This window comes from Bos taurus, chromosome 5 (assembly GCF_002263795.3).
Source record: "Bos taurus isolate L1 Dominette 01449 registration number 42190680 breed Hereford chromosome 5, ARS-UCD2.0, whole genome shotgun sequence".
NCBI classification, from domain to species: domain Eukaryota; kingdom Metazoa; phylum Chordata; class Mammalia; order Artiodactyla; family Bovidae; genus Bos; species Bos taurus.
The window spans coordinates 34,183,141-34,307,500 of record NC_037332.1 but is presented as its reverse complement, the minus strand read 5'-3'; the positions used below and the strand labels follow the sequence as shown (position 1 = coordinate 34,307,500).

General features: G+C 38.1%; 1 protein-coding gene across 4 annotated transcripts; it reads right to left on the bottom strand.

The window, feature by feature from the left end:
• Positions 1-2,690: 2,690 nt before the first annotated feature.
• Positions 2,691-97,058, bottom strand: SCAF11 (SR-related CTD associated factor 11). 4 transcript variants are annotated; one of them, XM_005206394.5, is made up of 16 exons: positions 96,828-97,058; positions 60,330-60,383; positions 54,738-54,819; positions 52,065-52,222; positions 42,432-42,509; positions 39,430-39,530; positions 37,481-37,542; positions 16,011-16,069; positions 15,726-15,835; positions 14,697-14,798; positions 11,842-11,948; positions 8,492-11,185; positions 7,444-7,787; positions 6,228-6,446; positions 5,760-5,879; positions 2,691-5,491 (listed from the first exon to the last, which is right to left on the bottom strand). In XM_005206394.5, the coding sequence occupies exons 3-16, from the start codon at positions 54,796-54,798 to the stop codon at positions 5,345-5,347; spliced, it is 4,362 nt and encodes a 1,453-aa protein (XP_005206451.1). In that variant the 5' UTR covers positions 54,799-54,819; positions 60,330-60,383; positions 96,828-97,058; the 3' UTR covers positions 2,691-5,344. The 4 variants fall into 4 exon arrangements, with proteins under 4 accessions (XP_005206451.1, XP_005206452.1, XP_059742580.1 ...); XM_005206395.5 differs by having other exon boundaries at positions 6,276-6,446; XM_059886597.1 differs by lacking the exon at positions 6,228-6,446.
• Positions 97,059-124,360: the final 27,302 nt, after the last annotated feature.

The following is a 124,360-nucleotide window of genomic DNA, read 5'->3' as shown; positions in this document are numbered from 1 at the left end:
GTGAATTAGATGTTGCTAAGCAGAGAAAGGGTTTGGCCACCAAGTAAAGAGAACCTAACAGGCTCTACAAAGGTGTAGTCTGGAATAAAAAGCACATGGGCTGAACCACATTTGGTTGAGAAAGTTCCAGGATCCCGGGACTATAGAATATAGCTTCCCTAAACTCCTGAGGAAATCTTTTAGCCTTTGCTTAGGATTCATTGACTTGAATTAGATATTATGCCATTTACAGCTAGACTGTGAAAGATAACACTAGCCTAATTTTCAGGTTGACCCTTTAAACAAATTCACCCTTGCAGAGCTGTTGCCTGGAAACAGGCAACTTTCTGAGTTGTGCTTTGTAAATTGGCATGGTTTGTTAAAATAGTAACAGTGAAAACAGAGCGGAAAGCTGCCACCGTCTAATATGGAAAGCACAGTTTAAGTGTTGCAAACAGTAAGTTCACTCTTCCACATTTCTTGTTATTTCTGGCTCCAAACAGAAGCACACTTTGTGATGCATAATTACTCTTTCAGTGGGAATATTTTTCTCCCTAAATTCATGGATTTCTTTTCCCCACTGAAACTCGACTTAAAGAACTAAAGTGATGAAAAAGATGGATCTATCAAAAATCTAAACAATGGCTTTAAATTGCTAGCCTTCAAAAAAAATTCTTTTTACTGTGAAATACACCACCACATACAACTAAGCTCTTAAAGAATAAAGCATTATGTAACTACTGCCCAAATCCAGTAGACCCTGGTAGTCCCCCTCCTTCCCAGGGCTTAGTCCTAGCTCAGTCACCTCCTCCTCCCTCTCCTACATCAGTGACCACTTTCCTGATTTTACAGGCAATCACTCTTAATCACACCTGCTCACACCACCTCCCCTTAAAATCAGTTGTCCTGTCTGTGCTCCTGCTGGACTTATTTCAGCCATTACTCCCACGTGTGATGTTGGTTTACATCTGTGAGCTCAACATAACACCCTTGGTCAAGCACTGACTTTGGTGTCTATCAATTCTAGGTCTGAACCTGGCTCTTAAGTATCTGTGTAACTCAGTGACTCAGTTAATTCTTTATGCATCTCAATTTCCTCATCAGAAAAAATTATTATAGACACAATAACACAAATGTCTGACAAGGTGCCTGTCACAAGTTTAATATGCTATTATTGTACTAATCCTTAAGAAAACTGTGGTATGATTAAACCTGGTAATACGTGAAGAATCCAGTAATTCCTGGCACATAGTAGGTGTGCAGTTTAATGAATGTTAAGACCCTAAAAACAAGAGCAATCTTACATGCTATCACACTATCAGTGCTAAGTCACTTCAGTCGTGTCCGACTCTCTGCGACCCCATAGACGGCAGCCCACCAGGCTCCCGTCCCTGGGATTCTCCAGGCAAGAACACTGGAGTGGGTTGCCATTTCCTTCTCCAATGCGTGAAAGTGAAGTCGCTCAGTCGTGTCTGACTCCTAGCGACCCCATGGACTGCAGTGCAGCCTACCAGGCTCCTCCGTCCATGGGATTCTCCAGGCAAGAGTACTGCAGTGAGGTGCCATTGCCTTCTCCATCACACTATCAAAGTAGGAACCAAAAGTAAACCAGAAGCTCAGACAGGGGAGGGACTATAACCTAGGACACTCTTCTCAAGAGAGCGACATGGCAGCATATATCCAAGTTAAAAATGTGTATCTTGAGATTCAATGTAACCTTGTAACACAAAGAGATTCAGAGATAAGCCAGTGTTCATTAAAACACTTTTAATAAAACTTCAAAACGTACTTTAATATGTCCATCAACAGAGAAATACAACATAGCCCTAGAATATGGACATCAGAATATATCTTCAATTTATTAAGAGGTATAAAAATACAGAACAGTTTACAGACTATTATTCACATGCTAGGGGAAAAGATTTGTGAAACCTATTTTCCTAGAGCCTTAAAAAGTGTTCTTATAAATGTTTTGAAGAATTTGGGAAAAATAACTTTCTGATAATTCTTTCTGCAGAGAACAATCAACTTAGGAAAACAATGGATTTTAAACTAAATGTAACTTAAGAAATTATACTTTGTGTATATAATTACATCTTAAATTTTTTTACAGGAAAATAAAAACTCTTCTAGGAATCAATCCACAGAAAATAATCTGAAATGGATATGATCTGTGTATAAGGAGGCTTACATCATTTATATTAGTACAACTTATATCTTACTAATTTTTAAACAGCTTAGTACCCAATACTGGAGGACTGGTTCCAGTAATGGTGTATCAGTGTAAGTGATACTATATGGCTATTAAACACCACACTGCACAATAATTATTAAAATGGAAAATTCTCAATTCATCAAGTGAAAAGGATGTTATAACACAGTTATGTGCAATCTGATCAGTGTTAATAGTTGTTACCTTTAAATGGTAGGATTAGGGACTATTTTCCTTTTCCCCTCTTTAGACTGCTTTTTAATTTAGTAAAAGCATTTCTAATTTCCTACAATGATTATGTAATTACAAAAAATGCTGTTATAATACATGCTTATAGCTAACTTCAAGCTTTCTTTACAACCTGGACATTTATGTACCTATAATGCTAGTCCAGCTACTTTAGTACAAATCCAAGAAATACTGCAACCCGTCTGAAAAGTTAAAATGAGGTGAAAGCCATCATTTCCCAGGAATCTTAATAAAACGTTAAAGACACTACTGTGTTTATCAAAAGAATTTATTAGAAAATATTACATACTACATATCTGTTTAAAGAGTATTGTTTCAGTAGACAGCACTCCATCCTCATACTACAATGTCTCATGGACCATGGAGCAACCACTGTGCTTCTGAAGCTGCATCTTTTGGGTGAACATTTAGGTAGTACATACCGTGGCCATTCAAAAGAAGATAATGGAAAAACTGTCATTACCAGAGGGAAAAACAATCCAAATTTTTGGAATGTTAAAAGAACAAGTAGCTAATTTTAGTCTCAAAATTCTAGGCATCAGTATCGCCTAAACATCAGTCAATGTGACTAGTAAGTTAGAGGGACCAAGGTTCCAAAGATCAAGTTAATACTGAATCTTCATATATAACAAGAAATCTGCAACCCCACAAAGTGTCTTTACGTTTGTACACATGCAACGTAATGTAAATTTCTGATAAAAGAATGGGGAATGTTAAAAAGCAATGTATTTTTTTTAACATAAAGCATGCACTTTCTAATACATTCTTAAATATTTCAGAGTTGATTCTAGTCCAGTAATATTCTTATTTCAAGTGCAGTCTAACCAGTACCCCAACCAGATACAGAGTACATACCTGTTATTCAAAAAATGTGTATTAAGAATTCAATTAACTCATGGTACTGCTACCAAAGATATGAGACTTTAACTTTTGACCACATCATTTATTTTTTTCAAAACTTTTAAACATGTTTGCACAAGCTAAATGGTATAAAGCAAATTTTAAACTTGTCACCCAACTCCCAAATGTCACTGAAAGAAGACGTAGGAAAAATATGTTGTGTGATTAATCAACTTAGGCAATTTGCTACAAAATTTTCTAAGTGTGAACTAGCTTTAATCCAAAATCGGAAGTTCACAGAGCTGTTTTTTAGAAACAAATGTTCTAAAACTTTATAGAGTCCAAAACCAAAACAAATGAGGAGGTGTGTGTTGATAATTGAAACACTGTCTTAATATTTTATTAGAAGAAATATACTTCTAAAACTCTTGCCCTATCATAATCTTAACATAAACTTTAATTAAAAATATATATAAATCAGTAGAATACCATATTACAAACGCCCAGAAATGCACAATAAAGATCAGAAACTGCTTGGAAATATTTCTAACACTTTTTGGGATTATACTCATAATCATATAAAGATTATGAAGTAGCACAATCAGTACTGGGGCCAACATTTCAAAACTCGCCTATCAAAGCTAGCACCAGGAAAGTATCATACACATACAGCTGAGAAAACAGAAGAGCTTTACCTCAGAAGAGCGCAGTCCTGGAGTATTGCTTTCGCTATTTAGCTAGCATAAGGGTCAGCCTGTCTCACTGAGGCATATATCTATCTTTGCGCCATTAACATCTGATCCAAAGTGCTCTCCAGTTATTTGGTATCTATTGACAATTGTTACTGGAATCAAACAGTTTATCGTGGAGTTAATCCATTTTTTCTTCCAAGATGCCAAATAAAATAATAAGGTAGAACATTTTAAATTTACTTTTAATAAAAATTAACATATTCTAGTACTTAAAAAAAAAAACACACCTCAATCTCTAGCCCCTGAAAGCCTTACCAACACTCCATTATTTAATTCCTCTCCTTTTTCCAAAACACAGGTTTTAATGTCTAGAATTTTGTAACATGGTTACCAAATTAACACTTTATTCACTGTAAAGCATCTGGAGATTTCCCAAGTGTAAGAAGAATTTCATTAGTGATTAACAGATGAGCAACAACGTGGAAGCCCCTGAAGCGAATATCATGATTTTGCCTTAGACCCAAGCAAGGGGGTCACGACTTAAAAGCAATTCTCCAGTTGGCACAAACAGATTACCATTTCTGATAAGCAGAAGATATTATGGAAGAACATAATTTTTACAAAGTCAACACTTTTTCCAAACAGGTCTTCTAAATTCAACAGAGCTGAGACTGCCAAAGCTGTAAATCTAGCAAATCAAACTGCTTCATCTCAACTGGGGAAAAGAAGGCACAAAAGAAAAACAAGCAGCGTTAACGTTCATTTGGTGACACAATAGTTGGACAGTGTTCTAAAGTTTTGAACACTGAATTTTACTTGTGATAGTATCTTCTACCTAAGCAATTTATTCAGATGTGTGCTTTAAAAATACATATTAAGAACCCTGCAATTGGTATGTTCTGTTATTAGAAATATTCTTCATGATAATACATTATTTATCTTTCTATAATTAGAGAGAAAAATCATAAGACCATTTTTTATTTTTAGCCTGACAGAATAAATGTATTATATATATCTCTTCCAAAACCAGTGCACTCTGAAGTTTCTAATTTATGCACTCCATTGTTCAAAAACCTGTACATCTTCCAGTATCCACAGTATAACACAGTCCTAGTAAAAATGCATATTCCTTTAAACCCTCTCCTTTCCCTTGAATTTTATTTGGGGGCAGGGGGATAGAGAGGAGGAAAAGATATAGGTATTGCGGTGCAGAACTATATTTATTTAGAACAAAACATTATATCCTACATTAAAAAAGATAATTTTATCAAAACCAAATTTCAATCACAGTTATGTATGATTTTTGTTAAAGGTACATGTTGAAATTGCACTTTGCAGATATCTCGCCAGTGTCCTTTCTAATGCTCCCATTTCAGCACATGTTTTTATCAGCAGACATAGGTTCTTCCAGAGTTTTCTTTTGGCTTCCCTTCCGTGAATATTTGTATTTGTCTACATAGGCTTTAACCAGATTTGCCACTTTAGTAGAATTTACTTCTCCACTCTTACTATGACACACCTATAAAAAAGAAGAGGGAATTTTTTTCATATTTAAAGGGATTAAAGGGAAAGTTCTTTGAAAAACAAATACCCCAGAGACATAATCAGACATTTTTACATGTTTCGTATCGCCTAGAAGGTATATATTTCATTTTCTCCAAAGGTAAAAAAGCTGACTAGCAGAAGCCACCTCTTACTATTTTAATTAGATTTAATTGAGCATACCTTTATTAAAATAGGGATGTTCAAAATAATACGTACATAACTCCACTAAAGCTATAACTTACTTTATCTACTGCTTTTCGTACAATCTCTTTATATTCTTCCTTGGTGATATCTTTATTTTGATAAAATGGCTTAATGGCCAATTTTACCTCCTGTGCTGCTTTTTCTTGAATTTGCAGTTTCTGATAAGAGGAAAATGTGTAATTATTATTTGCCCAATCACAAACTTTCAAAAAATTATTTAAAAATATAAAATTGAAAACACTGCACATTTACAAAGAACTGTTCCAATATTAGCATCATAGATATAAAATATTTATTTACTAACACAAATCACACATTTCTAAAAATAAACAAGAAATACAACCAGTAATTCAATGGGCACCAACATATGTAGACAGAATTCTTTAAATTGGAATCTAAGACTATCAACAGTAAATTCCCTTTACCACTTATACAACAGAAAACTGTTATTTTTTTATCATAATCATATGCAGAATTATGTAGGTTGCTCTCAACTTTGAACTTGCCTTGTCTGTCTTCGAGCTATCTGCGCTGGCTTCCACTGTAACACTTACTTTGCTTTCTGCCAATTTTACAGCAGCATTAGAAGCTTTGCTGTGACTTGATGACGCAGTATTACCAGAACTTGGTCCCTGAACTGTTCCCATATTTCCTGGGGCTGCTGTCGGAGCAGGCAAGACTGGTGTACTCATGTTATTACTTACATGAGAAGCACTAGGAATACCCTGTTTTAAAGAGGTATCATCAGTTAATGAATTATTTGTACTCAATAAAAGACGTTTAGTTACCTATTAGACATTAAAAAAAGAAAAAAATCAAGGCAATTTAATACTTAAGTACTTAGGAGAAACGTCTATTTCAGGTAATTTTTATCTAAAGGACTGTGAAGAAAAATGAGCAACATTCTTAAATAGAATCCCATCATGTCATGATGATTTTTAAAATATATATGTATTTGTAATGTTCTGACAGTACCACTAAAACCAACAAGGAGAAAAGCAGCATTAATGACAGTATCTTTCCTATAAGTATCTTTAAGGTAGGTACCCCACTTTAAAGATAGAAGAAAATAAGACAGTGAAGTCAAATGGCTTGCAGTGAGTTGATAGCAGAAAAAGACATAAGATCCCAAATTCCCACTTTCTGGCTCTTCCAACTGTATCCTGCTGCCAGGAATCTAGAATTTCTGGGACATAGACATGGAACAATAAAGCAACACAACCATTACAAGTTGTTATTCAAATTTACTATATGCCCAAGAGTCACTACTTTCTTTTTTTAGCATGATAAATCCATGAAAATGAAACACATACGGTAATGAACAGTCTGAACAAGACCAGTACAAGCTTTATCACAGTATCCAATCACAAGTTCCCAGCCCCTAAAAGTCCAATAAAATAGGGAAATTTTTTCAAGTGTCCATCACATGATTCTAGTTTGCCTCATACTCCGGTTTTCTTAAACTTACCAAAAAACTTGTTTGGATATCAGCACCAGCATATATGTAGCTTAGATTTGATAACGTATTCAGTTTCTTATTTGGGACTGGGAGGTTTGGGGAAGGACAGTGAAAGAGGAGTTGTACAGATTTACCATAAGTCTAATCAAATAAGCCACTGTATATGGATATCCAGCAAGAAGCCCTTTCTCGAGCATCCATCCCTAAGAGCTGAACGTTTACAATGGCGAATGTTGTCTACACTTGAGCGGCTGGAAACATACCTGCAACTGCTTTCCGTCTGGCTGTGAAGCAATGTAGCCGACCTGCTGGGACGGTGGGGGAGGGGGCGGTGGTGGCGGTAGTCCCTGAGATACACCGCCAGGAGCCGCCACCTGCATGAGAGGTACTCCTGTGTGCAGATGCAAGGGCAGCTGAGGATGAATGCTGAACGGACTGCGCTGGATGTTCATCAAAGGAGCAGGAACACCCACTGGGTATGGAAACATGTTCACAGGCTGGTGTGCACTCATGTGCTGCTGCATTGCATTCATCTGTGGCTGCATCATATTCATAGGTAGCTGAGAACCATCACCTTGTTGGTTTGTTTGGTCTTTCAGGTTAGACTCTATCAAAAGAAAAAAGACATGAAAAAAATCATGTTACAAATTTCCTTAGAGAAACAACGAGCCACTGGTTACTGTAAAACTAAATACCAATTAACCTAAACCTATCCAATACTTCAGTTTAATCCTGTCATTCCTAAATAATGTGGGATGATTTTCTAACTGAAATAAATATTCAACCAAAATTATTTTTAAGAATAACTTTACACAATAACATTGGGCAACACTAGCAAAGAATTAGCAGTTCAAGAAACTTACTAGTAAAATAATCATAAAATTTAATTACTAACTTAGAAGGTTAATCACTTTTTAAAATCTTCAACAGCTCTTTTCTTGTGAAAAGTCAAGTCAAATGTTCTTAAGAAAAGTCAAGGAAGAATAAGTCTTTTTTAGCTGAGTGACTTATTAAACAACAATCAAAAAATTCAAGTGCACACATATGATATAAATGAAATAGAATTTAAATCCTGCATAGAATTATTTCAAATCCCTCTACTGTAGCAAATTATACATAAAATATTTAGGTCTTTGGCAAGGTTGGGGGCAGGCATGGGGTGAAAAAAAATATACTGAAGTGTTTATTACATAAAATGAGGTTCAATTTAACATAATATTATAAACAGAGACCACTTCAATTCATACAAACAAGGTATTAAATTTATAATATCTTTCTTCAAATAAAAGTATTGGTAAATAAACGTGTTACCCTGTTCAGCTGTCTCCTCGTCTTGTCTCATCCATCCAGACTGTGGGCCTGAAGAACTCCTGCCTCGTCTGGAGTAGTAGTTCTGTACATCTGCTGGCAGAGTCTTTCTCACAGCCCAACTCGATGCAGACGTCCACCCTGACCTGTCGGCTGGTGTATCAAAGGAGAACTCTTGCTCACTTTTTCGTTTATAGGGCTGCTGCTCCACAAACTTGAAAGTCTCATTCCCTGAACTGTTTGAATTCCCTGAGAGGGGTTTTCGGTTTTGCCACCTGTTTTCATTTTGATCTGTGTAGGCAAAACCACCTCTGTGGTTACCTCTACCACGGTTACCTCTACCACGGTTAGACATCCAAGCTGAACTAAAGTTTTTATTCCAAGAATTCCCTGAATTCTCATTTCTGTTTTCTTCCCAATGAGAATCTTTTAACTTTTCTGGATTTCTGATCCTCGGATCAGGCCCAGAATTTATTTTTTCTGTTACCCAAGTGGGACAGTCATTTCTATGTTTGTCAGCAGAATTTGAATCATCAGCATCTGTATTAATGTCATTTTTTTCTTTTCTTGTATTTTCATTCTGTTTCTCCGAGTCACTCTTTCTGTATCGATCATTTCCTCGTGGACATCTCCAACCATCGTTTGCCCATCTCTCTTTCCATCGAGGAGAGTAACTGTCCCTGTCATTTCTACCAAATGATGAACCCTTACTTTTTGTTCTAGATCTTGATGGTGACCTTGACCGTGATCTGGATCGAGACCACCTTCTCATTCTCCTTTCTCTATCCCGGTCTCTCCTCGACCCATCTCTATCACTCTCTCTTTCTCTGCTCTGGGACCTGGATTTTTCTCTTGGGGAGGAATCTTTCACTCTGGACTGAGATCTTCTGTTCTCTCTTTTTGGGGAGAGTGACTCAGATCTTTTGCCTTCCTTAGCACTATCTCTTTTTGGAGACCGAGACTGAGATCTCCTCCTTTCTCTTGCACTATCCTTTTTGGGGGACTGAGAACGAGATTTTCTCCGACCTCTAACAGATTCTTTCTTAGGAGATGGTGATCGAGACTTCCTGCTGTCTTTTCCAGTTTCTCTTTTGGGAGATGGAGACTGAGACCGCTTCTTTTCTCGGGCAGTGTCTTTGTTGGGAGACCAAGTTGTAGATGGAGAGTGAAATCTAGATCTTCGCGTACGAGGCTTTTTGGCTTTATCTGTCGCATCCACTGGGTTTTCAGATGGTTGAGATACAGTTTCAACCTTTTCATTTGCAGGATCAGAAGATGACATATTCTTTTGGGAACTGTGCTCCACAGAATTTTCATTTACTTGTTTAGCATCAGCATTTACAGATGGTTCGATTTCAGATTCATTTTGGTCACTGCAAAATGAATCACATTCCATGGGTATCATTTCATTATTGTCCTCACTAAAATGCTTCTGAATCAGTGCAAGATGAGTTTTAGGCAATTCTGTAGATCTGGGATATTCAACCAAAGATTCAGTCTTTTCTTCTAAAGATTTGTCCAATTTGGTGTTAAGATTTTTTTTAAATAAACTATTTTCAGAGTCTTGAATACTACTGAGAGTTTCATTCCCTGAAGTATCACATGTTGCAATTATTTCTGCATCTTCATTTTCAACATGCCCAAGCAAAAGAACCTCTGAACTCTCAATAGATTTTGTGTCCACTGCTTGTATAACTCCACCCTCAGAAGATTCTAATTTGGGACTGTCAATAAGCTGTTCTGTTTTTACTGTAGAATCTCTAGGATCAATAATTTTTACTATAGGACTCTCCATAACTTTTTCTTCATTAACTATTGGCTCTGCATTCTCAGGTAACTCACATAAGTTTGATGCAGATTGGTATACTTCAATTTCAGATCCTGAACATGTAAGAGAATCATTTAGAACATGATCTATACATATATCTGCTTTTATTTCTGATTCTGAAGGTTCAGCTATTGGGTCTTGATTTTCCAATGGATCACTTCCTTTTTTGGAAGTACTTGCAGAAATCTCACTTTCCAGACATAAAACATTAGCTTCTATACTCGTATTCTCAACTTTTTGAACTTCCTCCTCCCCTCCAAGTAACACAGGAGGATCTTGGGTATCAGACTCAGAATGTAAAGTTTCTACTCTTTCCTCTGTATCATGGGTCTCGGTGCATTCTTCACTCTCTTTTAATGGCTCACTGCAACTTCTTAAGCCATTAGCAGATTCACTTTCTATATTTATCTGCACAGTGTTAATACTTTCTACATCTGATTGGTGTTCTTTCTCTAACTCAGGTGGTATGTCAGGTTCTGCTACTTCTTCATCAACTGAATCACTGGAAGATGATTTTTCAGGGGGAGGCACAGAGCTTCGAAGTTTCTTTTTCAATAAAGGTAGTTTTCTTCCTCTTCTTACAGACTTCCGTTTTGGAGCCTGCCTTGTTTGCTTCTCTGACTCACCGGAAGAGGAAACACTTACAGATGGATTATTGTTATCCGGGGCATCACACCCAGAAACATTTGATACTGGGGACCTCTGAGACTGACTGACTGGTTCAGCTCTTGTGTTACGTGTAGATCTTCTTGTAGGAGTTGCTGCTGCAGGTTTTCGTCTTGATCCTCTGGTGTTTGAGGTACCAGAAGTTTGCTTCTTCTCTTCCCCTTCTTGAGTATGTGCTAATGTATAGCCTTTGCAAGAAGTACCTAACAGTATACAAAAAGGAAAAAATAAATGTATGTTTCATCAAGTGATAAGAATTTGGCTTCAGCTTATTTTAGCATAAAATAGACATCTATAACAGAGTAAAAGCAAAATATACTTGTGAATCAAATTATTAATAAATGCATAGCTACTAACATCTGAGTAATACCAATTTTTGAAAGCTACTGAAATGAGTTATACCAAGATTTGAGTCCATGTGGGCAATTCTCTAGTGAAAAAATCAAAAGAAAATGTTTGGTCTGTTAATTGCCTTTTGCTCTATGAATCACTATTACCTAGGCAAAAGCAGGACACAACAGCTACCCACAAATAGTAAGGACTCGAACTATTTGTTCACAATTCATAGGAAGTATTACTTCTAAAAATCAGTGGTTTGAACACTGACCCCCTAAACAGAAAGGAAACTTCTAATCAGTTCCTCAAAGACATGAAGTTGTAATTTCCTAAAGTAAAAGGATTTTCTAGTTGCAACAATTTTAAAGTCAAGTCACTGTACAAATATTTATAGAAATATCTAGGACTCATTATCTATACCTTATTTTACAGCATTTCTAAGTCATCAACACTTATACTTTTCATGAGATTGAAAGAGGCTTAGTAATTTTTTTTTAACTAGAAAGAAATTAAAAAACTTTACCAAAATTTTCTAAAGATATGGTACTTGTTGGAAGAATAGTTCTTGGCAACACAGAAGAGATGAGAGGAAGGACTTCTATTTCAATATTCCAGGGTATAAAACTAATTCTGAAAATTTAAAACAAAATAAAGACATTTTTGTTTAAATAATAAAACCAGCAATTTAAAACTATTAATTTTCCAAATAAGCTAGCAATATTAAAATATAGATGCTTAAATTATTTTTTGCCAAATTGCTAAAAATGTAAATTCAAGGTTACTCATACTAACCAAGATGGCTACCACCTGGCTACAAAAAATAAAAATATAAAAAACCTTCTAAAAGCATGCTTTTTCAATAAATTATTAGCAAAGTATTATCAAGGGCAAATTAATATATAGTAGTTGATTCTCATTTAAATAAGTTAATGCAATTATTTTGTCAAGAATTTTAACTTTTTTTCACTACTTTAAAAATACCAATTTGGATAATAAAATGTAGATAAGTAAAATACACAAATGAAATGTACAGATTTTAAGTGCACAGTGTGATGACTTTTGACCAATGTATACATATACCTGTATAACCACTAGCCCCAAATAAGAAATAGAACATTTCCACCATCCCAGAAAGCACATTCCTAACCCTTGTTCCCCATCCTATTTCCAGGCAACCAAAAAGATAATTTACTTGAGTTAATCAGATCAAGTTTTAAAGAAATTAGCAAGGTCAAAGGGGAATCAGTCCATAAATAAATAAAAACATAACAAAAACTGAAAGGAAAGCTCTGTCACTTAAATTTTGAATTTTTTGTTAGATTTATGTTTTTATGGCATGTATCAAGGCCAAAAATATCAAAATACATTTTTAAAAAGGAAAAAAGAACCACAACTGATTTCTATTGCTATGTTATATGCTAAAATTCCTCAATCTGAGGACGATGGCTCTTCAAAGTTCCCAGGATCCCTATGGATGCTCAGTTCCGTGCAGTTCAGTCGCTCAGTCGTGTCCGACTCTTTGCAACCCCATGAATCGCAGCACGCCAGGCCTCCCTGTCCATCACCAACTCCCGGAGTTCACTCAGACTCACGTCCATAGAGTCAGTGATGCCACCCAGCCATCTCATCCTCTGTCATCCCCTTCTCCTCCTGCCCCTAATCCCTTCCAGAATCAGAGTCCTTTCCAATCAGTCAACTCTTTGCATGAGGTGGCCAAAGTACTGGAGTTTCAGCATTAGCATCATTCCTTCCAAAGAAATCCCAGGGCTGATCTCCTTCAGAATGGACTGGTTGGATCTCCTTGCAGCCCAAGGGACTCTCAAGAGTCTTCTCCAACACCACAGTTCAAAAGCATCAATTTTTTGGTGCTTAGCTTTCTTCACAGTCCAACTCTCACATCCATACATGACCACTGGAAAAACCATAGCCTTGACTAGATGGACCTTTGTTGGCAAAGTAATGTCTCTGCTTTTCAATATGCTATCTAGGTTGGTCCTAACTTTCCTTCCAAGGAGTAAGTGTCTTTTTACTTTATGGCTGCAGTCACCATCTGCAGTGACTTTGGAGCCCGAAAAAATAAAGTCTGACACTGTTTCCACTGTTTCCCCATCTATTTCCCATGAAGTGATGGGACTGGATGCCATGATCTTCGTTTCCTGAATGTTGAGCTTTAAACCAACTTTTTCACTCTCCTCTTTCACTTTCATCAAGAGGCTTTTTAGTTCCTCTTCACTTTCTGCCATAAGGGTGGTGTCATCTGCATATCTGAGGTGATTGATACTTCTCCTGGCAATCTTGATTCCAGCTTGTGCTTCTTCCAGCCTAGCGTTTCTCATGATGTACTCTGCATAGAAGTTAAATAAGCAGGGTGACAATATGCAGCCTTGACGTACTCCTTTTCCTATTTGGAACCAGTCTGTTGTTCCCTGTCCAGTTCTAACTGCTGCTTCCTGACCTGCATACAGGTTTCTCAAGAGGCAGGTCAGGTGCTCTGGTGTTCCCATGCTAAGACTCCAGTTACTGCAGTCACAACGAATCCACTGTCAGCTTCTTCCTACTCTTGACTCGTATTTGTTGTCAGGTCTCCTAACAAAAGACTATTTCATCCAGTCTAAGGTGAGATTCTGGAGGACGAAAGAAGCTTGAAAAACACTGTGCAACTTGCACATATACAAAAACATACAGCTCTAAGGGAAAATTTCATATTTTACATATCTGGACTTAGTCTGATTTTACATATTTATATTCCACTGTTACTCCTAGAGTATGAAGGCTCTATACAGAACTCCATTACAGTGATATATAAAAGTTATAGGAATGAATACAAAACTCTGGCAAGGAACTTAATCTTTACAGAGGAGCTTGATTTAAGTACATAGCATGTACCTAGCTAGCAATGTGCTAATAGTTTCAAGGCTTACACTAAGAGAGAAAAGGCTAGGCTATATAGAGAGTCATGAATGCAAGGGCAAAGTAGGGACTTGATCAAGCAGTTGTTTAGAATAACACTTCGGAGATGGAAGTGTCATGACAAAAGCAATGCTTCAGCTAACAACACACACAGAAGACTGGAATGGAGAAAAAGATAACAGAAGGATGAAAGATCTGAATGCTATTACTAATAATGAACCTTATCATTTAGGTGTTCTCCTTGTTAAAGAAATCAAATATTTACATTTATTAAACAAATAAATACAATATTCTTTATTTTTCAAGGGGTTCCTTAAATAGAGACCTTTCATTAGGCATCAGAAACACCAAGGTTTAATTGAACAAAACTTTCTTAGAAACATAACTATTGAATATCTCTGTATGTAAGATATTATTATCTTATGCACACATTAGCATTTAAACATTTTAGTAAACAATTTTTTTTACCTTCCAATTCCAGGTAATGTATCAGGAAACCATGACAATTCCAGTTCCTGTCTCTTCTGCCTAATCAAAGCACTGATCTCATTGACTTCTATAAATTCTGTACTAAAAGATAAATTTTAGATCCTCATCAGAATTCCAAAATTTTAAATTTTAAGTTCAGAATAACAATTGGGTTATATCATAAGTAACAAATTTTCATATCCAGCATTATAAGTAACATTAAAAAAAAGAAAGAAACTTTTTCTATCTAAACACTTTTCAAAATGGACCAATTCCTAAAGTAACTTAAACTTTTATATTACAAATAAAAATGGAACTAATCTGACTTGTAACCACTTTTAAAAAGTCAATTCAGACAAATATTATTATTGAAAAAAAGAAGTAGCACTATTTCCTTCCCATGAACCAAAGCAAAGAGCAGTTTTAGCCGAAATTCTAAGTGCAATAGTTTGCCATCTGAAACTACGCACAAGACAAAGGAAGAAAATAAAGCAGGCATGGTTATTTTTATAACCCAAAATAGGCAGAGTTCAGTTTTTTAAAAGGCTACTCAAATGTAATTGTTTTCTTTGGTACCTTGCCAGTCTTTAAAGTTAAATCGCAATCTTAATCTGTCTCGTTTATTCAACCAGGTCCATTATTTTTAAACCTCAACTTAATCTTCAAATTCCACAAATATCTACACATTATCTATCATACAGTCACAATGGATTAAAAAATGACTGGGTCTACTCTGAAAGGGTACCCCCATAATTTAACAGCTTAACAACTAACCTACGTCTCTATCATATAAAAACCTTGTGTACAACTTAATTTATTATTAAGGAAAAGGGAAGTCCACAGCAGTCACTGAATAATAGACGGTCACAAAATAAGGTTCTCTTTATTCGCCAAAAGAAACAAAAACAAAAAACAACATGGGCTTTCATAACATTGTTGGGCCAAGTTTAAATTTCTACCAGAAGTTAACTGCAATAAATAAAACATCAAATATATAAAAAAAATCAATTGAAAGTAAAAAATACTAACCAGTAAGCTGTACGGGAAAAAGAAGATTCTCCAGTGTGACTACTAGAAGAAAAGACATTGGAGAAAAAATTTCTGAAGCACTGATTTGTATATGGATTTGATCTTCGAGGCTAGAAAAGTAAAATGAGGTTGGTGAAACAGCAAAAAAAAAAAAAAAACACCCTTCTGTAATAGGTAGGACATAGTTACATTTAAATATTTTGATGTACCTGAGGCACCAGAGTTATGTACTAAACAACCATAAATTGTTATTATCTAAGAAAAAAATTTTTTATTTCAACAAACCTTGTTTGTCTTTATTATTGAATTTTTCTTTCCTCCCATTTCACTGTATTTAGAGTTTCCTGTACAAAGACACAAAAAGATCTTGCCTTAATTTTTATTTTAAAAGGTTTTAAACCAGTACTAATACTGGCATATTGATAAGAGAAGGTTAAAATATGTATAAAAATTGCATTTAAAATAATAGTAACTGCATTTATATATTTTCCAAATGCTAGTTTTATCTTGGTAAGCCACAGACAAAAGGAAAATATAAGAGGCCACAATACAGAAAACTAGTGAAGCATGTAAAATGGCTAGGCTTAGAACATTAAGTACCAAAATTTTAGTCAATATGTTCTGGCACTACGTGCAAACTTAAACTGTCTTGTAATATGAAGCATATAAAAGAAATCAATTTATGTAATATCAATACACTTTATATGTCCTTTCCAGTTACGACCTAAACGACAGGCACTATTAACTCACCTCAAGTAGGAGCTGACCAGGGGAACTGAAACCACCAGCCCTTGTCAACCATAAAGTACCATTTAATCACCAACTTCAACAAGTACCCTCACCATCCTCCTCAAATTGTATGGAATTAGGAAAAGTAGAAATCTTATTAAAACAGCTTTCTGCTATAGCAACGTTTTTGGTTGTATTGCTTATGGCTTGGTTTTTGGTTTTACATGTCCATTTCTATGGATACGTTCTTCCAGGTTAAAAAAGATAAAGGACAAATAGCTCCTGCTAACCATAAAAACTGTTAAAGATTACTGCTCTTGGTTTTTCTTTACCATAAAGTCTGTTTTATTAGTCATCACCACGTATGAATACACTTGTCTGCAATACACTGCTGCTGGTACTGCCATTGCTCTCTCCTCAGAACTCTGGGTAGACAGTACAAACGATAACTGGTCTTTCAATCTTCAGCCAAGCTTGTCTCAAAAAGGCCAATCTAACTTTGTTCAAAATAAATCAGCCTAACTGGGAGGCCAAGTTCCTGCTACTGCAAGATTATAAGTATTTTGGGTTTCTTTCGTCAGTCCAGTTGGTAATAGCCTACTTTCTACTAAACAGCATACCAACTTTAAGTTACAATACAACAGCTATTTGGTTTCATGCTATTATCACACATGTCCCACCCAGAACAGCTGTAACAAATGACATTTCATACTGGGGAGAGGACATTTTCATATTGCCAACATCTACTGGATCATCGAAAAAGCAAGAGAATTCCAGAATTCCAGAAAAAGTATTTCTGCTTTATTGACTATGCCACAGCCTTTGACTGTGTGGATCACAATAAACTGTGGAAAATTCTGAAAGAGATGGGAATACCAGACCACCTGACTTGCCTCTTGAGAAATTTGTACGTAGGTCAGGAAGCAACAGTTATAACTGGACATGGAACAACAGACTGGTTCCAAATAGGAAAAGGAGTACGTCAAGGCTGTATATTGTCACCCTGCTTATTTAACTTCTATGCAGAGTACATCATGAGAAACGCTGGGCTGGAAGAAGCACAAGCTGGAATCAAGATTGCCGGGAGAAATATCAACAACCTCAGATATGCAGATGACACTACCCTTATGGCAGAAAGCAAAGACGATTAGCCTCTTGATGATAGTAAAAGAAAGGAGTGAAAAAGTTAGCTTAAACATTCAGAAAACTAAGATCATGGCATCCGGTCCCATCTCTTCATGGGAAATAGATGGAGAAAGAGTGGAAACAGTGGTAGATTTATTTTGGGGGGCTCCAAAATCACTGCAGATGGTGACTGCAGCCATGAAATAAAGACGCTTACTCCTTGGAAGGAAAGTTATGACCAACCTAGACAGCATATTAAAAAGCAGAGACATTACTTTGCCAACAAAGGTCCAGCTAGTCAAGGCTATGGTTTTTCCAGTGGTCATGTATGGATGTGAGAGTTGGACTGTGAAGAAGGCTGAGTGCCAAAGAACTGATGCTTTTGAACTGTGGTGTTGGAGAAGACTCTTGAGAGTCCCTTGGATGGCAAGGAGATCCAACCAGTCCATCCTAAAGGAGATCAGTCTTGGTTGTTCATTGGAAGGACTGATGGTGAAGCTGAAACCCCAATACTTTGGCCACCTCGGGCGAAGAGCCGACTCATTGGAAAGTCCCTGAAGCTGGGAAAGATTGAGGGCAGGAGGAAAAGGGGACAACAGAGGATGAGATGGTTGGATGGCATCACTGACCCAATGGACATGGGTTTGGGTGGACTCCGGGAGTTGGTGATGGACAGGGAAGCCTGGCGTGCTGCAGTCCATGGTGTCGCAAAGAGTCGGACACGACTGAGCGACTTAACTGACTGGGGAAAGGAGTGCTGATGGAGTTCCAGGAATTTATCTTCTTACCCCTCATTATATATTTAAAAGATGATACTGATTTTTTTTTAAATGATTAAAGAAGCCAGGAATAAAAATGTGATAGGTACCCAACCACAATCTCAGAAGTAACAATTTCATTCAACTAAACCGAGATTTGCTACACTGTAGGTACACTGCAGTTTTTAAGCCCTAAGGGTGCTGAGTTGTTCTCGATCAGGTTTTGTTCACTCAATACTGAAGGAGTACATACAGTTTACATAGCACTCCTTCACTTGGAAGCCTCTGTTGGGAAGCCACCACTTCCCAACGCTCTCTATGGGAAGAACTGTTACTTTTCTGGCCAATGCGAAGTATGAAAATCTAGTCCCAAAGATATTTCACATATTTCTGGCTAATTCTCAGGTAATTATCGAGCAGTTCCAATTGTGGATTTGTCTAAATTGTGGTTTCCTAGAGATCATTTCACATGTTCACTTACTAATCTATCCTTTGGACAACAGTGATACATCTTTTCATATTTATCAAAGTAATGCATATACATACTTTAAGAAGTCAAACAGCACCTCTGGACTTAAAAACATTACAGCAATTCTCATTCTTAATTCAGCTCCACCAAAGCACCCATCACATGTTCATACTACTCTGGGCTTTCCTGGTGGCTCAGACGGTAAACAGGGACACCAAGGTTCAATCCCTGGGTCGGGAAGATCACTGGGAAAAGGGAATGGTTACCCACTCCAGTATTCTTGCCAACAGAACTCCATGGACAGAAGAGCCTAAGGGCTACAGCCCATAGGGTCACAGAAGAGTTGGACACAACTGAAAAAGATATAGACACTACTCTACCTTGTTATTTTTGGTTTCAGGTATTTCCCTTAAAAAAAAATTTTTTTTTCCTCCAGAAGATAAGACTTCTGCTCTTCCACAAATGTTTTTTACCTGCACTGTGCAACACAAGGAACTGACACCACCAGGGGAAGGACAGAATCTTAACCACTGGATCACCAGGGACGTCTCCAAATGTTCTTTTTGATATACCAACATTTGATGTAAGCAATGTTGCATTATAGTAACTATATAAACATTCTCAGCAAGACCATGTATTGAATTACAATTACTTTTTTTGTACAACTTCTTCCTTTTCCTATGGTTAATGATGCCTTTTTCTTGTCTTTCAGTTCAGTTCAGTCGCTCAGTCATGTCCGACTTTTGTGACCCCATGGACTGCAACACGCCAGGCCTCCCTGTCCATCACCAACTCCCAGAGTTTACCCAAACTCATGTCCATCGAGTCAGTGATGCCATCCAGCCATCTCATCCTCTATTGTCCCCTTCTCCTCCTGCCATCAATCTTTCCCAGCATCAGGGTCTTTTCAAATGAGTCAGCTCTTCGCCCGAGGTGGCCAAAGTATTGGAGTTTCAGCTTCACCATCAGTCCTTCCAGTGAACACCCAGGACTGATCTCCTTTAGGATGGACTGGTTGGATCTCTTTGCAGTCCAGTCTTCTCCAACACCACAGTTCAAAAGCATTAATTCTTCGCCACTCAGCTTTCTTTATAGTCCAACTCTCACATCCATACATGACCACTGGAAAAACCATAGCCTTGACTAGCTGGACCTTTGTTGGCAAAGTAATGTCTCTGCTTTTTAATATGCTGTCTAGGTTGGTCATAACTTTCCTTCCAAGGAGTAAGCGTCTTTTAATTTCATGGCTGCAGTCACCATCTGCAGTGATTTTGGAGCCCCCCAAAATAAATCTACCACTGTTTCCACTGTTTCTCCATCTACTTCCCACGAAGTGATGGGACCAGATACCATGATCTTAGTTTTCTGAATGTTGAGCTTTAAGCCAACTTTTTCAGTCTCCTCTTTCACTTTCATCAAGAGGCTCTTTGGTTCTTCTTCACTTTTTGCCATAAGGGTGGTGTCATCTTGTTTTTATGTTGTATTATCTGTCATTAATTGAACTAACTCTACAACAAAAGTATAGATCTCTTAATACATTCAAATACATCAATTCATCCATCAGGTTTGTTCCTCATTCTCTTGGAAACACTTTTCCTCTGCCCTGCTCCAATTTGAACTGGTAACTCTATAAAAGCTGCTGCTCAACTGTCATTCTGGGACTGTCCTCTATTACAATCCCCCCTTTTACCTGGGTCAGAACGCATTTTCTTATGGTTTTTTCCCTCCTTTTCTGTTTCTTTTAGGAACTCATTTTTCTGAGTCTCACACTGTTCCTTTGTTTACTTTCTCATTAAGTGACACAGACATATCCTCCAGTATAATGAGAAAGGATGTTTGAGAGTGAATTTTTGAGCTCTTAATGTATTTAAAAATATCTTTATATTGCCCTAACACTTGACTGATGGTTTGGCTGTATATTAAATTTCTAGGATAATAATTAAGGTAGTGCTCCACTGCTTCACCTGTTATTGGCAACATTCTTTTACACATGGTCTGTTTTCTCTCTCTAGAAACTCTTCAAATATATGCAGAGTCTAGAATTCTATCAGTGTAGTTCACTCCTTGTTTACAACTCATCTTCTACTTCCATTCAACTTTTTAAACTTCAGCTATAATATTCTTAATTTCCAAAACTTTTCTTATCTTAGTCTTTTCTTACCTCATTAATGAAATATTCCTTCTCTTATCTCTGAGGATATTAATTTTCACATAACTCCCTGTTGCCTAGCACTGGGTTTGTTCCATCAGGTTCCTTTTCTTTGTCTATGTGTCCACCTCTATTACCTGGAGGCTCCCTCACTCTCTGGTGGTCCCTGACTGTTTGTGGAACACTAAGATACTGACTGAGAACAATGTGGATGCGTGGTCAGTGCCTTTCAATGGGTTTCACTGTAGGGTGATAAAGCAGAGAGACCTGGCTATTTCATTCAAAAATTTCCAAATGGCAGTATTTCCAAGTCTTTTAAAGCAGGCGCAGTATTCTGGAAGATATCAATACCTTCTATCTTTTTCACTTTAGGAACAAGCAACACTGCAAGAGCTTTGGGAAATGATCATAGGTAGGGAGGTAGAGACCTCAACATTTGCTTGAATTTGCTTCTCTTTACTCTGTTGTTTCCTCTACCCTCATTCGTGCTAGAGTTTAATCTGATTTAATTACTCATTTAGAGAGTAAGCCTCCTGTTTGCTTGGGTAGACTCCCTTACCCTGTAGAGACAAAAATCTGCAGGATAAACTGCTCCTTTAAAAATTTTAACCAATTCTGTTTTCAGCACCACTCCCTACACCTGCTTTCAGATATAACGCAGGTCCCCAGACCAAAGACTAAGGTTCCACGGTGTGTGAACTGATTTGATTCTCAATGTCACTCTCCATGAGAGGTTTGGGTTTCAGCTTTCTACTAAGACAGTTTACTATTAATATGCACCTCAAACAACCATTTTCAAGCTTCTATTTTGTGGACATCTTTCATCAGCTGTCCTCTCCAGTTTTGTTTTGTGGCTTAAATTTTTATTTTGATTCCTTTATGGTCTTTTCTATAGGGTTCTGAGAGGGATCAGAGAATTAAACAAGTGCTCAATCTGTTATGCTTACCTGAAACTTATTTTTTTTAATTTAGTGTATCTGAAAAGACGTTTCAATGACAACATCTTTTTCTGTAAAACAAACCAGTATAATAAAGGCTCTGATCTTAGAGCCCAGTAGTACTTGGCAGGTACCCAATTAAAATTTGATTAATTGATTCCAAATTAACAGAGTCATAATTACATGGATTTAGTATGTACTTAGGGAAGTAGTCCATTAAGAAATGTCTTAAAAAGGGATACTTTTTATAAACTGTATCAGTTATAAACTATTAGCCCAAATCAAAGACTATTATGTTCATTCCAAGAACAAAGGAGGTATTAAAAAAAAAAGAAGTATAGAAACTCTCAGTTATCTAGTATGACTAAAGAACGAGAGTGACATTTTATCAGATTTGTCAAAAGGTATGCTAACATTTTACAATACAGTGAGACAACACCATGTTCACTAAATGAAGAAAGTAAAGTTTATACAATTATATCAGAGTCACAGATGATTTAATAGAAAAACTAATACAAAACCCAAATGGCTCAACTTCCAAAAAAATTATCTATTAGGGCCTGCTGGAGTTTTAACTAATGTTATTCTAATAATTTCTAATCCAAATAAAAGAATTTCACAATTTCATACACTCTATTCATTAGTTTTAGTACATATCATATAAAGATAATATCCTAAAGGAGAAAGTCACACATGAATATTCAAAGAACAGCCCCTCCTCACTTTGAAAAACTTGAAAAAATTAGATACTAAACCTCACTGCTTCTGAAATCTACCATTAAAACACAATATTTCCTCAAGAAGTTCTTTCATAAAAATAAATTTAAATTGTCCTTTGGGCAACCATGGTTCCTACTCAATCTAACTGGATAAATACATTAAAATGTACTTAATTTGCACAACTTCCCACTAATTCTACCTTCACCATACCTTTCATCTTAATTCCTTTCTCAGTTCAAATGCCTACATTTAAGAGTCCAAGGTTGCTTCCTTCTTGCATGACAGATTCATTAGTGCCCCTCAACTTTTGAGACAATTACGAGTAACACTTACAGATTCTCTTAATTTTCTAATGAGGCCCTTTGTTAATAAAACAAAGTGCTAAGGTTTCTAAGAAACCTCATAATTAATGCAAAAATTCAAGGTTAAAACTCAAGCTCTACAGCTATTCCTGAAGCTATGATTTACAAACTTAAGTCTAAGAAATAAAAAACTATTATCTATTACATTTCTGAAAGGATACACAAAATAAAGTTAACTGGTCTGCTAAGTAGGGAGCAGACATTCGGCTCTTTATATCAAGCCATTAGAAAAAGGCAATAATTTGAATTATAAAGATTGTAGACAACCTCAAAGTGAGAGGCTTATGGTGAGTAACAAAATCATGCTTTAGCAATATTCCATAGTGGGAAGAGGCATTAGACATGGAGTAGAAGACTGGATCAAATTCTGTCTGCTCCAACTCTGTGATCTGGCCAAGATATTTAGCCTTTTAAAACTGTTTTAAAGTTTATAATTATGAATGATTTTGAACATTCCATAAAGTATTAAAAATTACACCTACAGAACAGTAACTGTTAACTTTTAGTTATTTTACTTTTATATTCATCTCTTTGTTTCTGCTGTTTGTTACAGGCATAGATCAGTTACCTTTTTATTATCAGGTAGTTATAGCCAAAGACAATCAAATACTAAGTACTTAACTACCATTACTACCTTGATACTCTGGAAAATGCCACATAGAAAACAATCACTATTCACAACTTTAAAACTTAACGAGAAAACACACACACACACACACAAAAACAAGCTAATATACTATATTTCATTGAAGTTTATTTTAAGAACTTGAATTATTTATGTACCATTATGAGAGGATAATGGCCAATTAAACTCTCAGGGTACATTTTTTTTTAATTACAGAAAATTTCAAACACAAAATAGAACATTATAATGAAATCTGATTATACCCATATCCCAGTTTCGCAAACTATAAACATCCTATCATATTCATGCATATCTATTTCAGTAGATAACTAACTTTAAAAGATGTGTTCTGTGGGGGAAGATATCAATAAACAAAATACATCCAATAACTCCTTATTACCAAATACCTAATCTTCAATTTTCTCCAACTGTCCATAAAGTTATCTTTTACTTTCCTTTTACAACATATTAGAATAAGGATCCAAATAATCCAGTTGTGACTGGTTCAATGTTTCTATCATCTCTTTTAATCCACAGGCTCCCACTCCCACTTCTAAACTCTCTCCAATTTTTTGACAGAAGAAATCAGGTCATTTGTCTGTGGTCTCTATGTTTTGCTGATTTACCTCCTTGTTGTCACTTAACATGCATCTCAGTCTCTGTATGTCTTATAAATTAGTAGTTAGATTTCTTAACTGGATGCAGGTTTTGTTTTTTGGGTTTCTTTTTCTTTTTTTCCTTTCATCACACTATTGCATATTTGTACTTACTTCCATAAGGAAATATTTAATAACAGCTTCCCTGATAGCTCAGTTGGTAAAGATCCACCTGCAATGCAGGAGACCCCGGTTTGATTCCTGAGTCAGGAAGATCTGCTGGAGAAGGGATAGGCTATCCACTCCAGTATTCTTGGACTTTCCTTGTGGTTCAGCTGGTAAAGAACCCACCTGCAATGTGGGAGACCTGTGTTCGATCCCTGGGTTGGAAAGATCCCCTGGAGAAGGGAAAGGTTACCCACTCCAGTCTTTGGCCTGGAGAATTCCATGGACTGTATACTCCATGGGGTCACAAAGAGTTGGACACAACTGTATGACTTTCACTTGCACTTACTGATCACTGCCTAAATGCTGTGATGCTCATTTACAAAATGCTGATGTTCAAATTCCATAATTTTCAAATACTTGCTGAAATATTTCTATAAGAAATGAACTTTCCTTTACCTTGATGTACATTTTCAATTACCTTGATGTATAGCTTACATAAAAAAGGCAAGGTAGATGTTTGTATCTTTTTTCATATATTGGCTTTAAAAATGAGTCTAAACCAACACAATGTTATAAAGCAATAATCCTCCAATTAAAAAATAAATTTAAAAAGTGAGCTAACTTCCTAGTATCCTCTAAAACAGACCAATTAGTCTGCTTATTTACTTACTGATAAGGTAGCATGATGAACTCATGAACTTTGACAAATCTGACAGGTTTCAATGACTGTCCCTCTTCACAGTTACTGAATATTATTACCCCTTTTGATGCTTAAATTGTTCCATTTTTGGCTAGAAGGAACCCAATCTATTGTTGATTCTTATTAAATCTATAGTTGATTCTTGTTCAATGCATTGTTGATGCTTGAGACTTTTTGTTATAATCCTAGCACTGCTTTGAAAGTTTCTTTGAGCTCTATTAGAAAGACAATGTTCGAGGCATATCTCATTTATTTACTACCTCAAACCTGGAAACATTTACTTATTTCAAGGAGCCCTGGTTCTTTTATTTGGAAAACACAAACTGGGCATCAGAACTGGGTCACAGTGTTTTCTTACCACTTAGAATTTTTCTGAATTACTGAAAAAGCCCTTTTGGACTATGCAGTGGGTTGAAAGTGTCACCCCTCCCCCCCAAAAAAATTCATGTCCACCTGGAACCTCAGAATATGACACTTAGAAATACAGACATGGCATACACAATTAAAGAAAGATTGACATGAGATCATACTGGATTAGAGTGGGCACTGAAACCAATGAGTATGTCCTTATCAGAGACAAAGAATGATAGAGACACACAGAGCAGAAAACCATAAGACGACAGATGCAGAGATTCCAGAGATGCAGCTACAAGTCAAAGGATGTGAAGGACTGCCAGGAGCCACCAGAAATTACGGCAAGAGGCAAGGAAAGAATCTTCCCTAGACCCCACAGAGGGAGCAAGGATCTGCCAACACCATGACTTCAAACTTCTAACCTCCAGGGGCGGTCCTAAGATGGCAGAGGAACAGGACGGGGAGACCACTTTCTTCCCCACAAATTCATCAAAAGAACACTTGAATGCTGAGCAAATTCCACAAAACAACTTCTGAATGCTGGCAGAGGACATGAGGCACCCAAAAAGGCAGACGTCTAACCTCCAGAACAGTGAAGAAGTAAGTTTCTGTGGCCTCAAGTCACCAAGTTTGTAGTGAATTCTAATAGCAGCCCAAGCAAACTAATGCAGACATAGTTTCTTTTTTAACTAATAAAAATGAATATATGAGTACATAATAAATTGGTTAAGGCTTCATAAACCTTCATTAATGCAGAATCCAATTTTTTCTAACTACTTTTCATCCCAAGTTTGTTGATAACCATTTTTCCAACAGTATCATCCTCTATGCTATCCAGAACAGTGGTGATTTGCAGAAAATATAGTCAATAAATACGTAATATCTTTGTATAATGACAGTTGGTAAATGGACTATCATGGTGATCATTTAAAAATGTACAGACATATCAAATAATTATGTGTGTACCAGGAACTAACACAGTGTTGTGGGTCAACTGTATTTCAAAAAGAAACAATCAAACTCAAAGAAAAGAGATGGTCGTGACAGGCAGTGACAGGAGGAGGAACTGATGAAGGCAGTCAAAAGGTACAAACTTCTAGTTGTAAGTACTAGGAATGTAATGTACAAGCATGATAAATGTAATTAACACTCCTGTATGTTATACCTGAAAGCTGTTAAGAGAGTAAATCCCAAGACTTCTCATCAGAAGGAAAAAAATTTTTTTATTTATGTTGTAACTATATGAGATGAGATGATGGATGCTTACTAAACTTTCTGTGATAATCATTTCATAATTTTCAGTTCAGTTCAGTCGCATCCGACTTCTCCGTCTATCACCAACTCCTGGAGCTTACTCAAACTCATGTCCATTGAGTCAGTGATGCCATCCAACCATCTCATCCTCTGTTGTTCCCTTCTCCTCCTGCCTTCAATCACTGCCAGCATAAGGGTCTTTTTCAATAAGTCAGTTCTTTACATCAAGTGGCCAAAGTATTGGAACTTCAGCATCAGACCTTCCAATGAATAGTCAGGACTGATTTCCTTTAGGATGGACTGGTTGGATCTCCCTGCTGTCCAAAGGACTCTTAACAGTCTTCTCCAACACCACAGTTCAAAGCATAGATTTTTCAGCACTCAGCTTTCTTTATAGTCGAACTCTCACATCCATACATGACTACTGGAGAAACCACAGCTCTGACTAGATGGACCATTGTTGGCATAGTAATGTCTGCTTTTTAATATGCTGTCTAGGCTGGTCATAACTTTTCTTCCAAGGAGCAATTGTTTTTTAATTTCACGGCTGCAGTCACCATCTGCAGTGATTTTGGAGCCCCCCAAAATTGTCAATTTTCCCATTGTTTCCCAATCTATTTGCCATGAAGTGATGGGACTGGATGACAAGATCTTGGTTTTCTGAATGTTGAGTTTTAAGCCAACATTTTCACTCTCCTCTTTCACTTTCATCAAGAGGCTCTTTAGTTCTTTGCTTTCTGCCATAGGGGTGGTGTCACCTGCATATCTGAGGTTATTTGATATTTCTCCTGGCAATCTTGATTCCAGCTTGTGCTTCATCCAGCCTGGCATTTCACATGATGTACTCTGCACATAAGTTAAATAAGCAGGGTGAAAATATATAGCCTTGATGTACTCCTTTTCCGATTTGGAACCAGTCTTGCTCCATGTCCAGTTCTAACTGTTGCTTCTTGACCTGCATACACATGTCTCAGGAGGCAGCAAGGTGGTCTGGTATTCCCATCTCTTGAAGAATTTTCCACAGTTCGTTGTGATCCACACAGTCAAAGGCTTTGGCGTAGTCAATAAAGTAGATGTTTTTCTGGAACTCTCTTGCTTTTTTGATGATCCAACAGATGCTAGCAATTTGATCTCTGGTTCCTCTGCCTTTTCTAAATCCAGCTTGAACATCTGGAAGTTCACGGTTCACGTACTGTTTGAAGCCTGGCTTGAAGAATTTTGAGAGACTTCCCTGGCTCAGACGGTAAAAGCATCTGCCTACAACGTGGGAGACCGGGGTTTGATCCCTGGGTAGGGAAGATCCCCTGGAGAAGGAAAAGGCAACCCACTCCAGTACTCTTGCCTGGAAAATCCCACGACGGAGAAGCATGGTAGGCTACAGTCCATGGGGTCACAAAGAGTCGGACACGACTGAGTGACTTCACTTTCACTTTGATAGCATGTTAGATGAGTTCATTTGTGCGGTAGTTTGAGCATTCTTTGGCATTGCCTTTCTTTGGGACTGGAATGAAAACGGACCTGTTCCAGCCCTGTGGCCTCTGCTGAGTTTTCCAAATTTGGTAGCATATTGAGTGCGGCACTTTCACAGCATCATCTTTTAGGATTTGAAATAGCTCAGCTGGAATTCCATTACCTCCACTAGCTTTGTAGTGATGCTTTCTAAGGCCCACTTGACTTCTCATTCTAGGATGTCTGGCTCTAGGTGAGTGATCACACCACTGTGATTACCTGGGTCATGAAGATCTTTTTTGTACAGTTCTGTGTATTCTTGCCACCTCTTCTTATATCTTCTGTTAGGTCCATATCATTTGACTTTCATAATGTCATTATATGGTATACCTTAAACTTACACAGTGTTGTAAATGACAATTATATCTCAATAAAATTGGAAGAAAAAAAACAGTGGTGATTCCTCAGGAAATCCATTAAGAACTAAATTATTGGTATTGGCCTTTTATACTGGTTTTGCAATTAAGTTTGTGGGCTGCAAAGGGTCGGACATGACTGAGTGACTTTCACGATGTAGAATTACCCAACTTATGACTTTCTTAGGATTGCTGGCACATGTGTCTGATGAATTTCCCCCAGTTCTCTCACTTTCAATTAGGGGTCCTAGGGGTTAAGAAAATTCCAGAATAATCTATGAATTCTTTTTCCAAGTTTTTGCTATCTATTCTCCAGATTTAACGGCAGAACTTTGTATGTTCATATAGTCACAAGCAGTGGCAACTATCCAGATGCGCAGTCAACAGTGATCATACAAGAAAAACAATTAGAATCTCACTTTAGAGATGTCAGAATGTGAAACTGAAACAAACAAAAAAACTGGGTTCTCAGAATTGATCAAATATGCTAAATGAGTCAGAAGACAAAAAGAAATATAACCTAAGATAGACAGCTCTAGAATTTTTTTAATAGGTTCTTGACTTCCTATCTTTTTAGAGTAACTTTTACCAAGCTATCTTCCTAAAATCGTTTCACCACATTGTAATTCAGTGAAAAAGAAACCTTGTTAATGGTATCTTTTAATGGTATCTTCTTGCACAGCATTATTCCTTACAGGGCTTTCCTGGAGGCTCAGTAGTAAAGAACCCGCCTATTAGTGTACGAGACACGAGCTCCATCCCTGATCCAGGAGGACTCCGTGTGCCACGGAGCAACTAAGCCTGTGCTCCACAACTACTGAGGCACACAGCTCGCTGTGCTCTACAGCCTGGAAGCCGCAACTACTGAGCCCATGCACGGCAACTACTGAAGCCCACACGCTCTAGAGCCCATGTTCTGCAATGAGAGAAGCCACTGCAATGAGAAGCCTATCAACAGCAACTAGAGTGTAGTCCCCACTTGTGGCAACTACAGAAAAGCCTGCATGGCAATGAAAATCCAAGATCGTCAAAAATAAATAAAATTATTTTAAAAAATTACTCTGTATAAGATAATATGCAGAAATTTCAGCTTTATTGCTCAACTCCCTATGACATCTTCAATCTTCCTCTCCAGTCTTATTTCTGATCATAGTCTTTAACATTTTTGCCTCAATTCAAGAGTGGGAAAAGAAATGAAAACTGGAAGAAACCATCAATTAGACTTAGAAGCCAAGAACAAATTCACACATGAACATGAACCAATTATACTAAAACAATCTAAAGATGAAAAAATCTTGTTTGCACATGGCATACAAACATCCATATTTTTTCAGAGCATCTCTACTTGTCCAAAAGACAATTCTTTATTATATCACCCCAAACACTCTAACAGCCTTCCCCAACTCAGCAACTGGCAATGCCATTTTAATAGCTGCTCAGGTCAGGACTTTAGTGTCACCCTTGACCTCCTCCTTTCTCTACCTCACATCCTTTCTCTACCTCACAACCAATCCACTAACAAAATCCTTTTAAGGAGCTTCCCTGGTGGCTCAGATGTTAAAGAATATGCCTGCAATCCAGGAGATCCAGATTCGATCCCTAGAGAAAGGACTGACAATCCATTTCAGTCAGTATGCTTGCCTGGAGAAGTCCATGGACAGAGGAGCCTGGCAGGCTACAGTCCATGAGGTAGCAAAGAGTCGGACACCACTCAGTGACTAACACTTTCACTTTCTCTCATTGAAGTGCAACATTTACAGAACTGAGCCATTTATCAATGAGTACCCAATATCCATCAACTCCATCCAGAGTTGTTAAGACATTTACTCATAATTACTTAAATATTAGTACTCTTATTCTACCCACTCATAAAGTATTAAGCAATATTCTGCCTTTTAGATTCAGATTTAGTGAAAGTCACTCAGTTGTGTCCTACTCTTTGTGACCCCATGGACTGTATAGTCCATGGAATTCTCCAAGCCACAATACTGGAGTGGGTAGCCTTTCCCTTCTCCAGGGGATCTTCCCAACCCAGGGATTGAACCCAGGTCTCCTGCATTGCAGGTGGATTCTTTACCAGCTGAGCCACAAGGGAAGCCTTGGATATTTAGGATATTCTGCCTATACTAAACCAATTACTTCAGGCATCCTAACATAAATAGACATGGCATTAAGTTACAGGCCTTGGAAAATGTTAATCTTTTGGCAGGAAATAAATTTTTATCAGCTATTCAATATTTGGGCTTCCGAGGTGGTGTCAGTCATAAAGAACCTTCCTTTAAGGGATGTGGGTTTGAACCCTGGATCAGGAAGATCCCCTGGAGAAGCATGGCAACCCACTCCAGAATTCTTGTCTGGAGAATCTCATGGACAGGGAAGCCTGGTGGGATACAATCCATAGGGTTGCAAAGAGTGAGAGACAACTGAAGCAACTTAGCACACATGTATTCAAAATTTTAAAACTCCCAACAAACAAAAGTCTAGGACAAAGAGCCTTCTCAGATGACTACCAGCACAGAGAAGAGTTAACATCTATCCTTCTCAAACTATCCTGAAAAACTGCTTTCAAACCAGTACTACACAGCCAGCAACCTTCATACCAAAACACACAAGTGAAAATGAAAGTCACTCGGTCATGTCCAACTCTTTGTGATCCCATGGACTATACAGTCCATGGAATTCTCCAGGCCAGAATACTACAGTGGGTAGCCTTTCCCTTCTCCGGGGGATCACCCCAATCCAGGGATTGAACCCAAGTGTCGTGCATTGCAGGGGGATTCTTTACCAGCTGAGCTACAAGGGAAGCCCAAGAATACTGGGGTGTGTAGCCTATCCCTTCTCCAGATCTTCCCGACACAGGAATCAAACCAGGGTCTCCTGCACTGTAGGTGGATTCTTTACCAACTGAGCTATCAACAAAGAGAGAACAAAAAAAATTACTCCCAGTATTGGGAGTAATTTTGGGTGGTGAACATCCACCCAAAAATACTCAACAAAAAAGTGACAAACCAAACTCAACAGTACTTTAAAAAGATTATATGCCATAATCAAGTGGGGTTTATCTCAGGGATAAAAGAATGGTTCAATATCCATGAATCAATCAATGTGATACTCATTAACAAACTAAAGAATAAAAACCATATAATAATCTCAATAGATACAGAAAAGCTTTTAACAAAATTCAACATCCCTTTATGATAAAATCAACAAAATGGGAATAGAGAGAAGATATCTCAACATAATAAAAGCCATAAATGACAAGCCCACAGCTAACATCACACTCAATGGTGAAAAGCTGAAAGCATTTCCTCTAAGATTAGGAAGAAGACAAAGATGCCCACTCTCACCACTGTCATTCGACACAGTATAGGAAGTCCTAGCCACGGCAACCACAGAACAAAAAGAAATAACAGGCATCCATTTTGGAAAGAAGCAAAACAGTCACTGTTTGCAGATGACATATATTATACAAAGAAAATCCTAAAGACACCACTAAAATGTACCAAAACTCATCAATGAAAGTGTTAAAGTTACAGGATAAAAATTTAGTATGTAGAACTCCGTTGCACTTCTTCACCCTAACAACAAACTATCACAAAAAGAAATTCAGAAAACAATCCCATTCAAAATCACATCAAAAAAGAATAAATACCTAGGAATAAATCTAACTAAGGAGGTAAAAGATCTCGAATCGGAAAACTCTAAGACACTCGTGAAAGAAACTGAAGACAATGCAAACAGATGTAAAGATGTATCATGATCATGGATTAGAAGAACTAATATTGTTAAAATCACCATACTACCCAAGGCAATCTACAGATTCAATGCAATCTCTAACAAAATACCAGTGGCATTTTTCACAGAACCAGAACAAACAATTCCAAAATTTGTATGGCAGCACAAAAGACCCTGAACAGCAAAAACAATCTTCAGAAAGAAGAACAAAGCCAGAGGCATCACACTCCCTAATTTTAAACTATACTACGTACAAAGCTAGTCATCAAACAGTATGGTATTGATACAAAACAGACAGACCAATGGAACAGAACAGAGAATCCAGAAATGGATACACACGTATGGGCAATTAATTAATTTATAACAAAGGAGGGAGCAATATATAATGGGGAAAAGACAGTCTTCAATAAAGGATGATGGGAAAATTAAACTAGAGGCAAAAGAATCAAACTCAACAACTTTCTCTCACCATGAACAAAAATAAAATCAAAATGGATTAAAGACTTAAATGTAAGGCCTGAAAATAAAAAACTCTTATAAGAATAAAGCTCTTTGACATCAGTTTTTTAAAATTTTCTCAGATTTGCTTCCTCAGACAAGGGAAACAAAACCAACCAAATGGGACTTCAATGCTTTTGCACAGTGAAGGAAACATCAACAAAATGAACAGGGCACCAACTGAATGGGAGAAGATACTTACTTGAAAACAATATATCCAATAAGGAATTAAAAACTTAAAAGAACTCAAAATCAAAAAAACAAAGAACCTGATTTAAAAATAAACAGAGAATCTGAACAAACATTTTTTGAAAAACATACAAATGGCCAACAGGCACATGAAAAGATGCTCAACATCACTAAGTATCAGGGAAATGCAAGTCAAAACAATTAGATATCACCTCAGACCTATAAGAATGGCTATTATCAAAAATGATAACAAATAATAAGTGAGGACGTGGAAAGAAGAGAACCCCAGTGCAATGTTGATGGGAATGTAACTTAGTGCAGATACTATGAAAAAACTTATGGAGATTCCTCAAAAAATTAAAAACAGAACTACCATATGATCTGCTAATTTCATTCTTGGACATTTATCCAAAGAAAATAAAACAGTCAAAAAGATATATGCACTCCCATGTTTCACTGTATCATTATTTATAATAGCAAATATATGGAAGCAACCTAAGTGCCAAGCAACAGATGAATGAATAAAAAAGATGTGAGATACACACACATATTCCGTACAATGCAATATTACTCGACCATTAGAAAGAATAAAACTTTGCCATCTGCAACAACACACATGGACCTACAGGGAATTATACTATGTGAAATAAGTAAGACAGAGAAAGACACATACTGTATGATTTTACTTGTATGTGGAATCTAAAAAACGAAACCACAGTTAAACAGAAATAGTCATAGATACAGAGAACAAAGCTGTTGGAAGGGGGGAGGTGATTGAGAGGATAGATAGAAGTGAGGCAGATTAAGAGGTACAATGAAACGTACAGTGTGGGGAATATAGTCAATAAGTATGTGATACATTCATATAATAACAGATGGTAACGACTAATTATGGTGATACTATGTACAAAAATACTGACTCATGAAGTTGTGTGACAGGATAACATAATATTGCAGGTCAATTATATTTCAAAAACAAACAAAAATCATAGAAAAAATGATAAGACTGTGGTTACCAGAGGTAAGTGGTGAGGGAAGGAGAAGTGGATAAAGGAAGCCAAAAAAATGCGAAGTCAAGTGGGCCTTAGGAAACATCACTACGAACAAAGCTAGTGGAGGTGATGGAATTCAGTTGAGCTATTTGAAATCCTAAAAAATGATGCTGTGAAAGTTCTGCACTCAATAAGCCAGCAAATATGGAAAATTTGGCCAGCAGTGGCCACAGGGCTGGAAAAGGTCCATCTTCATTCCAATCCCAAAGAAAAGGCAATGCCAAAGAACGCTCAAACTACCGCACAATTGCACTCATCTCACATGCTAGCAAAATAATGCTCAAAATTCTCCAAGCCAGGCTTCAATAGTACATGAACTGTGAACTTCCAGATGTTCAAGATGGATTTAGAAAAGGCAGAGGAACCAGAGATCACATTGCCAACATCCACTGGATCACTGAAAAAGCAAAAGTTCCAGAAAAACATCTACTTCTGCTTTATTGACTACACCAAAGCCTTTGACTGTGTAGATCACAACAAACTGTGGAAAATTCTTCAAGAGATGGGAATACCAGACCACCATGCCTGCCTCCTGAGACATCTGTATGCCAGTCAAGAAGCAACAGTAAGAACTGGACATGGAAAACAGACTGGTTCCAAATTGGGAAAGGAGTACATCAAGCCTATATATTGTCACCTTGCTTATTTTACTCATATGCAGAGTACATCACACGAAATGCCAGGCTGGATGAAGCACAAGCTGGAATCAAGATTGCCAGGAGAAATATCAATAACCTCAGATACGCAGATGATACCACCCCTATGGCAGAAAGCGAAGAGGAACTAAAGAGCCTCTTAATGAAAGTGAAAGTGAAGAGTGAAAAAGTTGGCTTAAAATTCAACATTCAAAAAAAGAAGATCATGGCATTCAGTTCCATCACTTCATGGAAAATAGATAGGCGAACAATGGAAACGGTGACAAACTTTATTTTCTTGGGGTCCATAATCACTGCAGATGGTGACTGCAGCCATGAAATTAAAAGACACTTGCTACTTGGAAGAAAAGCTATGACGAACCTAGACAGCATAATACAAAGCAGAGACACAACTTTGCTGACAAAGGTCCATCTAGTCAAAGCTATGATTTTTCCAATAGTCATGTATGGATGTAAGAGTTGGGACTATAAAGAAAGCTGATTGCCGAAGAATTGATGCTTTTGAACTGTGGAGAAGTTGGAGAAGACTCTTCAGAGTTCCTTGGACAGCAAGGAGATCCAACCAGTCAATCCTAAAGGAAATTAGTCCTGAATATTCATTGGAAGGATTGTTGCTGAAGCTGAAACTCCAATACTTCAGCCACCTGATATAAACAACTCCTTGAATGCTGAGAACTCCTGATGCTGGGAAAGACTGAAGGCAGGAGAAGAAGGGAATGACAGAGAATGAGACGGTTGGATGGCATTGCTGACTCAATGGACATGAGTTTAAGCAAGCTCCAGGAGCTGGTGATGGACAGGAAAGCCTGGCGTGCTGCAGTCCGTGGGGTCACCAAGAGTCAGACACGATGGTACACTGAACTGACAGGGATGGAATGTAAACATGATTAATATAATTAACACTGCTGTTAATTATACATGAGAGTTGTTAAGAGAGTCAATCTAAATCCTAAGAGTTCTCATCAGAAGGGAAAAAATTTTTGTCTATTTTTTTAATGTTGTATCTATATGAGATGATGAATGCTCACTAAACTTACCGCAGCAATCATTTTATGATGTGTCATGTATGTAAGTCAAATCATTATGCTGACCACTTTAAACTGGTGTTGTATATGTCAATTATATCTTGATAAGTAGGAAGGAAAAAGTTAACTATTGAACTGGTTTAGACGGTTCACTGAAAACTTGTTTAGTATTCCATATTCTGAATAGCAAAACAAAACTCAAATCTAAATGAATCAAAGATTCTTATAAATGGCCTTCACTATACTCAAGCACTATAGGTCTAAGATTTGCCTATGTTTCTCTCTCTCTAAAAATAAGCCCAGGCCAGAGACGCAGACTTCAAGAAAATTACTGCAGTCTTAAAACTAAGATTATCATAGTAAGAGTGCACTACACTACCTAGAGAAAATCTGTAACATCATTTAATCTTCCTCAGCAGTAAATTTTATATTTGATTCTAGAGCTACCAAACAAAAGGCTATTCAATAAAAAACAATGCTAATCTATAGCAATTACCCAGAAAAACAAAGAAGTTTTGATATCTAAAGTTCTTTAACTAAAGAAAAATGTTTATCTAACCATTAAAGTTCTTTTAGTGAAATTTCACTTTAAGAGTAAATTATTAAAGACATATATTTATTAATCTGTAAATCAGGGGTTATCTGTAATTCTGAGAGACCATGTTAATTCAAATTAAAAAAACAGTAACAACACCCAAACATGGTATTCAAATGTATAAAAAATGAAGTTGATTACCATTTAGTTTTAAGAACAATGAATTCATTAATTCTATCTATAAATAGAAATTAATCGTAACCTAGCATGGAAAATGAATGCTCACCTCTCCCTGCTTACAATTAGCTCATAGTAAGGTGTTCTTTAGAAAAAAGATAAACAGCTTAAGTTTCAAAGAGGAGGCACAAAGCACTGAAGTGACATTTTCCTCATGTCCTGCTGCAAAGCTTTCTTGTATTAGAGAACCATAACACTAGACAACAACAAAAGACAGGCATATTCTCAAACAGATATGTGGGCTTCCCAGGTGGATCAGTGGTAAAGAATCCACCCTGCCAATGCAGGAACCACAGGAGACACGAGTTCAATCCTTGGGTCTGGAAGATCCTCTGAAGGAGGAAATGGCAACCCACTCCAGTACTCTTGACTAAAAAGCCCCATGGACAGAAGAGCCTAGGGGGGCTACCGCACATGGGGTCACAGAGAGTCAAACACGACTGAGCAACTGAACATAGTAGTACATAAACAGGTAAGAAATGTTTTATTCCTAAATAAAGTTTCAAATTAAGTGTGGCTTGAAGCTAAACCACAACTTCCTCTGGGAACTGTGGATTAACTGCTTACTATTAGACTTCCCTCATTACTGCTTACAGTTATTGGCCCACAAGGTATTTTATCTCATTTCCCCTAAGGACTTCGGCCCTAATGAGTCGAGTTAAGACCACAATGTAGGCTGCTAACTGAGTAATTGGAAAATACCCTTTTCTCATTTTCCTTTCCAATACACACACACACACACACACACACACACACACACACTGACTGTCTCTCTCTCTCTCTCTCTTATTCACTGACCCCTTCCCTTCCTCCAAGTTGATCAGGAAAATAAGGGCAGGAAACAGTATAAATGATTCCATGGAAGTAGTTTATGTAGAACTGAATACAATGTACACAGAGCTCAGCAGAGTTCTGTTGTGTATGACTGTTTTCCAAGCTTACAAGAACTTTGGCAGAAGCATTAAAGTAAGAAACAAAGAAAAAAATGTAGAACATACAAGGAAAAAGTCACTTACTGTGTATCATCTTCAGGTCATAAAATTTTACACTTAACAGATCTTCTCCTATGATCTTTTTTCTGTAAAGATCAATAAAGAGATGAAATAAAAGAAAACTGTTACTCTGCTCATTTATTTTCAATACACTGCCCACAACAATGAAAGCTATTATGCACCAAGTTTTAAATTTTAGCAAAGAAAGCATGATGAGTTGAACTCCCCACTTAGCTGCCCCTCTCCACTCCAATGACTACAAAGGAGATTCACTTAACATGAAACAAAACACTACTGCAATCCCTTTCCCTGGAACTAGTGCAAAGTATCAGAAAGAGGAGTTTTACATCTTTAGAAGGGAGAGGCAACACCAAATAGGTTATTTTCTAAGTGCTGGAAATGAGGCCTACATCTTATAAACATAAAACTGAATGAGAGGAATTCTAAAAAACATCCAAAAGACTCCAGAAAGAATGTACAGTAAAAATCTAGTAACTGACAGATTTACTGTGAGAGAAATCATTAATGGTCTGACTTGGTGGGCAAAAGCAAATTACTATTTTGCATCTGTTACTTCCTTTTACCATCCCTCAACCACAAGTCCTTGAGAAAAAACAGCTAAGCATGTGGACTACCTCAGGTGTGTCCGACCCACTGTATGACCATGTTATAAGGTCACATAATAATGAGCACTGCACTCTCAGGAGGAGCCAAGAGGACTGGGTAATTCTGAAAAAATGCCTATCTATAACATTGCCATAGTCAAGAATAGGAGATGAATGAAGAATAAATGAATAATAAAAGAATACCTAGCAAAAGGTCTTTCTTCATTATGCCTGGGGATGTGTTATTTACTAAGCAAACATAAATGGAAGAGTCAAAGCTGACCCAAATTAATTAAAAGAAACTGTACATAAAATTTGCTCTATTGAAGTTATTAACTTGGGTTTATGGGTGGGCTCTTGAACTGAGTGTTCCACAAATCCCTTAAATCTATGAAATTTTGTCTTTAAGTATATTTTATGACGTATCTTTTTGGGTAGAAGTTCTCTACCGTTTTCTTTAGATTACTAAAGAAGTCTATAACTTCCTAAAAGTTAAGATCTAGAGAGCTACAGAGTCAAAAATAAGTGGCATAATTCAGTAAATCTCAAGGAATATTGTCAATGTTTTTAGTAATACATTTACTCTCTTACGGTATTAGTATTCTGATGAAATGTACTAATGAGCCATAGATTTAACTATGAATTTGACAATATACTGACTTAATACAACTTTGCGACAGCTCTAAATGTAGTTCAGATCAAAAAGGGGTTAAATTTTATAAGTACTACAACAAGCTATTTTCAGTAATAAATTTCCAGTACACTACTAATTCAATTTAATTAAAAATTACCTTAATACCTGTTAAACTTGAGTTCTAAGTATTTTTAGGCAATTATGTTTTAACAATAGTAGCTAAGAAATCCAAACATGTTTAAAAATTTTTTCAAACATAAACATTTGTTATAGTACTAGCAAGTGTCTGCTACAACACAAAGAAGCAAAAGGAGAAAAATAATAGTTTTAATTACAACAGTCTCATGAAGAATGTTGTACTGTATCATTAGTTATTTTCTATTTTCTGTCCATAAATACTACAGCAATTACTCAAAATGTGGGCTGTGCACCAATGCTTATCCATAATGGCTTGTGTTTTGTTTTTTTTTACATGGCTGTAACTTTTATCTTTTAAAAATATCAATCTATAACAAACTCAGAAAAAACTAAAATAAAAAACTAATTCATCAAAGACAATGGTCAAATAAATTATATTCTCATTTCATCTGGTCTGTCTTTAAATTATCAAGGGAATGCTTTAAAAGAATTATATACATTGAAACTTCACATCATTTTTAAGTACTCTCTTTTTTCTTAATTGCTAACTTCTGATTCTACACAGTTGGATTCCATTCCTGGAACTTATCACTAACCTCATACAGCTTTTAGAATTTTCCTGACAGGATAGCTGTTTCTTAAAAGAGCTTTCATTTTTCTTGTCCTTTGTTTCTCTCAACTGTCTTTTTACTTGAACCTGTGAGAAAAGCAAAATCACCTATTTAGAGTGATAATATGGGATCACACCTATACATTTCCCTTGAAAGAACAAAAAATTAAAAAAGCATACTGTCTAAATGAAAGTGTAGCCCAAATACATATGCTTATTAGTTTAAGTATGCTAAACTATAAACTGAGTATTTGTGCTAAGCTCTAGGGAAACAAAAAAGAGAGAGGCATGCAAATGAGTTACGAGTGTGCTCGTAACAGAAATATAAACACAGATCTTATATATATATATGTAGAACTGACTTTATCTGACGATACCAGAGAAGACTTTTAATGAGTAGATAATTTCTGAGTTGGTCTTAAAGAATGAATAGGAATTTGTCTAAGGAAAAAAGATTTTCTAAATGGAGGGAATAAAAAGAGTGCAGAGAAGTCAATGCGGATGTGGAAGAAAAAGTTAACAGGATATGAAACTGATGTAATATATTAGGACCAGACGGTAAAGGCCTTGAAAAAGAAAATAATTCTACAGAAATCAGAAAATAAATGAAGGTTTACAAGTAAGTGAATGAAATGATCAAATTTGCTTTTTTTGACAGTGATATGGAGAATGAACCAGTTAAAGAGAAACTATAAAAGCCAGGAAACTGGAAGGAAGCTCTTGTAATAGTGTAGAACTATACTGTATGAGACAATAGTTACTGCTGCTGCTGCTGCTGCTAAGCCATGTCAGTCTCGTCTGACTCTGTGCAACCCCATAGACGGGAGCCCAACAGGCTCCTCTGTCCCTGGGATTCTCCAGGCAAGAATACTGGAGTGGGTTGCCATTTCCTTCTCCAGTGCATGAAAGTGAAAAGTCAAAGTGAAGTCGCTCAGTCATGTCCGACTCTTCGTGACCCCATGGACTGTAGCCTACCAGACTCCTCCGTCCATGGGATTCTCCAGGCAAGAGTACTGGAGTGGGGTGCCATTGCCTTCTCTGACAATAGTTACTAGCCATATACTATTGAGCATGTGAAAATGTGGCTGGTTTAAAAAGAGATGTAAGCGTAAAATATATACTAGATTTCAATGAAAACAACAATAGGAGACAAAATCCTTCAATAACAATTCTAACATACTACATGTTGAAATAATACATTAAATGTTAGATTAAACAAAATATAAAAATTCATTTTAACTGTTTCTTTTTGTTCTTTTAATGTGGCTACTAAATGTTTATAGAGTGGTGTGTATTGATGGTATATTTCTATTGGCAGAACAGATCTAGATGACAGACAGCCTGAGGGTCTACAGAGAGGTAATGAAATGGAATGCATTTAAGACACTGTGTATAAAGAGGAAGCATTTAAGACACTGTGTATGAAAAGAGAAAAAATGGAAAACTTCCAGAGGCTTTTGATCTGGGTGACCAGGATTACAGTACCATAAACTGAGGTTGGCAGAGGGGCTGGGAATGAGATAAGTTTGGGGTTTGTTCATGTTTAGATTCCTTTGGTATTCTAGATAGAGATGTCCAACAATTGATTGAAAATATAAGCAACTGTGCATGTCTCATTCAAGTTTAATTGTAAAGGGAAAAGGATAATAAAGATTCAAAAGAAGTAAAAGGGCAAAGAAAGATATTAAGAGTATATAAATATCACATATGATAAAAAATACATTTTAAGTTTAACAAAATTAGATTAGCACTGTTCCAAACTTTTAAGTAACATTCAAATTCTATTAAATAAAACATACATTTTATTCCAAGCAACAGAACATAATTTTACAGAGTATCTTTGGAGGCTAATTCACACAACATAATATATATATGTGTGTGTGTGTGTATATATACACACACATACACACACACGGTCTAGAAAAACAGAGAACACGTCTTTCAGAAAAGTTATGCTTTATAATTTTAATTATAATATCACACACATATATATAACATTTTATCTTTTCTTGAAGATATATACTAATCTGCATAATTTCCAGAGTTACACAACTAAACATGCAGGATCTTTTACACATGTCATTTTATTTGAACTGTAGTGTCATTTGTACCTTATGTCATCAAGACTTATCCAGAGAAAATAATCAAAACAAATTATAAACACCTACAGTAGGAATATTTAATGTTTAAATAGTTTTATGTTGCTCACATACCCCTTTCTACTCACAAAAATAGCTACCAGTCTTGCTGCTACTCGGGAAGTTTGTCTTTCCCATTAATGGCATCATTTATATATATTGTATACCTTCATTTTTAACTTTCATTTTTACAATACCATTCCTGATTTATCAGCAAAAACATCAAGAAATCTCTTTACCACACATTTCACTTTACTTGCTACTTACTCTCTTTTCCACTTTTCATTTTTTATTCATCAATTTAGGAAAATTATTTCTATTTCTTTCTTTTTTTGGTAAGCCAAAAATAAATGTGAATACAAATCATAAATCATGGTTCATAATCAAATAACATCAGTGTGATGTGTGCATCTCAAGAATGTGATCAAGATTAAGCATTACAATAAAATTGTACTTAACAGAAGAAAAGTTATCTGCCCATAATAACTGTGAAACTGTGATAAGTCCTTCTCGTCCTTCTCAAGATTTTCACAAACTCCCACATTTTTCTCTAATTAAACCATTTCCTTCAAGTACCACCGGCACTTAAGAACAAAGACACCATTTTATATTAATTTTACTTGTTTAATCTTCTCAACATTATATGCTTTTCATGAAAACATAGTTTTCAGGTACTTCGGACTTTTTTGTGGGGGTTTGTCTCTGAATCTAATATCCCATTCATTTTTTTAATGGAAATTAAACACATTAAACTTAGTTAATTCACAAATACATTCAAGTATCTATTAAAGCAAAATCATCTCAATTAAGTTTACACAGTTCATTCTATAAAATAAACTCTAAGCCTTACCTTAACACAACCTTCTGATACACTGAATTTAACCACCGCCTGAAAAGGTTTCCGGTCAATAGGACATGAAGGCAGTGTCTGAAAAATCATTAAACAGATTATAACTTTACAAATGTCTCTTTAAAATAGGTCAAAATTAAACTATAACATTTATGGTTAGTTTTTCATTGGAATAGGAAACAACAGAAAAATGATTTTTTCTTCTTTCAAAGATAAAGATGAAATACTTTCTATCTGTGTCATGTCACAAATAAATACCGTAGTTTTAAAAAATTCATTCAAACATTTACCGAGCAACTACTGTATGCTAAGTACGTGGAATATAATGAACAAGAGAAAGAAGATCGCTGTTATCAAGATAATACCTATTAAGACCTGCTGCCCAGTTGAGAACTACAGCTACAATGAAAGGAAGCTAGGCTGAAAACATTAGTTCTGTGATCCAAAGCACTTGAGAAATTCTAAATAAGCTGTAAAAGGAATGGCTTGGACAGGTCCCTTACAGATTTTAATATTCTATGTCAATATTTCCCCCCAAAGAAATCTTGAATAAGCAGCTGCACCAGCAATTTAAAAAGAAAAAAAAAGCAGATACGAAGAAAAGGAAAGATTTCTCCACTCCTTCCTCAGTCACATAGGAACCCTTTCCAGAAGTAGTTTCTTACATATCTTTTTGGAGATGTCAACGTTTATACATAACACGTTGTATCTTTTAAATATAAAATTCAGATGCTGAACTGAATGTTGTATTTCTCTTATTAATTTCCTATCTTAGATTGGTAATTCTTAGATTGGCTCATATTACTATCTCACAGCTGCCCCATTCTTAATATGTATGTCATAACAGTTTTGATTTATATCTCCTTTTATGTAAGTTGAAAATACTTTCATACTTAAGGGCTCTTAAACGATCCTTTTCTTTAAACCGTCTATTCATGCCTTTTGCCTAACTTTTTTTTATTAGTTTGCTGTTCTTTTATAAACTGCATTAGGCTTTCTTTATAGATTAAGAAAAATTGTCCTCTGCCCACTCTGTAATTCTAAATCTTTATTTTGACACAAGTATTATTTCCTGTACTTTCAAAATTAATATGCATCAACTCTTAATTAACAGTTTCTCTGGTAGTATTATTAAATGTTTGTATAGGGAAAGGTTTATATTATTTAAATATTTTAAGATAAAGTATGTCGTCTACTAGGGTAAAAGGGAACTTTCTGCAGTCTATGAAGCCCATACTAGAATGGGCTATATATACCTATGGTTATAAAAGTAAATCAGGATTCTAACAACTTAATAGTAATAGTCTAAAAGAAAAGATAGTAATCAAGTTTTGATAAATAATCCTATATTCCCTAGTGGAAAAATGTGATTTTTGCTTTTCTTGACTTTGGCACAAACCAAGATAAACCAAGTGCAAGCACAACAGAATGTGTGGCCCTTGATCATATAACACATTTTCACAAAAGCTCGTGAGTTACTTTGCAAGCAGCCGAAACATAAACTGAATTACTTTTTATTACCCTGCTAAAAAGTGATTTTTCTTTGCCTAAGTAGGGAGGCCTTGATCAAATGCTTTACACCATATCTGAATTAGGAAATGTGACCTTCCTTACTATATTAAATTGGTTCAGATTGGTAGAACCCACCTCAGCTTACTTCCAAGTAACATGGATTTAGGATGCTATTACTTTGCCTTCAGAAAAATTTGACCTTAAAAAACCACTACAAGGAGCAACAAAGCTGCCCATACCTTGTAAATAATGCATTGCAAATAGCAATTCTAGTTCAAAGAACTCACCATCATAACTATGTGACTGTTGTTTCTATTAGCATTTACTACATAAAATGTCTTAGCCTAGAAGTTGTAGTAACACATTTACAACTCAAAAGAATATCGTGGAAACCTTTAAGTACTTACTTTTACTGAAGTTTCAAAATGCATTTTCTATTTTAAAGGCAAATTTAGGTAAGTATTCATTAAATACATAATAATAAAATTTTGCTTCCTTCATTTAAAAAAAAACTATTAAAATAGATGTGTTTAAGGGTTCTGGATTTACTGTCTATTTTCATATTCTGCCCTGTCTATGCATGCGTGTGCTTAGGTGCTCAGTCACATCCAACTCTTTGTGACCCCATGGACTGCAGCCCACCAGACTCCTCTGTCCATAGGATTTTTCCAGGCAAGGATACTGGAGTGGGCTGCCATTTCCGCATGTTTAATGTTAAGCATATTACATAGCCTTTCTATGTCTCTTTTGCGAAAATGGGGATAATTATCATCTCTGAGGTTTCTGCAGGAATTAATGGCATACACTAAGCATTATGTAAATCTTCCAAAAGTCAACTGGCTTTATAGCACTAATAATAAAAAAGCTTGCTTCACTAATGAAAACTCACAGTATGATGTACATATACATGTAACAGATAAGAATTGTTAATGGTGTTTTAATTGGACTGTTCAAAGTTCATGACATATATGGACATTAAACTATTTTTATATATTTCAAGTCATAACACTACAATCCAAAAAGAGTCACTGTGTTAAAGGAATTTAAATATCAGATATAAGTCAGATACACCAAACCTTTCTAAAACTCTGAAATTACACAATCTCATTTTCTTCATTATTAAATTTCCTCTGCTGATATCAGCTAAATGGCACTCTTTCCTTTACCATGTTCAGAGTATCAGAGTTCTAACCTGAGTCATTCCATTTTGATCTCTTACAGATAATAAAGAGTTTTAAGTAAGATTTTGGTTTTGTTCTTTTTTTCTCTAAGCATAATTGTCATGGATATGTGTAAGGTTTCATGTGAATTAAGGGTTTCATTGCTATTTAAAAACAAAAAAACAGCAATAAAAAGTAGTAGTTGGAAAACTACTGCTATATATTCAGATAATATGTATATACTTATATTTCCTAAAGATAATCTAGTTAACACTAGAAAATAGCCATTAGAAAAAATTCTTAAAAACAGGTTATCCTCCCCAGATTAAAAAAAAAAAAAGGCATATATAAGAAAATAAGCTATCTAAAATAGACAAAATATCTTTTGCTATGGCTACTGAGAAATCATGATATCTATTTCTGACCTTAAAGCAGTTTAGCAAAGCATTTCAAAGGGGAAACAGAAAATTTAGTTATCCTAAGTCTTCACAGCATACTTCAGTAAATAGTGATTAAAGAAGAATTAAACGAAAAAAAAAAAAAAATTGAAACAGATTTTTTTAAATTAAGTGGATCTTTAATCTTTCCTTAATGTATACTCTAAGAAAAATATAAGAGTACCTTATATTAGCATATGCTAAAGCTCAAAAACACCATCATTAATAGACACTGAAGCATAAAATTATATATCTATGATGATCAAATAGCTTTAACAGGGAAAAAAGGTTTTAAATAATGGTTTGCATTGGCCTAACTTTAAAGAATTCCTGAGGATTCTTCATCCTCATAATCCAGCAGATATTCAGAAAATCTCAAAGATATTCTAATCTTGAGTTTGTGTCACTAAAATAACTAATGTAGTTTTTAAGTTTTGTAGTTTAAAAAATTCACATTTAAAACTAATGAAATTTAAAAATACACTTATTTCTGCTTTAAAATGTATTTTTAGTTCTGAAGAAAATCATCCCAAATTTTGCAACAAAAATAAATGCACTTTGGTTATTCATCATTTTGAGTCCTTTTATATATATATACATATATATATGTATATATATATCTCGGAGAAGGCAATGGCACCCTACTCCAATACTCTTGCCTGGAAAATCCCATGGACGCAAGAGCCTGGTGGGCTGCGGTCCATGGGGTCACGACTGAGCGACTTCACTTTCACTTTCATGCATTGGAGAAGGAAATGGCAACCCACTCCAGTGTTCTTGCCTGGAGAATCCCAGGGACGGCGGAGCCTGGTGGGCTGCTGTCTATGGGGTCACAGGGAGTCGGACACGACTGAAGCGACTTAGCAGCAGCAGCAGCATATATATATATATATATACTCTAATTATTCACCTATTTTAACTGACAATGACTTTTAACAATTTTAAAAGTATCTAATTTAATTAGTTTCACAGTCAAAGTAATAGAATATCATTCAACTTTGTGATACAGCTACGAAATGAACAGAATTTGATCACTACTTTACAATGTAACGTGTATTATAAGAACAGAGCATACATTTTACTGTGAATGCTCTCTAGTAAAGTTGTATCAGTTAAGGAGGCGATTTCAATAGAAAAAATAATCTTCCTAATGATTTCAGTAAAACATACCCTAGTATTCTGAAGCGTTGTAAATTCCCAGCTCAGACAAACCCATATTTAAATGTAAGAACAGGAAACCTTCCTTATTTGGGAATTCAGGATTCTTGATTTCTAATATTTCTTGCTTTTGCTGCTGCTCTATCCTCAATCACAAAGGCTGCCTACCGATAGCCCCTCCTAGAGAGAGAGAAGCAAGTGTTAAAGGTAAATGCTTAAAAACTAAATCTCAGTACCTATGCTTTAGGTAGGTTTGTCTGTCCATGGGAATCTCTAAAACATCAATCTCTCTTACTGATAAATAGAGCACATTATATAAAACTCCAGTTCAAAATCAACAAAAGTGATTTAGGAATTACACTATCACAGGCTGATGCTTATTTTAAAGCCATGGACCAGGACCTATCCTTTCGCCTTGATGGTACCAAGATACGTAGTCTGGACCCCTAATGGAGATGCTCACCTGTAGTCAGCCTACATATACACTACTACATTTAACCAGTTCTTTCAAGATAGACCTTGTCAATGCATATTAATGAAACTATGGTTCTTTATAACCCACTTTCAGGAATGTATCCCTACAAGACAAATGACTGTCAGTGATAAAATTAACAGCAAGAAAACAGTTTATCTAACTACTCAAAAGAAACTCAATTCATTTTCTTAAAGCTGTATTACAACAGTTGGATAGAATTAATCTTTTTTTCTTTTATTTTGACATTTAATAGTTAAGACTTTCTTTTTCTAGCACGAAAAGAGGAAATCCCATAAACTATATAAATTATTTTACAAATTCTGACGTTTAAAATTAGACTATACAGAAATATACATCCAACTGGTAAAAATAGAGTATTAAATGAAAATCTATTATATATATGCTTTGGATAATGAGCATTCACAATATATTCTTTTTCTACCAAAGCTTATACCAAAGAATTAACCTACAGAGTGAAAACAACTGGGAATTTGGAATAATCAGTCACAAATTCAAGTTCTGGAGAAGTCAGACCTAGCAACCTCTCTAATCTACTTTAAGGATGAAGATAGACAGCCCTGAATCACCTACTGCGTAAGTTGCAATTATTAAATGAATTAATGTATTTAACGATGCTTTAGAAAGATAAGGACTAATGGTAGTGCTCCCCAGATAATGTTTAAATTACTGTTCACTGAGAACTATTTAAAGATTTGGTTTAGTTCAGGAATAAAGAAAGATTAAATTTTAGCAAAACCTGTTTGGAAAATCCAGGCAATAAAACTTTCCTGAATTATGTTACCGAACAATAATCTAATCTTCAGAATGATATATAAATTTTTCCACCCACTGCTTAAGGGAACATCTGTATAAAACACATCAGTAGTCAAGATATAAGTCAACTAGTCATATTTTGATTTTTTTGGTATTATTAATTCAAAAATATACTCCTCACCTGTCTGCATTGAACACTGTTGTCTGACTTCTTCAAGAACCATGTATCACCACAGTAAGACTCTTCATTTCTAGTCTCATGAGAGAAAACATACCCTTGCCAATTGTCAAATTTTTATTTCATTAACCTTACTTTCTTAAACTGAAGCTGTCAGCAAGTTGAGGGAGGATAATTTGTTTATAGTAGGAAAGTTAATCACATTTAATAATTACTTAAAAAATAAAGGGAATATTTACATTACTTAAAAGTGAAAAGAACCCCAGTGGATATCAAGAACCTCCTAATTATACATATCGCATATTCCTTTAAATAGAGTTTTAAAAAAAAAAAAACAACCTTAAACACTTCAAACATGAAATGTTTCCAAGTCCTCAAACTTTAACCTTTTAAGGGTCAAAACTTTAACCACTTCTTGACAACCTGTCAAACCATAAATCTTATTTTCTTAACGTGTGTGTGTGTGTGTGTGTGTGTGTGTGTGTGTGTGTGTGTAGCTTACCCTATCGTCTATTGAGGATCATAATTATGATTGGCTGTGGATACTACAGCCATGCGTCAAACTACTCTAGACTTCACCTTTCTAGTTATCTACTTTAAAATGTGCAAACTCAGACAATCAAGATTAAACTTAGGTGTAAACTAAATGTCCTCAATATGTTTAGACTGCATTTTTGCTCACAGTAAAAATACTTAACTTTCTAAGTAGCTGGTAAAGTTTAATGTATTGATTCTATATATATTTCATCAGGTCAAAGGTCTCCTTTAGTTCCAGATTCTCAGTTCTAATATTGATGCTTTAAAATAGCAAGAATTTCAACTTTCTTAACGTGCCAATTACTATGTCTTTGTTTAGATTAATATTCTATTTCAAAATCATTTTTATTTTATAAACCAACAGGCTTACCATCTCTTGAGATCCTTGAAATTAAACACAGAGTAGAGTAGACATGTTTAATTTCAATTTCTTCTAGTGTCCCTAATGGGAAGCCATTAGGCTCTGGGCCATGAAGATCATCATTTCCATTATTCTGAATCTTTCTGCCCTAGGTAAAGTAGATGCTATGAAATATCCAGCAACTAAATTCAGTTACTTACTCATTTTAAAGCCCTCATATAGCTTTTGTTTTAAATAACGACAGAATCAAAATTTTAGAGCTTAAAGAAATTGAAACTAATAGTGACTCTGGATATAGGTATTTTAAGAACACAAGAAATTCCAGGAGTGTGTCCAAAATAAATATACTAGACTATTATATGCTTTAATTTTACTTGTTTCTTATGGAGAATTTCTTCAATGCCTAAAATATTATGGTGATAGTAAATAAATGAGTTCTTCTTGGTTCTTGATAACAGTTCCAAATCATATTTTAGTGAATCTTGAGTACAAATCTCAGATAGCTCAGCAGAACTTCTGAAAGACAGAGAAGACTAGGAAGGTGACCCTGAATACATTTTGTAATTTTTTCTTATTATGTAGATTTCCAATCACTGTAAATCTCACTTTTTATTTCTAACTTCCTACTAGAAGTGAACATTAGTAAAATTTAAAACTATGGGTCAATATTTAAAAAGTGTTTTTATTTCAGGCTATCTCTTAAAGTATTTAGAAACAAATTAAGAGTTCAGGATCCTTGCCCTGAATAACAAGTAACCATTAATACAGTAATTTAAATGAAAGAATATATATGAAAGCCTTATTAGTACAAGCCCGGCCAGTTACTAGAGACTGAATATGGACACTTATTGCTAAAACCAAAATCCAAAGTAAACTACATGCTTCTTTTTAAGAATAGAAGGAGGCTGAGGAAAATGAGAAGAGAGATCTTAATAGCTAATGGTCATGAATAACTACACTAGTGGATATTAAATCTGTTTCTATTTGTCAAAGCGCTTATATACCTCAACATATCTAATTTTTTATCATACCAATAAAAGATTCAAACGGAAAATTTAGTTCAAATCCTAAGTGATTTTGTTAACCAGTATTCATTTATTGTTTATAATGAACATTTTATTAGAAGACTGTGTTCTTGTTACTGCTCAACTTAAATGGCTTATTTAACTGATATATGCTATTCCTATTATGGACAATGAAATAATTCAGAATATTCTGTTTATTCTCTACTTTCAAAGTTAACTACTTTTGTTTAAACAATATCCCAGTTCCCACACTCTCTAACACAATTAATGGTAGTGCAGCAGATAAGTATTTTATTTTTAAAGCAATTTGGCTTCAAAAAAATGTTTATATCCAAAGAAGTAACACAAAACAAGAAAGACGTTACATGTGAGAAAAGTGCTGATTGTAACATTATGTAATCAAGTATTTTCAACCTAAGAATATTCAGCAAGAGTTTAAAAACAGACAAGTTTAGCACTATTTAGCAGAGTTGAATCTGTACATAGTCTACAACCTACTAGTACCACTTTAAGATTCACACTCTAGAGAAACTTGAACTTGCACACCATGATAAAGCTAATGGTTGTATCAAAAATACATGTAGTGTAATGAAGGAGTGAATAAAGTCTATTTTATATATTCTAATCTCCAGAGAAAAACACACACTCAAATCACGGTTGTTGAACTTCCCTATTATGTGGTCACTGTATATAATCTTACGAAAAGCATCAAATTGAAGACTTCTGCACATCTAGTAACTGTTTCTCTACTGGAAGCAAAAATGCTTCTATTTTTAAGATATCTCATCACAGAGCAAACCATGGTGCACTAAATTTAACACAGATGAAATCATTAGTTGGGTGGCAAAGAAAAACATGCATTCTCATTTCATTAGTAAACACTTCTACAAACACATAGGACTGTTCAGAATTACACTAAATAATTAAACTCAAAAGATTTTTTCCCAAAATACATAAAGATCAGTTTAGACCTTTATCTAATTAGAACTGTTTCAAGTATACTATTATGAATTCAAATGGTATAACAAATCCATTTTTCTTCCTCCCAGAACTTGGCCATAGTCAGTAGTAGTTATGTTCCCTTTTCCACACTATTAATGAAATATAGGTAAGATACAGAACTGAGAAAACCCCAATTATGCAAAAGGCAATTAATTCTAATGTGCTTAAGGACAACAAACAATTTGAATGCAGCTAATACTAAAAATATTTTTAAGCTTTATTTCCTTTACTTTTACACACTGACAAATTACTAACTCAAAAAATATAGCATGATCTGTGTGACAAGTTTTCATTTCACAATTCACAACAAAAGGGCTCATAGTGAATACTCACTGTGCAGTAGTATCATGATCTATTTGGCACAAACTGTATCAACATAATACATTAAAAGTCCCAAATTTTTCTATTTCTCAATCATTTACTATCTATGAAGAACCTCAATAATATCTCTAACTTTGAAATTAGTTCATAATACGGGAATTAGAAAATGCAGTTATAAATTTATTTCTGCCTCTTAAGCTATGAGACCTTGGCCAAGTTATAGAACACAGAATCCAAGTTTCCTCATCTGTAAAATGGAAAGACACTGTTACATCTGTTCTGGTTATCCCACAAGGCTGATATAAGGAAGAAATTTAATAATCTATATAAAAATTCTCTGAAAAACATAAAACACAAAGCAGAGAGAAAGCATTAGTAAGCAGACATAATCACAAGAGGGTCAAGTACACTGAAGATGAATTACTGTGTTTCTACCAGAAAAAAACACCTATTTTCCAGTAATTTTTTAAGGTATGCATTTGTAATGTTTGTATTACAAAAGCACAAAAAGCTGAATATATAAAATTTAGAAGAGAATATTTAACAAAATTGGAGCAATACAGAGACATTTGTCCTAAGTGGAAAAGCACACATTACTGTGAAGTAATTTATGAAAGGCAGTATCAAGTCTGTAGGTAGAATGAAATCATGCTAGGGAATTAAAATACAATAATATTTAATATTTAGACTCACCTCTGCCCATTTAAGAATACAGGTCAAGCAAAAGACATGATTACAGCTTTCTGGAAAACCGATTTCCTTCTCTAACAGGCAACTGAGACATATTGGACATCTATCAGCTTCACTGTACAACACACCAGTGGTTGCAGTATTATCTTTGTTTTCTTCACCTATAAAGTAAAGCAGTCATATATGCTTTCAATTTCTCTGGATCAAATTACTTATGTTTCTAGTAGTATGATGGACTCGATACTCTAAAGGGCCCTCCTTCTACAAAGCAATTAGATCTTAGATACACTATAAGAAACAAACTTCTTGAGCATAATACCTCCAATGTTTACTAATTTAAATTTAAGGAGGAGTGAAAAGAAATTTTTCATGAATTTAATTTTAGAATAATCATACAGTTCAAATATTTAAAAATTTAAAAAAGGTTATAGTAACAAATCTCCCAAGCAAATCCATCTCTATGTATTCAGTTCCACCCAACACAACAAGTAACAACTGTTAAGCTTGTTCTGTGCTCTTCCAAAGACATAATGGAATGCACAGACAAGCAAATCCTAATACGTATTCTTTTAAACCTCCTTCTTCAGACAAATGCTAGAATACTATACACACCAGTTTGAGTTTTTGTTGTTGTTTCAATCTAAAGATGGGACAATCGCTTGTTTTCAAGCTTTGGCTATTGCAAACAATGAAAAACTTACTTCCCACTTTTAATAGTATATCAATAGGATAAATTCTTAAAAATGGAATTCTAGACCAATGTGTCTGTACATCTGTAATCTGAATAGATATGGCCAAAAATTATACCCCTTAGGGTTTGTACTAATTTAAACACCTACCAGCAATGTAACCAACACACAAGAAGCAAGCAGTGCTTGCTCAGAAGTGAAAGAAACTCCAAGATTTGACATAAAGTAAAACAAAAATAAAGAAACAGCTGAAATGTGACCAGTATATGCCAAGCAAATGGAAAACCTGAGATCACCCTGAGAACACATGTTCGTCCTAGTGTTTAGATTTGGAGACTAACCTTTAGGACCAACTCAGGTAGGGAAACTGACCCTGGGAGATTCCCCTTTTAAGCCAAGATCCTCAAATGGGGTTAAAGTGGTCCCAGCATGGGTTCAGGAAAAAACAAATACATATAAATCCTCTGAATGAAAACATCCCTAATTTAGGCCCTCATGATTCCACACCTCATAATCAAACATCACCAAGCCAAAGAAAATAAGTTGACTTGAGTAAGAATCAGCAGAAACAAGAATGTGCTTAAATTTATTTCTATATTTTACATACTATATTCATTATAAATTTATTTAGATATCCACTGGCTTCAAACATTAGAACTTTCAAATACTACATTTTTGTTGTTTAGCTGCTAAGTTGTGTCTGCCTCTTTGCGACCCCATGGACTGTAGCACATCAGGTTTCTCTGTTCTTGCTATCTCCTAGAGTTCGCTCAACAGTAGATTAGACCCAGAAGAAAAAAATATCTGTGAACTAGAAGAAATGAAAAACTGAAGAAACTACCCAGACTGTAAGAAACAGAAAAGGAGATGTAATCTGTGAAAGAGAGGTTGGAAAATGAGGTCAGGACAAAGTCTAACACATTAACCGAGGCTCAGAAGAGAGTAAAAGGCAGGCAATAGTTAAAGTACTAATGGCTGAAAAATGATAAAACAAATAAAAAACACAATCCAACAGATAAAGGACACACAAGGTATACTAAATACTAAATTCTCCTACTAAATAGAAGAAATGAAAATAATCCACGTTTAGAAACAATGTTGCCAAACTGTACAACATCAAAGATGAAAAAAACATCTTAAAACCAAAAAGAAGAAAAAGATCATCTACAAGGGAATGACAATTAACTTCAAAGGACATTTCTTGACAGCTAGTAAGAAAACTAGAAAATAGCCCAAACGGGAAAAAAAACAAAACTTCAGAGCGCTAAGAGACAAAATAGTTATCAATCCAGAACTGTATTATCATTCTTTGAAAGCTTAGAAGAAGATAAAATTTAAAAACACTTAAGCATTTACCACCAACAGACTTTCACGGCTGCTGCTGCTGCTAAGTCGAGTCAGTCGTGTCCGACTCTGTGCAACCCCATAGACGGCAGCCCACCAGGCTCCCCCATCCCTGGGATTTTCCAGGCAAGAATACTGGAGTGGGTTGCCATTTCCGTCTCCAATGCATGAAAGTGAAGTCGCTCAGTCATGTCTGACTCTAAGCGACCCCATGGACTGCAGCCCACCAGACTCCTCCATCCATGGGATTTGCCAGGCAAGAGTACTGGAGTGGGGTGCCATTGCCTTCTCCAGACTTTCACTAAAGGAACTCTAAGATTTTTTTTTTTTTTCCCCAGAAAGAAGAAAGAGAATGGAAAAAAAAAAAAAGACAATAATGATAAAAAATTTTGAACAAAAAAAAATGTCATTCTGAAATCAGCAGAGAGCAAAAATTTAAGAATAGAAAGAGTTCAATGAACTAAAAACACTGATTGATTACAACAAGACATGAGAAGAGTAAAAAAAAGTGTGCACTACTTATTTAGGCAGCTATTTCAGAGTTTAAGAACAACGAAAATATGTAAACAAAAAAATATGTGCTAACAGTTTGGAAACACTAAGTTTTGCTTTCAACACAAAAGCTTTATAAAAATTAAGTTACCTTGCATATCTTCATAGTCCTGATCACCCACATTTAGAGTATATATAGTTTTCTTCTTCATTTCTCTTTGAAAAAGGATTTCCTACAGGATGAATGATAACAGAGAATTTTTATGTTTGCCTTGTACACATAATATACATTATTAATTTTTTAAAATCCCAAACTCTAAGAAATTATTTTATACATAAAAGAATAAAATATGAATCAAGTCAGTAAATTTTCTGGATAATCCAGTATACTTTTATACTCCCTGCCACCAAGCACAGTCTTTCTGAAAGGAGAAGCCTTATACAGGTATTAAGTAACAAAGACTCATGATAAATTTTGTGGTACAGACATGAATACAATTGGAGCTTACAGAAAAGAGATCAGTTTGGACTGGAGTTTTTATTGAAGTTGATAGGTTATGTATTTTAAGAAGCTTAAACACATTTAAGCAGCAACACAGAATGAACGAATAAAATGGCATATAGGTAGGCCAATCTGACAACTAAGAGTAAGTGGTAAAAGCGCAACTGTGTGTATATATTGAGGGATGGGCATGTAAGGCAAGAAGTTCATCTGAAAGATAACAGTGAAGGCAACAAGAGCAATATAAATCAAGCTCAGCTCGATTATAGATGGATCTCTAGTGATTGCGAGGTTTAGATTCAATCTTATAGATTCCTCTGAAGACTGACATGATGTAAGCAATATACATGAATCTTTTAAAAGAATGATCTGCAAAACACAGAATGGATTATAGTGGGGAGAGATTAGAAGGAAAGATGTTTGCATAGTTAGAGTAACTGGCTGTGAAATGAATAGAGAAGCAAGAAATTAAAGAGCTGAAGTATTTCCAACATTTGGTAACTACATAAATACAGGGAAGGACTAAAAAATTATTTTGGCCTAGAAGACTAGGAAAATGGTGATTACAGGAGACAAAATGAGAAACAGTAAAGAAAATTAATGTGTTAGTTAGGAGGAACAAACTTATGAAGTAAAATTATTTTTTAAATCAACTCTTAGAATTCTAGGGCTTCCCGGGCAGCTCAGCGGTAAAAGAATCCGCCTGCAATGCAAGAGACTCAGGAGACTCCAGTTTTATCCCTGGGTTGGGAAGATCCCTGGAGGAGAAAATGGAAACCCACAAGTACTCTTGCCTGGAAAATTCTATGGCAGGCTACAGTCCATGGGGTCACAAAGAGCTGGACACAACGAGCACACATGCACACTTTAGAATTCTTTCTTGAATTACTGCAAGACAAGCAATTGCAAAGAACTATTCAAATATATTTTGGAGTATCTAGGCACAAGAAACCACTAAGTTCATCAGTTATGAGTCGCCCACGTGTGTATGAAGTAATTTTTCTATTAGATTTTTAAATAATGTAAACCTGTGAATTTCTATATTAAAGGTTATGTATTGCCTAGAAAAATCTCTATTAGGTTAAGTAGGGAGAAATGCAAGGGCCCATACTTTGACTCAAAACTCAACCAGAAACTAACATATATAGGAATAACTTAAAGGTTTTAATAAGTTAAAAGTTAGAATTTCAACTCGGTATTAGTTACTTTTAAACTGTTAATTCAATCACAGTCTGCCTTAATAAACTTAGAACGTCAAGAACAAAAGGAAAACCTTTCACTCAGCCTACATGCACAACATTTGTTATACTTCTGGTACTATTCTTTAGGTATCATGTAACAGCTTATCAAGATAAATACACTGACTTCTCCGAGTGAGATGGGCCAGGAGGTTTTAAGCAGAGGCCAGCTCCAAGACCACTGCATTCATCTAGAGGGGGCAATTACAGTGGTTTGCAATAAAAGGAGAAGCAAGGGTGATAAAAAGTGCTCAGATTCCAGTCGTTTTCAAAATACAGCCATCAGGAAAGACTGAATATGCCATATGTGTTAGAGAAGATCCCAGGATAACTTCACGGTATTCAGACTTGAGTAACTAGAACGACAGAATTGCTGAGAGAGAACACTTCAAAAATATTCAGATAGTTATAGGTTGTTGTCCCACTTGATGTTTACTCAGAAGGACAGGATCAATATCCCTTGAGAACTTGCCACAAATGCAAGATACCTCAGGCAGCACCCTAGCTAGCGAGGAAGAATCTGCGTTTTATCAAGTTCTATGTCAGACTCATATACCTGAGAAACACTATTACAAACAACTTCCAAACCAAGCTGATTTTAGAATTATATTAAACTTCTGTATGATCTATAATTGAGTATAATTCTTCATTTGGAGAAATTCATAACATATCATCTCTCCGATTATGACTGAGAATTCAAAAAAAAATTGTAACTTTTGTCATAAGCAAATCCGTGCTTATGACACTGCCTAGCACTAACAAGCAAACAAGCATCGAATGCAAACCATTACTATTAGTGCAGATCTTCCATCCAAGTCTGTCTTAAATAAAACCAGGAAGCGCCTCCAATTAATTACTCAAAAGTTTGATACTCCCTCTAAGGATGTTATTAATATTTTTATTTTCCCTTGAAGAAATCATAAAAAAGGCTATTTTTCAGTGATGCGTGTGTTAGGGAGGATTCTATCTATTATTATAACCCAGCAGTCAAAAGCTGGCTAAGTATTTTCTATAAAGTTTTGTTGAAGAACAGTCTGTTCATTTCTTTGTATTTCCTATGGCTGCTTTTGCACTACAATAGCAAAGTTGAATAATTACGACAGAAACCATATACTTGGTGTGAAATGAAAATATTTCCTGACGTATTTATCAACAAGAAATGACACAGCCATCAGTAATTTCTGGCCTCTATATATGAATGAGGACTCCCAAAACTGCGATCCAGCAGATGCTGCCACCCCTTGCGATGACTGCTGAGGAGCTGGGGGAATGCAAGCAGCAAGGTGAGCAAGGAAGCAGGGTTGGCCCCAGACAGCTGAGGTGCACGTGAGAGGAGTGAAGGCAGCGAGCCCCGAGGCCTGCGGCTTCCATACACAGAACGCCAAATGCCTCAGCCTGACAGCTGATCTTTGACATTCAGACTGCCTGCTCCCTTTGTTGCAAACTTGTATATAGCCTGACTTCCCCTCCTGCCTCCTTGAAGCAGTTTTCTCAGAAAGGCTGAGATGCTATCTCCCGGGCTCAGAGTCCTTAACATTCCCACCAAAAAAAATAACTCTACTTTCAGGTTGTGACCTATTTTTTTGTCGACAGTGGCAAAGTCTACAAAAATTATGATAGGCCCTTTTCAGAAAAAGTTTGCCAACCCTATTAAAGACTATAAAAGGCTGCCTCTTTGGAGATGTGGCTCAGTATCTCACTGCAGAGCCCCTCAAGCTTTCTTAGGTATAAGCATTGATTTACATTTGTATTCAACTGGTACCACAGCACAACAGCTACTTACTAAACATCTGAGTCGATGCTTTTGCAATGGTTCCTTGAGTTTCTTTCAAAATTGCCTGAAGGCCATATACTTTTGTTGATTTCTGTACATTTATTTTTATCAATCTGGCTTCTAGAGTTTTCAACTTGTTTTCAACTCTGTTTGCTTTAGAGTAAGGTTGAGGCAATTAACTCTTTCAGTTTAATAGTTATTTTCTTTCCAGCTTCTTTGCTATATAATCCACTTAACTGCTTCTGATCTGTCACTGTTAATTTTACATCTCTTGCAGAATGCTCCCCTTAATTTTTTTTCCTACGTGATTTCCACCATAAAGCAATCTTATTAGACTTTATAAATAGACTTGTTTGCCTCAAGTGGGCTATTTTGACAAGCTTTTGTTTAGAATATTCTTTATTTGCATGTTTGGTGCTGGAGCTGTAATACTAGCACTCTTCAGCACAGATAGGAATGTCCTGTTATCACAGGTTTTAGAAAAAACTGTTTGCATTCAAACACTAACTAGTCTGACACTTACTAGTAGTGTGACAACTTCTTTAAGCCTGTTTCCTCATTTACAAAATGGAAATAAAATAGTAACCATTTCAGTCATTATGAAAATCAAATTACATAAACACGTAATCCATTTAAAGTGTTCAGTTCAGTTGCTCAGTCGTGTCCAACTCTTTGCGACCCCATGAACCAAAGCACGCCAGGCCTCCCTGTCCATCACCAACTCCCAGAGTCCACCTAAACCCATGTGCCTTGAGTTGGTGATGCCATCCAAACATCTCATCCTCTGTCATTCCCTTCTCCTCCAGCCCTCAATCTTTCCCAGCATCAGGGTCTTTTCAAATGAGTCAGCTCTTCGCATCAGGTGGCCAAAGTACTGGAGTTTCAACTTCAACAACAGTCCTTCCAATGAACACCCAGGACTGATCTCCTTTAGGATGGACAGGTTGGATCTCCTTGCAGTTCAAGGGACTCTCAAGAGTCTTCTCCAACAGCACAGTTCAAAAAGCATCAATTCTTCTGTGCTCAGCTTTCTTTATAGTCCAACTCTTACATCCATACATGACTACTGGAAAAACCACAGCCCTGACTAGACGGACCTTTGTTGACAAAGTGATGTCTCTGCTTTTTAATATGCTGTCTAGGTGGGTCATAACTTTCCTATCAAGGAGTAAGTGTCTTTTAATTTCATGGCTGCAGTCACCATCTGCAGTGATTTTGGAGCCAGAAAAATAAATTCAGCCACTGTTTCCATTGTTTCCCCATCTATTAGCCGTGAAGTGATGGGACCGGATGCCATGATCTTAGTTTTCTGAATGCTGAGCTTTAAGCCAACTTTTCCACTCTCCTCTTTCACTTTCATCAAGAGGCTCTTTAGTTCTTCCTCACTTTCTAAAGGGTGGTGTCATCTGCATATCTGAGGTTGATGTTTCAGACAGCACAAAAGAAGTACTCAACAACTAGCACATGTGCACAAACACATGAGTAACTCCCCACCCAAAGCAGATTCTAGGTATACCACAGGATTCAAGATGATAAATCTGTATGACTCTCATTAAGAATAGACTTTCATTATTTTTACCAACAAATTTGTAAAACCCCTGTACTACAAAGAATATCCACATATGGAAAGAATGATATCAGTAAAAAGTTTACAAAACTTAACCTATCAAATAGTTCTTCAAACAGAATTTACACAAGGATAAGTAAGTTACTTATTCTACACGGACATTATTTATCAAGATTCTGGTTTATCTGAAGATAAAAATGTTGAAGCAAGACACAAAATCTAGGACTCACACAATAAACAGCCCTAGGATTTTTGTATCTTATTTTCTACTTTATATACGCATAGGAAAAGAAACACTAAATGCTGTAACATACGGCTGTCTGTGTACTCAATTGCTCAGTCATGTCTGACTCTTTGCGACCTCATAGACCTCAGAGCCTGCCAGGCTCCTCTATTCATGGGAATTTTCCATGCAAGAATAATGCAGTGGGATGCCATTTCCTTCTCCAGGGGATCCTCTCAACCCAGGGATCAAACCCACATCTCTTGCATCTCCCAAATTAGCAGACAGATTCTTTATCACTGCACCGCCTGGGAAGCCTGTAACATATGGCTACTCCAGGAAAAAAGAAAAGGTCATGTTTAAATAAAGTTCCAACCACAATTTCCTAAGACTCTCATTTAGTTTTTAATAAGTATACATTATTTACGAGGTTTCTTACCCTTAAGATTCTTCAGGTCGAGCAGTCAGGTAACCGGCTTTCCATCAAACTTATCTGGAGAGAGAATTATGAAAATCAGTCCTATTTCACTTCACTTTCAACTTGGGTACAAAAGAAAGGAGACTAGTAAAGTACAAAGAACTACTTATTACAGAGGGCCACCAGTTTTGAGTATAATTTGTTTAGAATGTAAAACATTTTAAGAGAATGACTGCGAAGTCGCTTCAGTCATGTCCAACTCTGTGCGACCCCATAGACGGCACCCCACCAGGCTCCCCCGTCCCTGGGATTCTCCAGGCAAGAACACTGGAGTGGGTTGCCATTTCCTTCTCCAAAGCATGAAAGTGAAAAGTGAAAGTCAAGTCGCTCAGTCGTGTCCAACTCGTAACAACCCCATGGACTGCAGCCCACCAGGCTCCTCCATCCATGGGAGTTTCCAGGCAAGAGTACTGGAGTGGGGTGCCATTATGCCTGTAAATATGAAGACACACATAGGTCCTGGAAGCAAACAATAATGAAACTATTTTGTTCAGGGAGAGAGAAGCACAAGAAAACACATTTCAGCATATAGGAGAAAACCAACAGAAAACAAAGTAACAGAGAATTAGAGGAAAAAAAAACAAAAACTACCCCAACAAACAGACTTAGTCTCATCACCTAATAAAGGAATGCAGAAAAAGATACACAAAAGATATTTAACCAGCCCATAAATTCAACAACTATTAGTATTTAAATTATTTCCTGAACTCCAGATTTTAAGAATCCTTAACCAGTAATCACATCTTGCTTATTCCTCTTTCTCAACCAGCCCCACAGAACTCCCCACATTTCTACAGTCTGCCTATATAATTCACTTAGTATCTAGTCAGCACTCCCTATTTTCTAGGTACCACCAGGCCTTAAGCACTGACACACCTGATTTAAAAAAAAAGTAACAGCATAGCAGGTGCTATAATGGCAGTAAACACAGGATATTACAAAAACACACAATAAGCACCATATCCTTGCAACATATGCCTCTGTAAAAAAGGCTTCTCAACTAGGACCAAAAAGATTTAAAATGTATTTTTCTAACTCTCCTCCCCTCCCCCCATCAAATATTCTGTACCATTATAGCATTTCCATCTTTAAATTAAGGACTCAAAATTTGAATTGTCAAAGTAAACATGGTAGTGAGGATCTTAAATTTCATAATAAATGAATGATATACACAAATAGGTAAATTGATTTTCTGATCATTTTATACTTCCTCTGTGGAAGTGACAATTAGGCAAACATGAAAGATACACTGTACCTAGTTCCACACAGTAAAGTTTTATCCCCCAAAAAAGCTTTTCAGACTAATGTCTGGACATATAGGTGGAAAGAAGTATTATTCTCTCTTCTTGAAATTTTATAACATAGTACATTTCATACAATTTATCTGAATATATTAATATCTAACTGAACATCATGAAATTAAAAAAATAACACACTAATTTCTATTCATGATCACAAGAGTTGCATATTTTTCCAGCCATCAAATTTAGTTATAATACCAACCAACAGTAAAACTGAAATGGATATAAAATTCAGAAGACTTATAATCAATTTTTTTTCAACTTTTGCTTTATTTGATTCATTTACACACAACTATGGTCTTTATGTTTATATTCCCTCAAAATTCATGTTGAAACCCTAACCCTTAAGGGTAGACAGTACTGTTAATAAGTGCGGCATATGGGACATGCTTAAGAGGGTGAATTGCTCATGAAAGGGATTACTACTTTAGAAAAGAGGCTCTAAAAAGATCTCTAACCCCTTCCTTCTCAGGGAAAATCTGAGACCTGGAAGAGGGCCTTCATCCAACCATAACAGCACCCTATTGTCTAACTTCTAGTCTCTGGAACTGTGTGAAATAAATCTGTTCTTTACAAGCCACCCAGTTTTGGTATTTTCTCATAGCAGCCCAAACAGACTAAGACACATGCTCTGCTTTCAGTTACTAATGCACATTAGTCCCTGGAACAGCTTTCTAGTTCAGTTTTCAACAGGGTTATTTGCTTGCTTGTCAGCAGTTGATCAATAAAAGCAATTCATGGAACCTTTCCATATTCAATTCTTTCATCCTGCACTTATATACAAAAAAAAGTTTTGTTTTCTCAGCACCGTTTACTGATGAACAAACAATTCTACGTCTTGTTTTTTATCAGGTAAAATGAAAATAAAGAAGCTGAAGACATACACATTTATAGGTTTTATAATAAAACCAGTTCCATATATCAATCCAGGAAGGAAAAGAATGTCTTCAAAATGTCTCTAATATTCTTGCAGTGTCTCCAACAGCAAGTGAATGTCAAGAAGGTCCACTAATGTGAATCATGTCACATCATACTATGCTAACCAATAACCTAATTATTAGAACAAAACATTTTTTAAAAGTTAAAATAAATAAAAAATAAAACATTTTCAAAAAAGCAAGCCATTTAATCCTCAGGCATAGATTAAAACATACATTAAACGGAAATAGGAGAAGTTTTTCAAATGTAATGTAATTTTGGAAATCAGAGTTCAGGAAAACTATGCTGTTACTGTGAAAGAGAAACTAATGTTCCTATTTCCTTCTAGACTTAATGTAGCACAATCTCCTTGATAAAACTTGTACTGTTATACATGGCAGGATCATATATATGTTGAAAAACAATGAGATATAATTGCCATTTTCAACTATAAAATAAGAAGATGCAAGTTGACATAACATTATAAAATAGATAATAAGTGAAATGGGGAAATTTCCATTCTATGTGAAATGGATTAAGTACATACTATCTTGTTAACCTCACTGAAGAAACTATAAATTCTAGACAAAATGAATGGAGAAGCTAACTGAAAATTAAAAGCGAAACAGTAACAGGTAGTTTGGGGAAGAGCCCCAAATCAGATATATTATCAAACTGGTAATGCGTTTATAATTCTTTCCCACCGAATTTATGCCCCAAAGTTAGGCTTTATGAAACCTGAAACCTATGAAGTGACCACTGTTAGAGAGAGAAACAGAGACACGGAGAGGGGAAGAGAGAAGGAAAGACATATGCACACTGGCACAAGCAAGCATTTACATGTGCTCTAAGAAAAGCCTCCAGCTCTGCCTAAGCAGTAGGAAAGGGGTCTCCTAAAACTCAATAGTGACAGAAATCTTTGTTTTTTCCTTTCTGTTCTTCATTCCCCATGAGCCAGTTCCCAAGCAATCCTGTGGTGGTGATGGCTACAAGAGCAGCAGCAGAGTCAGCAAAAGCCTAAAACTTAGGGAAAGGCACCATTCACAATGATTGCAGAAACTCTGGGTTAATCTCGTTGATTACTCTCCTGCCTTCTGGTCCTTTGGCTTCAGGTGCGATTGTGGAAAATACACAACACCTTGGAGCAAACAAAGACTTAGCTTTCTAGCCAGAGGACAGAAAGGTGTGTGTGTGTAGGTAGGGAAGAAGTTAATCTCAGGGATCTAGAAAATACCAAGGAAATAATAGGGGAGAGAGCTTGAGACAGTAATCTGTAAACTGTTCAAATTGTCCAAAATAATTTCAGAACTGCTTGACATAATGAGAATCAAAAAATTTCAAATGCTCATCTATGTCTGCTTCATGACTATGCTAAAGCCTTTGTGTGGAACACAACAAACTGGAAAATTCTTAAAGAGATGGGACTACCAGACCACCTGACCTACCTCCTGCAAAACCTGTATGCAGGTCAAGCAGCAGCAGTTAGAACCGGAAAATTGCAAAAGGAGTAAGTCACAGCTGCACATTGTCACCCTGCTTATTTAACTTGTATGCAGAGTACATCATGTGAAATGCTGGGCTGGATGAAGCACAAGCTGGAATCAAGATTGCCGGGAGAAGTATCAATAACCTCAGATATGCAGATGACACCACCCTTATGGTAGAAAGTGAAGAGGAACTAAAGAGCCTCTTGAAGAAGGTAAAAGAGCAGAGTGAAAAAGTTGGCTTAACACTCAACATTCAAAAAACTAAGATCGTGGCATCTGGTCCCACCACTTAATGGCAACTAGATGGGGAAACAGTGGAAGACTTTATTTTATTGGGCTCCAAAATCACTGCAGATGGGGACTGCAGCCATGAAATTAAGACGCTTGCTCCCTGTAAGAAAAACTATGACAAATTTTGACAGTGTATTAAAAAGCAGACACATTACTTTGCTGACAAAGGTCTGTATAGTCAAAGCTATGGTTTTTCCAGTAGTCACGTATGGATCTAAGAGTTTGATAAGAAAGAAGGCTGAGCACCAAAGAACTGATGCTTTCAAACTGTGGTGACAGAGAAGACTCTTGAGAGTCCCTTGGACTGGAAGGAGATAAAACTAGTCAATCCTAAAGGAAGTCAATGCTGAATATGCATTGAAAAGACTTATGCTGAAGCTCCAATACTTTGGCCACCTGATGCAAAGACCAGACTCATTGGAAAAGATCCTGATGCTGGCAAAGACAGAAGGCAGGAGGAGGACAACCGAGGATGAGATGGTTGGACAGCATCACCGACTCAATGGACATTTGAGCAAGCTCCGGGAGATGGTGAAGGACAGGGAAGTCAAGCGTGCTGCAGTCCATGCGGTCGCAAAGAGTTGCAGACTGAGGGACCAAACAGCAAGAGCAACATGAGGAAAGACAACACACAGAAACCAACGCCAAGAAGACACAGATAGTAGAGCACTGGGTGAACTGTCTGACAAAGATTTAAAGCAGGCAATAAAAATGTTCCAGCAAGTAAAAGCAAATCCTCTTGAAACACATAGAAAGCTAGAAAATCACAGCCAAGAAACACAAGATATAAAGTACCGCCAATTGGAAATATTAGGACTGAAAAATGCAATAACTGAAACAGAAAACACACTGGACAGACTAAAGAGCAGAACGACAGTCAGTGGACTTAAAGACAAGAGCAGTAGAACCTACCCAATCTGAACAACAGAAAAATATGGGGGAAAATATCATTAGTGTCTCAGGAACTGTAACAGCCAAGAGTCAATTTTGACTCTTGCAAGCTAGGTCTATGCCTTTGGCCACTTTTGTTATTATAATCACATATAATGGCCTGCCTCAGAGAACCCTGCCCCCTCTACCTGACCCTTAAACTAAAATGCCTTTGTTTAGCTCACAGGGAGATAAATAACCCTGCCCACTGGGAATGACCCTAAACAATAGCACACTCCCCTGCCTGAGGCAATGTAAAGAAGAGTCTACACATGGACATCACCAAATGGTCAACACCAAAATCAGATGGATTATATTCTTTGCAGGAAAAGATGGAAAAGCTCTATACAGTCAGCAGAAACAAGACCCGGAGCTGACTGTGGCTTGAATCATGAACTCCTTATTGCCACATTCAGACCTAAATTAAAGAAAGTAGGGAAAACCATTAGACCATTCAGGTATGACCTAAACCAAATCCCTCAACATTATACAGCGGAACTGAGAAATAGATTGAAGAGACTAGATCTCACAGACAGAGTGTCTGATGAACTATGGATGGAGTTTCGTGACATTGTACAGGAGACAGGGAGCAAGACCATCACCAAGAAAAAAGAAATGCGAAAAAGCAAAATGCCTGTCTAGGGAGGCCTTACAAATAGCTGTGAAAAGAAGAGAAGCAAAAAGCAAAGGAGAAAAGGAAAGACATAAGCATCTGAATGGAGAGTTCCAAAGAATAGCAAGGAGAGATAGGAAAGCCCTCCTCAGTGATCAGAGCAAAGAAACAGAGGAAAACAAAAGAATGGGAAAGACTAGATATCTCTTTAAGAAAATTAGAGATACCAAGGGAACATTTTCATGCAAAGATGGGCTCAATAAAGGACAGAAATGGTATGGACCTAACAGAAGCAGAAGATATTAAGAGGTGGCAAGAATACACTGAAGAACTGTACAAAAAAGATCCTCAGGACCCAGATAATCAGGATGGTGTAATCACTCGCCTAGAGCCAGACATCCTGGGATGTGAAGTCAAGTGGGCCTTAGGAAGCATCACTACAAACAAAGCTAGTGGAGGTGATGGAATTCCAGTTGAGCTATTTCAAATCCTAAAAGATCATGCTATGAAAGTGCTCCACTCAATATACCAGCAAATTTGGAAAACTCAGCAGTGGCCACAGGACTGGAAAAGGTCCAATTTTCATTTCAATCCCTAAGAAAGGCAATGCCAAAGAATGCTCAAACTACCACATAAATGCACTCATTTCACACACTAGTAAAGTAATGCTCAAAATTCTCCAAGCCAGGCTTCAACAATACGTGAATTGTGAACTTCCAGATGTTCAAGCTGATTTAGAAAAGGCAGAGAAACCAGAGATCAAATTGCCAACATCTACTGGATCATCAAAAGAGCAAGAGAGTTCCAGAAAAACATCTATTTCTGCTTTATTGACTACGCCAAAACCTTCAACTGTGTGGATCACAGTAAACTGTGGAAAATTCTGAAAGAGATGGGAATACCAAGACCACTTGACCTGCCTCTTGAGAAACCTGTATGCAGAGCAGGGAAGCAACAGTTAGAACTGGACATGGAACAGACTGGTTCCAAATAGGATAAGGAGTATGTCAAGGCTGTACACGGAGAAGGCAATGGCAACCCACTCCAGTACTCTTGCCTGGAAAATCCCATGGACAGAGAAGCCTGGTGGGCTGCAGTCCATGGGGTCACTACGAGTCAGACACGACTGAGCAACTTCACTTTCACTTTTCACTTTCATGCACTGGAGGAGGAAATGGCAACCCACTCCAGTGTTCTTCCCTGGAGAATCCCAGGGATGGGGGAGCCTAGTGGGCTGTAGTCTATGGAGTTGCACAGAGTCAGACATGACTGAAGTGACTTAGCAGCAGCAGCAGCAGTAAGGCTGTATATTGTAACCCTGCTTATTTAACTTCTATGCAGAGTACATCATGAGAAACACTGGGCTAGATGAAGCACAAGCTGGAATCAAGATTGCTGGGAGAAATATCAATAACCTCAGATATGCAATGACACCATCCTTATGGCAGAATGTGAAGAAGAACTAAAGAGCCTCTTGATAAAAGTGAAAGAGGAGAGTGAAAAAGTTGGCTTAAAGCTCAGCATTCAGAAAACTAAGATCATAGCATCTGGTTCCATCAGTTCATGGCAAATAAACAAAGAAACAGTGGAAAAAGTGGCAGACTTTATTTTGGGGGGCTCCAAAATCACTGCAGATAGTAACTGCAGCCAAGAAAGAAAAAGACATTTACTCCCTGGAAAAAAAGTTATAACCAACCTAGACAGCATGTTAAAAAGCAGAGACATTACTTTGCCAACAAAGGTCCATCTAGTCAAGCCTATGGTTTTTCCAGTAGTCATGTATGGATGTGAGTTGGACTATAAAGAAATCTGAGTGCCGAAAGAATTGATGCTTTTGAACTGTGGTGTTGGAGAAAATTCCTGAGAGTCCCTTGGACAGCAAGGAGATCCAACCTGTCCATCCTAAAGGAAATCAGCCCTGAATGTTCATTGGAAGGACTGACGTTGAAGTTGAAACTCCAATAGTTTGGCCACCTGATGCGAAGAACTGACTCATTTGAAAAGACCCTGATGCTGGGCAAGATTGAAGGCAGGAGAAGAAGGGGACAACAGAGGATGAGATGGTTGGATGGCATCACTGACTCAATGGACATGAGTTTGAGTAAACTCTGGGAGGGTGATGAACAGGGAGGCCTGGCGTGCTGCAGTCCATGGGGTAGCAAAGAGTTGGACACGTCTGAGTGACTGAACTGAACTGAACTGCCTGAGACTTGCCATTGTAGGAGGTATTTACAATAAAAGGACTTTTTACTTTCTTTCCACACCTCCTTCCCCACCCCCATCTCTGATCCATAAAAGAACCTGGCATCCAGACCCCAGACAAGATGGTTATTTTGAAACATTAATCTGTCACCTTCTCAGTCACCTAGCTTTCCAAATAGTCGTGTTTCTTGCCTCAACATCTAGTCCCTCGGATTCGCTGGCCTCTCCTGCAGCAAGCAGAGTAAGCTTGGTAACAAATTTGGCAAGCCAGCCAGGAGCCTTGCTGCTCCTGGCTAGCAGGCCCAGATTAGGGAATATTGAGACAAGGCCCTAAGCAGCTGCTGGGACCATTGACAAGTCTGACTTGTGTCCGTGAGAAACCTTATTTTTAATCCAACCTCTTTTTTAAACTGATGCATTTTACACTGCTGTACCTGACTCAGTCTGAAATCTTGAAATAAGAACTGATGCCTGTGTGTTTGTATGTGCTATTGTCTTTGGATAACACTGTCATGGTTGATCTGTGAAAAGAGCCCTATTTTATTGGCTTGAACAAAAGTTTGTAAGTTAAATTGCTTACAAACCAAGCAATTCAAATACAAGAGAAATTAAGCTAAATAAATTTTAGGTTTACATGAACTGGGAAACATTCACTATTAAATTAGTACCTGGAATTAATGTTAAACTTGGTTGATCTAACAGGCATCTCCTGAGTCACAACATTAAATGGAATATTAAGTAGAATACTTTCATTGTCCCTGAGTTTAATATAAGCTAAATAAGATTTATTATATCTGTTACAAATCCATCAGCAAAGAAAGTAACTCAATGTGAAGAAATTTCTGAGGAAATAAAGTGCAAATGAGAAGAGTTCAAAGTGTACTTTTAGAAATGTATGTTACAGGATCTCTCCAGACAGTCTGTAACTTAAAAGCTAAAACTGGGCTAAAATAAGTGATGAAAGGTTTATGGAAAATGGACCCCCAAAAGGGTTTTATATGTGATCAGTGAGGATTGACTAAGTTAAAAACAAGTTTAATTGAGTAAATGGATCTTAAGTAAGCTGGTGCAAAACTAAATTTGGCTTTTCTCTCTGCTAAAACAGTCAAATTTTCTGAAGATGCTAAGCTGACTTTAATAACAGATTATGTTTATTTACATTTTAAATAATCTATTCAGCTCAGTTCAGTCACTCAGTTGTGCCTGACTCTTCACAACCTCATGGACTGCAGCACGCCAGGCTTCCCTGTACTTCACCAACTCCCAGAGCTTGCTTAAACTCATGTCCATCAAGTCAGTGATGCCATCCAACCATCTCATCCTCTGTCATCCCCTTCTCCTCCTGCCTTCAATCTTGCCCAGCATCCAGGTCTTTTCCAATGAGTCAGGTCTTCGTATCAGGAGGCCTAAGTATTGGAGCTTCACTTTTAGCATCCGTCCTTCCAATGAACATTCAGGACTGATTTCCTTTAGGATTGACTGGTTTGATCTCCTTGCAGTCCAAGGGTCTCTCAAGAGTCTTCACACCACAGTTCAAAAGCATCAATTTTTCATCACTCAGCTTTCTTTATGGTCGAACTCTCACATCCATACATGACTACCAGAAAAACCATAGCTTTGACTAGACGGTAAAGCAATGTCTTGTTGGTAAAGCAATGTCTCTGCTTTTTAATACACTGTCTAGGTTTGTCATAGCTTTTCTTACAGGGAGCAACAGTCTTTTAATTTCATGGCTGCAGTCCCCATCTGCAGTGATTTTGGAGCCCATGAAAATAGTCTCTCACTGTTTCCATTGTTTCCTCATCCATTTGCCATGAAGTGACGGGACTGGATGCCATGATCTTAGCTTTTTGAATAGTGAGTTTTAAGTCTGCTTTTTGACTCTCCTCTTTCACTTTCATCAAGAGGCTCTTTAGTTCTTCTTCACTTTCTGCCATAAGGGTGGTGTCATCTGCATATCTGAGGTTGTTGATATTTCTCCCTGTAGTCTTGATCCTGTTTGTGCTTCATCCAGTCCAGCATTTCATATGATGCACTGTGCATATAAATAAGCAAGATGACAACATATAGCCTTGATGCACTCCTTTCCCAATTTGAAACCAGTCTGTTGTTCCATGTCTGGTTCTAACTGTTTCTTCTTGCCCTGCATACAGATTTCTTTAGGAGGCAGGTATTCTCATCTCTTTAAGAATTTTCCACAGTTTGTTGTGATTCCAGAAAAACATCTACTTCTGTTTCACTGAGTACATAAAGCCTTTGACTGTGTGGATCACAACAAACTGCAGAAAATTCTTGAAGTACTTTCTATATTTGCCTTTGAAGTCTTTTATCGGCCCTTTGGCTAAGTTTCACCATTACCCATGGTCCTGTTGTATTTTAAAATGTATTCCTGGGGTGGCATGTTCCTTTGACAGGACCTCCTAAATCAAATTATAAAAAGTTCCTTTTACCTCTTGCTAGCTGAGGAGTATTGGAGAAGGAAATGGCAACGCACTCCAGTACTCTTGCCTGGAAAATCCCATGGATGGAGGAGCCTGGTAGGCTGCAGTCCATGGGGTCGCTAGGAGTCAGACAGACTGAGCGACTTCACTTTCTCTTTTCACTTTCATGCATTGGAGAAGGACATGGCAACCCACTCCAGTGTTCTTGCCTGGAGAATCCCAGGGACGGGGGAGCCTGGTGGGCTGCCGTCTATGGGGTCGCACAGAGTCAGACACGACTGAAGTGACTTAGCAGCAGCAGCAGCTGAGGAGTGCTTCAAAGGTCCTTGAAGCACAAGGAGAGATGTTGAACTAATTAGGTTCACTTGGTATGTTAAACTGTACGGAAGGTGTTATCAAATAATAAATTTTAAGTTACATGATAAATGGTACAGATATTCTAGAGATTATAGCATTTCTAAGAATCTGATATGTCCTGGTAGAATATTATTAATCATAATTCTAGTTATTTCCTGAAAGTGTCATATGTCAACAGTAAGCAGGCTGCTTTGTCAATGGGACTGTAATCAGATGAAAACTGTGTCTTTTTTGAGTCTTTTGTAGACAGTTACAGTTAAAAATGTTTCCTTTTCGAGATTTATAAAAAAGACTTTGGATATATACATGTTGCTGACTTTCAGACCATAAAGCTGAACTGAGTAAGAAATTGAAGAATTCTAATGCAAGACCTAACGACTTCATAAAGCTGTTAACAAAAAAGATTAGCTACATAGGACTGACTAAACAAGTTAATATAGTTATAATTTTTATGGTTTCTATCTTAAAAGATTATTGGTTTAAATCTGTTCTTTCCAAGTGTAAGGAAAACTTTCTCCTTAAATTAATTATGACTTACAGTAAGTTGGTAAATTATACTTTTGTGAGTAAAATTGAAATATTTATCTTTTTTGTCTCTACCTGGTTGATCCTGCCAATAGCATATGCTTGTCTCAAATATTAAGTCATCCATATCTAAGTACGCATGGACTGTGCAGTGAAACTGCAAATAGCTCATTAAATCAGTTATGGCTCCTTTGATCTCTCAATTATTGCAACTGGATTACAACTAGTTACACTAATCATTGTTTAAATTTGCTCCTTGTTTTCAAAATGTGCTTGTCTCCTTGCTGCACTATGCCACTGTCAATGTTACTAGCTGCATTACTTATATTCTAATTTATAAAACTGTTATCTCTTGCAATAACCAATGCACAAATCAGGCCTCCAACAAAACGTCTATGGCTAAATATTTCGGGGAAATAACTGTAATAGTGGGAGTCTAGGTATTGGAAGAAGCAACAAGGGAAAATGTTTCCTGAATAATATTAATAATTAGAGTCTACAAAGAATTTTAATTATTGATGGGGCCTAGTCCAAAATTTAACACCTAGAATGACATAGTAAAAATTTTCACCTGATTTGGGATGAGCCTCGCAGGGCTATGGGACAAAATCTGATCATGAAATGTCTCCCAAATATTGGTCAAGTTCCTGACCAAGAGGGGAGGATCTGAGAAATGGAATATTTCCTACAAGCCCTTTAAAGTAAGCCAATGAGCTCAAGGAAGGGGAATCAGAGAGCAGCCACTCCCTATAGTGAACCATGAGGAAACTCTAAGAATGCAGAATTACAGGCCCCAGATAGTTGATTATAAATATATATATATGTAAGTGTTTTAATGAGCCCTGACTCTTGCATCTTCCCATGGATAGAAGAGCGCTAAATTTCTTGAGATGCTGCCTCTTGGGTTTGAAGCTCAATATTTCTAAGTCTACATGTATAAAGTGAACACTTATCAAAGAGGAACAAAGGAAGACAAATCTCAACATCTGGAAAGCTATCATTAATGGCAGACACTCCCAAAAAGATCCTTCTGACACAGCAATTAGAAGGGTCATTGTCCCTTTTCCCACAAGATTGTGGAATGGACTTTTGACAGCAGGGAATTGTATCCAGCAAGAGTAGATTTTGACTCCTGCATGCTAGATCTATCTTTTGTCGCTTTTTTGGTTATAATCACACATAATGGCATGCCTTGCACATGGGCTTCCCTTGTGGCTTAGCTGGTAAGGAATCCGCCTGCAATGCAGAAGACCTGGGTTCAATCCCTGGGGTGGGATGATCCCCTGGAGAAGAAAGGAAAGGCTAAGTTCAGTCACTCAGTCATGCCTGACTCTTTGCAACCCCATGGACTGCAGCACACCAGGCTTTTCTGTCCATCAACAACTCCCAGAGTTTGCTCAAACTCATGTCTGTTCAGTCAGTGATGCCATCCATCCATCTCATCCTCTGTCATTCCATTCCCCTCCTGCCTTCAATCTTTCCTAGCATCAGGGTCTTTTCCAATGAGTCAGTTCTTCGCATCAGGTGGCCAAAATACTGGAGTTTCAGCTTTAGATCATTCCTTCCAAAGAAATCCCAGGGCTGATCTCCTTCAGAATGGACTGGTTGGATCTCCTTGCAGTCCAAGGGACTCTCAAGAGTCTTCTCCAACACCACAGTTCAAAAGCATCAATTCTTCGGTGCTCAGTTTTCTTTATGGACCAACTCTCATATCCATACATGACTACTGGAAAAACCACAGCTTTGACTAGATGGGCCTTTGTCAGCAAAGTAATGTCTCTGCTTTTTAATATGCTGTACAGGTTGGCCACAGCTTTTCTTTGAAGGAGAAAGCATCTTTAAATTTCATGGCTGCAGGTATCATCGGCAGTGATTTTGAAGCCCAAAAAACTAGTCTCTCACTGTTTCCACTGTTTCCCCTTCTATTTGCCATGAAGTGATGGGACCGAATGCCATGATCTTAGCTTTCTGAAAGTTGCGTTTTATGCCAACTTTTTCATTCTCCTCTTTGACTTTCATCAAGAGGTTCTTTAGTTCTTCTTCGCTTCCTGCCATAATGGTGGTGTCATCTGCATATCTGAGGTTATCGATATTTTTCCCAGCAATCTTGATTCCAGCTTGTGTTTCATCCAGCCCAGCATTTCACATGATGTACTCTACATATAAGTTAAATGCTGGGAAAGGCTACCCACTCCGGTATACTGGCCCAGAGAATTCAGTCCATGGGTTCACAAAGAGTCGGACGCGATGAGCCACTTTCACTTTCACTTTCAATGGCATGCCTCAGGACTCTGCCCCCTCTTCCTGACCCGTAGATTAAATGCTTTTGTTTAGTTCACAGGGAAATAATCTGACCCTGCCCATCTATAAATAACTATAATAAACTAACACATTCCCTTGTGTAAGGCTTGCCATTCTAGGAGATATTTAGAAGAATTAAATGGGTCTTTTAACTTTGTTTCCACACTTCCGCCCCATCTCAGATCCATAAAAGAACCTGGCATCCAGACCTTGGCAAGATGGTTATTTTGAGGCATTAGTCTGTCACGTTCTCTGTTAGCCAGTTCTTTCCAAGTAAAGTTGTATTCTTTGCCTCAACACTTTGTCCCTCTGATTCATTGGCTTGTCACCCAATGACTCTGCCTGTCTGCAGAGTGAGCTTGGTCTCAGTAACAGAACCTGTGGAACAGTACAAAACCCTAACATTCACAGTGAGAACTTAAGCAAGTGAGGAAAATAAGTTTGGGATGGCAAGGGGATAAAGAAAGGACAGGAAAGGAAAGGAGAATAAGAAAAAGAAATAATTGCTGGAAACTCCCCAATTTGTTGAAAGACATAAACGTCTATATTCAAGGAGCTCACAGACATCACACAATTTAATTCCAATGAAATTCATTACTGGACAAATCACAGTCAAACTGTTGAAAATTACAAAGGAAAAATTTTACAAGTTGACTGAAATAATAATACGTTATTTATGAGGGGAAAGGAGGTTAATAATTTGAGTAACTTATTTCTGTCAGAAACAACATATGCCAGAAGTGAAACAGCATTCTTAGTTTAAAATGGAAAAGAATTTTAAGAATCCAGAACCTTCCAACTGTGAAATTATCCTTAGAGAACAAATATGGAATCAATGAAATTGAAAACAGAGAACCAGGGGAAAAAAAAAATCAATAAAACCAAAAGCTAATTCTTTCAAATGGTCAATAAAATTGAAACCTCTGGGAAGACTAATTTAGAAGAAGAGCACTGAACAGACCTGGTACTATTTAAAGAAACTGAATTTGTAGCTAAAAGTCTTCCGAAAAAGAAACCTCCAGGCCCAGCCAATTTCCCTTGTGAGTTCTACTATGCATTTGAAGAAATAACACAATCTACTTCCCAATTCATTTCATAAGTCCAGCATTAAAAATCAGACGAAGACAGTACAAGAAAAGAACAAATTGAATTTCACCAAAATAATCTACAATGCATACATTTACACAATGGAATACTACTCAGCCACAAAAACTAATGAACTGGTGGTTCACTCAACCACTCAGAAGAATCTTAAAGGTAATAAACTGTGTTAAAGAAGCCAGCCTCAAAAGGTTACATACTACATAACTGCATTTATATAACATTATCAAAACAGCAAAATGTAGTACTAAGGAACCGTTATCAGTGGCTGCCTGGGTTAGAAGGTTAAACTACAAACACAGCACAAGGGAGTTTTCTGGGGGTGATGGAACCATTCTGAATCCTGAGACTGGTGGTTGTAATAAAAAACCTATACATGCAATAAAATTCACAGAACTACATACCACAAAAAGGTCCATTTATTATATGTTAATAAATGTCAAAACGTTTTCAAAGGTAAAGACTACCATGAGAGAGCAATTATGGGCTAGAATATCAATTTTTTTCAACAAAGGTACTGTTTTCACTGAAAACTTCACTCATACTCTCAGTTTTCAATCACCAACACAGAGATCACCCAAATTACATAGCCACATTTGGGCTTGAGAGGAGCTGGGTTCCTGCATTTCTATAGCACGGAAAGGTCTCACAGACAGCACATATCTATTGCTTTGGAAGACAGAGATTAAAAGCAACAGATGCAACTTTGCAACCCCTCTAAATCCTAAGACAGAACTGTAAGAAGAGATTCGTTCTAAGGCCTTAGTGATTGTATAGAGCGAGCAGACTTTTCACTGTATGCAGGAAGACAAGCACTATAGCTGGCTTAGCTGGGTTACTCTTACTGATAGCTGTTCACTCTATGAGAAGAATATTCCTACAATGCAGTATTTTATCTTAAAAAAAAAAAAAAATGAGTGCCTTCTACATACCTGGATAGTTTACCACAAAGAGTTTGATAAAGATACTGTAATGTATGACAGGTTTCCACTATATCTCCAAATAAGAAACAATTCTACAACAGTAGCATGTTACATGTCCTCCAATAACTTCAATACATACTTCGGCAATTCTTCTCTAATAAATCCGAGCCTTGACTAAGATATGAAGGAAGGAATAGAAGGAGGAAGTAATTACGTAATCTTCATTTGTCCTTGAAGATTCTCACCTCTATTTTCTCAAATCTATTTATTAAAGCATTAATTTAAATGATAAACGCAAACCAAAAGCTCTTAGATGTTTTGTTTCTTTCCATTAGCCATTCCTCAACATTTATTACCAGTCCACTGAAGGCATGAGTCTGGAAAAGTAGAGTTTACATTTAGAAGACTAAACCTGAGAAATCTGTATGCAGGTCAGGAAGCAACAGTTAGAACTGGACATGGAACAACAGACTGGTTCCAAATAGGAAACGGAGTACGTCAAGGCTGTATATTGTCACCCTGCTTATTTAACTTATATGCAGAGTACATCATGAGAAACGCTGAGCTGGAGGAAGTACAAGCTGGAATCAAGATTGCCGGGAGAAATATCAATCACCTCAGTTATGCAGATGACACCACCCTTATGGCAGAAAGTGAAGAGGAACTAAAAAGCCTCTTGATGAAAGTGAAAGAGGACAGTGAAAAAGTTAGCTTAAAGCTCAACATTCAGAAAACTAAGTTCATGGCATCTGGTCCCATCATGGGAAATAGATGGGAAAACAGTGGAAACAGTGGCTGACTATTTTTCCGGGCTCCAAAATCACTGCAGATGGTGACTGCAGCCATGAAATTAAAAGACGCTTACTCCTTGGAAGGAAAGTTATGACCCACCTAGACAGCATATTAAAAAGCAGAGACATTACTTTGCCAACAAAGGTCCATCAAGGCTATGGTTTTTCCAGTGGTCATGTATGGATGTGTGAGTTGGACTGTGAAGAAAGCTGAGCAGCAAAGAATTGATGCTTTTGAACTGTGGTGTTGGAGAAGACTCTCGAGAGTCCCTTGGACTGCAAGGAGATCCAACCAGTCCATCCTAAAGGAGACCAGTCCTGGGTGTTCACTGGAAGGACTAATGTTGAAGCTGAAACTCCAGTACTTGGCCACCTGATGCTAAGAGCTGACTCACTGGAAAAGACCCTGATGCTGGGAAAGATTGAGTACAGGAGGAGAAGGGGACAACAGAGAATGAGATGGTTGGATGGCATCACCGACTCAATGGACATGGGTCTGGGTAGACTCCGGGAGTTGGTGATGGACAGGGAGGCCTGGAGTGCTGCGGTTCATGGGGTCGCAAAGAGTCGGACACAACTGAGCGACTGAACTGAACTGAACTATTAGAGAGAAAAAAAAAAAAAACCCAAAAAGAATAATGCAGTTTTAAAGACAACTCACAACAAACCTCTCAGGAGAACTACAGGAGCTCTTGGGATCAGTAGCAATGTACCCTTATATGTGTAAGCAGAATGACCAAGAGGAAAGCGAATCCTGAGAGGGAGCATGGAAGTAGAGAAAGAATTACTATCTTTTTATACTTTTCTTCTAACCCCAAATAAGAAAACTAAACTATTTCTTTAATTTAACCTTTAATCTACCTTAGAGAGACTCCTGAATTAAAATGGTAACCCCAGTCTACCTATTTCTCATAAAAGATGGGAAAATTATGTAAAGCACAGGAAACATTTGCAAATAAATCCCAAGATTAAAGGAAAGGAAACACTGACAATAAAATACCATACACAAATGCTTGTTAGAGAGGAATGGAAATGGATTTCATCTATAGCAGTGGGGGAGGGAGGAGGACAAAGTTCAAAACATTGCTTCTGAAATACTGCTCAGTTCTGTTTAAACAAGACTTTAAAAATTACGTTACAGAATTTCAACTCCATAAATTAGTCTCAAGCACAGACGCTAAATGTCATTCCTTGACCAGTTCCTCAAGGAATGTCACTTTCTTTGTACTAATCCCTTCCAAGTTGGTATAAGTTGCTATAGTAAAACTAATACAGATGGGAGGGTGTGGGGAGAACTGTTTTGTGCAGTACAAAGGACATCCTCTCTCTCTATTCTAGCATGCCTATTGTCTGACTTTCTTAAATTCAACCTAAGTAGCTATCTCAGAGATAAACAAAATTTTATTCTGTTACATTAAGTGTATTATCAATGTTATCAGATCAATTTTTCACACGTAACTTAAAGCAGCATTTCACAATACTACTCCTATGATACAGTACTATTCTAACTTAGAAATATATTACTACATACTATGAAAACTTACTTAAAAAAAAAAAAAACACCACACACTCCTCCATGTTGGCATCAGGCATGGCAGATCCTGGGATTCTCTCTGCAATGTAATCTTATTACAAATGCTTCAAAAACCCCAAGAACTCGACTTGACTATGCTTTTCGCACAGCTTCTAGCCGTTACTTTCTGATATGTCATAAGTTATTTAACTCTTACAGTAGTTTGTGAAGACGATATCTCCATTTTACATACAGTGAAAATAAGTAACTTGTCTGAGGTCACAAAGCCAGTGGTTAAGTAGGACTAGAACTCACTAGCCCTTTGCCAGAAAATAAAACAAGTATCAATCCAAGTCACTAGACATTAAAAATATTCAAGCAATGAGAAGCACTAACACATTTAATGACTCAAATGACTACAAAACTATTAAGCTGTTATCTGCGCTATTTGCGAGATAACCAGGATCCAGTACCATGCACCACACCTTAAAGTAAGTACCCAATAAACACTTTTGAATGAATGAATTATAAATATGTATAACAAACCTGTTTAACTCAATGAAATCACAGCCTTGTCTAACTCGATGAAACTATGAGCCATACTGCGTAGGGTCACCCAAGACGAACAGGTCATGGTAGAGAGTTCTGACAAAACGTGGTCCACAGGAAAAGGGAATGGCAAACCACTTCAGTATCCTTGCCTTGAGAACCCCATGAACAGTATGAAAAGGCAAAAAGATAGGACACTGAAAGATAAACTCCCCAAGTCAGTAGGTGCCCAATATGCTTCTGGAAAAGAGTGGAGAAATAGCTCCAGAAAGAACAAAGAGGCTGAGCCAAAAAAACGATGTCCCATTGTGAATGTGACTGCTAATGGAAGTAAAGTCAGATGCTATAAAGAACAATACTGGACAGGAACTTGGAATGTTAGGTCCATAAATAAGGTAAATTAGAAGTAGTCAAACAGGAGATGGCAAGACTGAACATCGACATTTTAGGAATCAGTGAGATAAAATGGACAAGTTCAGTTCAATCGCTCAGTCGTATCCGACTCTTTGCGACCCCATGAATCGCGGCACGCCAGGACTCCCTGTCCATCACCAACTCCCGGAGTTTACCCAGCCTCAAGTGCATTGAGTCGGTAATGCCATCCAGCCATCTCATCCTCTGTCGTCCCCTTCTCCTCCTGCCCCCAATCCCTCCCAGCATCAGGGTCTTTTCCAATGAGTGAACTCTTCCCATGAGGTGGCCAAAGTATTGGAGTTTCAGCTTTAGCGTCAGTTCTTCCAATGAACACGCAGTACTGATCACCTATAGGATGGACAGGCTGGACATCCCTGCAGCCCAAGGGACTCTCAAGAGTCTTCTCCAACACCACAGTTCTAAAGCATCAATTCTTCAGTGCTCAGCTATCTTTACAGTCCAATTCACACATCCATATATGACCACTGGAAAAACCATAGCCTTGACTAGATGGACCTTTGTTGGCAAAGTAATGTCTCTCCTTTTTAATATGCTGCCTAGGTTGGTCATAACTTTCCTTCCAAGGAGTGCCTTTTGTTCATGACAGCAATCACCATCTGCAGTGATTTTGGAGCCCCCCAAAATAAAGTCTGACACTGTTTCCACTGTTTCCCCATCTATTTTCCATGAAGTGATGGGACCAGATGCCATGATGTTCGTTTTCTGAATGTTGAGCTTTAAGCCAACTTTTTCACTCTCCTCTTTCACTTTCATCAAGAGGCTTTTTAGTTCCTCTTCACTTTCTGCCATAAGGGTGGTGTCATCTGCATATCTGAGGTTATTGATATTTCTCCCGGCAATCTTGATTCCAGCTTGCACATCTTCCAGCCCAGCCTTTCTCATGATGTACTCTGTATATAAGTTCAATAAGCAGGGTGACAATATACAGCCTTGACGTACTCCTTTTCCTATTTGGAACCAGTCTGTTGTGCCATGTCCAGTTCTAACTGTTGCTTCCTGACCTGCATATAGATTTCTCAAGAGGCAGGTCAGGTGGTCAGGTATCCCCATCTCTTTCAGAATTTTCCAGTTTCTTGTGATCCACAAAGTCAAAGGGCATAGTCAATAAAGCAGAGAATGATGTTTTTCTGGAACTCTCTTGCTTTTTCGATGATCCAGCAAATGTTGGCAATTTGATCTCTGGTTCCTCTGCCTTTTCTAAAACCAGCTTGAACATCTGGAAGTTCATGGTTCATATACTGCTGAAGCCTGGCTTGGAGAATTTTGAGCATTACTTTACTAGTGTGTGAGATGAGTGCATTTGTGCAGTAGTTAGAGCATTCTTTGGCATTGCCTTTCTTTGGGATTGGAATGAAGATGGACCTCTTCCAGTCCTGTGGCCACTGCTGAGTTTTCCAAATTTGCTGGCATATTGAGTGCAGCACTTTCACAGCATCATCTTTCAGGATTTGAAATAGCTCAACTGGAATTCCACCACCTCCACTAGCTTTGTTTGTAGTGATGCTTCCTAAGGCCCATTTGACTTCACATTCCAGGATGTCTGGCTCTAGGTCAGTGATCACACCATCGTGATTATCTGGGTCGTGAAGATCTTTTTTGTACAGTTCTTCTGTGTATTCTTGCCACCTCTTCTTAATATGTTCTGCTTCTGTTAGGTCCATACCATTTCTGTCCTTTATTGAGCCCATCTTTGCATGAAATGTTCCCTTGGTATCTCTAATTTTCTTGAAGAGATCTCTAGTCCTTCCCATTCTGTTGTTTTCCTCTATTTCTTTGCATTGATCACTGAGGAAGCCTTAAGAACAGTATGAAAAGGCCATGAAGAGTATGAAAAGGCAAAATGTTGGACACTGAAAGAGGAACTCCCCAAGTCGGTAGGTGCCGAATATGCTACTGGAGATCAGTGGAGAAATAACTCCAGAAAGAATGAAGGGATGGAGCCAAAGCAAAAACACCACCCAGTTGTGGATGGGACTGGTGACAGAAGCAAGGTCCGATGTTGTAAAGAGCAATATTGCATAGGAACCTGGAATGTTAGGTCCATGAATCAAGGCAAATTGGAAGTGGTCAAACAGGAGATGGCAAGAGTGGATGTCGACATTCTAGGAATCAGCGAACTAAAATGGACTGGAATGGGTGAATTTAACTCAGATGACCATTACATCTGCTACTGTGGGCAGGAATCCCTTATAAGAAATGGAGTAGCCATCATGGTCAACAAAAGAGTCCGAAATGCAGTACTTGAATGCAATCTCAAAAAGGACAGAAGGATCTCTGTTTGTTTCCAAGGCAAACCATTCAATATCATGGTAATCCAAGCCTATGCCCCAACCAGTAAAGCTGAATAAGCTAAAGTTGAAAGGTTCTATGAAGACCTACAAGACCTTTTACAACTAATACCTAGAAAAGATGTCCTTTTCATTATAAGGGACAGGAATGCAAAAGTAGGAAGTCAAGAAATACCTGTAGTAACAAGCAAATTTGGCCTTGGAGTACAGAATGAAGCAGGGCAAAGGCTAATTGAGTTTTGCCAAGAGGGTGTTTGGTCATAGCAAACACCCACTTCCAACAACACAACAGATGACTCTACACATGGACATCACCAGATGGTCAACACCGAAATCAGATTGATTATATTCTTTGCAGCCAAAGATGGAGAAGCTCTATACTGTCAGCAAAAACAAGACCGAGAGCTGACTGTGGCTCAGATCATGAACTCCTTACTGCCAAATTCAGACTTAAATTGAAGAAAGTAAAGAAAACCACTAGACCATTCAGGTATGACCTAAATCAAATCCCTTATGATTATACAGTGGAAGTGAGAAATAGATTTAAGGGACTAGATCTGATAGAGTGCCTGATGAACTATAGATCATGACATTGTATAGGAGACAGGGATCAAGATGACCCCCATGGAAAAGAAATGTAAAAAAGCAAAATGGCTGTCTGAGGAGGCCTTACAAATAGCTCTGAAAAGAAGAGAAGTGAAAAGCAAAGGAAAAAAGGAAAGATACAAGCATCTTAATGCAGAGTTCCAAAGATTAGCAAGGAGAGTTAAGAAAGCCTTCCTCAGTGATCAATGCAAAGAAATAGAGGAAAGCAACAGAATGGGAAAGACTAGAGATCTTTTCAAGAAAATTAGAGATACCAAGGGAACATTTCATGCAAAGATGGGCTCGATAAAGGACAGAAATGGTATGGACCTAACAGAAGCAGAACATATTAAGAAGAGGTGGCAAGAATACACAGAAGAACTGTACAAAAAAGATCTTCATGACCCAGACAATCACGATGGTGTGATCACTCACCTAGAGCCAGATATCCTGGAATGTAAAGTCAAGTGGGCCTTAGAAAGCATCACTACAAACAAATGGACCAGAATGGGTGAATTTAATTCAGATGACCATTGTATCTACTACTATGGGCAAGAATCCCTAAGAAGACATGAAATAGCCCTCACAGTCAAGAAAAGAGTCCAAAATGCAGTATTTGGATGCAATCTCAAAAACGACAGAATGACCTCTGTTCGTTTCCAAGGCAAAACATTCAACATCACAGTATCCAAGTCTACGCCCCAACCACTAATGCCAAAAAAGCTGAAGTTCAACAATTCTATGAAGACCTATAAGACCTTCTAGAACTAACACCCAAAAAAGATGTCCTTTTCATCATAGGGGACTGGAATGCAAAAACAGGAAGTCAAGAGATACCTAGAATAATAGGCAAGTTTGGCCTGGGAGTACAAAATGAAGCAGGGAAAAGGCTAACAGAGTTTTGCCAAGACAATGCACTGGTCAAAGCAAACAGCCTCTTCCAACAACACAAGAGGCAACTCTACACATGGACAACACCAGATGGTTAATACAGAAATCAAATTGATTATACTCTTTGTAGCCGAAGATGGAGAAGCTCAATACAGTCAGAAAAAAAGAGACCAGGAGCTGACAGTGGTTCAGAGCATGAACTCCTTATTGCAAAATTCAGACTTAAATCGAAGAAAGTAGGGAAAACCACTAGACCATTCAGGTATGACCTAAATCAAATCCCTTCTGATTATACAGTGGAAGTGACAAATAGATTCAAGGGATTAGATCTGATAGAGTGCCTGAAGAACTATGGATGGAGGTTCATAACAGTATACAGAAGGTGGTTATCAAAACCATTCCCAAGAAGAAGAAACACCAAAAGGCAAAATGGTTGTCTAAGGCCTTAAAAAAGCTGAGAAAAGAAGAGAAGTGAAAGGCAAATGAGAAAAGGAAAGATATATCCATCTGAATGCAGAGTTCCAAAGAATAGCAAAAAGAGAGAAGAAAGCCTTCTCAAGTGATCAATGCAAAGAAATTGAGGAAAGCAATACAAGGGGAAAGACCAGAGAACTCTTCAAGAAAATCAGAGATACCAAGGGAACATTTCTGCAAAGATGGGCACAATAAAGGACATTATGGACCTAATAGAAGCAGAAGATATTAAGAGGTGGCAAGAATACACTGAAGAACTATACAAAACAGATCTTCATGACCCTGATAACCACGATGGTGTGCTCACTCACCTAGAGCCAGACATCCTGGAATGCCAAGTGGGCCTTAGGAAGCATCACTACAAACAAAGCTAGTGGAGGTGATGGAATTCCAGTTGAGCTATTTCAAATCCTAAAAGATGATGCTGTGAAAATGTCACATTCAATATACCAACAAATTTGGAAAATTCAGCAGTGGCCACAGGACTGGAAAAGGTCCGTTTTCATTCCAATCCCAAAGAAAGGCAATGCCGAAGAATGCTCAAACTACCGCACAATTGCACTCATCTCACACACTAGTAAAGTAATGCTCAAAATTCTCCAAGCCAGGCTTCAGCAATACATGAACCATGAACTTCCAGATGTTCAAGCTGGTTTTAGAAAAGGCAGAGGAACCAGATACGAAATTGCCAACATCTGCTGGATCATACAAAAGGAAAGAGAATTCCAGAAAAACATGTACTTCTGCTTTATTGACTACGACTTTGCGGATCACAACAAACTGTGGAAAATTCTGAAAAAGATAGGAATACCAGACCATGTTACCTGTCTCCTGAGAAATCTCTATGCAGATCAAGAAGCAACAGTTAGAACCAGACATGGAAAAACGGGACTGGTTCCAAATCAGAAAAGGAGTATGTCAAGGCTGCATCTTGTCACCTTGTTTAACTTATATGCAGAGTACATAATGAGAAATGCCAGGTGGGATTAATTACAAGCTGGAATCAAGATTGCAGGGAGAAATACCAATAACCTCAGATATGCAGATGATACCACCCTTATGGCAGAAAACGGAGAACTAAAGAGCCTCTTGATGAAAGTGAAAGAGGAGAGTGAAAAAGCTGACTTAAAACTCAACATTAAAAAGACTAAGATCACAACATCAGGTCCTACCAGTTCACAGTAAATAGATGGGGAAACAATGGAAACAGTGAAAGACTCTATTTTCTAGGGCTCCAAAATCACTTCAGATGGTGACTGCAGCCATGAAATTAAAAGACACTTGCTCCTTCAAAGAAAAGCTGTGACCAACCTAGACAGTGTATTAAAAAGCAGAGTCATTAACTTTACTGACAAGGGTCTGTCTAGTCCAAACTATGATTTTTCCAGTAGTCATGTATGGATGTGAGAATTGGACCATAAAGAAAGCTGAGCACCAAAGAACTGATGCTTTTGAACTGTGGTGTTGTAGAAGACTCTTGAAAGTCCCTTGGATTGCAAGAAGATCAAACCAGCCAATCCTAAAAGAAATCAGTCCTGAATATTAATTGGAAGGACTGATGGTGAAGCTAATGCTCCAATGGTTTGGCTACCAGATGCAAAGAACCAACTCACTGGAAATACCCTGATCCTTGGAAAGATTGAAGGCAGGAGGAAAAGGGGACAATAGAGGATGAGATGTTTGGACAGCGTCATTGGCTCTCTGGACATCAGTTTCAGCAAGCTCAGGGAGTCGGTGATGGATATGGAAACCTGGCGTGCTACAGTCCATGGGGTCGCAAAGAGTTGGACAAGACTGAGCAACTGGACTAAAAAACAACCTTAGGTAATATTTAGTCAGCACATTTGTCAGGCATGATCTTAAATTAAATATATGCATGTTATGTTCCATGGAGAAAAGGCAACACTGCTGAAATGAATAGGAAGACAGAGGTTCTCAGCAGATAAACTATGTTTTTTTTAAAAAGAAAGAAAGAAATGAAAATTTTAGAACTGAAAAACACAATGTCTGAAATAAGATCTTAAAAACAGGATGGAAATGTAAAGGAATGAGTCAGTAAATGTGAAGATACAGTATTAGAAATGATCTGATATGAAGAACAGATAAATAAAAGACTGAAAGAAAATGAAGAGTCTCAGGCTCCTATGGACAATATCCAAAGTTCGATTCATGCCCAGAAAAAGGAAAAAGATTGGTACAGAAAAATATATTTGAAGAAATAATGTTCAAAAAAACTCTCTAACTTGGTGAAAGGCACAAATTTAAAAATTCACAAAGTTCAGTGTGCATCAAATAGGATTAACTCAAAAGAAAGATCAAAGAAATAAAAATGGAAAAGACATTTCAGTTAAGAAAAACAAAGAGAATTTATCACCAAAAGGGCTACTTAAAAGAAGTGCTTCAGGCTGAAAAGATATGACACAAGAAACAAAACTGAAATTTCATTAACAAAGAACAACAAGAAAATACCAAATATTTAGGAATATATGAGATTTTTTTTCTCCTTTCAAGTCCTTTAAAAAATATATAATTATTTAAAGCAAAAGCTATGTTTCATCCCTAGACCTAACAGAATCATAGACATCAACAAACTTGGAGCACAGAATTAGAGGTAGAGAGAATGATTACTTTATATCAGGAAATGAACTAAATACTCTGGCACACTTCTGCACATTTAAACACCAAGCCACAGTACATTAAAAAAATTAAAACACCTATCAATATTACAACACTGCTTAAAAGGCTTTAAAATCATTCACTAAACAGAGCTAACTTAAAGTTATAAAAGACAGAGATGGAGTTAGGTGCTATTACCACCAGACTCAGGTAAACATTACTTAAAATAGGTGAGGAAACCGTGTGTGTGCTCACTAGGTCAGTTGTGTCCAACTCCCTGTGGCCCCATGAACTGTAGTCTGCCAGGTTCCTCTGCCCATGGAATCTTCTAGGCAAGATACTGGAGTGGGGTGCCATTTCCTACTCTAAGGAATCTTCCTGACCCAGGGATCCAACTGGTGTCTCTTGTGTGTCCTATACTGGCAGGCAGATTCTTTACAACTAGCGCCACTACTGATAGTCACCTACGAGAGGTGACAATCAGTATTTGGGATGATCAGTATTCAGAGCCGGGTATGATCGACTCCAAAACCTATATAAACAGAAAACTGATTTTTAACCTTACTGTTAAGATTACAGTAAAAAAAAAAAAAAAAAAAAACCCTCCCTTAAAAGTATATCTGAGGGGTTTCCCTGGTGGCTCAGTGGTAAAGAATCTGTCAATGCAGCAGACACAGGTTGGATCACTGATCTAGAAGATTCCAGGTGCCACAGAGAAAATAAGCCTGTGCACTACAACTACAAAGCCCATAAACCTCAACTACTCAAGCCTAAGCACCTAGAGCCTGTGCTCCACAAAAGAAGCCACCACAATGGAAAGCCCACACAATGCAACTAATGGGTAACCCCAGCTCGCTGCAACTAAAAAGCCTATGCAGCAACAGAGCTCCAGCACAGCCAGAAATTAATAATTTTTTAAAAATACATCTGAGAACTCTAGGGTAAATAAAGAAATAAGGAGAAAGATTAGTCTTATCACTAAGAGATGTGAGAATCTCAGGAGGGTTTATATTAAAACTTGAGAACAAATTTCTCTTAATTTTCACTAAAATTGTTGGTACAATAATCTTTTGTAATTTACTTGTAAAAACAAGTAAGTATAATCTTTAAAAGTACATATCTGCTGCTGCTAAGTCGCTTCAGTCGTGTCCGACTCTGTGCGACCCCACTGACGGCAGCCCACCAGGCTCCCCCATCCCTGCGATTCTCCAGGCAAGAACACTGGAGTGGGTTGCCATTTCCTTCTCCAATGCATGAAAGTGAAAAATAAAAGTGAAGTCGCTCAGTCGTGTCCAACTCTTCGCGACCCCATGGACTGCAGCCTACCAGGCTCCTCCGTCCATGAGATTTTCCAGGCAAGAGTACTGGAGCGGGTTGCCACTGCCTTCTCTGAAAAGTACATGTCCGTATGTTGCAATTCCACCTGGATGTGTTAGAAGCTAAGTCTGTGGGCAAAGTGTCCATACAAGCGATGGTGAGACGGCCTAGAATGAGGTATTAGAACTCAAGCAGAATGGCAAGATGCTCTGCACGAGGTATGAGAGAAGCCTGGAATGAGGACTGCATCCTGGTACAAGGTGTCAGAGCCCTAGTAGAGTGAAAATGTTATGCAAGACAGGGGAGGGAGCAGCAATGGCAGTGGGAAACTGGCTACGTAGCTGGGATTGATCCTATAAGTAAATAACTACGGGTAATGGGAGGTAAGTAATTCCTTTTAAGAAAAGGGAGTTATAAACTTTGAGAAAGAGAAAACTGAAAAAAAAAAAAAAAAAAACTCTGTTTATTGGAAAAACTGGCACCAACTCATGGTTTTTTATATATAGATGGAGATACAAATATAACAACAAAATCTTGGTTTCTGAATACCTTTCTCCACTCAAAGAAACCACACGTTGGAGAAATGGTTGATTCCAGGGCTATGGCAAGGAAAGTTTAAGGTAAGCCTGGAACATTTTCTTTTCAAAAATTAAGGAGTGCTCAAAGCAAGTCAGAAGAACACAGAAACTAGCTTGAAGTGGCTTTCACTAGCCAAAGCTGGGACAATCTGAGAATCAACAAACAGCAAGTTTGATAAGGATTGAGCTTAACATAATCTCAAAATACTTTCCCACAAAGTACTTATTAATTACTAAAAAGGAGGGAAACTTTTCAGTAAAGAGGCTTGTGAGACTTCACCTTAAGTGATCAAAATGCACATCATCAGTAAGGGGACAAATAAAACTATGCCATTTGACAGGATGTAACATGAACACAGTATCATCACGGTGGTACTCCTATCAAAAATGCACAATCTGAATCCAACCACAAGGAGACATCAGTTCAGTTCAGTTCAGTCGCTCAGTCGTGTCCGACTCTTTGCGACCCATGAATCGCAGCACACCAGGCCTCCCTGTCCATCACCAACTCCCGTATTTCACTCAAACTCACGTCCATCGAGTCAGTGATGCCATCCAGCCATCTCATCCTCTGTCGTCCCCTTTTCCTCCTGCCCCCAATCCCTCCCAGCATCAGGGTCTTTTCCAATGAGTCAGTTCTTCGCATCAGGTGGCCAAAGTACTGGAGTTTCAGCTTTAGCATCATTCCTTCCAAAGAAATCCCAGGGCTGATCTCCTTCAGAATGGACTGGTTGGATCTCCTTGCAGTCCAAGGGACTCTCAAGAGTCTTCTCCAACACCACAGTTCAAAAGCATTAATTCTTCGGCACTCAGCTTTCTTCAAAGTCCAACTCTCACATCCGTACAGGTAAATCCAAATCATTGGACATTTTACAATAAAACTAACCTTTAATCTTTTTAAGTGTCAGGGCCATGAAAATCAATGAAAGACTGAGAAATTGTTCTAGGCTGAAGCAATGTAAAAAGACATTATAATTAAATAAATGCAACAGAAAATTCTGAACCGTATCATTTTGTTACAGAGGAAATCACTAAGAAAACTGGCAAAACCTGGATGACGTCTGAGTAGATGGTAGTAATATACCAATATTAATTTCCTAAGCTTAATATTGTTTCTGTAATAGAATGTCCCTGTCCTTGATTGGCGCAATGAGACTACAATCTACAACTTACTCAGTTTTTTGCACTAACTTTTGTGAAAGTTTGAGACTTAAAAAAATGATTACCCAAAATATTCCCTTACAGCATCTAAAGCTAGAATATAAGCAAAACAGTACTCCTTTTAAAGAAAATGTGTTTCCATCTATTATTATACAGGAAACGACTCTATTATTTATGGGATTCTTTTGATCTATATCTGCACTGTCCAGTACAGTACCACTGTTCTGTTTCCCATTGCACTGACCACATTTCAAATGTTGCACACTTGAACACAGTAGTAGTCACTACTACTTCAGTTACTATCAACTACTACATAGGGGAGCAGAGATACAGAACACTTTCATCATCACAGCAACATCTACTACTAGACAACACTGATGCAGAGTTTGGGAAGTCAACAGATGTAATATCTAACTAAAGGCCAAAGACTCAGACAGACGTGGGCATAGATTCTTAGCAACTGCTCTCACACTTAACAAGTCATTTGACTTCTCCAGAGCCTCTGACTCCTTTCTGTAAAACAGATTAATGCACCCAGCACTGCAAGGCTTCTGAAAACATCAAATGAAAATTAATACAAAATGTCTAGAACACAATAGTTGGCACATAGTATATATGATAAACAATAACTGTGGGCAAGAATCCCTTAAAACAAATGAAGTAGGCATCATAGTCAACAAGAGAGTCTGAAATGCAGTACTTGGATGCAATCTCAAAAAGGACAGAAGGATCTCTGTTCATTTCCAAGGCAAACCATTCAATATCACAGTAATCCAAGTCTATGCTCCAACCAATAATGCTGAAGAAGCTGAAATTGAACAGTTCTACGAAGACCCACAAGACCTTCTAGAACACCCAAAAAAGATGTTCTTTTCATTATAGGGGACTGGAATGCAAAAGTAGGAAGTCAAGAAATATTTGGGAGTAAACAGGAAAATTTGGCCTTGGAGCACAGAATGAAGCAGGGCAGAGACTAGCAGAGTTTGGCCAAAAGAAACACACTGGTCATAGCAAAGAACCTCTTCCAACAACACAAGAGATGACTCTACACATGGACATCACTAGATGGTCAATACAGAAATCAAATTGATTATATTCTTTGCAGCCAAAGATGGAGAAGCTCTATGCAGTCAGCAAAAACAAGACCCGGAGCTGAGTGTGGCTTAGATCATGAACTCCTTACTGCCAAATTCAGACTTAAATTGAAGAAAGTAGGGAAAATCACTAGACCATTCAGGTATGACCTAAATCAATTCCCTTACAAGTATACAATGTAAGTGACAAATAGATTCAAGGGATTAGATCTGATAGAAGAACTATGGGTGGAGGTTCATGACACTGTACAGGAGGTAGTGATCAAGACAATCCCAAGAAGGAAAATGCAAAAAGGCAAAATGGTTGTCTGAGGAGGGTTTACAAATAGCTGTGAAAAGAAGAGAAGCTAAAGGCAAAGGAGAAAAGAAAACATATACCTATTTGAATGCAGAGTTCAAAGAACAGCAAGGAGAGATAAGAAAGCCTTCCTCAGTGATCAATGCAAAGAAAGAGGAAAACAATAGAATGGGAATGACTAGAGATCTCTTCAAGAAGATTAGAGATACCAAGGAACATTTCACACAAAGTTGGGCACAATGGAGGACAGAAATGGTATGGACCTAACAGAAGCAGAAGATATTAGAAGAGGTGGCAAGAATACACAGAAGAACTCTACAAAAAAGATCTTCATGACCCAGATAACCACCATGGTGTGATCACTCACCTAGAACCAGACATCGTGGAGTGCAAAGTCAAGTTAGCCTTAGGAAGCATCACTAGGAACAGAGCTAGTGGAGGTGATGGAATTTCAGTTGAGCTATTTCAAATCCTAAAAGATGATGTGGTGAAAGTGCTGCACTCAATATGACAGCAAATTTGGAAAACTCAACAGTGGCCCCAGGACTGAAACAGACAGTTTTCCTTCCAATCTCAAAGAAAGGCAATGCCAAAGAATGCTCAAACTACCGCACAATTTCACTCCTCTCACACGCTAGCAAAGTAATGCTCAAAACTCTCCAAGCCAGGCTTCAACAGTACATGAACCATGAACTTCCAGATGTTTAAGCTGGTTTTAGAAAGGGCAGAGGAAACAGAGATCAAATTGCCAACATCTGCTGGACCATCAAAAAAGCAAGAGAGTTCCAGAAAAACATGTACTTCTGCTTTATTGACTATGCCCTTTGACTTTGTGGATCACAAGAAACGGTGGAAAATTCTCAAAGAGATGAGAATACCAGACCACCTGACCTGCCTCCTGAGCAATCTGTACACAAGTCAAGAAGCAACAGTTAGAACTGGACATGGAACAACAGACTGGTTCCAAATCAGGAAAGGAGTACATCAAGGCTGTATATTGTCACCCTGCTTAGTTAACTTATATGCAAAGTACATCATGAGAAACGCTGGGCTGGATGAAACACAGGCTGGAATCAGGATTGCAGGGAGGTATCAATAACCTCAGATATGCAGATGACACCACCCTTATGGCAGAAAGCGAAAAAGAACTAGATAGCCTCTTGATGAAAGTGAAAGAGGAGAGTGAAAAAATTGGCTTAAAACTCAACATTCAGAAAACTAAGATCACGGCATCTGGTCCCATCACTTCGTGGCAAATAGATGGGGAAACAATGGAAAATGGAAACAGTGACAGACTTTATTTTGGGGAGCTTCAAAATCACTGCAGATGGGGACTGCAACCATGAAATTAAAAGATGCTTGCTCCTTGGAAGAAAAGTTATGACCAACCTAGACAGTATATGAAAAAGCAGAAACTCTACTTTGCCCACAAAGGTCAGTCTAGTCAAAGCTATGATTTTTCCAGTAGTCATGTATGGATGTGAGAGTTGGACCATAAAGAAAGCTGAGTGCCAAAGAAATGATGCTTTTGAACTGTGGTGTTGGAGAAGACTCTTCAGAGTCCCTTAGACTGCAAGAAGATCCAACCAGTCCATCCTAAAGGAGATCAGTCCTGGGTGTTCATTGGAAGGACTGATGTTGAAGCTGAAACTCCAATGCTTTGGCCACCTGATGCGAAGAGCTGACACATCTGAAAATACCCTGATGCTGGGAAAGATTGAAGGTGAGAGGAGAAGGGGATGGCAGAGGATGAGATGGTTGGATGGCATCACCGACTCAATGGACATGAGTTTGAGCAAGCCCCGGGAGCTGGTGATGGACAGGGAAGCCTGACGTGCTGCAGCCCATGGGATCAAAAAGAGTCAGACTCGACTGAGCGACTGAACTGAAGTCTCTTCTATAATGTGACTGGATGATTTCTTAACCTTTGATCTCAGTTATTTTAGATCTAGTTAAGCAATTTCAGGAGCATCAGTTTGAAAATAAGCTTACTATCCTGCTTGTTCAAAAGGCTAATGAGCTCCATGTTGTTAAATGCAAAGAAAAATCTTTCTTCTCTTTTTTCTGACCTTGCCATGCAGCTCGTGGGACTTGTTTCCTAACCAGGGATCGAACCTGGGTCCTGGGCAGTGACAGTGAGGAATCCTAACCACTGGACTGCCAAACAATTTCCCAAAGAAAAATCTGTTAGTTCTCACTTTACTCAACTCTGATCATCACTTGACCCTAATGACTACTCTCCCCTTAAAATACTCTCTTCCTTTGGTTTCTGTAATACCCTCAACTCCTATTTCTCTGTCCTTCACAGATTCTTTGGGAGCTCACATTCCTCTAACAACTTTTTTTTTTAAATGCTAGAGGCTACTGTGATTCCATTTTAGCAGCTCTTTTTCCCAAGTTATAGACTTTTCCCTAAACAATTTCATCTATAGTTTCAACTATCTATATGCTGCTGCTGCTGCAGCTAAGTCACTTCAGTTGTGTCCGACTCTGTGCAACCCCACAGAGGGCAGCCCACCAGCCCATACCTCTCCTTTGAAATTCAGAATCAAGTATCTAATTGCCTACAGAAATATCCATGTGAAAGCTCCAAAGCTCAAACCCACTAGTCAGAAGAACCCTGGTCTTTTTTTTGGTACCACCATCAACTCATCCATTTAACTCAGGAGTCATCTTTGAAATTTCTCTCTCCTTCACCTTCAATCCACTGAGTGTGGCCTGACGATCACACGTTTGTCCATCTCCACATTTCTCATCCTAATTCAAGCTATCCTCATCTACTCTGGACTGCTACTGCAAAAGTCTTTACTAATGTCTCCATATCCATTCTTGCCGTCTCTCCTTCCTTTCAATACACATCACCACAATCCTAGTTCTGCCTTCTGGGACTACCAAAAAACAAGACTAACCTGACTTCTAAATGACAACATTTCAAAGAATAACAAAGTTATACCACTCCACTCTTAGCCAAGCATTCTTAGTTTTCTCTATATTCTGACAAATCACTTTCAAGATCACATTCTGTCATACTGTCCCTTAAACTGACTAGATCTTAATGCATGGATATAAGTAATCTAGCAGTGTATACAAAAGAATGAAACTTGCATAGTCTCAAATTTCAAACCACAATTACTATTTTTAATGTTTTTATGTTTTTAGCTGAAAGCACGTTAATATTTGTTAAGTACCTACTATATATAAGACATTGTTCAGTGTTCAGGGACAAAACAGTGACCCAAACTGACAAACCTCATTCTTACAGAACTTGCTTTAAAGAGAAAAATACAATAAACTTAAGTTAGTAAATTATACAGCATCTTAGAAAATGTTAAGTGCTATGGAGAAAAACCTGGCTTAAAAAGGGCTAAGAAATGTAGGAGGATGGCCTGACGCTTTAAGAGTAGTCAAAGAAAATCTCAGTAGTAGAGAAGTGTGGCTAGAGAAACTGAAGTCAGAGAGGAGGAGACTTTTTTGAGACCTTTTTTGAGACCTTTTTTGAGACCTTTTTTGAGACTTTTTTGAGACCTTTTTTGAGACCTCAGACCCTGGCAGACCATAGTAAGAGCTATGTATTTAACTATGACTGAGAAGGGAAGCCATTTGAGAAGAGAAGTGACAGGATCTGATGTATTTTATCAGGATCACTCTGGCTGCTGAGTGTTAAAGACTCTAGGTTAACAAAGGTCATAGTGAAACATCTCAGAATGTTTTTCTGTTAAGTGAGAGATGACAGTGTTGTTTTTACATTTTATATTGAACTTTTATGTGCACTGCTGCTGCTGCTAAGTCGCTTCAGTCGTGTCCGACTCTGTGCAAACCCACAGACGGCAGCCCACCAGTTTCCCCCGTCCCTGGGATTCTCCAGTTAAGAACACTGGAGTGGATTGCCATTTCCTTCTCCAATGCATGAAAGTGAGAAGTGAAAGTGAAGTTGCTCAGTCTTGTCTGACTCTTTGCGACCCCATGGACTGCAGCAAAGCCAACAACTTAAAAAAAAAAGCAAAGTGAGGACCATAACAATGAAAAGAGGAGCACTGGGAACAGCAATAAAATGATACAGGATATTTTAACTCCAGGCTCTACTCAGTGCTACTAAAAGTTTATCACCATTTATCACTGAATTTCCCAAATTGGGAAAACTCAAGGACGGCATCTACTAGCCAAAGCACTATATTAAAAACTTTTTTGTCAGTTCTGCCTAAATATCTTAGTTCACTAGCAGTATGACAAAGATATTAAAATGTAACCCAAAATGACTGAAAAACACTCAACTCGTAGACACTGTGTGTGTAACAGATTCAAGGTAAAGCTATTAACTTATTCTTTGAGACAGGGGATATAATTAAGATTATTTCACCGGGGAAGTAAAGTCAAGATTCAATTCATATCACTAAAAGACAATGGTAAATGATGGCAGAGCTTATTCTAAAAGGAACTTACAATGAAAATTATTCTAAGGCTGACTCCTCATTATTTTTGTACTTGCCATTCTCCTTGGCTAGGTTTTACAGCTATGTCTCACTGATGAAACTAAAAAAAAAAAAGTTTAAGTATTAGGTAGATGAGTAATATAATTCTACACTTTCTAATTACTAAAAGATGCTACTGGTAACAGCACTGATTCATCCTACCTCTGATTAACAGCATAACTTTTCAAGAAAATTGCCTGAAGTACTGGTTAGGGCCCAAAGGATTATAGGGAAGCTGAATGACCCCTGAAAAGTTTCAATGTTAACCCATGAAACCTGTTACTACCACCTAAAAGCATACAAAAATACTCCCCTTAAAAACTTTTCCATGACTTAAGTTTCAAGTAGCATATTTAGGAACAATTTTTCATTTTCTTCCAGTTTTCTTCCCCCTCAACGTAGTGAAAATGTCTTTATAGCATAAGTACACTTGAGTAAGCAGAGATCCAAATCCTACTCTGCCAAAATTTTAAGAGGGACTCAAATTCTCAAGCAGAAAGGTAACTAGCTCAACGTAAAATGTACTGATTACTAAAATACTTGCAAGCACCAAACAAGAAAATATAGTGGAAAAAAAATGCAGTTACAATAAGACTTGCTAATCTTTAAAAAATTCTTCATATTGCATAAACGAAATACAAAGTAAACTCAGATTACCTTTCACAATAGTAAAACAAAAGAAATCAAAAGACAATTTCATTTCTTCTGCCAGTTCGTTAAAATAACAAAAACTAAAGTCCCACAAACTTTATTGCAGCTCTTAGCAAACAGCAAAAAAGTCAAATGATTAGGCCAACTGCCAAAGAAACAGGGAAGAGAAAGCAATAGTGTGGGAAAAGACTTGATTACCTATCAAAATTTTAATACCAATAAAACACAAAACCCACATTTAAGAATGTACTTCAATATCCTGCTGAGGAAGTAGTCATATGCACGAAATCAACTTTTGTTTTATAATGAAAAAACGCATCTATTAAACATGCTTTTTCCAATTTTCACTGAATTTCCCACATTGGGAAAACTGAAGGACAGCATCTACTAGCCAAAGCACTATATTAAAAACTTTTTTGTCAGTTCTGCCTAAATATCTTAGTTCACTAGCAGTATGACAAAGATATTAAAATGTAACCCAAAATGAATGAAAAACGCTCAACTCGTAGACACTGTGTATAACAGGGTACAGAAATACTTTGAGAATATTTTAAAATTCCATATTCGTATATAAATTCAACTACTCTTAAATCTGGCGCTTACTTTCAGAACAATTTTTCAAAATGGGGGGAGAGAGCAAGACGGCCAGACATCCCTAAGAAATGTCTTTAAGGAGCGATTGATGGAGCCAAGTTGAGACCTCCCGCCCTCTCATCAGACGGGGAAACTGGTTTAAGAATCGGAGGTGGGAGAAGAGTTTGAAATTCAGAGCATGGGGTAACGCGGATGCTCTGAAACGCCGGCTCTTCCCTAGTCGCGCACTCCGAGAGGTCACCGCGCAGTAAAGTTTGGTTTCACAAACGGGCTTGGACGCTATTGACAAAAGCAAAGTCTCCCAAGTCAAGAGAGCTGGGGCCGGGGAGCGCCCGGAAGCCCAGCAGGACACAGTGCCCCGCAAGGACAGGGTTGGACGTGTGGCGACCCTGCCGCGGAGAACCCTAGCCTCAACCCACTCCCCCAGGACCCCGGGCGGGGACAGGAGCCGCCGGCGGAGGCGGCGGGTAGGCCACAAGGAGGAAATGGGACGGGGTACCGACAGCGAGGCGGTGGCGGCCGACACGGGGCCGCCCTCGCGGGGGTGGCGAGAGGAACTGGGGGCCTCCCCGCCTCAGCCTCCCCCGCCTCGAGAGGCGGCTCCAACTTTCCTCCGAGCGCAGAACGCCGCCTGGGCCGCGCGAGATTCCGAAACTTTGTCCGCCCTCCCATCGCCCCGGGCCCCCCTCTCCCCCACTCCGTACACCCCACCCCGCAGCGACAGCTGCCTGCGCCCGTCCGCCCCCGGGGTCGGCCCGTGTTTACCTCAGGCCGAGGTCGAGGCGCAGGCTCCGGCGGCGGCGGCAGCCCCACTGCAGGTCCCCAGGTTCCCGTCACGCCGCCGCCAAGTTCCCCAACATGGACTCCGTCCGCTTCGAGGTATTCCGGGGGCGCTGAGGCGCCGGCTCTGCTGGCTGGCGCGGGAGGTGGCGACGGTGGAGCAGGGAGCGGACCCGGGCTGCGCTGCTCCGCGCGGCTTGCGCCACCGCTGCTCCCCCTCCCCCCGCCCCGTCTGGCCTCCTCCCGCTCCGCTCCGCGCGTCCCCTTCCCCCTCCCCCGCTCCCCTCCGCTAAGCCGCGCCGCCACAGGTCGGCGCGCTACGGTGACGCCGGCGGCGGCGGCGGCGGACCCTCCGCGCTTTCCCTACTCGCTCGCACTGGCCCTGCGTGCACGACTGCAGCGCTCAACCAGACCTCAGGGGGGCGCTGGCAATCCACCGTTTACGACGGAAGAACGTGACGGGCGGAGTCAAGTCACGCGGCCTGCGAGCAGGAGGGAGGGCCCCAGCTAGTGGCGCGGGCTTCTGGGAAACGTCCTTAACGCCCGGCTCGCCTCCCACGCCGCAGGTTCTGCGCCTGCGCGGCGCGCTGGAGTCAGCCCTGCGTTGCCGGCTGTACACCTCAAGCTGTAGAAGACAGTTAAGAAGGCTCTCGGGGAACAGGACATGAGGTGCTTTGTGCGGCCTTTACTATCCTATCTGATATTGAAAACAGTGTTTTGTTGTTTGGCGGTGGATTGAGTTTTAGTCCTGCAGCGTTACCCGCCTGAACTACATCCTGCGGGGAGGCTGAAGTGGCCCCAACTTGTAAGCTCACCTCTTTCTTCCCGCCCAGTGGGCATTTTTAAAAAGCTTTGAAGAGGTATCCTACGTGACTCATCAAGCCTAGGCTTGTCCCCGTGTCTAAATTCCCACAGCAAAAAATTAAATGTGATCCTGATCCACTTGGTGGTTCAGTTCAGCCGCTCAGGTTTGTCAGACTCTTTGCGACCCCATAGACTGCAGCATACCAGGCTTCCCTGTCCATCACCTGCTCCCGGAGCTTGTTCAAACTCATGTCCATCGTGGTGGTGATGCCATCCAACCATCTCATCCTCTGTCTTCCCCTTCTCTCCCTGCCTTCAGTCTTTCCCAGCATCAGGGTCTTTTCCAGTGAGTCAGTTCTTCACATCAGGTGGCCAAAGTATTGGAGTTTCAGCATCCGTCCTTCCAATGAATATTTGGGACTGATTTCTTTTAGGATGGACTGGTTGGATCTCCTTGCAGTCCATGGGACTCTCAAGAGTCTTCTCCAACACCGCAGTTCAAAAACATCAATTCTTTGGCACTCAGCTTTCTTTATAGCCCAACTCTCACATCCATACATGACTACCGGAAAAACCATAGTGTTGACTAGCCAGACTTTTGTCCGCAAGTAATGTCTCTCCTAACCACCAAGGTAATTTGGTGGTTAGATAGAGACATGTGATGATTCATTCAAGAATACGTCGTAGACTGCCATATGGAACATGTGTACCATTACACAAAACTCAATTCTTTTGGGCTTCCCTGGTGGCTCAGACGGTAAAGCGTCTGCCTACAATGTGGAAGACCCAGGTTCGATCCCTGGGTCGGGAAAATCCCCTGGAGAAGGAAATGCCAACCCACTCCAGTACTCTTGCCTGGAAAATGCCCTGGACGGAGGAGCCTGGTAGGCTACAGTCCGTGGGGTCGCAGAGAGTCGAACGCGACTCAGCGACTTCATCGATTCTTTCTCCGTAGGGTCATCAAATCTCTTATTTTATCTCGGATATACCTTTCACACTGCTTTTTAAGGTCACCAACCCTTTAACCTCATAGTTTATCCTCAGGACAAATCGTCACACTTCTGACTACTCTTCCTGCTCTGGGTGTCCTTCCCCTCGCTTCTATCCGAGGGTCTTTGCACTCCCCCCTGAAGCTCTGTCCCTGGGCCTCTAACTTGGCTCACTCAGATCTCAATCACATCCAGTCTTAGCTCTCACATGTTTTTAGGTCATCTGCCTCCTTCCTTACTTTCTATGGGCTTTGCACTCCCCTAGTCACACTGAGGGCTTCCCAGGTGGCTTCCCAAGTGGCGCAGTGGTAAAGAATCCGCCTGCCAATGCGGGAGACCAAGGAACGACAACGGGTTGGATCTCTGAGTGGGGAAGATCCCCCGGAGGAGGGTATAGCAACCACTCCAGTATTCTTGCCTGGACAATCCCATGGACAGAGGAGCCTGGTGAACTATAGTCCAAGGGGTCCTGAAGAGTCTGACACCAGCACTCCTGGACAGCAGCCTTGCAGAACCATGCCTGGGATGACTTTCCTTCCTGCTTTTCCAGACCCCTCCCTCACTGGGTACCCTTCTGCTGCACTCGCCAGACTAGGCTGTTGCCGGTGCCCCCTCCTCCTCGCTTCTCTGCACCGCATTCTTGTGCAGTGTGTTTGGTCAGCTCAATGTGTTTGTCTGTCTCACACAGTGAGCACTGGGGCAGTGTCTTAAAAGAGTTGGACACGACTGAGCAACTGATCTGATCTGATCTGAACAACAGCTCCTGGCACAGTGCCTGTGCTCAGTAAGGACTTGGTAAATAGTTGCGGGAGGAATGTATGACTGGCAGCCTTGTCTTTGAGTCTTATAATGTATAGTTTTGGGTATGAACTTTGGGAATTCAGATGGGCCCTCCTGTGTTAGGGATATTTGAAGGAACCAGGATATAGAGGAGTTTATAACAATACATTATAAAGAATGTGATAAGGATGACTAAGACAAACACTGAAAACTTTGTTTAAAGAATTGTGTGATACAACCAGATCAAAAAGCACTGTTATGAGCCATCCGACTGAGTATAACTTTGTTGAGTGTATATATACACGCATGCACGCATATACACAACCTCATCCAGTTATCTGTAACTCCAGATAGAGACTCCTAGTACAACATTCTTCTTTTATGTAAAAATTTATGTAAAAATCTCTTTACATATTTGTTCTGTGAAAAATGTCCTTTCATAAAAATTAGTCAAAGCTCAAATGATAACATTCTCCAAAGAAAAAGCTATAATTTTTAAATTAAGAATAACAGTATATCAGTTCAGCAAAACTAAACACAGATCTTTTGATGTATTTATTTACTGGCAAATAATAAAATTGTCACTTTTTACAGTTGGCCTCCTAGGTATCATGGGACCATGTTTAAGAGAAAAACACTCAGTGCTAATGTGCTAGTGGTTTTTACTTTCATGTGCAAGTAGGAAAGAGGATGGTGGTTTGTAACAGGCTGTCTCCCTTGGGAAAAAGACAAGTGTATTTCTGTGCATGCACTATTCTCCTAATAATGTTTGCATGATTATTTATTATTTTCTCTATTTTCAGTATTTTTTATTTATAATAAAGAGATACTGGATTTTAAATAAATAAAAGATGAACTGTAAGATGTAGGAGTAAAGATTGATATACCAATCATCACTGTCAAAATTTTAGGTTTTATTATAGCCATAAAAAAACACAAATGATGCACACGGCAAAACAATCTTCAACTGAAAATCCAGTTGGTGTGTTGCACTCAGACCAGTACTTAACATGTCTAACCTGTCAGGTGGCAACAGAAACCTATATTAGCATCTTTAGAAATGAAAGATAATCAGTGTATTGATTTTGACAGAACTTTATCAGAGAAGACTGCTGTTATCAATTTAATTCTTCTGAACTGAGTACAAAATAAAAATCAAGTCAAGAGGGTTAAGCGTGGCACAAAGACACTTGTTTACATGGGAAACATGGTTCTAAAATAGACTCTGTCACTTAAGACTTTTGCAGTTTTGAACAATCTGTGTAATTTTTCTGGTCCTCAATTTCCATATCTGTTGATACTACAGTGGAAGTTTTTAGTTTAATGGTCTCTGTGGCATTTTTATAGCAGAAGTGTATGAATTCAAAGGATGTACAGTTTAAGACTCTTATAGGCAAAACACACAATGTCTTTATAAGAAATGGAAAAATGCATGTTAATTTACAGAAATTTTTTTAGACTAGTGTTTTATTCTTGTTTTCACACCTGAAGAATTTTAATCAAGATGATACTGATTATTGTCCAGTTGTCTTCTGTGTGGAATTAAATTTATTTCAGCAACAATTATTTGGGTCTCTACTATCTGGAAGGTGCTGTGAGGTGGTTATAGATAAATAAACAGTGTGTCAGAGACAGTTTGGTGGGTACAGATCAGTATAAAAACTAAGGAAAAATAAAGGGAATAAAAACAAAGTGCTGGGTGGGAGCAGGGGTTGTCAAATAAGGAAGAGAATGCAACAAGGACCAAGGAAAATTTCATGAAAGAGCATATCTGAACAAAATGCAGTCAGATGTAATTCCAAATTTCAGACTCTAGTTCCTCTTAGGTTAGTCTCCCATTCCCACTTTTTTACCTCCTCTACTTTTTTACCACTCCCTTCATGTCTCACCCTACAGTCACTCCTACTGAGCCCCTCAATCCTGAACCCAGCAGACCTTATCACAATCGTTATAGTAAATAACTTCCTCAACTTCTTTCCCTATACCTACAAAGTCAATCTATAACTGTCAATATCCACCACACACATGTGTTTCCTCCATCACAAAGAACCATCTCTTCTTTCAGTTAAGGCTTAGGTTTCTACTGGTGCTGTAGATCATTTTTTCCAGACTTTGGAATTTATAGACCATTACCATTTCTAACAGTCTGGGAACTGACATAGCTTTTTTTTTTTTTAATCCTGACAAATCACAGTATGCATTTTTAAAGCCCTCCCATCTCCTACCACCATGATTTCCTAAAATAAATGTATTTGCACCACCAAAAGACTAAATTTTTATGAACTACACTGTTCAGTTTTTTGTGTTTTTTTGTTTTGTTTTTGCGTTTCCTTGTGGAACAGTGAAGCTACCAGCCTTGGTACATCTGGGACTCTGCTCTGTTACAGATCCCCTCAGGGCCTGCTCCATGGGTTACTCTGGCTTCAGCATTTTCAACCTCTTCTTTACTGTAGATTAATTTATGCCTTCTCTTGAAATCTAAAAATAGTTTCCATTTTAAGACACTTCCTCATTTCACTTTCTATTCACTTTTTTAAAGGTAATAAACTTCATTTTAACAATTCAAACAATACAGAAGTTTATAAAGACATTCAGAAATATAAAAAGAAAAAGATAGTTATCCCATCCCAGTCTTAGATAAAACTAGTGTTAAAAAGATTGATGTTTCCCTCCATACTTTTTCCAATGGTTATAGAAATCCGTATGTATAGAGGTTTTGATTTTTATTTTAATAATCACACCATATATATTTTTCAGCAACTTCCAGTTTACAATGGATACTATTATCTAGCTCTTTTTTTAGGTAGCTGCACAATATTATATCACTGCAGATGGTGACTGCAGCCATGAAATCACTGCAGCCAAAATCACTGCAGGTGGTGACTGCAGCCATGAAATTAAAAGACACTTACTCCTTGGAAGGAAAGTTATGACCAACCTAGACAGCATATTAAAAAGCAGAGACATTACTTTGTCAACAAAGGTCCGTCTAGTCAAGGCTATGGTTTTTCCAGTAGTCACGTATGGATGTGCGAGTTGGACTGTGAAGAAAGCTGAGTGCCAAAGAATTGATGCTTTTGAACTGTGGTGCTGGAGAAAACTCTTGAGAGTCCCTTGGACTGCAAGGAGATCCAACCAGTCCATCCTAAAGAAGATCGGTCCTAGGTGTTCATTGGAAAGACTGATGCTGAAGCTGAAACTCCAATACTTTGGCCACCTGATGCAAAGAGCTGACTCATTTGAAAAGACCCTGATGCTGGGAGGAATTGGGGGCAGAGAAGGGGATGACAGAGGATGAGATGGTTGGATGGCATCACTGACTCAATGGACATGAGTTTGAGTAAACTCTGGGAGTTGGTGATGGACAGGGAGGCCTGGCGTGCTGCAGTCCATAGGGTTGCAAAGAGTCGGACTGAACTGAACTGAACAATATTATATAGTATTAAGGTACTGTTTTTGAAGCCATTCTTTTACTGGTAGATAATGTAGATTTGTCCAGTTTTGTGTCATTATGAACAATGCTGAAATAAGTATCCTTTGCATGTATCTTTTTAAATTATGCAGCTTTTCTGTAGAATTGAGTCCTTTAAGTGAGATTATTGAGACAAAAGACATATGAATTTCTTATTTTAATAGATAATACTGGTAGAGAGTATGTGCCATTTTGTTTTTGTCAGCCAGCATCCACTTCCTCTTTTTCTGGCATCAAATGAGTCCCCCTTCTCTCTTAACCTTTGGGGTTACAAATGGTATTGACTTGACTGGCTTCTACATTTGGTGAATGATGATATAATATCTCACTAGTTGTAACTGTTCTCTCGTTCAGAGATGGGCACATGACTCAATTCAGGTCAATAAGAATTAGATGGAGGACATTTCTTCTCTGCTGGATTTGTTGTAGGAATATAAGCTTTCTTTTTGAAGAGAGCCCTTTACTGAAAATGACTTCTACTCAGAGGAAGGAAGAACTAACAGCAGAAAGAAACTAGATTCTAATGATAATACTTAATTAGGTTTGATTCAGTTGTGACTAGATTTTCAAGCATGTGACTACAAATAGCTTTCAGATTTGACTTGGGTTTTTTGTTACTTATGACCAAAGATGTTTTGAGTGACACACTGTCAGGTAACCTCCAGAATAATGGCACTTCACACTCTACTCAATGGTAGAATTTCTCTTTCTCCATCTCTTGCCAAGACTAAACCATGAATCTTAAGTTTTTGTCACTGTAATATATATTAAATACTATCTCACTGTTACTTTAATTAGTGTCTCCCTAACTACCAGTGGGATTGGACTCCTTTTTGTATATTTTTGGGGTGTTCATAGACTTTGCATGTTTTTATATTGTTTCATCTTTTTCTGATCTTTTTATAGGGTCTCTTTTATGTTAGGTCTTTTAACTCTTGGTGTTCCATATAGGTATATGCTACTTTTTTTTTTTCATAATAATCTTTTGCCTTTGCTCACAGTGACTTTATCATAAGTTTTAGTTTTTATATTGTCCAATCTGACCTTTCACTCTTAAATCCATTGCAGTTAAGTTCATGCCACCACAACTCCATTGAAACTGCTCCTGGAGAAAGTCACCAGTGACCTCATAAGTGCCAAACACAATGAGCTCTTTACAATCCTCAACAAACAGTTATTATCATATATTAACTGTGCTATTGATGTAAAAATAAGATATTGTCCTTGTCCTTAAAGAATTTACAATTTAGTGCAACAGTCAAGCAGATGAACATAATTTCAATATGTAATTGATGCTAGATGTTGAGTTTGTGTTATGGACTGAATTGTGCCTCCCCTGCCCCCACCCCCCCCACCCCGCAAAAAAAAAAAAAACAACTCTTGTGTTTAAGTCCTAACCCCCAGTACCTTAGAAGGTAGTGTTTGGAGGTAAAGTCTATAAAGAGGTGATTGCATTCAAATAACATCTTTAGGGTAGGCCCTAATCCAATGTGACTGGTGTCCATATAACAAGATATATGTACCCAGGGGAAGACCATGTGAAGGCAGAAGATAACCACCTGCAAGCCAAGGAGAGAGGCCTCAGAACAAGCATCCTGCCAACACTTTCATCTCAGACTCCTAGTCTTCAGAACTGTGAGAAAATAGCAATAGGTTCCTCTGTTTAAGAGAACTTGTTCCACTCAGTCTGTGGTACTTTGTTATGGCAGCTCTAGCAAACCAATAGTTTGTCTCCATATCATCTCTTCCATCACTCCCCCTTGTGTACCATCCATGTGGTTGTGGAAGCAAGGATTAAATTCATTCCAGCAATGAACTCTGGTTATTTAAGCCATTCAAGGCAATCCTGTACAGTAAGTAATTTACAAAACCCGGACTTTGGCCAATTTGTGTCAGTGAAACTTGAAGAGCTGGTGACTCTCAGAAAAATTTTTCCTTTTTCTTCAAAGAAAGCTAGTAAAAGCCTGCTCTCTTTCCATTTGGATGGAGAGAGCTGAGACCGTAAACCCTGGGATTACTACATCTACTGTTCTCATGAGCAAAGCTAGCTTTAGAATCATGATGCTTCTTTGGAAGGCAGAGCAATGAAATAGAGGAAGACTGGATCCTTGACATCACTTAGCCACCAAGTCAAATTAATCCTGATACCTACCCAGTTATGTGAGCCAGTAAATCCCCTTTGTTATTTAAGCAATTTTGATTTTAAAACTTACAGTGCAAAAGATCCTAACAGTTACAGGATTCACAGGGAAAGGAACCAACCATAGATTGAATTCCTGAGGAAATATACTCTGACATGGGAGATTGGGGTACAGAAATTTCATTGGGGGGCGTTTTGGGGGTTACATCTGTGTAAAAAGTGAAGAAAGCAGGTTTGGGCAGAGAAAGAAGTTGAACTGAGATGGCACAGTGGTAAAGAATCTGCCTGTCAATGCAGGAGATGCAAGAGATGCTGTTTTGACCCCTGAGTTGGGAAGATCCCCTGGAGGAGGCCATGGCAACCCACTATGGCAACCCAGTATTCTTGACTGGAGAATCCCATGGACAGAGGAGCCTGGTGAGCTACATTCCATGGGGTCACAAAGAGTCAGACATGACTGAGCCTGCGTGCACTCACACACCTGGAGATAATCCAACAAAGGCCTCAGCCATGCCTACGAGGAGATCTAAAGACTTTATGCCACCTAATGACCGATCATATTAACTAAAACCAGAAAAGTAAGGTGACTTTCTTGAGTCAAGGGTAAGTTCTGGAGAAGGGTTCAGTTGAAAACTATCAGCCTCCAACCGTTCCCGCAGCTGGTGGAATGGCTGCTTCAATCCTGAATGGGGAGATCTCTGCACCAGGATGTTCACAACTGACTACCCATTTACATGTAATAAGTTCTAGGAACAGGTCTTCAAAAATTCCGTTGGGTAGCTGTACTCAGGGAGAAGCTTACTAGAAAATAATTGGTAGGGTTAACTACAGCCCTGGAGGCCGCTCTTGGGGCCATAACTGAGGCAGATCATCCACTGCTATTCCTCGTAGATGGCCCTCACTCTCTGTTGGTCTAGGTAGCTTACTTAGTGCAGTGATCCAGACCCTGTTCACTTTCACTAAGGGGCCTGACACCTTCATGACTAGGTCCATTTCTAGTTGTGGCTACTGCTGCACCTATCATGTACCATCTGAATTTGGCAAGTGAAAACCAAGACACAGATGGATTACTTAAATATCAAACATTTTCTTTCTTATCCCTGTTGCCTAACAGCTATCTAATGAAAATCAAGGTCAATTTCCTTGCCTGCTGGTCTCTTGGAATGAGGAGCCTGAAGTGACCAGGCAGCAGTTAGGGTTTAGTAGGACTCTTACTGGATGCTTACCCCTCTGGAGGCCATAACCTCTAACCTCTAGGGAAAGGTTAAAAATTCCCCAGGTGGATCACTGGGAACCAGTATACAGAGTTACTACCACTTCTAACCTTTACCTAGCAAACTCATATATTCTTCCTATTGGAGATCCTGTGCCATGTAATGAACATAGATTTAGGGTAGACCTTGAATCCTGGAGAGTGGTGCCTCTCCTTACAGGGTATTCTTTGCGAGCTAGCACCTCAGCTGAATCTTCAACAGGTCTTTCCAATGCTCTGTCAGGCAGTTTGTCTAGGTGGTGTAGTAGCTTAAAAAAATCAGTGGAGTCCATGGTCATGTGCCCACTGCTACACCAACACCCAGCTCAGTAGATCACACACTTTAAACCCTCAGTGATCTCAGTGATACTGGCTAATTCCCTTCAAGCAGGAGGTCTAAGTTGCAATATGTCTAAATTCTAGTCAAGATAGATTGATACTACTTCCAGGAAGGAATAGGTCCAATGTAGGGGATGGGTCCAAAATGCCACCAAGTATCTGGTAGGTTTCCTACAGGGATGGTACCATATTGAAAGCCAAGCATTTGGTCTCTGTTACTGGCAGGTTGGGTATTTGACAGTGGCCATAAACAGATAAGTCTTGGTAAGTGGGAGCCCTTGCCACTGGGTCCAAGTATAATCTCCATTCCTGCCCTGATTCTTACCACAAAACATGCCTGTTTCTGTTGGACAGGCAGTAGTGTAGCCAGTGGCAGAGCCTGGCCAATGTCATCTGGACAAGTCATTGTTTCCTGTGGTTGTCCAGTGCCTGTTCTGTGATAGATGCTCTCCATTGGGCAGAAACGTGAAACAAAGATCTCCATATTTCATACTGCTTTCATGAGTATGAAATGTCTCTTTTTCCAGACCTCTTAATTTCCCCTCTCCCTATCTTTCCCCCTTATATGGTTTTTCATCTCATGAGTTAGCGGGAGCTAGGGCTGGAAAATCCCATGGATGGAGGAGCCTGGCGGGCTGCAGTCCGTGGGGTCGTTAAGAGTCGGACACAACTGAGCGACTTCATTTTCACTTTTCACTTTCATGCATTGGAGAAGGAAATGGCAACCCACTCCAGTGTTCTTGCCTGGAGGATCCCAGGGATGGGGGAGCCTAGTGGGCTGCCGTCTATGGGGTCGCACAGAGTCAGACACGACTGAAGTGACTTAGCAGCAGCAGGGCTGTATCCCATCAAATACCTTTAAGTAGTCCAAGTCTGGGCCTCACTTGATCTTAAATAGCAAAGTACTTCGCATGATTCTACCAACAGAAGCAAGGAGAAGCCTGGAAGTGGTAGGGGCCCGGACGTGGTAGGGACTTCAGGACAAGTTGGTGTTCATACGTTTATGGAAGAAGAACAGATAACACAGCTCACTTCTATAGAAAGTACCAGGAATGTGGATGTCCTCACAGCACAAGACCACACCACCTTCCTGCCTGGGTGTTACTAGTTAACCACAATGATTGCCTGGAGACCAGAAGGTGGCCACAGCTATTCAAGTTCCAGGACCTGCCCCTCGACTTCTTTGGCAACTCTCTGGGAAAAGTCAAGAAACTATTCTAAATACAAAAGGTATATAAGCTCTCCTGCAAATGATATGCTCTGATTCCAGAACCCTTGGTAACTGTGTTGTTATCTCCCATTGGGGCTTACCATAAATTTAAATTTTTGCACAGACAAGAAGTTTCAAATATACAAATTCATGAGGGAAAAATCCTTACAAATCTCATTATTAGGGACAATTCTTGTCAAATCATTAACATCCCAGTGAGCCTCTTTTTAGATCTTATATGTATTCACATAAATAAAATGACCTATGTAATTTTACAATCTGCTTTTTGAGTCAATTTGTCAATGAATCTGATCTACATAAATTATTTAACAAGTTTTCTGTAGTGTTAACTGGATGGTACTGCCCTCTAGAGTATGTTTTGTGTCTTGAATATTTACACATTGAAATACATATTATTTTATTGCAAATTACTTTCTCTTCTTTCTCTTTTATATTAGGTATATTTTGTTGTAGGTATCTGTGACTTTCATTTCAGGACTATAAAGGGAGTGTTATAAAATATTTATTGTAAGAAGGGGACTGAGTTGGCTGCGGTTAAAAAGCTTTGTTTGTAGATGGACATAGAGTATTTCCTATTTTCAATATTATGAAAGTGCTGATGAACATCTTTATGCAATCATCTTTTGGAGTGAGTTCACTATGTTAAAGGGTATGCATTTTAAAATCTTCACACACTGCACCAATTTATTCACATACCAACAAGACATGGGAGTGCCAGTTCCCTCACATACTCACCAACAGCAATGTAATCTTAATGCTTGGAAGTAGCTCTTAATTGGAAGTAGATAAAATTGTCTTAAAACTTGTGTTTCATGTCCTGGGGTAAATCTGGAGGTCTCCCCACCCTGCTCCATATTCTGAAAGTTCCAAGAATGTAATCTCATTGGTGTACAAGGGTTCCAACTTCTGCACACTCAACACTTGTAATTTTTTGTTATTTTTTAAAGGAAAAAACTCCTTATTTCATTTTTATTTGTACAGTTTAGAGATATAAATGTGAGGCAAAATTTAAATCCATATTTGGAAATAATATGCATTGGATTTAGTAGGGCTGAGGCGGGGGGTCTGAGGGGGTTTTTTCTTTTTTTTTTTTTTTTGGTTTTGTGGATTTTTAAAATTTATTTGTTAATTGAAGGATAATTGCTTTACAGAATTTTGTTGTTTTCTGTCAAACATCAACAAGAATCAGCCATAAGTATACCCATGTCCCCTCTTTTCTGAACCTTTTCCCCATCTCCCTCTGCATCAGTCTAGAAGATTATTACAGAGCCCCTGTTTGAGTTCCCAGAGTCATATGGCAAATTTCCATTGGCTGTTTATTTTACATATGGTATTGTAAGTTTCCATGTTACTCTCTCCATACATCTCACCCTCTCCCTCCTCCTTTCCCCAGGGTCCCTAAGTCTGTTCTCTACTCAGCAATCCTACTGCTAGGCATGTATCCTGAGGAAACCAAAATTGAAAAAGACAATGTTCATTGCAGCACTATTTGCAATATCTAGAACATGGAAACAACCTAGATGTCCATCAACAGATGAATGGATAAAGAAGCTGTGGTACATAGATGCAATAGAATATTCAGTTCAGTTCAGTTGTTCAGTCATGTCCGACTCTTTGCGACCCCATGAATGCAGCACACCACGCCTCCCTGTCCATCACCAACTCCCAGAGTTCACTCAGACTCACATCCATGGAGTCAGTGATGCCATCCAGCCATCTCATCCTCTGTCATCCCCTTTTCCTCCTGCCCCCAATCCCTCCCAGCATCAGAGTCTTTTCCAATGAGTCAACTCTTTGCATGAGGTGGCCACAGTATTGGAGTTTCAGCTTTAGCATCATTCCTTCTAAAGAAATCCCAGGGCTGATCTCCTTCAAAAAGGACTGGTTGGATCTCCTTGCAGTCAAAGGGACACTCAAGAGTCTTCTCCAACACCACAGTTCAAAAGCATCAATTCTTCGGCACTCAGCTTTCTTCACAGTCCAACTTTCACATCCATACATGACCAATGGAAAAACCATAGCCTTGACTAGACGGACCTTTGTTGGCAAAGTAATGTCTCTGCTTTTCAATATGCTATCTAGGTTGGTCATAACTTTTCCTTCAAGGGGTAAGCGTCTTTTAATTTCATGGCTGCAGTCACCATCTGCAATGATTTTGGGGCCCCCAAAAATGAAGTCTGACACTGTTTCCACTGTTTGCCCATCTATTTCCCATGAACTGATACTCAGCCATAAAAAAGAATGCATTTGAGTCAGTTCTAATGAGGTGGACGAACCTAGAGCCTATGTTAAGGTTAGGGTTAGGGTTAGGGTTTTGGTTAGGGTGAAGTTAGTGAAGTAAGTCAGAAAGAGAAACATAAGTATAGTATATTAATGCATACATATGGAATCTAGAAAGATGGTGCTGATGAATTTAATTTCAGGGCAGCAATAGAGAAACAGACATAGAGAACAGACTTTCTGTGTTTTTAATTAGAGCCATTCTACTGTGAATTTGTATCTCATTGTGATTTTATTTGCCTTTCTATGATAGCTAATGATGCTGAACATCTTTTCATATGTTTATTGATCATCTATGTATTTACTTTGGGGAAGTGTCTACTCAGATCATTTACCCACTTTTAATTGGGCTATTTTTCTTTTAATTATTGAGTTGTAATAATTCTTTATATATTCTAGATACAAGTCCCATGTCAGATACATACTTTGCAAATATGTTCTTCCATTCTATGAATATACCTTCACTTTCTTGATGGTATCCTTTGAAACATAAATGTGTTTAATTTTGATGGTATCTAAATTTATCTGTTTCTATCTCTCTCTCTCTTTTTTTTTTTTTTGGCTGCTCCAGAAGCCTTGTGGGATCTTGGTTCCTCCACCAGGGATTTAACCAAGTGAAAATGTCAAGTCAAACACCAATACAGTATATTAACACATATATATGGAATTTAGACAGATGGTAATGACGACCCTATATGCAATACAGCAAAAGAGACACAGATGTAAAGAACAGACTTTTGGACTCTGTGGGAGAAGGCAAGGGTGGGATGATTTGAGAGAATAGCATTGAAACATGTATATTACCGTATGTGAAATGAATGACCAGTCCAAGTTTGATGCATGTAGCGGGGCACACAAAGCTGGTGCACTGGGACAACCCAGAGAGATGGGATGGGGAGGGAGGTGGGAGTGGGGTTCGGGACAGGGGGACACATGTACACTCATGGCTGACTCATGTCAATTTATGGCAAAAACCACCACAATATTGTAAAGTAATTAGCCTCCAATTAAAATCCTATTTTTTTTGTCATTTGTGCTTTGATGTCATATTTAAGAAACCATTACCTAATCGAAGATCACAAAGATTTATGCGTATGTTCTACTCTAAGAATTTAACAACTTTAGCTCATACATTTAGGTCTTTGATCCATTAATTTTTGTATGTGTATATGCATACATTTTGTGCTTATGCAACTTCAGGCTTTTACATGTGGATATCTGGTTGTTTTAACATCATTTAGTGAAAAGATTTCCGTCCCTCATGAAATCATCATGCAGCTTTGTCAAAAATCAATTGGCTATAAATGTGAGGCTTCCCAGGTGGCTCAGTAGGTAAAGAATCCACCTGCCAATACAGGAGACACAAGTTTGTTCCCTGGGTAGGAAAGATCCCCTGGAGAAGAAAATGGCAACCCATTCCAGTGGAGCCTGGAGAATCCCATAGACAGAGGAGCCTAGCATGGGGTCTCAAAGAGTGGGACACAACTAATTACAGCATGGGACATAAATGTGAAGGTCTATTTTTAGACTCTCAATTCTATTTCATTGACCTATATGTCTACTCTAATGTCAGTGGATCTTATGTCTTGATTATGACAGTAAGTTTTGAAATTGGAAAGTATGGGTTCTTCAACTTTGTTCTTTTTTTTCAAGATTGTTTCAGCTAATCTGAGTCTCTTGAATTTTCTTATGAATTTTGGGATTATCTTATCAATTTCTGCAAAAAAAAAAGCAGCTGGAATCTTGATAGAGATCAGGTTGAAACTGTAGATCAATTTAGGTACTATTGCCATCTTAATAATAGTAAGTCTTCCAGTCTGACACCTGGGATGCCTTTCTGCTTATTCAGGTCTTCTTTCATTTTTTTAAGGTAATATTTTGTAGTGTCCAGTGTATAGTTGTATGAGGTTTTGGTTAAATTTATTTTTATTTTATTCTTTTTGATGCTATTGCAAGTGGAATTGTTTCTTACTTTTGTTCCAATTTGTTCTTGCAAGTGTTTATAAGTACAATTGAATTTTGTTTATTGATCTTATATCCTGCAATCTTACTTAACACATTTATTAGTGCTCATGGTTTTTTGGTGGATTCCTTAGGATTTTTTACATACAAGAGCGCATATATATATATATGCTCTGTAATCCTTTTCATACATAGCTGCATTCAATTTGTTAGTTCACTTCTGTCTTTTGCATTTGATTCTTCACCAATGTCCAGCTGTTAGCCCAAATATGGAGCATGGCTACTTCTCCTTGATTTTCCTCCAAACACCCCTGTGGTGACCTTTTCTCATTTACCTGTTACTTGAAATCTGAACTTGTGAGTCTTGATAAAGAGAAAAATCCATTTCTTACTGTAAGAATTAAAGCAGTTCACTTCTGTAACTTACCTTGGTTCTCAGGCAGGGGTGTACAATCAATCGGACACGTGCTAGTTTGTACATAACTTGGGATCTAGCACCATTAAAAATAAGGCAAGACTCAGTCTCTCTCTCTCTCCACAGTTGTGTTTTCCTATCAGAACCAGGCTTAAGGCATCATTTCAGTGTTTTTTCCAAGTCTAAATCTCTAGCTCTCCTAGTGCTTCCTTGAGCTGCCTACTATCCTTTTAGTAAATCCCTTTTTGCTTAACTCAATCAGAGTCCACTTTTATTAATGGCAACTAGTAGTTTCGTCAGATAAAAGCAAGACATTAATGTTACTCAACTTAAACTGCTAATTCAGGAGATGATGTCAGAGATTCATCAAAGAACCATACAGCAAATAATTTAAAATTAAATATTTGACTTCCCTGGTGGTTCAAAGGGTAAAAAATCTGCCTGTAGCGTGGGAGACCTGGGTTCAGTCCCTGGGTCGGGAAGCTCCCCTGGAGAAGGAATGGCAACCCACTCCAGTATTCTTGCCTGGAAAATTTCGTGGACAGTGGAGCTTGGTGGGCTACAGTCCATGGGGTCACAAAGAGCTGAACACGACTGAGTGATTAATACTTTCACTTTAAGAAAAGAACTTTGGCCATTTCTCCCCATACAAGCTTCAGTCTTCTAAAAGGAGCTTTACCCCATTCTCTATTTTTTCTTATCTCTACCTGATCCCAAATCCCTGTTCATTTCTTAAGTAAAATGACATAGCTAATTCTCTTTCCTCTGCCAATCCCAAATAAGTTACCAAGATCTTTTCACAAATAAGGCAGCTCTTTCCCTAAAGCAAACTAGTAACATATTTTTTAAATTTCACCATACTAGATATTCCATGTTGCTTTGTCATAACCAACTGACAAGAAACAAGGATATCACACTTATAAAAGCTTACATTTGTTGAGTCACTTCATTTTTTTTTTAATTGAAGACTAACATTTCTTCCTTTTGGCAATTACCTGTGATTTTGCTCACAGGGTTTTTTTTTCTCTTTATTTTATAAATTCTTTCAAGTCCTTTATGTATAGGGAATATTAGTATATGATCATATATACTGCTGGAGAAGGCAATGGCACCCCACTCCAGTACTTTTGCCTGGAAAATCCCATGGGTGGAGGAGCCTGGTAGGCTGCAGTCCATGGAGTCGCTAAGAGTCGGACACGACTGAGTTACTTCCCTTTCACTTTTCACTTTCATGCATTGGAGAAGGAAATGGCAACCCACTCCAGTGTTCTTGTCTGGAGAATTCCAGGGATGGGGGAGCCTGGTGGCTGCCGTCTGTGGGATCACACAGAGTCAGACATGACTGAAGTGGCTTAGCAGCATATATACTGCAAATAATTTCCCCAAGTGGTTGTCTGCCATTTGTGTGGTTTCTTTTTTTTCTGTGGCTACACTGCATGTGGAATCTGAGTTCCATAACCAGGGATCTAACCCATTCCCCAAGCAGTGGAAGCTCAGAGTCCTAACCATTGGACTACGAGTTCAGTTCAATTCATTTGCTCAGTTGTGTCCGACTCTTTGGGACCCTATGAATTGCAGCACGCCAGGTCTCTCTGTCTATCACCAACTCCTGAAGTCTACCCAAACCCATGTCCATCAAGTCAGTGATGCCATCCAACCATCAAATCCTCTGTTGTCCCCTTCTCCTCCTGCCTTCAATCTTTCCAGCATCAGGGTCTTTCCCAGTGAGTCAGCTCTTTGCATCAGGTGGGCAAAGTATTGGAGTTTCAGCTTCAGCATCAGTCCTTCCAATGAACATCCAGGACTGATCTCCTTTAGGATGGACTGGTTGGATCTCCTTGCAGTCCAAGGGACTCTCAAGAGTCTTCTCTACCACCACCAGAGAATTCCCCACTTGGCATTGTTTATAATGAAGTTTTTTTTGTTTTATCAAGCAGAAATTTTGGCTTTGGTCTTTAGAAAATAAAACCTTTCAAACTTTTCCTTCATAAAGTCCAGATTTGTGCCATGCTTAGAAAAGCTTCTCCCACTGACTATGGCCCCAAGGTCATATAAATATTTACCTGTCTTTTTTTCTTCTCCATCTATAATTCATTAAAATTTAAGAAACTGATGTCCAGATTGATAAAAATGACTTTCCCATGTTTATACAACTAATTAAAGGTAGAAATAGACTATGAAAGAGATGGCAGTCCTATTCATAGCAGTTATAAATAGTGATACTTTGTTTAACTTAAAAATTTTATTTAATATTAAGTGAGATTTTTTTTCCTTTAAAAATTCTGGTTATTTTCTTGTTGCTCTCCTAGGAAATAGGAAGAAAATACTTTCTCAAAAACACAATCCAAAGGACACAATGGGATTTATTAGACAAATATATACTCACCCTTGAGAATTCCTTTATTAAAATACATGGGAAATTTTGCATCAGTTTAATAAACCAGTCACTTAAGTCCCATTACTCAAGAGCTACCCTATAATAGTTAGAGCGTACAGAAGACAGGGTATTCACTACCATATTCTTTTTGAAATGATATTTGGCATGTAAAAATTTATACACTCATATTCAGCTAAGAGCACACTTTTGCCAGCTACATAAATTATTATTAATTTTCAACTATCAGAATATGAAAGAAATTCTTATATCTTATTATTTTTAACAAGTGTACTTGCACACCTCTCAAACAAGCAGAAGATTAACATTCACTGGATATACATTCATTTCTTATGAATTCACAAATGACTTTAATTAATTTCTTCTTTCTATTATAGGTTCATTTTTAAATAAAAGAACATATGTCTGTGAGATAAAATTATTCTCAGAAAGATCTATTTTAGTATACAGACAAGCAATAATTGATTATTTTCCAAATTGACTCTTTTCTTAGGTGAATTCAGTTTTAAACTAATTTAGTCTTGATGTTTTATATAACAACAAAAGACTTTTAAGTACAGTCTTTATTTGATTAGCCTTCCCTAGTGGCTCAGTGGGTTAAGAGCCCGCCTACAATACAGAAGACAAAAGAAATGTGGGTTAGATTCCTGGGTTGGGAAGATCCCCTGGAGAAAGGAAAGGCTACCCGCTCCAGTATTCCTGCCTGGAGAATCCTACAGACAGAGGAGCATGGCAGGCTATAGTCCATAGGGTCACAAAGAGTCAGACACAACTGAACAACCACACACATACACGTGCATTACTTTGATTAAGTTCCAACATCTAGGAAATATCCTCAGTACCCACCTGTTTATACCTGCTTTTTACAATAAATATAAGTGAATTTGTTCTTAATTTTTCTGTTTCAATAATTATGATGAACATTTTATAACAGTCAAGCAACTTTAAAATACAGAACAGGAAAAATTAGCAATCATCATCCCACTCATACTATAATTTTTTTCATTTATGCATGCTTTTTCTTTCAATATTTCTTCATACAGTACACAGAGCACATAGTTATAATTCAAGTTATTTTATGTTTTTATTTTTCTGTTATTATTTATTTCTTGTATTTTTCCATTATTATTTTGTCATAAAACCTTTGCTATTGTCATTTGATTGACATAACTGAGTTTTTACAATATTCCTATAAGATCATTTATAGTTTAATTATTGTTTTTCTTTCCAAGTACTAGAAATAAAGCTTTGTAAAGAGTGTAATAAATGAAGAAGCTAAGAAACAGTATTAACATGAGTTTGAGCAAACTCCAGGAGATAGTGAAGGGCAGTGAAGCCTGGTATGCTGCAGTCTATGGGGTCAGAAAGAGTCTGACATGACCTAGAGACTGAAGAGCAACAACAAGAAACAGCATTAATTAACTAGATAGCTCCACGTGCTAAGTTGCTTCAGTTGTGTCCAACTCTTTGTGACCCTATGGACTGTAGCCTGCAAGGCTCCTCTGTCCATGGAATTTTCCAGGCAAGAATACTGGAGTGGGTTGTCATGCCCTTCTCCAGGGCATCTTCCCAACCCAGGGATCAAACCCTTGTCTCTTACATCTCCTGCATTGGCAATCTGGTTCTTTACCACTAATGCAACCTGGGAAGCCCTAAATAGCTCTAACTTTCCACAATATTCCTTCATATAGCTGTAATAAGACAACCTAGGTTGAAAAGTGTGAGCCTGCGGGTACAGAGATTTGAGTTTCCATACATTAGAGGGAGGGGGGCAGGGAAGAGTATTTGCTTACAGAAATATTTACTTCCAGCTCCTTTAAAACAAAAGTTTCATCTATTCTACTTAATATTGTCTCTCAGATTTTGTGTTTGGGAATGCTGGTCTCATAAAATGAGTTCAGAAGTGTTTCCTTATTTGCTAATTTCTAAAAGGTTTGTGTAACATTAGTAGTACTTTTCCTTAAATATTTTGCAGAATTCACTACTGAATCCACATGAACCTGACATTTTCTTTCTTTTGTTTGTTTTCTTTGAAAATTGAGTACATATTCAACTATTTTTTTTTTTTTTAATTTTCTGCCTCATTTTCTTATTATTTTCCTTCTGTCATTTCAATTTCATATGTCCTGGGACTTTGGTATTATCACACAGGTCTGTTAATATCTGTTCATTTTCTTTTAATCATTCTTTCTCTGTTCTTCAGATTGGATAATTCCTATTGATTTATCTTCAAGTTTACTGATTCTTTTCTTTGTTATCGCTATTCTGCTGTTAAAATTAGTGAATCTCTGTTTCAGATATTGTGTTTTTCAGTGCCAATGTTTCCATTTGATTCTTTTTCATAGTTTTTCTCTTATGAGTCTCTTTTCAATTCATTACAGTACATTTTTCTCTACTTCATTAACTATGGATGAATAGTTAGATTAAGTTCATGTCTGCTGACTTAAGTCTGCTAATATTAGTGTCTGAGTCATCTTTAGATTGGCCTCCATTCATTGTCTTTCCTTTGGATAAGAAATCACGTTTTCATGATGCTTCATGTACCATATAACTTTGGGTTGTATCTTGAATATTGTGAATTTTATGTTGTGAAGATTTTGGATTATGTTACAAAGACTGCTGATCTCATTGGATGAGCATGCAGTTAAATCAGTTATTAAAGAGCAAACTCTTTTAGTGATGGTCACATCTGTTTAGTTCTTTTATACCTAAGCTATTTTCAGTGTGCTCATAGTTCATGGGTAAGCTAGAAATTTGTTTATATTTTAGATACAGAATTTAGGCATCCTTCTTTGGAATTTTTTCTAGAATTCCACTCACGCTTTCTGGGGACAACAGTTACCCTGAACTCTGTATTTTCATTCTGTAGGCCAGATAGACTATAGATTGAGTCCTGAACATGGTCACAATTGTGTCCTGACCTCAGGCTAAACTATCTTTTACTTTAGGAATAAATCTCCCTTACTCATCTAGAGCCATACATCCTGGAATGTGAAGTCAAGTGGGCCTTAGAAAGCATCACTATGAACAAAGTTAGTGGAGGTGATGGAATTCCAGTTGAGCTATTTCAAATCCTGAAAGATGATGCTGTGAAAGTGCTGCACTCAATATGCCACCAAATTTGGAAAACTCAGCAGTGGCCACAAGACTGGAAAAGGTCAGTTTTCATTCCAATCCCAAAGAAAGGCAATGCCAAAGAATGCTCACACTACCGCACAATTGCACTCATCTCACATGCTAATAAAGTAATGCTCAAAATTCTCCAAGCCAGGCTTCAGCAATATGTGAACCGTGAACTTCCAGATGTTCAAGCTGGGTTTAGAAAAGGCAGAAGAACCAGAGATCAAATTGCCAACATCTGCTGGATCATGGAAAAAGCAAGTGAGTTCCAGAAAAATATCTATTTCTGCTTTATTGACTATGCCAAAGCCTTTGACTGTGTGGATCACAAGAAACTGTGGAAAATTCTGAAAGAGACGGGAATACCAGATCACCTGACCTGCCTCTTGAGAAACCTATATGCAGGTCAGGAAGCAACAGTTATAACTGGACATGGAACAACAGACTGGTTCCAAATAGGAAAAGGAGGACGTCAAGGCTGTATATTGTCACCCTGCTTATTGAACTTATATGCAGTGTACATCATGAGAAAGGCTGGGCTGGAAAATGTGCAAGCTGGAATCAAGATTGCCGGGAGAAATATCAATAACCTCAGATATGCAGATGACACCACCCTTATGGCAGAAAGTGAAGAGGAACTAAAAAGCCTCTTGATGAAAGTGAAAGTGGAGAGTGAAAAAGTTGGCTTAAAGCTCAACATTCAGAAAACTAAGATCATGGCATCCGGTCCCATCTCTTCATGGGAAATAGATGGGGAAACAGTGTCAGACTTTATTTTTCTGGGCTCCAAAATCACTGCAGATGGTGACTGCAGCCATGAAATTAAAAGACGCTTACTCCTTGGAAGGAAAGTTATGACCAACCTAGATAGCATATTGAAAAGCAGAGATATTACTTTGTCAACAAAGGTCCGTTTAGTCAAGGCTATGCTTTTTCCTGTGGTCATGTATGGATATGAGAGTTGGACTGTGAAGAAGGCTGAGCAGCAAAGAATTGATGCTTTTGAACTGTGGTGTTGGAGAAGGCTCTTGAGAGTCCCTTGGACTGCAAGGAGATCCAACCAGTCCATTCTGAAGGAGATCAGCCCTGGGATTTCTTTGGAAGGAATGATGCTAAAGCTGAAACTCCAGTACTTTGGCCACCTCATGCGAAGAGTTGACTCACTGGAAAAGACTGATGCTGGGAGGGATTGGGGGCAGGAGGAGAAGGGGACGACAGAGGATGAGATGGCTGGATGGCATCACTGACTTGATGGACATGAGTCTGAGTGAACTCCTCAAGTTGGTGATGGACAGGGAGGCCGGGCATGCTGCATTCATGGGGTCACAAAGAGTCGGACACGACTGAGCGACTGAAATGAACTGAACTGAACTGAAAGAAACAAAAGACGTATATATAGAAAACTATAAAACACTGATGAAAGAAATCAAAGATGACGCAAATAGATGGAGAAATATACCATGTTCATGCACTGGAAGAATCAATGTAGTGAAAATGAGTATACTACCCAAAGCAATCTATGGATTCAATGCAATCCCTATCAAGCTACCAATGGTATTTTTCAAAGAACTAGAACAAATAATTTCACAATTTGTATGGAGATACAAAAAAACTCGAATAGCCAAAGCAATCTTGAGAAAGAAGAATGGAACTGGAGGAATCAACCTGCCTAACTTCAGAAAGTGAAAGTGAAAGTGAAGTCGCTCAGTCGTGTCCAACTCTTTTCGACCCCATGGACGGTGACCTACCAGGCTCTGCGGTCCATGGGATTTTCCAGGCAAGAATACTGGAGTAGGCTGCCATTTCCTTCTCCAGGGGATCTTCCCAACCCAGGGATCAAACCCAGGTCTCCTGCATTGCAGACAGATGCTTTACCGTCTGAGCCACTAGCGAAGCCCGCCTAACTTCAGACTATACTACAAAGCAACAGTCATCAAGACAGTATGGTACTGGCACAAAGACAGAAAAATAGAACAGTGGAACAAAATAGAAAGCCCGGAGATAAATCCATGCACCTATAGACACCTTATCTTTGACAAAGAAGGCAAGAATATACAATGGAGAAGACAATCTCTTTAACAAGTGGTGCTGGGAAAACTGGTCAACCACTTGTAAAAGAATGAAACAAACACTTTCTAACACCATACACAAAAATAAACTCAAAATGGATTAAGGACCTAAATGTAAGACAAAAAACTATAAAACTCCTAGAGGAAAACATAGGCAAACACTCTCTGACATAAAACACAGCAGGATCGTCTATGACCCACCTCCCAGCGTAATGGAAATAAAAGCAAAAATAAACAAATGGGACCTAATTAAACTTAAAAGCTTTTGCACAACAAAGGAAACTATAAGCAAGGTGAAAAGACAGCCTTCAGAATGGGAGAAAATAATAGCAAGCAAAGCAACTGACAAAGAATTAATCTCAAAAATATACAAGCAGCTCATGCAGCTCCATTCCAGAAAAATAAATGACCCAATCAAAAAATGGGCCAAAGAACTAAACAGACATTTCTCCAAAGAAGACATACAGGTGGCTAACAAACACAAGAAAAGATGCTCAACATCACTCATTATCAGAGAAATGCAAATGAAGACCACCATGAAGTACCATCTCAGGCTGGTCAGAATGGCTGCTATTAAAAAGTCTACAAACAATAAATTCTGGAGAGGGTGTGGAGAAAAGGGAACCCTCTTACCCTGTTGGTGGGAATGCAAACTAGTACAATCACTATGGAGAACAGTGTGGAGGTTCCTAAAAAAACTGGAAATAAAACTGCCATACAACCCAATCCCACTGCTGGGCATACACACCAAAGAAATCAGAATTGAAGAGACACATGTACCCCAATGTTCATCGCAGCAATGTTTACAATAGCCAGGACATGGAAGCAACCCAGATGTCCATTGGCAGACAAATAGATAAGAAAGCTGTGGTACATATACACAATGGAATATTACTCAGCTACTAAAAGAATACATTTGAGTCAGTTCTAATGAGGTGGATGAAACTGGAGCCTATTATACAGAGTGAAGTAAGTCAGAAAGAAAAACATCAGTACAGTATATTAATGCATATATATGCAATTTAGAAAGGTGGTAACGATGATCTTATATGTGAGATAGCAAAGGAGACTCAGATGTAAAGAACAGACTTTTGGACTCTGTGGGAGAAGGCAAGGGTGGGATGATTTGAGCGAATAGCATTGAAACATGTATATTATCATATGTGAAATAGATTGCCAGTCCAGATTCGATGCATGAGACAGGGTGCTCAGGGCTGGTGCACTGGGATAACCCTGAGGGATGGGATGGGGAGGGAGGTGGGAGGGGGTTTTCAGGATGGGGAACACATGTACACCCATGGCTGATTCATGTCAATGTATGGCAAAAACCACTACAATATAGTCAAGTAATTAGCCTCCAATTAAAATAAATAAATAAATAAAAAATTTCTAAAAATGTGCAATGTCGTGTGCTATCTTCTCTCTCAATTTTTCATTTTTCCTCCAAAAACTGAGTGTTATTTTTTACTTGCTCTCCAGATTCTTCAAGTAATTGTTGTTATTTTGTCCAAAGTTTATACTTGTTATCTGTAGACAGATTAGTGTTTTAGGAAGTAATTCAATTATCATCACCTTCCCTGGTGGCTCAGACAGTAAAGAATCCACCTGCCAATGCAGGAGATGTGGGTTCAATCCCTGGGTCGGGAAGATCCCCTGGAGAAGGAAATGGCACCCACGCTAGTATTCTTGCATGGGAAATCCCAGGGACAGAGGAACCTGACAGGCTACAGTCCATGAGGTCACAAAGCAGTCAGACACAACTTAGTGACTAAACAACAACAATACAATGACAATTTAAATTTTCCATATGCTGGAAAACTGTTCTGGGCATTTTATCAAGATAACTAATTTAATCCTTTCAGCAACACTATGCAGCAAGTACTATTATTATCCCATTTTACAGATTAGGAAAGAGAGAGGTTAAGGTTACAACACTAGTGAAGAGTACAGCCAGGATTTCAATCCAAGTAGCTTGGCTCATGGGCTTCCTTGGTAGCTCAGTTGGTAAAGAAGCCACCTACAATGCAGAAGACCCTGGTTCGGTTCCTGGGTTGGGAAGATCCCCTGGAGAAGGGATAGGCTACTCACTTCAGTATTCTTGGGCTTCCCTGGTGGCTCAGATGGTAAAAGATTGTCCTACAGTGCAGGAAACCTGGGTTTGATCCCTGGGTTGGAAAGATCCCCTGGAGGAGGGCATGGCAACCCACTCCAGTATTCTTGCCTGGAGAATCCTACAGAGGAGTCTGGTCGCCTACAGCCCATGGGATCACAAAGAGTCAAACACAACTGAGCAACACAGCACACAGAGCACAGCACACAATCATCTAAATAATTTCCTATTCAAATATTTTCTTTTGTAAAGCTGTTTAAGAAATTCTTGAGACTTTCCTGGTGGTCCCCTGGAGAAGGTTAAGACTTCATGTTTCCCATACAGGGGCCATGGGTTCGATCCCTGGTTGGGGAACTAAGATCCCACTTGCCTTGCAGTTCAGCCAAAAATGAATAAATAAAAAATTAAAATTAAAAAGATTTCACAAGTGCCTTCTGGAAACTGCAAGAGAACATGGACATAGTCAAAGAAAACAATCAACTTGTTATTAACAATGAAGTCTATCTCCCTGCTCACCAGATCTCCAGATTCACACACTATGTTAAAATAAAAAAGATTTTTCTTTAAAAAAAAAAACAGAATTATGCTATACCCATTGCTGGGCTTCCCAGGTGCCTCAGTGGTAAGGAATCTGCCTGTCAATGCAGGACCCAGGTTCTTCCTGGGTCGGGAAGATCCCCTGGAGAAGGAAATGGCAACCCACTCCAGTATTCTTGCTGGGAAATCCAATGGACAGAGGAGCCTGGCATGCTACAGTCCATGGGGTTGTAAAGAGTCAGACATGAATTAGTGACTAAAACAACAACAATACCCATTGCTATGTAGCTTTCTTTCTTTTTTGAATGTGTCTTGAACAAATTTCTAGGTTAACATAGGCACAGGTAATAAACTTTTTAATAATTTTGCAAGTCTAGATTTTTTGTGTGTGCCACACAGCATGTGGGATCTTAGCTCCCCTACCAGATATCAAATCTGTACCTCTTGCAGTTGAAGCCTAGTGTCTTAACCACTGGCTCACCAGGGAAGTCCCACAAGTCTAGATTTTTCACTAGCTCTAAAGAATATAGGAAAGTAACGTCTTGAAGATAGGAGTGACATTTCCTGTCAGTTCTTGCCACCTCAGACCCCAGCCCTAGTCCGGATTAGTGAAGAAAAAGAAACAGCAACATCAGTACTGGATTCAGGATCCTTCGAGATTAAAAGAACACTGGAATCTTTTACTGCAGAAGATTAAAGCCACTACTATTGGAAACTGTTTAGTGTCTTCCTAGTACAAAGACGAGTTTCCTAAGAGCATTGTAAATAATCAGAGAGGAACACAGAAGAGAATTTTCTATTATTAAACCAACTGATGAAGCATTTTTTATGACAGCACTCTAAAGCTTTGTGTAACTAATTTCTTTTCCTTGTATGGTGGCTCATTAGAGTCAACTGGGAGCAGTTCCATGATAAAATAGGAACAGAATAACAGAACTGGATTTTTTTTAAATGCTGATGATTTTATGACCATTTATGGACTATTTAGCTGGAAATTAAAAGTTTATCTTATCTGTTGCCTATTTAATCATGTCATATGAACAGCTGGAAGGATAAATTTTCTTAAATCTAACATCAGTTGAGATCTTTATAACTAATCTATCTTTTTCCTTTGCTGTCTTATAAAACTTTAACTCTTTCCCAGAGATATAAAACTTTTGCCTGAGAGATCTCTGTCAGGCTGTTTAAACACAATGCCAGAACATTCATTATATATGTGTGTGTATATAGCTACAGAGATATCCAGATTGAGTGACATTTTGATAGAATTTATTGAACTTACTGTGATGTTAATATAATTTAAAGCTTAGTAGTGTTTCATCCAGAGAAGGCAATGGCACCCCACTCCAGTACTCTTGCCTAGACAATCCCATGGACGGAGTAGCCTGGTGGGCTGCAGTCCATGGGGTCGCTAAGAGTTGGACACGACTGAAGTGACTTAGCAGCAGCAGCAGTGTTTTGCAAAGATCGCTTTATATTCTGGTATGTGCTCAGTCATGTCCAACTCTCTGCAACTCTATGGACCATAGTCCACCAGACTCCTCTGTCCATGGGATTTCCCAGGTTAAGCGTACTGGAGCGGGGTGCCATTTCCTCCTCCAGAGGATCTTCCTGACCCAAGGA

Excerpts from the sequence above, each read along its gene's own strand:
- SCAF11 (XM_005206394.5), bottom strand. The coding sequence starts at position 54,798 with ATGAAGAAGAAAACTATATATACTCTAAATGTGGGTGATCAGGACTAT. Across the intron at positions 52,223-54,737 it reads GGACTATGAAGATATGCAAG|GTGAAGAAAACAAAGATAAT; the intron begins GTAACTTAATTT and ends TTTACTTTATAG. Across the intron at positions 11,186-11,841 it reads CATATCTTTAGAAAATTTTG|GTACTTCTTGCAAAGGCTAT; the intron begins GTAAAGTTTTTT and ends GTATACTGTTAG.